Genomic DNA, 141,856 nt, shown 5'->3' with positions numbered 1-141,856 from the left:
ATACATAGTTACCAGTTGATAATTATGATAAAAATGCAGTTGATATATGATCAGTTTTTTAAAAAGTATGATGCATTCTTATAGGTTAAAATACCCAATAATGCACACTATCATTACAATTAGATCCCTTTTTTATCATTACATTTTGCTTATAGGTTGATGATGCAGTAATAATAGTGCACTATTCTAATAATGTAACACTGATAGGAGCATTTCTGCTGTATGATGAGTGATTTAACTATTGATGAAAATATGCATTTACTTGAGACACACTTTGCCTGCAGGACTTTTACTTGTAATGAGTATTTTTACACTGTAGTATTGCTACTTTTTGTAAGTAAAGGATGAATGATTGAATACTTCTTCCTCAGATGATTACATCAGGGCTCACAACTTGTATTTCAAGTCTATAATATTGATTTTGATGTGATGCAAAATTCAGACATTTCTGCATCTTTTTTAATTGATTATGGGATGAGTTTGATTGAGAGGATGAATAATCAGCTCACCTGCTTTACAGATCCCTTTGCGCTCTGCATCTGGTTTATCAGACGCTGCGTCCTGGTAAACACAAACCAGCCCCTCATCACAGTTCCCCAAATAGTCCCACATCCCTCCACAGGTCTCCCCTTCTGTTCTGGCACACACGGGGCAGCAGCCACAGACACCTGTAGTGACACCACCTTTGCACTGGAGCTTCAGCGCCCGCTGAGAGGAGCAGTGTACCTGGTCGCAGGACGGGCAGTGAAGGGCCTGAAGCTGAGCTGCTCCAGAGGGCCGACCCTCTGACCCCAATGCCCCAAGCGCAGCACTCAGAAAGACCAACATCCACATCCTTGACTCTTGAGCTGACCGACCTAATGTTTCATGGGGTGAGAGCACCTATCAGCACCTTTTATATACGTCAACCCCCGAGGATAACACACCACAGCCACAACCTCCACCCCCACCAGCAGCCAATAGATGAGGGCAGGGGGGCACTGCACTGGGTTTAGTCTAAATACACTGTTAATTATCCCCACAGCTTATCTTTACGCTATCAACAGTATGATTTTGTTTTGAAAAAATTCTTCCGTCTGAACACTTAGATAAGTCTGATGCAGGTGGAAAGACTGGTCCCCTTTGTATTTGGAGTCACATGACCTCTGGAAGGGGCAATTCAGTGCACACCTACAATCAGGTAATGACCTATTTCTCGAAAGAACAAAAGGATTAAAGACATCAGCAGGTTATCTGATCAGGACATCTCGTAAGTTACATATCTCTGAATAAAAACTCTGGCAGATTGTGTACATAACAATAAAGTTTTCCCACCTGTCACTGGATAGCTGAAGGTTTGGTAATGCCATTTATTTATTTCTATCTGGCTTCATACATAGTCATATATTTATATTATTCTCTAATATATATTTCTTATGTTTGCCAATGCTAGATTGTAATATTTAATGTATGTTTTTAAATGTGGACCCCAGGAAGACCAGCTGTGCTTCCGGGGGCAGCCAATGGAGATCCTAACAAATAAGCAGATATAAAAATAAGAGTGAGAGTATCTTAATTATTTTAAGTCATTGTGAGGTAGCATTACAGTATTATCAGATTATTTAAGATCACAAAAAAAGGTTAAAAATATACAGTATCAGTTCTGCAGCAATATAGAAAAATAATGACCCAAAGAGGCAGCAGCTATTACAGTTCATTAATGTCCTGCTTGAAAACAAAGAAAACATGAAAGAGGTAAACCCATCAGATACATAACATCTGGTTTATTACAGTCACTGACATCAGTTTACTGTGAGTTGTGGATTTTTCTTTTTAACAGAAGTGTTTAAGAGAAGCATTTATATTTTTTTCAAATACATTTTCCTCCTCAAAGTCTTAATTTGAGATTCAGCAGTGCACATGGAACAGGCATCTGAGCTACGTGTGCCTTTGTTTACATACTGACTTACTTCACGATCATTTTTCAGTTGTAATGTTTATAAAAGATGGATAAATATGCAGCTGTACTGTGGCTCCAGGAAACAGTTTTATGTCATTGTGACACCTCTTGCACATTACATTAAATTCATAACTTGAGCTTTAAATGGTTATTTTGTCTAATAGTAAAAACATGTAACTTACAATATAGTTATGTCAGAAATGTGAACTTCATTTGATAGCTGGAAGGTGTACATATCATTTTTATGCTGTTATTTGATATTTGATCTTTAATACTCATCTACACAGTGAGACTAGGCTTGTATCCAGGTGTGATTGTTAAATGGAAACCTGTAAATATTAATGTCTGAGAGAGACTTACTAACTATAACTATATTGACATCCAGAGTGATCATCTAAGTGTACTGATCCATCTGCATCATTATTATCTTAGTGTAATAATTTGTAATATAGTAAGTCTTTGATCCTGGTACTGGTTAGACTGTTTGAAATGTCATCTAATGGTTATAATCATTCATTAGTGCTCTAAGTTTCCTCTTATTATGATTTTAATTACACTGAATAGTTTTAGTGAGACCAGGCTTGTGTTTCCCTGATCCTACTTATAAGAAATAAACTACAGAATCACAATCAGAATCAAATGTATTGTCATTTTACAGGTAGTACAACAAAATTAGAGGCAATGCCTTAAAGTGCACATGAAAACACACATAAACTTCATTCAGTCCATTCACAGAAAATTGCTCAGTTAAATAAAACCTGAGTAAAACAGTGTAATACTATAAATAATAAATAAACTACTTGTCATTCATTGTAGTCAACTACTGACTGTCAGCTGTTAGCCCCTCACCATCATCACAACACAGCGCAGAGACCGCAGGCTGTCACCACTATCAGCAATAAGTAAGAGCCTTAACAGGGGCTGTTATAAACTGTGAAGTATAGATAGTTAGAGTAGATAGACCCCCGTTACATAATACAAATTGTAAAATGATTGAACTGATTTTATCTTTAACCTTGAACCTATCGACTGGGGGGACCTGCAGACCGTGGAGGTCTTTGTCACAGGTGCTTTATTCTATCTATCATTCCAGTTTTTCATGACTTTGTTCTTAATGACTTCAGATAATTGTTCTTTAATAAGTGCTTCATCAAAGTACCAATTTAATGGGGTTGTGGAGGTCCTCAGTCAAAAGCACCCAGTTCTGTCTGTGCACTTGTTAATAGGTGGAAGTGTTTATTGAGTTCATGTTTATGGGTCCTAATTTAAAGTATCACACACTATTAGGGGGGATAGGAGCTCTCTGCCAGTCATTTTTAAGGTTTTGTGGAAAGATTGTTTTTTGGGATAAAAGCTGCAATTTATATTAAAGAACAGTTTGTATGTTTGTTTTACACAATATGTAATTAACCATAACTTTTCTAAAATAATAATAATAATAATCTGTTTTAGGTTACATTAATTAAATAACTAATAATGTTTTGAGAAGAAATAAGTTAAGTTTTTTTTTTTTTTTTTTTACAGTAGCTTATTTTTGTTGTTTATTCAGTCAGTAGTCTGTATATTAAATATGTTGGCAGGATGAATATTAAATAGGTATGTTGTAAGTTTGTGGTTTTTACTCAACTTTCAACACTACCCTTTAAAATATCTAAATCATTTCAGTGATGAAGTATTAAGTTTATCTTATAGTTGTGTGTGTGGTTATGGTAAGTTATGTTTCTCCATCAGACACACTGATTCTGGGGGCAGTGGTGGCCTAAAGGTTAGGGAAGTGAGTTTATGTCGGTCTGGTTCAATTCCCCAGACCAGCAGGATGAATCTGGGTGGAAATTGAAGAAGGCCCTTCACCCTACCTGCTCAGTGGCTGATAGATCAGACTGGTGGTACTGGGCATGTGTTTGTCATGATTTAAAAGTGCAGCTACTGTAAATAAAGCTGCATACAGTAGTCACACTGCTTTTACAGCATGCAGGAAGTTTGCTCTCCATCAAATAACTTTGATGATTAAAATCTACATTAATCTGGTTGTAACTGATTCAGTTTGTACTGTCGCTGCTGTTATCAGCAGATGAGTGAGTCAGTATTACCACAGACTGTAAATTAACATTACCTAACTTTTCTCACATTATATGTAATATTTCAATTTGAATGAATCACAGGACCTGAACATTATACAAGAATACAATAAAAGTGTTTGTTTGAATTTACAAATAAAGCTGAATCTTTGGCTTCCCATTCTCTAGAGATAAAGTGGAAACTCTGTGTTGTCTATCAGTGGAGAAGCTTCTGCCGATCCTTAAAATAAAAAAAATAAAAATAAATTAATGTACAGGATGTTATAAATGGAGCTGTCAATATTCAGATCCCAGTGAAACCTCTAAGTTGTTCTTACAGTTATGTTTTGTAGGTTTTGACAGCAGCTTGATCATAACTGGATGTCCAATAACAAAATTACTTCAACTAATCTTTGACAAATTTTAATCTGAACTGGGAAGCCTTTAATGTTAGAATATGCTACAGCTTTTTGAAGGTAACCTGAATTTTCATTAAAACTATAAAAATAAATCATATCGTATTTAAGATGATGAATTTTAAATCATTAGCAGGAAGCTTTGAGTCGTATAAAATGTATTTATTTTCAAGGAAACCATTGAGTAACACTGAATACAACAGGAGTGATCATTCAATAGTCAATAAAACTTGTGACTCCTACATCATAAAGATCCCACATATAAGACGTCTTGGAAAACAAAGATTTAAAAGCAAACATGTTGGCAATTTGCTGGTGCTACAATTTCATTTCTTTTTTTTTTTTAACCCCCACATAATAAATTGAGGTGATACCACACCTGTGTAGAAAAGTGACAAGATTTTACATCAACTTACAAAGGGCTGGATGTCAAAGTGCAAGATGCCTGAAACCCCCGCCCCGCCCCTCATCAGAGAGGACGAACAAGGTGTCGAAATGGACTCTCAAATACAAACCTCCAAAATTATTATTCGGCCATTATGGCTTTTGTATTCAGTTGAGACCCTATTCTAGCTTACATTACAGAGCTTTAAAATATCGTTTTAGAAACATTTTCCTCCCAAAGATACTTTTTTTTTTTTAAACTGCACCTTATTACAGACAACTGCATGTAATGGAGTAAAGCATCACAGGAATAATGCAGGCATACAACAGAAAAGCAGCTGTTTATCAGCAACTTCAAACAAAACACACTAAACATTTCGTCGGTTTATAAAAGCAACTGAATCGAAAGAATACATACTAAAATCTGAAAATAAAATGACTTAAAAACCTTGAAGAGAAAAAAAAAAAACTATGTACAAATATTTACAAGTAAATAGAGTGAATATTATACAGGTTTGACTGGTCGTTCGAGGTCAGGCTGAAGCCAACAAGGTCCATATAATCCAACACTGCATGACATTCAGTTTTGTCAATCCAAAATGGTTTTTAAAAGACAAAATACCTTCCAGGAGGCCGGCGTCTTCAAGGTTGCGCTTAGAAGACGTGAAAAAAGAGTGGAGACCCTGCTGCAGCCAGCAGCTGTTTGTTCTGAGTCTAGTTTGAGTGTGTATGCATAAAAACATCCAGGGCTTTCCACTCAAACGTAGCTTTCAATTTTTTTTTTTTTTGCATGATTTGAAAAAATTTAAAATAATAATAATAATAGTAATAATGGCAATGTTTGTAAAGAGAAATCCATTGAATATATCCTTCTGGGGGTCAGTATTTTTTCCAATTTTGATACCATCTTAAACCGAAAGAACATGAGGTCCTCAGTCTGGAGGCAAGAGGTCGTGCAAACGAAACCGCTCTCGAATGTGCGGCCTGACATCTTCATTCTGCAATTAAAAGACGGAGAGAGAAAACGTTGAATTATTTCAAGATTGCCCAAAAATTGACTTTGTGATTCTGTGTTAGAATGCAAATGTTTTCAGTAAAAATACCGACCAGCTCCACAAGCTTCTCCAGGAAAGGAACGAGCTTCAGAAGCTCATTGTCGTTTCTGTCCACAAACCAACTCTCGATTGGGATTCCATTGGAAAGCTGAAAAAGGAAAGCTTTTATGAGTCCAAAACATCTCTGAGCATCACATTAGTATAAACACTCAAGGTTCAGTTTTGAAATAAAATGTTACCTGGTAGGCAAAGGCTTGGGGTGAGTTGTCAATTATTATCGTCTTGGAGAGATCCCGTCCGAGGATGTTGAGGTCTTTGATGTAATTTCCTTGAACACACACACAGTGCTCCCGAAACAGCCGGTGTCTGAAAAATACAGAAGAGAGGCGAACGTTCCTCAATTAAAACATCTTCTCAAGTTCATGAAAACTGATAATTAAAACTTAACTAAAGAAGTGCTGCTTTGAATACAATCCAGGAAGTGTGAGTTTGAGTGTGAAGCTGCCAAAACACTGCGCAGCATTACATTATCACATGGAAGAAAGTTACCACTCTGGAAATGTATCTTTTTTTTGTGATGATTTTTCAGCAGTCACTTTACAGAGTTATCTACCAGGAATGTGTTTTTGAAAGCATCTGCTTGGCCATCGCAGCGTCTTGACAGATGTTGCTTTGTGTTGCATCAAAAGTTGATCCTGTTTCAACTCTTTTTGTGGGTGTTCCTGCATTTTTTGGCCACTATGTTGATGCCTGACTCATCAGCCCCATTCAAATGAATGAGGAAACTGCTTTTACACAGCGCTGATGAACAGATGAAAACAATCTGAACAATGTCTGAACACCGTCTTACAGATAGTAAAGTGTGGCATATAAAAAGTAGCCTGGTTCAATCCCAACACATATCTTCAGGGATTCAGTGAATATAAGGAAGAAAAAAAACAAAAAAGCCTTTTCACTTGTTAAAGCAGGAACACGACTCTGAAACTGAAGCTGCTCACTGAAATTCATCCATCAATCATTTCATCATTATTATCAAAATTACTATTGTTTTGGCTTATTTCCTTGTATGTTTTGGAACTTTGCGTCTGTCCTCATTTGCTGTGTTTTTTTATTTTTCAGACCTGCGCTGTTTGTTGCCTTTTACAGTGTATTTTTCATTAACGTAGAGCACTTTGTGTTTTGTATCTGTGAAAGAAGCTATACAAATAAACTTTACTCACTTATTACCTGTGCTTTTTTTCCTGCTGTGACATAACAGATTATTTTCTTTAAATGCAAAAATGCAGTTACACAAAGAGTTTTAAGTGACCACAATTTCCAGTATCAGGATATACTGACAATAAAAATGCACAAGCAGCTCCATTGTGAATGTTTGCTCTTTACTCGCAAAACAGGTTCTTCCTTTTGATCATTCCCGTCACAGAGGGAAGAGGAAGTTACAGCTGCGTCCAGTCAGACCATTTTACATACTGTATCAACGGCTGAAGATCTTAACTAAATAAAGAAGTATGAGGTGTGGAGGACTGGACCAGAAATGATGGTAGTGGATGGAGGATTTAGATTACATTAATTGTTCCTCCTTGCTATGACAAGAAAACTGCGAAAACTTGACAACAAAAAAATGCCACAAAGCAGCGTGCAGTAAATTTGGGTGGCAGGTTGTCATGTAGCGAAGGGTTGGTGTATTGACATTTATAGGAGAGAAGGATTAAAAAAGGAGGGCAGAGTCCAGCTAGAGCCCTTTATCATTGGAAAAGCTTCATATGCTTCAGTTTACATCCCCAGGCTGGGGGTTAAATAAGGCTGCTGGTCAACATGACACATTTCACAGATTTCATCCTCATCAGTACGGCTACCTCGTGTCTCTCATGTTTTTAACTGACCTGACCAGCTGTTTTTTGGGATCCAGGATGTTGAGCAACTTGTCGGCGTACACTTTCTTTGAAGCAGTGAAAAGGATAATCTGAAATATTAAAGGGTAGCAATAGATGAGTGACGTGTAAACTGACAACAAGTACACATAAACACTCGCATGGAAATAAAGAGACATCTTACCTCATACATTTGAGACATGCGCTCAAGAAACTCTCGGAAAAAGGGCCTCAACCGAACGTAAACCTGAAGAATAAAAATGAAGAAATGTAATCACAGCAACAAGAAGTGAATCCCTGTCAATGAGATAATGATATTTAACAGTTAGTACCTGGTATATTACATCCTGAAAGAGTACAGGGAATGTAAGAGCTGCGTCTTCTAGCTCATTCAAACTACAGTGAACCAGAGTTTCATCCTGAAAGAAAAGGGAGAAGAAAATCAACATGATAAACTCACTTAAGTCCATTTACTTTCAATATGAAATGCAGCAAAAAGAGATGATTCTTTCTTGCTCACCAGATCCAAGACGAGGGAAAACTCTGGCGTGCTGCGTGTTTTCAAAGGTAACGCCGGTTTGCGTGTTAACTGCTCTTCTGTCAGCGGAGGCACGTGCTTGATGAAGAAGTATCTTAAAGCAAATGAAGCCATAGAAATATTCTCAGTTAAGAAAGAAACTAAACAGAGAAAAGTTTTAAAGTAGTGTTGGTGCTTCTTTATGAAGAGTGAATAATATGCAAATATGTGTAGTTTTCACTGTTTAATGAATCCTACAGGGGCCTGCAAAGATCCTAATATGTACTGAACACTGTCAAACATTAAAAACATGTCACACACAGGCTGACCGTGGTACTTTTGATGCCATCTAGTGGCTGAAGGTTTCCAATTAAAATGAGCCCTGTTCATACTGGTATACAATGTCACCTTGGATGTCTTTCCAGGTGGAATCAGATAACACTTCTGATCACAAACAGTACGTGTTGTCAAATTTGCAGCATTTTAACAACATGCAACGCTGCTTTCGGGCCTGAAGATGTGCTATTCCGTTTTCCGTCAAAGTATTGATTTACAACTTATTATTTTACAGCTCATCAATAAATTGCTGTTAATGTAAGAAGCTGGATCTACTTACGGATCAAAAACTTCCCAGTCCTCATCATATGAGGTTTCAGGAGGGGCTGAGGGTAACGTGTGCGGGTAACTGCCATCTGGCATACTACCAGGAACTGATGGAGACAGAAAGAAGGAGAAGAAACATCATCATCATTATTAAGAAGAGAATCTGGAAAAATATGTTAATGCAGGAAAACCTGGTTTCTAACGAGCATGTGATGCTCATAAATCTGCTTGGCCCAAGAAAATATTTGTTTTATTTGAACATACTCATAAATAAACTTAAGGGCAGGTTCAAACAAATGTTGAAAGCTGTTTGTTGTTTTTTTTTACTCAGATCTGAATTATTTACACTGGGAAAAAAACAACACCCCAAGTTAACAAAATGATAAAAATATTTACAGAATGAAAGCAAGCCTTAGGTTAGACCGGTCGTACCTGTTAACGGGGGCATGTCAGTCTCAGTAACAATTTCCCCTTCTTCTATGGTTGTGTCGGAGCTTATCTGAAGCCTCTGCGGTAAGATGGGGGCGGTGTGACATGGAGTGATGCCTTCTGTGGATGTCAGAGTGCTGCTCGGCATTTCTTCTGCCTGCTCGATGTCCAGCTGCTTCATGATTTCCTCTGCCTCCATCGCTTGGCCGGGAGAGTCCGAGCCAGGAGTGGCTGAAAAAAGGGATTACAAATCATTTAGTACAGACTTTTAAGACCTAAAAAAAAACTTCAAGAGATGCATATCTGATGTCAAATATCAAAGCATCTTTTTTAATTTTTTGTTTCTTTTACCGGTTTTAGTTGCTGGTGAGAAAAAGTTGAAAACTGGAGAGAAGATGGTTCCAAGCAGGGTGGTGCGTGGTGGGCTGCTAGCTGCCTCAACGGGAGCCTCAAGTTTACCGTTGGGTTTCATGGGTTTACTGTTGCACGTCATTGTGTCTGAGACAGGACAACAACTCTTTAACAAAATCTATTGAGGAAACATCTGCAGAGAAAGCTCACAGAAACATACTCACACAGTCACGTACAATTTCCTCATTATTAATGTCATCAGGGGATTTTTTAAAAATAAATACCTAATATGGAAAATGCAGTAGTAATATTGATTTCACAAGAGGAGACGTTTCCTTTACAACGCTTCATATTAAGTAAGTCATACCCTTATTTGGAGTTTTCCGGCAAACTCTGGAGACTGATTTGTTGGAAAGGCCTCTCGTCTGTGGTGTTGAAGTAATAATATCGCTTTCAGAATTACAATCAATACGACTCCGCTTGGCAGGGATGTCCTGCTCCACCTGACAAAAACAAAAACACACACACAGAGTTACTCAAAGTTACACATTGTTCACGTAAATAAAGCTTTTCAGTGCGTTTCTGTTTTTTTTTAAATCTGGAATTTTGAAAATTATGATTACGATTAATAGAATTAGTAGTATTGTAAAATTAGTAAAATATAAAATCCCTCTGTAGGCATATTTTCAAAAGGGCAATTAAATCATGGCATTCCACATTTAAAATGATCAAACTATCACTTATTTTTCTTTCATTTTGGGAAACATAAACTGGATGGATGGAATTCAAAACACATTTTTCCAAAGTATTTCTGACAAAATAATATAACTATGTATGTACTGAATTAGAAAGCAAGCATATTAATGGACAGAAGAAGTGATTGAGATGATGATCATTTTAACAGCTGCCATATATCACTTTAATTTTCTTCTGTACATAATAGGTGATAAATGAGTGACACATTTCTACAAAGCGGGTAAACAAGACGAGTGTTTCATTCCTCTGAGTGAGCTGCTGCAGCCTTTATGTTAATGTGATGGCAGCCGATTCACACTTGTGTCATGTTGAAGTGTTATGGAAATGTTTGTTGTCTGAACTACTTAAAAGTGACTTATTGCTCTTTTTTTTTTTTTTTTTAGATCCACCTCTGCTTATTCAGGCTAAAAAGGTGAAACTAACAACACATTAACATTACGAGGGTGAGGGTGCATGTCTGTAAGCAGCTTTAGACAAAGAGGAACAATTTCCTAAGTGGGGATAAATTAGTTTATAGGACCGCTCATGACTGAAACTGCTTTTTAGTGTTGATCAAATTAACATACAGTATGTGGTTTTTCACAGTTATCCATTTGCATCAGCTGCCAGAATAAAAATAGATGATGACGAACAGAAATGGAATAAAAAGCCAGTGGGGAACAATGCTGGCTGTGTTGAAACATTTTGTTAAGTCTTTTAAAAGCAATTTGCTATCATGTATGAGTCACATAACAGACGGAAATGCTAAGACACTGCTGTGTGTGCATGATACTATTTTAAAGCAGCTAAATAAAATTAAATAGTAAAACTGTGAATCCTGAAGCCCACCTTGACAGCATTTCCACGGATGAATTTCTTTATAGTGGAGAACAGGCCTGTTTCATTCTTCTGCATCTTGCCTCGACCTCTCACCGGAGTCGGTTCCACTTCACAGTGTTTCCGTTTGGCCTGGGACGGGTGGGTTCGGCGGCCTACGTTCAGCTGCTGAGGAGCTTTACGCACTCTCAGCCTCATCATGCTCCAACGTCACATAGAAGAAGCTGACAAAAGGGAGAAAAAAAAAAGATCTTTAGAAAGTTTGATAATAGTGAAAACAATACATGTTTAAAATCTGACCAGATAATTGCAGGTGTTGGTTCGAGACAGTTTATTTGACTCATATATTAAAGCGACTTGTGTAATGTGTAACTTTAATACAATTTGTCTTTAATGGATGAAATATGTTTTTTGTGCAATTGGCGACTCAAATAAATGTTTTGGAAAAGTTAATTTAATAAATGGATCAAAAAAAAAAAAGTTTGTCAAATTCACTATACTATAATGAGGAAATATATCACATCAAAAATATGCTTCTTTCTCTGCACATTTTATTATTTACAGACAGATAAAAGAAGTTTAAAACTGCATGCTTTGCATGAGAAGAAACGGTCATTTCACTTGTTTGCTACCAACCATTAAGAGTAGAGTAAGTGTAGATTGATTGTGCTGGTGTGGGAGCATCTCTGTGCCTTTGTCTAATTAATTAAATTTTTAAACTGTAATCGTCTTAATCTGCATTTTCTTTGCAATTACTAGCTACAAGCAGTTGCAGTATGCACAGAAATGACTGAAATAATTATGTTAGTATCTGAAAATCTCCAGCGTGCATACATGCATATTTTATTGCAGAGTTTATTAAATCTGATTTTAAAAATTGACCAATTATATATATATATATACATATATACACACATTTATTCTACATTAACACCAATATTTGAATAAGGGTTGTTTAAATTTGGTTACTAAGAATTGTGACCAGGTTGTATGTACTGAACGGGACATTATACAGATTAAAAATACACTTTGACAAAATACATGGGGGAGATACTATTTCTAAAATGATCTAATATTTGACATTTCTGTATTGTACAGTCTTGGTATTTGTCATACGACATTTGAAGTAGAAGTGAAACAGTGTCTGGTTTAAACTACACTTCTGAGCTAAAAACTGGAAAAACAGAAGTCCCCTTTTTATAATGTCATCATATGTTATCACCTATTTATGTTTACAACTTTTTCAGTTCCCGATTCCTCTATTGACGAGAAATACTATTTACAGAAGTTGTCAGCTACTTTATAGTCAGAGAGAAATCTTTTAGTCATATGGTCTGGGTGTTACTCTATGATTTATGTATTTTTGTGTTTTTTAATCTGATGTAACACAACTGAGAAACCACATGAAATAAGAGGGTTAAACAATGAAAACAGTGATCACAGTGATTTCTAATCAACACTGACATATTTGTGCAGAAAGACGAGCAGATAGTTCACCACCCGAATAAGACGATCAACTCATGTCTCATCTTTGGCATGTCACAGTCATTTAACAACTAAGATTATAAGTATAGTTAAAAGCTCCTGTTTTTGTCAGGAGGACAGTGGTGCGGTGTGGGCGGTGTATGAGATAAACAAGTCTTTAATGTGTTTAATATAAAATGGTGTTTCGTGTATAAGAGCTGCCTGGATGTCACTTTACTCACTTAACATAAACACTGACGCTAATTTAATTGTTTTCTAAGTCATTCCTGATAACACAACAGCACCTCTGCCTGTCGTTACGTAACATCGGGCTGCGTTAACAACAACGACGTCAGCCACCGCTAACGTTAGCCAGCTGCTGATATATTAAGCTAATCAAAAAAAATTAAAAACCCCGAAAAACGTCCACCATTGGCTTCACCGCTAGTGTCCCACACATTGCAGGGTGAAACTATCTAATCAACCACAGCTGACACTTATCACCTTTTTAAAAAAATCTGCTATCAATTAGTATTCAATCTCAACGGGAACCAGATGCCGTCAGTTGGTTCCGCTGCTGACGTTAGAAGCTACAGTTAGCTTCCAGGCTAACAACAGTCGAAGGCCGGTGTTATGTCGAAGTCCATCACCCCCCCCCACCCCCTCGAATAATGCCCCCCTCCTGTTGGAACTGTGTGTCTCATAGCAACACATCCGCCGTTGGAGTTGGGTGTTATGGTTACGGTTAAACACCTCAGAAAACGACTGGTTGAGGTTATAGAGAGAAGGAGGAAGGAGGGGGGGGCAGACTTCGACATAACACCGGGGACATTTTTTACTCCAAGCTCCCGCAGCTTATCTCACATTAACCCGCCGCTCGCTACCACATCTGTGTTTGAAATGCCATACTTGGTCACCAATTCACCACGTAAATGAAAGCAACATATTATATATTAGCTTTGGCTAGCGCGTCATTTTGTTCACTTCCATAACTATTTCCAGCCATTTGACTACGCCCCCTTCGCTGGCTAATGTTAGCCGCTAGTTAGCAACGAACAGGCTATCCGTGGAGGGACGGGGGGGGGGGTGGGGGGACCTTTTTTTTGTTTACATGTTGACGTTGTTCATTTACTCACCGACTATATCGAGGGAGCTCTTCCCAAAACTTGCCGCAGCGTTGTCAGCTTTTCGGCCACGACCGTCACGGCCACCGATAGAGGTCGGGCCGTGCTTGGCGCTGCCAGCTGTGTGTGTCGGTCGGTAGCTGCTAGTTACACAGATCAACCATGTCTGTGTGTGGACGCCATTTCCCGCCTCATCACAAACACATACCGCCGCTGCTGCTGGTGCGCAGGAGGAGAAATGCGACACACACACACGTAGAGGAACCAACGTGGCGGAGGAGAGAGGAGTCAACAGGAAAATGGCTATAGTGTGAGCGCGCAGCTGGACTGACGCTCACTACCACTCTTTTCCCTGCTGGTATTGTTGTGTGACTACAGGAAACATTCATGTTCATACTGCTGCACATTCATTTATGTGTTGAAATGTGGGCTTTTCCTTTATTTCTTTACCCTCTCACTTTCTTTTTTTAAGGCGGTGTTTGGCATCTTTTTTGCCGGTCTTTGCCTGAAACATGTCTCACGTTTTTAGTTTTTTTTAAATAATGCATTTCTGCAACACAACATAACACTTTTGAGAGGTTATGGAATCAGATTTGTGTCATTATAATCAAGCAAAACACCTTAAATATTAAGAAAGAAAATTATTATTATTTTATTATTAAAATATTAAATAAGAATAAGAGAACAAAAGTAAAACTTAAGATTTACAAATTATGTAATTGTGTAAAATAGAGGGTTGTGTCAGAAGTGCAAACAAAAAGTCAGGGAGCCCAAATGAGAGAGATGGCAGTGCAAAGCTGAAAGTCAGAGATAAAGGTTGACCAGAGAGAGAGAAGCAGAGGAAACCATAAACAAAGGAATCTATTATTAAAAATGTAACGGACCATTATTTGATTGTATGTATCAAATATGTATGTACTTTTGAGATGACATAATTTTGTTCTCAAATTCTTCTTTTTGTTTGATATTTTAGAAGGTTTGTTTCATTATAATGACAAAAATCTGATTCCATACACCCATGTCAAAATTTCTGTGAGATTGTGTGTTGGTAATACAAACAAGCAGATTGTTTAAAATGATAAACTTGATTTTCTTGTTGTAACAATGCAAGCTGGGATCAAGTCATGCCTGTTGGCAGCTTCACACCAACAATGTAGGACTTGACACACCATGCTTTCAGCTGTATCACCATGAAAATGTTGATACTCATTCAATAAATCAAATTCCCATGCAAGTTTCAGAATCTGCGCTGGAGGACTAGAAGGTAACAATAATAATCAAACAGCGCAATCAGCTCACTCAACTGTTATCAATAGATTGGGTGCTGAATCATGAGAGCCAAAAGAAAACTTATCAGCAGGAAATCACTTTTTTTTCTGGCACGGGAAATATGCAATTTGATAATGGACTACTGCCAACATGTTTGCATGAATAAATAATTTAATCTTCAGTCTTGTTCTGGAAGGAAGGACAAAGGCACTGATCGATCCCAAAACTATGAAAAAGGGTCGGCAGTGAAGTGAAATTATTCTATAGTTAAGAGGTCTAAAATGTGGGAAAACATCAGTGCAGTGCTTCAAGATAAAATTTACAGATAAGTCCCAAACATGGTCAGACAGTCACGGCCAATTTAGTAGATTGTAAACATTGCATGTTGGGACACAGCATGTGGACTCTTGTGCAGCAAAGGCTCTACTCAAATTGCAGCTTGATAGCGATATTAGTCAGGACTGCAGGAAAGTAAACACACCACACTGCAGCAAAAATAAGACATAAACTAGTAAGTGAAACCAGGTTAAAACTATATCAAGATTATATTTATGATCATATATTTATCATCATAAAAGAAAACCTACAAATGTACAGTCACTTTGGTGGTTAAAGGGCAACAATGAAGTAAGCACTGAATGTCTCACCAAGATGTTAATAACTGATATAAAAATACAATCATCATGTACAAAATTGTTTCTGACATTCATCTTTACATTTAAGAAAAAAACACTTGTGATAATTGATTAATTGCATGTTAATGGTCTGTGATTCCCAATAATAATTATTCATAATGCTTTTGGTAATGCAGATTACTGTAGAGTTATGGCTGGAATAAAGACATTTAGCATTCAAACTGGAAACACTCAAGACTATGTAAGTCCTAAAATGATGAGAAACTACATATGGCTGACTTTCACTAGCATACATTATTTTTAACACATCAATCTGAAAAAGTGTATATTTTTATGTTTTGCTATGGTCAACACAACATCCTTAACAACTGGTCAACAGTGATTACAGATCTACAGCATCTCATCAATATCCTGCAAAATATCAATTGTGATTATACCAATTCAGAACTGGTCATTGATTTGGCTCATTTACACTGCAATTTGCACATAAAAGGCAAAGCAGTTTTTGGTCAGTTCATTGGATTAACGTGGGAAAAATGAGTGTCTACTCTGCAGAGAAGTAAATGTTGCATTAGTCCGACTAATTTCAATTTAGCCACTGGTTTTTGACTTCTAAAAAATATACTGGCATGTGGAGTAAGAATCTCCTGCAAAAGTTTGCTCTAGGCTCCTATAAAAACCTCACTGGTTGAATAATGGATTTGATGCATTATAAAGCAACCCTTTCAAATAACAAAGAGTCTTTTCATCTTACAAATGCACGACTTGATCCATCTTTCTCTGATCAGTCATAATGTCCAGGCTCCAAATAATATCAATGCAAACCCACTATATTCTTCCACCTTTGTAGAGAAGATTTAAGATATTTAACTCTTAATATGCAAACTGATGATGAGGTTTCATTTCATTCCCAGATGAAGGAGTTTCCTGTATGGTCCTGGTCCACCCCACAGGCCCCTGACCAAATAAAAGTAAAGAGAAATGAATAAAACAACTGATATGGAACAATTCATTTCCACCAACAATTATCATGATGTCGATATACATACGTGAGGAGCCCATGCCAATAGAGGTGAGGCATCACATCAGCTTTCATGTGGTACATTATTCTTCTTTCCTTGGCTTGGTTGATGGGGAACGTTTCCAGTGGTTCTCCATTGTAGTCAAACTCTGCCAGAATTACTGTGTTGTAGCTTGTAACCAAGGGACATGACGTGTAGCCATCATACTATAAATAAGGAGATAACCAATTATGTATTTGCACAGTTTTCATGGTATCTAAAACAGAATAGAGATCACATTCCTCAAAGAGTAACTTAACACACCCTGAAAACTTTGTTACAAACCTCCAGTGGTTTTACTTCTAACCTTGCTGTAGAGATCTACAGTACAGGTGATTTTGTGGTCAAAGGTGAACCAGAGAGGTCAGTGAAACATTGTTTTTTAATGTTTTGTTGTTTGACTGGTGTTAAGTTACTCTTTAAAAGATTAATCCTATTTTACTTTTAATGGGCACTTACCTTTTTATCAGGCTTTTCGTTTTTCAGAATTTTGCTGATGGTTCTGTTTAAGATGGCAGACTGTGCAGCTAAAAATGAGAAAACAAATGTTACGCTCTTTCTTTAATTGTTTACATTCTCTTTTTATTAACATGACTAGAAGTCGTGGAGTCATAAAGTCCATTAAACACAAATTAAAAATGGTTGAATGGATGAAAACTGGATATTACTATAAATCTATGACCACTAATAGAGCAAATAAAATGTGATCCTCTCTAGTGTCGCAAGTGAGAACTGAGATTTTTACCATCAATCCATGCTTGCTAAGGACAGGGTTACACTTGAAACAGACTATTACGTTACACTTACGCTACACAAGCTGAAAAAACAGCTTGATAGACAATATCCAATTCTACTTGGTCACCTCCGAACACCAGCCCAATGACTGTGGGGACTGGATGTGATAGTTTTGGCTCCACTTCAGGTGTACTGGTGAGTTTACAGGACCAGTGTGTAGAATTTAGTTACATCTAGTAGTGAGGTTTCAGATTGCAACCAACTGAATACCCCTCCCCTTCCAATACGTTGAAGAGCCTATGGTTACTGCAAAACATGGCAGAACAACATGACAGGCTACACAGAACAGGACCCACTCCCCATGTAAATATAAAGGGTCATTATACACTTATAATAACACAGCAATTCTGATTTTCAGGTGAATATACACCAAATATAAACTTAAAACATACTTGTGACTAAGTGTGCCAAGTCTGTTCAGCTCAATTGCACTAAATTCTACACGCTGAACCTTTAAAGCCATGCTATTTAGAAGTGACATAGTTTTGCTGTAATGGAAACATGGCATTCTGTGTTAGCATATTAACTTGCTTATACTAAAATGTTAACATGTATGTTCTGGGACAGTGGTCTCAGACTTTTGAACCTACTGTAGAAAGATAACACGTAACTGTGTTATCTTAAAACAGGTTGAAACACTTTAAGCTCAAAGTACAACTGAGACTGACAGGTTTTCAGTTATTTTTAGGGGATAGTATCATTTAAAGTTTTGGACAAATGGAAATTTTGACATGCTGTCCTATATTTACCCTGGATCAAAGTTGATTAAAGGTGAGATGCATGGATTGATACTGTTAACTCTACAGCCATTAGTGTCTGTGTGTATGAATGTAAATGTGATGAGCATGATATGACTATATTCTTTACTGCAGTCAAATTACAATTGTGTAGGGAGTGGTAAGTGATAAGTACTGCTTTATAACTGGATGCCATCATCAGTGATGCAAAGTTATCAGACACTTCCCATCATTCTCTCCAGTTAACAGACAGGCACAAACACAGGAAATTTAAATTAGCCAAAGGCACAGGGTTTACACCATGTTTAAACAGTACAATCAAATTAAACACAAAGGTAAACCGAGGAAATGATACAACCTGTTAAATATTATCGAAAAGTGTATCTAGATTGCAGGCCTAAATTGGGTGTGGTCTTGTAATACAGAAGTATATTATTGTGCAATACAGTTACTGAGGATATTGCCTCTCAAATTACAAGAACATGATGTTAACAAGTGATAAAACTGTGTGAATCATATCCATTAAGAGCACTTGCCAGTATTGTGTTTGATGCAATGTTCCAGCTAGTGACGTGATTATAACTTACCGACAGCAGCACCCGTTTTAGATGTGGGCAGGTTGGTACAGTCTCCAATCCCAAACACATTTGGATACTTGTTGTGCTGCAGGTTCTCTTTGTTGACATCCAACCAGCCAGCCTCATCACCCAGTGGGCTGCTTTTAACTGCCAAATTAGGTCCCATTGGTGGTGTGACATGTAGCATTTCATACTAGAGATAAAAATGAAATGTTCATCCTTCCTTCATCAGGCATGTATTTAGGTGCAAAGAGACTAAATGTGCAGTGCATTAAGACATTACATACAAAAACTACATATTTTCAAAGATTACATAGTACATGGTACAATATGGAGGTTGTCCATTGTAGAAAGCAGCCCAAGTTCGTGTTGAAATACAGTGAAATAGTTACCTCAAGCACTTGGGTTTCCCCAGGTTTGTCAAGGTTTTCAAACACAGCTTCCTGCTTGTCTGCCCGTACTTCGATCAAGTTTTGCCTGAGATTCACTTTTAGGTCACGTTGTTTCACAATTTCCCACAGTGAGTCAGCATATTTCTTCACCCCGAAGAGTACAGGTAGGGATGTGTTGTATATTATGTTGGCTTTTTCCCTTTTTCCTGTCTTAAATAGGAACATATAGAATATTTTCATTACATTTGGAAAACAACACCTACTAGTTTAAGAATGTGTTTGTTCATTACAGCGAAGACTTAACCTGTACCTTTCTGAGATAAGCATCTGCTAGATACATGATCTTCTGAGGTGCTCCAGCACATTTGATAGGACTATTTGGGAATGTGAACACAGCATTGCCTTCTTTGAAGTTCTGCAGTGCCTTCCATGTTTTCTCCACAGTTTGAAGTGAGTAGTTTGACCCGATATTTGGATATTCAAACCCCTCTGGTAGTCCTTTGATCTACATATTGAAAAAGTGTAAGTTTCCTGGTCAGTAACTGAATTTATGTACGAGAGCAAAAGATTACGAGGTAGAAGTAGACTTTTACAGACAAAGCATTTCCTCACCTTCTCATAATGAAGTTGTAAACCCAGAGCCACAATCATATACTCATAGGAGATCTGCAATGTGATAATGTGATAATCTTTCATTAACAAATTGACACTCAATCCCAAGCCAGTAGATGGCACAGTTTTATCATTTAAATATAAACTCTATTACATAAGAGTTTCCTAAAGCAAACATACTTCAGTGCCATCATCTGTGCGGACAGTATTTGTGTCTGGATTTATTTCCTGAACTTTAGATTTCACCCACTTCACTCCTGATGGCATAACATTTGCTGTTGGCCGACCCGATGAAGCTACAGTTTTTGCACCAGCACCAACCAGGGTCCATATGGGCTGATAGTAGTGCATCTACAAAAAGAGAAATGAAAAAATATTAAACACCAACTTTGTATGACAGAAAATACTGCTATGTATATATAATATACATACATATGAAAATATATAGTGAAAATACATACATACAAAATACATGAATTCACTTTTATAAATTGCAGTTTGTATTATGGCCTAGGTCAAGACAGTGATCACACAAAAAAGAAGTACTATTAATGTTAATAAATATCCTTGCCTCACTGGGCTCCACAACAGCCACATTCTCAGCTCCCATGATCCTCTTCATTCGTGCACTCATTGCAATCCCACCAGTTCCTCCTCCAAGTACTAACATTTTGTAATGTTGTTTTGCAGAGGCACAGCTGCTTGTGTGAAGTTGAGAGATAGCAATTCTCAGGGGGCAGCTCTGCTTCAGGCGGCACAGCGCAGCCATTGTGTGTCTGAACAAGGACAAGACATTTGGGTTAGAAACTTCAGTCATAATATCTGAGCTTCATTACCAAGGAATGTCAACAAACTGCACTTTTCATGTTTTGCTGCTGCATATTTACAGTTTAACCATTACAGGAACTAGTTGTAACCTTTTTTCCCACTTCTGTAAATTGCACAAGTAAGGGTTCAGAGTCAGGTTACTTTTGTGAATAACAGGATGTAGACATGTCAAGTTTGGTATCCAAGACAATAGTGTTCTGTACTTGTGAGAACTATTTAATTAAGGCATTACCACCATGATGAACTTAATCAACTTATTTACTCTCACTTGAGAGAAAAAAATATTGCATAAGAGCAAGAATTAGCTACTAAGACCCGACAGGTTGACATTGGCTAGATTTTTTTTAGTTTATGTCAAAATTAGAACTTGAAGGCATGACAACGTTAAAGCAGTGTTTACTTTTATGGAAATAAAGTTACAGACCCAGCTGATAACTACACATGTAATAATATGCATTGGATTGGGGTGTTTACATCTTCTATGTGCTGAAATGTTGCTGCTGCATACTGCGTAACAAACTGACTGAGCCTCCATTAACAAGCATTCACCGCTGTGCCCGATAATATGACTTCAGATACAATTTCACACTATAACCTCGACTAATAAATAGACTTGTCGCATACTTACCAGCGCTAAAGGTAACAACTCGTTTACTGTCAGTTTTGTTAGAAGTCTTCAGTGACCCAGCAGCATGACTCAGACTTGTTTTAAAGGGAGCACCACCACCTAAAGTCTGAAGCGTTGAATCCGATATGAACTTGAACGCACTTTAACGTCAACAGAGCTGCAGTGTATAACGTTAGTCCCGCCTCCTGCACCCGCTCGACCAATCAGAAAACGACATCACCAAACGCCAGTTGACAGTGACACATTATATTTTATGTTTCATGTACAACTTTGTGTTAATTAACGGGACTGAATTTTGTCATCCGTGCAAAGATCATGAGAATAGACGTGTTTGGTACTACTACTGATTGGTACAGTTTGCTGTGTTGCTATGTTGTTTAAATGGTAACAATTGTGCTTTTCAGCCACAAAATCTGGATGTGACCTAAAGTGAACTTTCCATTTTTAAATAGTGGGCTTGAATGCAGCATTTACGATGTAGCCTAGAGACTGTTATTTCCATAGAAACCGTGATAGATAGATAGATAGATAGATAGATAGATAGATAGATAGATAGATAGATATGTCAAATAAGTTACAACAAAACTTAATCATGACTTTGCTTGGCTGTACTTATCAGACTACTGATTGAGATTATGTTTAGCCTTCATTTGACCTGATAATTTTACACGTCTACAAATGTGAGGTCTTAAGAGTGCTGCCATAAAGACTGAACAGTCATGTCCTTTAGAGTAGTTTAATCCCTTCTAAAATCATCAGGTGATTTTATACTACCTACACGCTCAGCCTCACCCCCTGCACACCTGTCAATGTATTACACAGTAAAGAAACACCAGTGTATGTTTTAAATTGGTGCTGAGAGAAAAGGCGTGATTTATTATACTAAAAAATATAGGTGCATCATTTTCAGTTACAGTATGCAGTGGATTGGATGCTGGCCAGCATTTCAACCATTCGAGTAAAAGATTACTGTTAGAATAATGTTCACAGTCTTTCTAAAGGTGAATACAGTGGTCACAGAAAGTTGAATAGTTGAACTGGTGGTGGCCCTCATAAAAACAACAGCCAGGATGTGCTTCTATGTCACCCACTTTGTTATCTGGTAGTGGTTTAACAGAGACTGGGCTGCTGTAAAAATAAAGCAACTGCTGGGCAGGGAGCCCGCTGGTAATTCAGTTTACGGCTTCTTTTGGAAATGTAGTATGGAGTCTGGCCTATTTGATTTGGCTGCAGGATGCATAAACTGCCGCACCCTGTCTCTCAGAGATGACATTTTATTATTCGAACCTCCATGTAGAAAATTAAGACTGACTGACTCTGTGAATGATCTTTAATTTAAATTACATCAAGCATCAAATGAAAAGCTTTGCATATGTCAAAGTATAATGTGCATTTCCTGATGAAAATGCATGTGATTGCTGCTGGCTCAACTCCTTAGAATTTGAATTATCTGTCAAAGAATGTGGGACTAGGTCTATGTCTGTTGGCAGCTTCACACCAACAATGAAGAGACTTCAAATACCCTTTTTTCAGCTGTAAGTCTATGGCCATGAAAACCAATTATTCGGTAAATTAAATTCTAAAGCAAGTTCCACAGTCTGCAGGATGACTGTAATACCACGCTGCCATGCACTTGACTTACTGGAAGGCAACAATAATAACAATCAGCATAATCAGCACACTCAACTGTTATTAATAGAGGGTGCTGAATCATGAGAGCCAAATACAATTTATCAGCAGGAAAAACACTCCATTGTTTTTCTTGCATAGGAAATATCCAAACTAGTAACAGACTAGTGCCAACATGTTTGCATGAACAAATCATTTAATAGGAGTCTTGTTCTAGAAGGAAGGACAAAGGCACTGAACGATCCCAAAACAATGGTAAAACTAGGAGAAATGGTTGGCAGTAATATAAAGTGCAATGGTGTATAATCAACTGAGCAAAATCGTGGGAAAGCATCAGTGCAGTGCTTCAAGATAAAAATCAATTTACATTTGCATCCCAAACATGGTCAAACAGTCACGGCCAATTTAGTAGATTGTAGGTTTCATGTTTGGACACTAAGCTTGTGGACTCTTGTGCAGCAAAGGCTCTACTCAAATTGCAGATTGATAGTGATATTATTCAGAGCTGCAGGAAAGTACACACACCACACTGCAGCAAAAATAAGACACTAGTGAGTGCAACAAAGTTAAAACTCTATTGTGAATATATTCATGATCATTATTATTTATGATCATATATTTATCATCAGCAACTTCTGTTTGACTTCCATAGCAAAATAAAAGAAAGCTTGTAAGTGTACATTCATTTTTGTGATTAAACGGCAACAATGAAGTAAGCACTGAATGTATCACCAAGAAGATGTTAATAACTGATATAAAAATACAATCATCATGTACAAAATTGTTTCTAATATTCATCTTTACATTTAAGAAAAAAAGCACTTGTGATAAATTACATGTTAATAGTCTGTAATGCCCAAGAATAACTATTTATACCAATATATAAGCCTTTTGGTAGCGCAGATTATTGTAGAGTTATAGCTGGAATAAAGAAATAAGACATTTAGCATTCAAGATGGAAACAAACAAGACTATTTAAGTCCTAAAATGATGAGATACTTCATATGACTGATTTTCACTATTGTAGGTTTTTGAAGAATGAAGCCTTAGCTGTAACGATTCCCCTTGTGAATCCACATCACAAAAAAATCCACAGGACCACTTCATACATTTTAACGGTTTACATTGAAATAAAAAAATTATACAGAGCAATTGTCCTTTTCCAAAGTTATTACTGATAAAAATACCAAGAAGGAGAAAAGGAGGTAGGGCATAAAACTCTGTGGCTCCACTCTCTACATGCCTGATTATCCACTTAAATTTAAGTTCATATATAAAACAGCAGATTTGAAAGAAATTGAAAGGAGAGTTTACATGTTGATGTATTTACAGTTCATATTTGCATTGCATAATGTAAAAAGTCAATTGTTTGATTATTTGTTCTTAAAATGTATATGTACATGTAGCTTAAAATGCCAAACATTTCATTTATATTATATTCGCAACATTTGTTAAAAGATTATTATTAATGTTGCTTTGTAGTAACTCTGCACCTTTAGGTAGAATTATAGGAGGAAGGGGTGTGGATATTACATTTGCACGTTTTTGATTAATGTGGGCAAAATGGACTGTACTCTCTGCAGAGAAGTAAACTTTGCATTAATCCAACTAATTTCAAGTTGGCTGCTGGTTTTTGATTAAACCTACTGACTTCTAAAAATAAACCAGCACGTGGAGTAAGAATCTGCAAAGTTTTGCTCTAGGCTAAAAAAAACCTCACTGCTGGTTGAATAATGGATTTGACTAACTATAAAGCAACCCTTTCTAATAAAAAAGAGTATTTTTATCCTACAAATGCACTCATTGATCCATCTTTCTCTGATCAGTCATAATGTCCAGGCTCAAAATAATATCAATGCAAACCCACTATGTGCTTCCACCTTTTAGAGATTATGAAAGATTTAAGATATTTAATTCTTAATATGCAAACTGATGATGAGGTTTCATTTCATTCCCAGATGAAAGAGTTTCCTGTATGGTTCCGGTCCACCCCACAGGCCCCTGACCAAATAAAAGTAAAGAGAAATGAATAAAACGACTGATGTGGAACAATTCATTTCCACCAACAATTATCATGATGTCGATATACATACGTGAGGAGCCCATGCCAATAGAGGTGAGGCATCAGATCAGCTTTCATGTGGTACATTATTCTTCTTTCCTTGGCTTGGTTGATGGGGAACGTTTCCAGTGGTTGTACATTGTAGTCAAACTCAGCCATAATTACTGTGTTGTAGCTTGTAACCAAGGGACATGACGTATAGCCATCATACTATAAATAAGGAGATAACCAATTTATTTGCACAGTTTTCATGGTATCTAAAACAGAAAAGAGATCACATTCCTCAAAGAGTAACTTAACACACCCTGAAAACTTTGTTGCAAACCTCCAGTGGTTTTACTTCTAACCTTGCTGTAGAGATCTACAGTACAGGTGATTTTGTGGTCAAAGGTGAACCAGAGAGGTCAGTGAAACATTGTTTTTTAATGTTTTGTTGTTTGACTGGTGTTAAGTTACTCTTTAAAAGATTAATCCTATTTTACTTTTAATGGGCACTTACCTTTTTATCAGGCTTTTCGTTTTTCAGAATTTTGCTGATGGTTCTGTTTAAGATGGCAGACTGTGCAGCTAAAAATGAGAAAACAAATGTTAGGCTCTTTCTTTAACGGTTTACATTCTGTTTTTATAAACATGGCTAGAAGTCGTGGAGTCATAAAGTCCATTAAACACAAAAACATTTGTTGGATGGATGAAAACTGCTATTACTATAAATCTATGACCACTATTAGAGCAAATAAAATTTGATCTTCTCTGCTGTCACAAGTGAAAACAAAGGTTTTTACCATTGATCCATGACCGCTAAAGACAGGATTACACTCAAAACAAACTAGCATGACATGTTGGGCCAAGTGGAAAGCCTGCTGTCATAGAAAAGGGTGAGATGTAATATTTGTTTAAATGAGATTTAGAGACATTTTTTTCTGCCTATCTCTCCTATAGCCTTCCCAATGATGCATTTGTTTGTACACACAAAAAGTGACGGGAGTAATTGTGAGGAATGAAAAAACCTTTTTGACAGACAATATCACATTCCGCGTACTTTGTCACCTCCAAACACCGGGACAATCACTGTGTGGACTGGATGTGACTGTTAGTTTTCTGGAACCAGATACACAGTTGGTAAAACTGTGTATTTGGCTCCACTTCGGGTGTACTTGTGAGCTTACAGGACCATTGTGTAGTGACATCTAGTGGTGAGATTGCAGATTGCAACAAACTGAATACCCCTGCAGAACCTATGGTGACTGCAAGACTAGTGAAAGGCCAGGGTTTGGTTTGTCTGTTCTGCGGGAAGGTAAAAATATGGAAGAACAACAGGGCAGGCTCCATAGAAGAGGACCCACTCCCAATGTAAACATAAAGGGCCATTATACACTAAGGATAAATTCAGATTTTCGGGTGATTATACACCAAAGATTATACACTTCAAACATACTTGTGAATAATTTCTTTCATTTCTGCCAAAAAAACAATAAAAAAACATTCACAGATACATTCAGCATGACATAGCTTGCATGCATACACTGAATGTAAATGTGATGAGGCTAAATTCTTTACTGCAGTCAAATTACAGTTGGTAAGTGAAAGGGGTTTAATGGTGACAGGGTTTACGCCATGTGTAAATAGTACAATCAAATTAAGCACAAAGGTAAACTGAGGAAATGATACAACCTGTTAAATACTACATAAAAGTGCCTCTACATTGCAGCTGTAAATTGGGTGTGGTGTATGAATTTATAGTCTTGTGTAAATATATTATTGTGCAATACAGTTATTGAGGACAATACCTTTTAAATTACAAAAACAGCAAGTAGTTAATGAGGGATACAATTGTGTGAATCATATCGAACAATAGTGCTTTCGTTACAATGTTTCAACTAATTATAACTTACCGACAGCAGCAGCCGTTCTAATTGTGGGCAGGTTGGTACAGTCTCCGATCCCAAACACATTTGGATACTTCTTGTGCTGTAGGTTGTCTTTGTTGACATCCAACCAGCCAGCCTCATCACCCAGTGGGCTGCTTTTAACCACCAAATTAGGTCCCATTGGTGGTGTGACATGAAGCATTTCATACTAGAGATACAAATCAGAAATGTTTAGCAGTTATTCACTAGAATATTGTTCCTTGATCTCGCATATACACTTCTCAAAAAAATTAAGGGAACACTTTAATAACAAATTGGATCTTGAATGAATTATTCAAATTGAAAATCTTGAAAATCTGTGCAAAAGTCGTAGGCCACCACCATCATACAAACAGAAAGTATAGGAAATATGTACACAAAATTTAACATTACTTATTTAATATTATTAATTGAGGCTCCATTCCATTGAAGTTTAAGAGAGCCATGCTCCCGCTATTGCTCAAGTGTAAGGGGAGGTCCGAATACTTACACACTTTGGCCTTTAGAAACTGTTTTGTTTTTGGTTGTATTGTGTCTCTTTAATAGAATACAACCAGAGAATATAGGAAATGTGTATGCAGTATTAAAACAACAGAAAAGAAAACAGCTTCTATTGGCTAAAGTGGCAAGTATTTAGTGTGACCTCCCCTTACACTTGAGCAATAGCAGGAACCTGGCTCTCATAAACCTAAATGGAATGGAAACTTGATTCATAATAATATTTAATAATTAATGTTAAATTTTGTGTACATATTTCCTGTATTTTCTACTTGTATGATGGTGGTGGCCTAAGACTTTTGCACAGTACTGTATATTGTATAATTCGTTGAGAACAAAATGATATGACAACAGTCAATGGAAACCAAAATCATCAACCCACTGAGGGCTGAATTCAAAATCACACCCAAAATCACTGTAAAAAAAAATTAAATCATAGGCTCATCCAACTTGCGTGGAATTCATCATGGCAACTCCTAATGTGAATCAGTTTATATATGACCCCCGTGTGCCTGTATGCACTCCAGATGTCTAGTAATGCTCCTGAGTTGGCAGATGGTGTCTTGAGGGATCTCTTCTCAGACCTGGATCAGGGAATTAGTGAGCTCCTGAACTGTCTGTGGCAGTACTTGGCAGTGTTGGATGCACCAATATAAAGTCCCATAGGTGCTTAATTAGATTTAGGTCAGGGGAACATGAGGGGCAGTCCATGGCATCAATACATTCATAATCCAGGTACTGCCTAAACTATCTGGCCACATGAGGCCGGATATTGTCCTGCACCAAGAGGAACCTAGGGCCCACTGCATCAGCGTAAGGTCTGACAATCGCTCTGAGGATTTCATCCCAGTACCTAAGAGCAGTCAGGCTACCATTGGCTATGACATTGAGGTCTGTGTGACCCTCTAAGGATTCCCCCAGACCATCACTGACCCACCACCAAACCGGTTATGCTGGGTGATGTTACAGGCAGCATAATGTTGATCACGGCGTCTCCACCTGTCACATGTGCTCAGTGTGAAGAGAGCAAGTGTCTGTGGCCACCACATATAAAACAATTCCCCTTTGGGGTTTGTCTTGCTTTTGCCTCTCCATTGCACCTGTTGTCACTTTCATTTGCACCAAAGCAAAATTTATGCATATTGATATCCCTGAAGTTTAACTCACTTAGTGTTATACTGTGATGAGTAAGTGTTCCCTTAATTTTTTGAGTATTTAAGAACAAAAGGACTAAATGTACAGTGCATTAAGTTGTTGAGGCATTACATACAAAAACTACATATTTTCAGATTTTACATAGCACATGGTACAATATGGAGGTTGTCCATTGTAGAAAGCAGCCCAAGTCCCTGTTGAAATACAGTGAAATAGTTACCTCAAGCACTTGGGTTTCCCCAGGTTTGTCAAGGTTTTCAAACACAGCTTCTTGCTTGTCTGCCCGTACTTCGATCAAGTTTTGCCTGAGATTCACTTTTAGGTCACGTTGTTTCACAATTTCCCACAGTGAGTCAGCATATTTCTTCACCCCGAAGAGTACAGGTAGGGATGTGTTGTATATTATATTGGCTTTTTCCCTTTTTCCTGTCTTAAATAGGAACATATAAAATATTTTCATTAAATTTGGAAAACAACACCTACTAGTTTAAGAATGTGTTTGTTCAGTAGAGCGAAAAATTAACCTGTACCTTTCTGAGATAAGCATCTGAGAGATACATGATCTTCTGAGGTGCTCCAGCACATTTCACAGGACTATTTGGGAATGTGAACACAGCATTGCCTTCTTTGAAGTTCTGCAGTGCCTTCCATGTTTTCTCCACAGTTTGAAGTGAATAGTTTGACCCGATATTTGGATATTCAAACCCCTCTGGTAGTCCTTTGATCTACATATTGAAAAAGTGTAAGTTTCCTGGTAAGTAACTGAATTTATGTACGAGAGCAAAAGATTACGAGGTAGAAGTAGACTTTTACAGACAAAGCATTTCCTCACCTTCTCATAATGAAGTTGTAAACCCAAAGCCACAATCATATACTCATAGGAGATCTGCAATGTGATAATGTGATAATCTTTCATTAACAAATTGACACTCAATCCCAAGCCAGTAGATGGCACAGTTTTATCATTTAAATATAAACTCTATTACATAAGAGTTTCTTAAAGCAAACATACTTCAGTGCCATCATCTGTGCGGACAGTATTTGTGTCTGGATTTATTTCCTGAACTTTAGATTTCACCCACTTCACTCCTGATGGCATAACATTTGCTGTTGGCCGACCCGATGAAGCTACAGTTTTTGCACCAGCACCAACCAGGGTCCATATGGGCTGATAGTAGTGCATCTACAAAAAGAGAAATTAAAAAATATTAAACACCAACTTTGTATGACAGAAAATACTGCTATGTATATATGTATAAATAATATACATACATATGAAAATATATAAATACAATACATGAATTCACTTTCATAAATTGCAGTTTGTATTATGGTCTAGGTCATGACAGTGATCACACAAAAAATAAGTACTGCAATTAATAAATATCATAAACTACTGAATCCTTGCCTCACTGGGCTCCACAACAGCCACATTCTCAGCTCCCATGATCCTCTTCATTCGTGCACTCATTGTAATCCCTCCAGCTCCTCCTCCAAGTACTAACATTTTGTAATGCTGTTTGGCAAAGGCACAGCTGCTTGTGTGAAGTTGAGAAATAGCGATGGCCGTGGAGCGGCCCTGCTTCAGACGGCGCAATGCAGCCATTGTGTGTCTGAAAGAGGATAAGACATTTTGGTTAGCAGAATTTCAGTCATAACATCTGAGCTTCAGACTAAACAAAACTTTTTCAACAAACTGCACACACCCATGTATGTTATTGGATATTTCCCTTGCCTTTCTGCCTGTCTGGGTTAATGATTAAACTGAAGTCACATAACCATATACCCAACCCATCTAGGTAGGTACCATATGGGTTAATACACATCTGGATGCACATTATTGGTTCTTTTTTGTATATTCTTCTACCTCCTTGACTTTTTTTCTGCTTTTTAACTACCCTATTCAAATGCTGTACAATGTGTTTATGATGAAGGCCACAAGCCAAAACATGTTGGTCAGCAATAAAGTTGTTCTGTATACTACAAGTGTTCCTGGGACTTTGACCTTTATTTTTAGACTCTTTTCCCCTCTCCCTGCACCTTGGAAGTATATGAAGTTGTGCCAGAAACCTCTACTCCAACTCTACAACAAAGTGCACTCACCCTGTTTGCTGTTTACAATGTGATCAACAGTGACAGCTCTAACTTGTACAGTGAGGAAGAGAGAGAGAGAGAGAGCGAGAGAGAGAGAGAGAGAGTGTGTGTGTGTGTGTGTGTGTGTGTGTGTGTGTGTGTGTGTGTGTGTGTGTGTGTGTGTGTGTGTGTGTGAGAGAGAGAGAGAGAGAGAGAGTGTGTGTGTTTGTGTGTGTTTGTGTGTGTGTGTGTGTGTGTGTGTGTGTGTGTGTGTGTGAGAGAGAGAGAGAGAGAGAGAGAGAGAGAGAGAGAGAGAGAGAGAGAAATAACAACCGTCAATACCAAAATTATAGGCTATACATTCATATCAATCACAAATACCAAAAATGAAGTATTAAGAATAGAAACAGTTCTAATAAATAAATATAAATGAAATACAGAATCAAATTATCACAAATGATAAAATATTGCTAATAAAAACAAAAATAAAAGTAAATTGCACAAATCCTATGTCACAAAAATACAAAAATAGAACTACATACTTACATACTGTGTTTTATTTGATTGTGTGTGACTGATTTTATTTTTTGCATCATTAGGCTACCATATAAACCACTGGCAGGCCTATTCTGACATGAGAATTGGTTAATTAAGGCATCACCACCATGATGAACTTTATGCAACTTATTTAACTCTCACTTGGGTAAAGGTTATGACTTGGGCTAGATTTTTAATAATGAGATTGACAGAGGGCATGACAACGTTAAAGCAGTGTTTACTTTTATGGAAATAGCCTATAGACTGAGCTGATAACTACACATGTAAGTAATAATATATGAGTTGGAGTGTTTATATCGTCTTCCATGTGCGGAAACGTTGCTGCTGTCTACTAATAATAAACTGAGCCTCTATTAACAAGCATTCACCGTTTAACCTGATTAGGACCTGATAATAACATGACAGTTTACAGGTAAAGTGTCACACAATAACGTCGACTAATAAATAGACTTGTCTCATACTTACTTTGACCAGCGCTAAAGGTAACAACTCGTTTTACAAGTCTTCAGTGACCCAGCAGAATGACTCAGACTGGGAGTAACACCACCTAAAGTCTGAAGCGTTGTATCCGATATGAACTTGAACGCACTTTAACGTCAACGGAGCTGCAGCGTATGACGTTAGTCCCGCCTCCTGCACCCGCTCGACCAATCAGAAAACGACATCACCAAATACTAGTAACACAACATCATGTTTTATATTTCATGTACAACTTTGTGCTAATTAGCGAGACTGATTTTTATCACCCTCGCAAAGATCATGAGAATAGACGTGTTTGGTATTGTTACTACTACCGTTTGCTGTGTTGCTATGTTGTTTAAATGGCAACAATATTGCTTTTCAGCCACAAAATCTGGATAGATAGATAGATAGATAGATAGATAGATAGATAGATAGATAGATAGATGATAGATAGATAGATAGATAGATAGATAGATAGAACTTGTGTGATTGGGTGTCCCCATTGATGCCAATGAACTGGTAAAGGAAAGTTCTGCCTCTTCTGTGTTTGATCAACACACCTTGGTGACAGCTATTACATCTGAAGCACTTAGTATTACAATGACACCTTTTACAGAAATAACATTCACAAAATGCTTCACAAGAATAAAAGTTATATATAAGATGGTAAACAACAGTTAAAAAAAACATAAGCCACAAGATAAAGTTAAAATACAAACAAAAGACAGGCTACACGGTACTCCAAAAGAAACACACTAAAGAACAATCACTACACAACTTCAGGACAGACAAAGGCCAATTTGAAAAGATGGGTCTTCGGTTGCTTTTTAAAGCTTCAACAGAGGCCTCAAACCATATGTCTAAAAGAAGAGAGCTCCACAGTGTTGGAGCCACAAGTTCAAAAGCACTATCACTTTTTGTTTTCAGCCAAGAGTGAGGGAAAACTATTAAGCTCTGGTCAGAAGACATCAGTGATTTACTGGCAATAAAGGGATGGATAAGGTCACAGAAGCAGCACACACATACCACCAGCAGCAGCCAGTAACAGTGCTGCCTGACAGAAATCCTGACATCAGAGAAATGCAGTACATTAGCTCCTCATTATTGGCTCTACAGTGTGTCTTGGATACCAGCTGGGGGCGCTGTAACTACTGTTTCACCTCAAGATGATATGACGTGTGAAATTAGAAAATGGATTACTATATGATACGAATATTTTTTTATATATTATATTATGGGGAAAAATATAGATTTGTTCAGCATTATACATCAAAAGTGTCATCATATCAATGAAAGCGCACTCATGAAAAGGCAATAATATCTATCTGTGGTGTAACTTTAACTCAGATATTATAATTTTTCTTATGTTTTTTAAATAATCTAATTAAAATATAGCACCATGAAGGATTGGTGCATCTTCCCACTGTTATGAAAATATGATGTAAATCCTCATGGGGGCGAAGTTGCACCATTTCAAGCTAACTTTAATTGCAACACATAACCATGTGAAACATCTTGATTCTGCTCTCACAGTGTTAATTTGATAGGGGTGATTTTTTGTAGGATTTGTGAGTTATTGTTTTTGATTTATCGCTGTATGAGTTTTGAGGATAGTGTATTTTAAGTCGATTCAAAGTTTTGTTAACATATAGCCTAATTATCATAAACGTGCTGAAGAGAGTCTGTTGTTACAGTAGAGGGAGTGAGAGAGAGAGAGAGAGAGAGAGAGAGAGAGAGAGAGAGAGAGAGATGTTCATACGCACACACACACCTCCCCAATGAACACTACATCGTCTGCAGTGTCTCCTCCTCCTCCTCCTCCTCTTCTCCTCCTCTCCTTATTTTTCTTCTTACTCACCGCAGCTGAAAAAGCCCTTTGCTGTTGATCCATGTTTGGTCATTTTTATATGTATATATTTATATAATTCAGGAGGAAGACAACGTTTGCTGTGGAGACATCTGCGGAATGTGATGCTTGAAATAAATGGTCGCCACTAAACGTCAGGATACATGGAGACAACACAAGCCTGCGCCTGTGACAAACTTGTGCAAGGTAAGGAAAAAGGGGGAATACTTCAACAATATGTGACTATGAATATATGACTATATCAGCAGCACTGCTACTAGAGAGAAAACTATGTCAAAAATATACATTACATGCTAAAAATAAGAAAATAGACACACTGTTGTGGGGATTACACTCCCAGTTTTGCTCATGTGGGATCTAAGGAGATACATTTCACTGGGGATTTACCCACTGATGCTGATGATGCTGATGCTGCTTACTGTTCACCAACCACTTAATTAAAGTTGCTTGTCTGAACAGAAAAGAAACAAGACAACACATTCAATCTTCCACCTCATCACAGTCACTCCCTGCAGTACACAATTCTCCAAAGCTCAACACTTTTTAGTGGAGTTAGTTGATGGTTTTGGGTTGTCCATGTGTCTCTTATCAGGGAAACTCTTGCGAGGTCCCCGGAGACGATGGCATTCTGGAGGCGAAATACTTATGTTGGTAAGACAAATGTTCCTTGATTATATATTTAAATCTAAAAAGATGAGGAGACTGACATGAAATGAAATTAATATCACAGGCTCATCTTAGGTTTGGCTCTCAAAAGAAATAGACAAATCTAGTTTATGTTAATCTCTCAGGCAAATGTACAGTAGCCTCTCTCTCCCTGTGTTTTCCACGTGTGTTGGTGTGTCTTTCTGTTGCATCCTGTAATCAGTATCTGCCTCACACTCTCACACATGCATGCATGCACACACACACACACACACACACACACACACACACACACACACACACACACACACACACACACACACACACACACATAAAGAATGGGGTGACCTTGTGCCTTGCAGGGAAAGACTTACATATCTCAATGTTTTCTAGATGAGATTTAAATGTATTTAAATTCCTTTAACAATATTTTTTGTAAATTTTCCTGGAGAAGTGAAAGCTGCCAGGTGCAGTTATTGTGTTTGGGAAAGAAGATGTCGTGTAGCTATTAAAACAAATCATCTAAAAGCTTCCTGTATCGACTTTAGGCTAGGGAGGAATATGGTTCTGAATTATTTCCCAAAGTATTTGTGAATCTTTTCACTGTAATAAACACTGACTTGTATAAGCTGCTCGCTCGGTTCCCAGTAAGATCTTACAGAAAGGAATGTGTGGAAAGTGGAAATTAAGCTGTTTTAGAAAAGCAATATTGTATTTGAACATCTTCAAATTAAATGTTTAAACATACATTTAATCACCAGAGGACAAAAGCCTTTCTTAATAATTCATTTTCACAGTAACTGATAGTAGGATGAGGCCAGTCTGTTGTGTGAGGACATCACTGTGTGTGTCTGTGTGCACGGTTTTGTTACATCTTGGAGACCTTTTCTGCTATAAACACTGACCTTGTCAGGATCAGTAGGCCTCACGGAGACCAAAGCCTGGTCCTAATGAGGCAAAACGTCATTATTGAAGACCTGGCTAAAGTTAGGGTTTAGGTTAGGTTGTCCACAATGAATGGAAGTCAATTTGATGTCCTAAAAGGATTAGAGAGAGTGTGTGTCTGTGTGTGCGTGTCCATATGCGTGTGCTGTTGGTCTCTCGGGTGATTTATGCATAATTCAACATCAATTTAACCTCGTTTGGAAACAACAGATCTATCTGCGTGCTCCTTCGGCCACTGCTCTGTGGAGGAAGTTAAAGTGCTTTGATGAATGGTTTCATCATCTTGCAGGTGTCCAATATTTATTGTGTTGTTTGTGAGCGAATATATCGCCTGTTGAGACAGTTTAAAAACCATGACTTAGTATGATAATGACCCTCAATGCATCATCTTGACGTATGAGCCATGAGATGAATGCCAAAGTTGTAATTTATTTATTTCTCCACAGGGACAATGTACATCACCATGTAACTATGAAGTCTTCAGTTCTTGGGTAAAAGGACAGGCTCAGACAGCGCCCATGTGCCGCACTCAGTCTTGCCGTTGTGTGTAATCAAAAACCCATGAAGCAGACTCACCACAGTGTTGTTATATGATGCCTTATTTTTTTCTCTATCTGCATCAACAACTGAGGTATCATGGTGGATTCATGTTTGCATCTCAAGAGCCATAACCAAACCATAAGATATTGTCTCATTCACAACACTGTGTGAAAGAAAATAAAGGTAACAGCAGAGCAGTGACAACCAGAGATGTGGATCCTTTAGTGTCATGAGCTTCAATGGAGAAGTGGGACCGAAATGTGAGACAAAGACATATAAATGTCAAAATCTTTACTGATTACATTCTCCTGTAATGTATTTGGACCAGTGATGGAAAGTAATTAAGTACATTTACTTGAGTATTGTACAGATATGAAGTAGTTTACTTATATTTTATGCTACTTTATACTTTTACTTAACATTTCACTGTGAAAGGTTTTATAATGTTCAAAACAGACTGTATGATGAGTATATAAAAATAATGTAAATTACTATTAGATTCTTTTCTATGTATTATTAAACATCACCACATTATATAAACTAGTTTTCTGCTGTTGGCATGAGTCTATCACACTAATAATTAGTACTTTTACTTGAATAATTCAAGTTCAGTTAATGGAGGATATTTATATTGCAGTGTTGCTACTTTTACGCACACATGCACACACACTTTTAATTTGTCTCAAGTAATAAGCACTTATTAGAAGGATTCATTAGATTAGGAGAAATATTGGTTCATATACTACTTAAGACAATGACAATTTTCTTGTAGCAGATAAGCTGAGAGTCAGTATCACATCGTAACAGTTCAGTAAAACAGGATGTGATGCACAGCAGATAATTCAACTTGTCATAGTAGGAAAAGCACAGGTGCTACTAATAACATTAACGACAACTTTGCTCTCTTCAAGTGCCCCAGTGAGCCACTACAGTGTGACAGTCTTCAGTCTTCACACTACCAGCAACCTGAAGCAGCTGTCTTAATAATTAATAATTCATAGTAATAGTAAATAGTAATTTAACAATGCACAATACATTTATTGTACCAGATATATCTCAAATCTAATTTTCTTGATTGGTGGCTACCAGTGATGTTGTGCAAGTAACTAAAAATGTGCACTGACATTTTTAGTTACTTGCCATGACAACAGAGCAAAAGGTGCAAACGTGTTGCTGACTGACATCATAGATTACGACAAATTCAAAGTCACTTCTGTTTGTATAAAATATGTGTGTTTTTATTTTGTGTGAATGTTTATTAAAGGATACTGCAAATGATATAAAATGAGCTTGATACCATTTTCTTCACTATGGAAATCAAAGTCTGCCTCTGCTCACCTGGACATTGCTGTACTCCTCATCAGCAAACCTACTCGTGCTGGCAAGACGACAGAAAGAAAAGTGTGAGCGTATATATTACAGCGGTACAGAGAAATCTATAAGGTTCTCCCAATGGAAAATCTCACTGCTTATAATACCTAACTGGCAAGTCTTATGTAGCAAGCAAACATTTTTGATTTAATAGTAAATAGGTAGAGCTCCAGTGAACTTACCTAACAAATTGAATGAAAAATACTATATTTAGCCCTTGATTGTGCCTGTATGAATATCTACAGGACTATTAATTTAAACTAATCTGTGCTATTATAATGTTGAGTCTGTTTGTGTATCATTTCAGCTCTTTATAATAACTGAGAATCCTCTTTATGCAGAGAAGGAACGCCATGTGAAAGCCAATGCACGGGACTATAATGACAGGTTCTCTTATGCTGTAAGTAGGACTCAAAATTATATCAGGCTTCAGCTACAATGATACACTGTGTTTTTTCTTTTTAATATTGAGAGTATTAATGCTTCTTCTAAATATGTTCTTCAGGACAACCACATCAAAACCTCAAAGTACAACATCTTCACCTTCCTGCCCATCAATTTGTTTGAGCAGTTCCAGAGGGTTGCGAATGCTTATTTCTTAGTGCTGTTGATCCTGCAGGTAGGAGAAATATCTGCATTCACACATCATTTTTATGGATGGAGGGGGTTCATCAGGTTAAACCGTGTTGGCTAACGAAAATTTTTTTTATGTAGGTAATTCCAGAAATATCCTCTCTGTCCTGGTTCACAACCATCGTGCCTTTGGTGATGGTGCTGGTAATCACTGCTGTCAAAGACGCCACAGATGATTATGTTCGTTCAACTATTATATCTACCCTCCTCTGAATGCTCCTTGTTGTTAAGATACTTATATCAACCATTTTATTCCTACAATTACAGTTCCGTCATAAAAGTGACCAGCAAGTCAACAACCGTCAGTCTCAGGTTCTCATCAGGGGAAGGTACTAGCATGTTCCTGAAATGATTTTATACTGTTCAGTGACATTTATGTGGTTAATTCAGATTTATTTTTTGTCTTTAAAATCCAAGTTTGCAGAATGAGAAATGGATGAACGTTCGTGTGGGCGATATCATCAAACTAGAGAATAATCAGTTTGTTTCTGTGAGTAAACTCTGCTGCAATATGTTGAAGGTTATCCTGTAAATTGGAAGATTTTGTGCTGTTGATTCAGTTAGAGATTTAGAGAAGGCGTTTTATTATTTTTTGGGATAATTGATGATAATGTGTTCTATTCTGTCAATTATATTTAGATATAAAAGAGAAAATGGTTGGACTACAATTAAATATTTCTTCTGGGAGATTCTGAGTGCTCTTGTGGGCTCAGTGTGGTGCAGAAATTGATTTGTTTTTGTACCTTTTTTGTGTTTTGTATTGGTTTTACACACAGGCAGACATTCTCGTTCTCTGTAGCAGTGAGCCTTGTGGACTGTGCTATATTGAGACTGCAGAGCTAGATGGGTAAGTGTTGCACTGCACTCGAAATGAATTAGACTTAATGGTCCTACTGTTTTAACATTTCTATGGCACCATTAAAGACAAAGCTTTGTACATTTGGTCTTTCCATTTCTCCACAATGCAGAGAGACTAATCTGAAAGTCCGTCAGGCCTTGACAGTAACCTCAGATTTGGGAGATATTACAAAACTGACAGATTTTGATGGTGAGGTGACATATTTGCTTATTGTGCAGACTTATGACACTCTTCAGTATCAGAATAAGACTTAAACTCAAATAGCCATAAATCATCCCTCCAGCTGTGTTGACTGATCTCGTGTTCCTCAGGGGAAGTAATTTGTGAGCCACCAAACAACAAGCTGGATAAATTCACAGGAACATTGTTCTGGAGAGACAATAAATACCCTCTGGATAATGAGAAGATGTTGCTGCGAGGTTGCGTACTCAGAAACACTGAGTGGTGCTTTGGGATAGTCGTCTTTGCTGGTATGATATCATCTTTTCTCCAGATCATAAACGCTCCTCCTGTCAGTGTTTTCCTAGTACTGACAGTGGTTTATCTTTTCAACAGGATTACAGACTAAATTGATGCAAAATTGCGGAAGGACTAAATTTAAAAGGACCAGTATTGACAAACTGATGAACACTCTAGTTTTGTGGGTAAGTTGCTTTTACATGGTAACATGAAGAGTGCACTTCAGCTCTTTATGTGCAGGAAATATCATGTTCTATCAACGTCATGTGCCTACAAAATGTTCCTTAAATGAAAGATACACGAGAACATTAAATTCATGTTGTTTTTTTTTTATCAAAAATCTCATAATAAAATATCATAGCTCTTTGTATTTGACACATCTTTCAAATTGAACATACATGGTTATTTTTATATTGCAGATCTTTGCATCCCTCATTTGTATGGGAGTGATTTTGGCCATTGGAAACACTATTTGGGAGAGTTTTATTGGCAGAAGCTTCCAGGTGTTTTTGCCCTGGGATAAATTTCAGAGCAGTGCCGTTTTCTCTGGCTTCCTCACCTTCTGGTCCTACATCATCATCCTCAACACTGTTGTGCCCATCTCACTGTATGTCAGGTAAGGTCATGTATCCAGCCTTACAAGTGTTTTTTTCCCTATCAATAAAAGATGGCATTATATCCCAGCAGTAAAATGTCACTCTTTTCAGGCAATTGACATTTAATTCTTTAGTTGTGGAGCCAAATGTGTGTTAAATAATCTTTCAGTGTGGAGGTTCTGCGGCTTGGCCACAGTTACTTCATTAACTGGGATGGGAAGATGTACTACAGTCAGACTGACACCGCAGCTGAAGCTCGTACAACCACCCTGAGTGAGGAGCTGGGCCAAGTGGAGTTTATCTTCTCAGACAAGACCGGCACCCTCACCCAGAACATCATGGTCTTCAGCAAGTGCTCTATTAATGGACAGACGTACGGTAGGGAGCTTTATGAACCTCTTCTCCAAAAAGTGGTATAATTTTAAAGATATAGTGTGTAGAATTTAGTGGCATCTAGTGAAACAGACTTATAATATTCATAAGTATATTTTAATTAATGTGTAATCACCTGAAAATCAGAATCATTGTGTTTTTGTTACCTTACAATTAACTCCTCTATAACTATAGGGAGTGGCTCCCACTCCATGGAAGCCGCCATGTTGCACCACCATGTTTCTACAGAAGCACAAAGTGGACAAACTAAACACTTTTACATTTTTCGCAGATTTCACAAACACAGTAGGTCCTACACTTGGAACAGGAGGGTGAGGGGAGGTATATTAATTTGGTTGTAATCTGTAATGTCAACACTAGATGCCACTAAATCCTACACACTGCACCTTTAAACTGATACTGAATGTAATTAATGTTATTGGCTCATATCAAATCCTATTATTAAATATTGAAAAACATTCACAGAAACATTAAACAAATTTCCCACCTCCACTGTGCTACTGGAGGATCATACTCGCTGAATATATTTCACACTTTACCAAAGAATATCTTATCTTACCTTGAAGTGCTGCCAACTCAACTAAAATAGTTGCAGCAGTTAGTTTTAGTGAACAGTTTTAGGACAGGTGAATGAATCTCAGATGATTAAAATACTATTTCAGAAGTTCATCCGTCCAGTTTTGTAAATGTTTTTAAATTGTGTACTTGTCATTTGTCAAAATTATGACTATTAACAGCTTCAGTCTCAAAAGATGTATGTCACAGACCTCAGAAATACTGATGCCATTTGATCACCTGTGTCAAAACAATATTTTTGTAAGTATTCTAACTTCTCATCTCATACTGTAGGTGACGTCTATGATGAATTTGACCAGAAGGTGGAAATCACAGAGGTAGGTACAGTAGATCTGAGCCTGCATGAATTATTCAGTCTCTAACAGCCAAGTAATAACATAATAACCATGATGGTGGTCCATATGTGATCTTTAGAAAACAGCCTGTGTGGACTTTTCCTTCAACCCTCTCTGTGACACAAAGTTTAAGTTTTATGATGGCAGCCTGGTCGAAGCCATTAAACTGGAGGATTGTGCAGTGCAGGAGTTCTTCAGACTGCTGGCTTTGTGCCACACTGTCATGCCAGAGGAGAGGAGTGAAGGTAAACTACACGCACACTCAATCACGTCGTTAAAATCAGAACAGAAATTACTCTGTATATCAAAGCATTGTCTGATTGATGTTTCTGTTAACATGAAGGAAATTTAGTGTACCAGGCCCAATCACCCGACGAGGGAGCCTTGGTCACCGCAGCACGAAACTTTGGGTTTGTCTTCCGGGCCCGAACCCCAGAGACCATCACACTGTGTGAAATAGGACGAGCAGTCACCTACCAGCTGCTGGCCATACTGGACTTCAACAACGTGCGCAAGAGAATGAGTGTCATTGGTTAGGTCTTCACTCATAACAGCACAAGTAGTCAACACAACATTATGTGCATGTGAATCATTTAGAAAATGACTTAGAAAGAAGTTCTGTTTTTCTCACATAATCATAATGAATCTGACTGATTGTATTATTAGTAGCACATCTTTATTTGTAAAGTGCTTCTGTTTGTGTTTGCTTCGTCTGTGCATGTTAATAAGATTCATCTTTGACCAAAAAGTAATGTTGTGTTTGTTACTGTGTTTTAGTGAGAAATCCACAAGGCCAGATTAAACTGTACTCCAAAGGAGCTGACACTATCATCTTTGACCGCTTGGACCCCTCCAGTGAAGATCTCATGTACACTACCTCAGAACATCTCAATGTGAGTGTTATTAGAACATATAACTCTAATACTGTTCATATTCTGACTCATAATTAATCAGGTGTAACATTTTAAATAATACGATGAATACAACATGTTTGAATGCTGATTTTTCACAGGTATAAACTTGTATATTTGCAAAAATGTGTATAAACTGCACAAACATTTTAAAAAAGATGCATTTTATTTCCATTTATGTACACTGTGGCTCACATTAGGAAATGTCCAGCTAAAAGAAATGTGTATAGGGTGTTTTTACATCTCACAAATGTGAAAAAATGGGTAATATTTGACCCTGAACAGTATGTAAGGGTTAACATTACACACAAGTATAAATACTGTAGATGTACTGTGCATCTGATCCAAATCAATAAAGCAGTCAAAGTTATCAATCACATTAATGTGCTTACAAACAGTAAGACTGATGATTCTTGCAGCAGTATGTGCAGAGAGGATCTGCTGTGGCAGATTATTTATAGATTCAAAGGTTTGATTTGTATGATGCTCATATGTGCAGTGATATGCAGAGTGGCATATTCTCAAAGCTGTCTGCAATAAAGAATAATAATTAGTATAAGAGCAGATGTAAGAATTTTAAAGGATACAAATTATAAATGTATATAATGACCACAATGTGTGTAGGAGGACTGTGAAATATTTCAATATTTAAATGTTAAAATGTACTTATGTCACACTTTTACCACTGCAACAAACATGTCTTTCCTGAAAGATAGGCAATTTAGGTGACTGAAGTAGAAAAAAAGCATCTATTCTGGATTATGTCTGGTTTGCTTATTAGATTAACTGCTATATTCAGAGAACACAACACCACACGACAGCTGTATGTATTTTTACTTATTACTTTACTTTTTTCTCCCTGCAGGAATTTGCTGGAGAAGGTCTCCGGACTTTAGCTCTGGCCTACAAAGATCTTGATGAAGATTACTTTGACATTTGGATGAAGAAGCTCCTGTTTGCCAGCACTGAAATTGAGAACCGTGAGGAACAGCTGGCGGTTTTGTACGAGGAGATCGAGCAGGGCTTGAAGGTAAAATTGACATCCTCTGTTTATGTCCTTGTAGCGATCAAACTCAAACTTTAGCCTCTGCAGACTGACTGCTGTCCTGGTTGAAGCTTCTAGGGGCCACAGCAATCGAGGACAAACTTCAGGAAGGGGTCCCTGAAACAATCGCCCGCCTAAATCTGTCCGATATCAAGATCTGGGTCCTCACAGGCGACAAACCAGGTGATTACAACAATACAACATCTTCACCAGAAAGACTCATACTTCGATAACTGTTAACCGACAGAACCTAGCTGCAAACTGTGTGTGATTTTGCAGAGACAGCCATGAACATCGGCTACTCCTGCAACATGCTGCGAGATGACATGAATGAGGTGTTCATTATCTCCGGTCACACACTGCTGGAGGTGCAGCAGCAGCTCAGGTGACACACACCACCCTCACTGCTCACACAGGAGGTTCATATTCTCAGGAAATACACTAAACTCTTTGCTTACTGGAAAATCCCAGTCTGATTTTTTAAAATTCTAATATTAGTTTATCAATCTATCCTGTTGAGTGAAAGACTTTTTTCATGTGGTACATAGGAGAAGAATGGATTTTACATGAATTTTACAGGTTACCTTTCTCTCTTTAGGAGTGCTAAGGAGCACATCCTCAGTCTGAGTCGAGTTAGCAGTGCAGGAAATTTTGAGAAGGCAGACGTGTTTGCAGATGACTCTGTGTTTGAAGAAACCATTATTGCAGAGTATGCCTTAGTCATCAATGGACACAGTCTGGTAAGTGAACTCTATCTTCTTTTTACATGCTTTGTTTTTATTTTGGGTCTGACGCCCGCAGGTTTTACGTTGTTAACTGTGATTGTGTTGCTGTCTACTGAGTCTGGCATCTCTGTACCTGCTGCAGACTGTGGAGTCTGTAATGAGTAGAGAGCTGCTGTGCTGCTGAGGGCCCTCGGCTCTGTTACAGGTTTTCATTAACATCTATTTCCTCACAGAGTAGCTGCTCCCTTGCTGTGCTTTGAGCACTGTGCATGATGAACACAGCTTGGTGGAAATGTTACACTGAGCTGTTGCTTGGTGTTGCCTCCACAGGGGGTTTACGTTATAGGATGGTAATCATAGGTTTTAACAGGTGTGATGTGTGTGTGTTCCTTGCTGCAGGCTCATGCTCTGGAGCCACAGCTTGAGCATGTGTTAGTGGATTTGGCCTGCTTGTGTAAAACAGTCATCTGCTGCCGGGTCACCCCGATGCAGAAAGCTCAGGTGGTGGAGCTGGTGAAGAGGCACAAGAGGTCTGTCACCCTGGCCATTGGAGACGGAGCCAATGATGTCAGCATGATCAAGAGTAAGTGTCAGGATCGATATGACACTGAAACAGCCTGTTGGGAAACAGCAGCATGACATAGTGCTGCTGAGTGTTGAGCTGAAGTGTTCGTACTTTAGTGAGCCACTGAATCCTTAATGAAAGGCCTCTGCAGAAGTTGTGCTGGTCAATAACTGTCACACAGCTGAAAGAAGAGTGCTTTTTCTTAAGGTGTCAGCAGCTTGTGTGAGTTCCTTTCAGCCCCTGATATGCTCCTCTGTAGTTGAACCTTAATTTCCTGTGCAAAAAGGCAAGCAACAACAAAATTTCATCATTCAGAATCCCCAATCTGCAATTTTCTAACTACATACATTTGAGGTGTACTTTGTACATGCAAAGTAAATGCTTGTTTTAACTATTACTGTAAATAGTTGTTTTATTTGATTTATTATTATTATTATTATTAATATTATTATTATTATTTGGGACATTATATGCCTTTATTTGATATCCTGGTATTTTAAGATCTGTCAGCTAATTTTAAGTGATGTTCGGATCACAGATCATAACATAATTGTAAAACTGTGTTCTTCTTCCTCAGCCGCTCACATCGGTGTTGGCATCAGCGGTCAGGAGGGGATGCAGGCTGTTCTGGCATCAGACTACTCCTTCGCTCAGTTTCGTTACTTGCAGCGGCTCTTGCTAGTGCACGGGCGCTGGTCCTACTTCCGCATGTGTAATTTCCTGCGTTACTTCTTCTACAAGAACTTTGCCTTCACCCTGGTACACTTTTGGTACGGTTTCTTCTGTGGTTTCTCAGCTCAGGTAACAAGACTGTAATTTATTATTCGGGCTTTTGAAAGTGTCTCTTTTTTTGTGCAAAATGAATGATGCACGTAACTTTCTTCTTTCCACAGACTGTGTATGATCAGTGGTTCATTACCCTCTTCAATATAGTCTATACGTCTTTGCCAGTCCTCGCAATGGGACTTTTTGATCAGGTAATACTATTAATAATTATAACAGCACAGACCTATATAGTTAATAATAAAATATCTAAAATCTTTATTCAAGATTCTTCTTATTTTTTACATTTGAACTTAAGTCCATTTATTTTTCTTATTTTTTCTTATACATTTCTGTTTGTTTTTCTTTCAAGATACTGTCAAGTCATACAGGTGAATATATTATAACTGTTGACCTCCTTTACTGTGTCATAATTAATAAACTTCCTATAGGTACCTAAATATCTAACCCAAGTACCTCACTCAGTTTAACTAATGTGTGAATAGCTCCCACAAACTAATCAACCCATATTAATATACAACAATATTGTATATTGTTCATCTATCATCTGAAATGAATCATCTTCCACATGACTACCACCGAGCACTTCCCGTCCCTGCCATCTCATATATGTATTATTTAGTAGCACATATAACATGACACTCATGATTTTTGTTTTTCCTACAGGATGTGAATGACAAGAACAGCCTACGTTACCCGAGTCTGTACAAACCGGGCCAACAAAACCTTCTCTTCAACAAACAACAGTTCTTCCTGTGCACGCTGCAGGGGGTGGTGACATCTTTCCTGCTCTTCTTTATTCCATACGGAGCCTTCTCTGTCATGGTGAGAGAGGATGGCTCCCACTTTTCCGACCAACAAACGTTTGCTGTCACCATAGCAACATCCTTGGTCATTGTTGTAAGTGTTCAGGTAAGAGCGGAAACAGAAGTAAACAGATTAAAAATAGCACAGTTGATTGAGAAAGTCAACATACAATTATGTTAACGATTCACGTATCTCTTTGTAGATTGGACTTGACACACACTACTGGACAGCTGTCAATCACTTTTTCATATGGGGGAGCCTGTCTGTCTACTTTGCCATTTTATTTGCAATGCAAAGTGATGGCATATTTGGCATCTTTCCAAGTAATTTCCCATTCATTGGTGAGTTTTGCTCATTGTGAAACATGTGAGGAAAAAATATCGATGCATGGAAATTGATCACTAATAATTTGGGTCTGTGTGTCCTCAGGAACGGCCCGCAACTGTCTATCAGAGAAGAGTGTGTGGTTGGTTATTCTGCTCACCACAGTGGTGTGTGTTGTCCCCGGCGTAGCAGTCAGCTTTCTGAGAGTGAACCTTTTCCCACCTCTAACAGACAAGGTACAAGGTAGAACAGCATTCAATCATTAACTGCATATGTAAATGTTCAGCGCTTCATTAATAATCCTCCCGTTGCTGTATTTCAACAGGTGCGTCATCTACAACAGTCTAGAAAGAAACAAGGACCTCAGGAGCAGAACCTGAGGCGAGTACGCAGGACGAGCTCCCGCCGCTCTGCCTATGCCTTCTCCCACCAACAAGGCTACGGAGAGCTGATCACCTCAGGCAAAAACATGAGGATGAGCTCAGTCTCTTCTGCACGCTCCCCTGGAAAAACAGCACAAAGCTCCACCTGGATAGAAAACATTTTAAGGAGAAAGAATGAAGTTTCTTGCACCTCTGATGAAGGCAGTGGAGCACCAGAAAGCAGCAGCAGAGTCACACAGACTCCAAAACAGCAGCACACAGACTGAGCTCCACCTCGGACTTAAAGGTGATGTATACAGGATACCATACGCATGGATCCCAAAGACCAAGCACAAATTATGAGTGTCCTTCATTTGGGTGAGTTGATGCTCAAATTCAACAACACAGATGTACCTCATTTTTTTATTACAATGAATCATGTGGACTCAGAATGTTAAAGCCAATCAAAACATGATTATCTAGAGGAACCATTTCCCCCAAAAAGCAGTCTCTTTAAAACCGGCAATGGACAATATTTTAATTTTGATCTTGCAAAACATTTGTTTAATTTGTAAAATTCTTGGCTTGACAACAATAGGTATATTTTAGGATAACATTATGCATGAGTTGCCAAATTTAAATAAATCTTTATCGTCTTGTGTCCAGTCCAATTTGATCATTTCGTGGATTGGTGCATTTATTCAGTATTCTTTTCTGATTAAAGAAAGGTTGGGACATTTCAGTTGGAAATTTGTCACAAACTACTGTGTTATACATAAATGACAAAAAGTGGCTCTGTGCACCTGTATAAAAAGAACCAGTAGAAGATGAATTAATAGACTTCCATCTGTATCGCCTATGCACTGAAACTCTCTCAACCTACACCCAAAGTGCTAAAAGTGTTTCTGTAAATACTTAAATAACGCTGCTAAATATGATGATAAGCACAACTGATTTATTGACTATTACCTTTATTACATTTTACTGGCTGTATATTTTGTCACTATATATCAAACTGAAACCTCACATATAGGATTGTTATTACAAAGAGTCCTTCTGAGATCTGTTTTCTGTGCTGTGCCTTGTATGGTTCCTGTTAAAGATACCCCACCCCCCCACCCCACTCCCCTTTTTTTACTTGATTAAATTGTACTTTGGCCTGAGTTTGCTTAAAGAAATGTGTGACACTAGAATGTATGGCTTGAATGTGATATCCTCTTTAAAATCAAGATTTACTCGTCACAACATATGAATGATCATAATTATACTTCAAACATAATGTTTATTTCAATTTGGTTCATAGCATAGTCCTATAGGCCTACTCCCCAATATGAAGACAGTGACTGAAAAAAATAGACTTGCTTGTTTACCAGGACTGGGTTGGGGATACTAAATGATAAAGGTCCCTGAACGGATGTGAATGTAGAGTGCTGAAGTATATACACTACAGTAGCATGTGCCTTAAACCTCACCTCCGCCATCACAGCAAAAATGAATCCTGTGTAGAAGCTGAAGGTCAGATTTGGATCCTATAATCAGGACTTTCTACCCTGATGGCTCACACACCTTTAACACAACATGAATCTGATATACATGTACTGCAACAGCAGGAAAAAAAACATCTCAAAGTGATGCATTTCCTGTTATGACAACTACTACACAAGTAAAAGCTGAAAATAGTCAGGATATTTAATTCTTTCTTTTAATTTCTTTTTTTTTTGCCCTTGTTAATTACATGATGTTGATGCTGGAAATGTTAATAAAAGATGGATGGATGGATTTTATAAAGCACAAATAAAACGTGATTGTTATTTTATTTGTCATCTTTTGTTGTTTACAAGAAAATAATCTGTAATGAACAGTAAGACAGTGCGTTAGCTATAGAAAATCATTTTATTACAAAAACATTCATGATTTTGAAAAGCATATTTTAACACAAAAAGAAATTCCCTTTGTAAATAAATTGAAATAATGCACCCCTGATATCAATGTTTGGCCCTTCAAGAATAATCTTAATTAAAGAAAAGAAAAAAAATCAATGTCTTTCCCTGCATGAGTGTATTAGAGATTGAATTATAGCTGTGCAATTAGACATGGACGATGTATTTCACTCCTCAAGGAAAATAGCAGCTCCTCCACCCGGCTTTGTTACGAACAAACTTTGTTTTTCCATCGCTGCTCTGCGAGGATCGGAGAGGTAGTAAGCTTCCCTCACTGCCTGTAAGAAAGACTCCACTTTCTTGCTGGGAACCATGGAAACAGCACAGCCGCCCCAGCCTGCTCCTGTCAGCCGAGAGCCCACTGCCCCCGACTTCCTGTAACCAAGAGAAACAAGAGAGAGCTATTTAATCCATGACATTATTTCAGTACAATGTTCAACCTCAGTATAGCTAGCCATTGATTCCCTTCATCATTTGACTAAGTATGATTATGGAGCATAAAGAGTGAAGTGATAGTGTAATATGAAAGAGGTAGTAACGAAAGCAAAAGATGTGATGGTATCATGGCAAACAACACATGGGATAAGAGGTGTATTCTTTAGGTTTCACACTGTTTGCTGCTTGTCGAGAAACAAAAAGAAGCTAAGACTGATGTTAAATAAAGCAGAACATCATAACAGCCATGATTTCTTTTTAAATTTCTGAATTTATACAGGGGGCAAAATTGACCTAGAACATCCTCCATGTAGCAAATTGTGTATCAGGTGCACAAAAATGTAAATAAAATAAAATAAATGTTTTCCATTTTCTGCATATTATGGGTGTTTTTGCTCTTTTCCGCTTAAAGTACCTGTATGGCGGAGATTACAAAGCAGATATCACTACACTGTACAACTTAAAAACTCACTTAACCTTAAGTTTGATGTTCTAAGAGACTGACTTCTGTTAAAGGTTAAATCTCTAAAACTATATTGGTTACAAAAAGCAATTTGGTTTCCATTTCCGTATTGCAGTGAGTGAATAGAGACTGAATTGCTTCACTCACAGGCAGAGGTCCACCAGTTGGTCCAGTTCAGGACAGCTGCACTCGTACAGGTCTCTGCAGCTTGCGTGGCTCTGGTTCATCAGGTCTCCTAGAAGCTGTACGGATTCAGCGGGTTCAGAATCACACACACTCTTAAAGCGCAGCACCCGCGCAGCTTCACCGTACACATGCTTGGCTCGTTGGTACAGCTTGAAGTGAGTCACTGAGAGAGAGAGAGAGAGGAGACAAAGCAGATGTGCTATCACATCTGTCTGGAGACACTAGTCCTGCCAAACTGTCTTCTTAGTTGTGATGTTGACACAGTTCAGCAATACTTATTTAACATATTTAAATATTTTTGACTAAATACCTCAGTGTCAGTAGGATGTGATGATATTTTCAGGAAAATCTGGAGCTTTTTAGAAGATATTTATGCACATGAATATAATGGTTATTCATTTCTCTCAGCTGGAAGAGATGGGATGCTTAAGAGAGAGAGATGATGTGCTTAAAATGTATGTTGTATAAATGTTATGTTATTGAGTCCAGGAATATATAAATATCATACTACATTATTAATTAAAGTCCCAAATGATATTTAGTCTCATATAACTATTTTGATATATCGCATATAGGGCTGCAGCTACTGTCGACCAATCTAATGATACATTTTTAATTTGTTTAGTTTATAAATTGTCATACATAATGATGAGCGCCTGTCACAAGTTATCAGAATCTAAAAGGTAATTAAAAAAAACTCAAAGACAATAAATGTTAATTCATTTAAGAAGAAATTCAATAACTTCTCACACTGCAAAAGTTTATATTTGGGATTTTCACTGACAACTATTTGACTATCAAAATTGTCATCAACACACCTTTAAATCTATAACTGATTATTCAACTATTCCACGTTAGACGTAATAATCTCTGCGATATAAAAGTACGCAGATGAAGCTATTAGCTGTTGCTCACCATGCTGAGTGTTAGCGCTCAGCAGCTCAGTGGAGAACTGCTCGGAGGTGATGCCCAGCGCCTTGCAGATCTCCTCTCGGGTGTATGGCTCAGGATGCAGCACCTCGTCCACCAGAGCCAGCATCTCCTCCAGAGACGCCTTGAGCTCCGTCTGAACCTGCGCCAGCTTCAACAACCTGCTCGAGTCCAGACCGCGCGCCTGGGCCAGCATCTGAGTTCACACCAGACAAGACGTTTTGTGTAAAATGTGAAGTTATATTACACACATCATCCATCCTTTTCAAACGTCAAAATCATGTTCTCTACTTTCATTTCACTTTTAACATGAATATTTACATATTGCTCAGAGTCACACCACAACACAGTTTGAGCTTGAGAACCTAAATATTTTTTTAAGCAGTCGTAAGTCAGGCACAGGCTGGATATCTCTTTAAGAGACATTTGTAAACTCTGCAACAAAGCACAACTGAATTATAATTGTCCCTTACTAAGTGTTATGTTTACCATATCAACCCACTCTTTTTGCCTTAGAGTATCATTAAAGAGGAAATCCTGCAATATGCATTAAAAAGTCTGGTGACTGGAGATTTCTTTATTATTTTTATGGATATCTTCATGCTCATGGGTGATAGTAAGAGGACTAACAGTACCGGGCCCTATAGAACCTTTTTTGAGCGGTGCCCTCTTAAAAAGAAGTGTTCAAAATTCACATTAAAAGCTGCAAATGTAAAGTGAGTGAATAAAACCTTTTTTTTTTCTTCACATTTTCCAGTTGGAGAACAGGATTAGTTGGAGAACCACAGATCAGGGCGACCGTACCTTTGTGGCGATCCGACACTCCACGACACGGATGTTGAAGTGAGAAGAAGCAGCTTTGTTCATCTCCACGCAGCAGTTAGAAATCACAAACACGGCCCCGTCTGGGAGTTTGACATCAGTGGCCCGCAGAGGCTGAAACTCTATCAGCTTTGCCTGACGGTGGGCAGAAAATTTAAAAGGGTATAAACCGGTGACTAGATAGAAAATATTAAACAACTACAAAGTTTAAAACAGGTCATTATATGTTATATGGTTGAGACTTTGCATCTTTTTAGATAATTATATAGTGTATTTATGTTCTATAGTGTATTGGAGATATTCCATGAGCAGAACATACAGTTCCTTTCTCTGCCAGGAAGGAGATGGACTGGTCCATGCCCCCTCCCTCTGTGCCAATGTAGCGCTCACATTTGGCACATATCTCAGCCAGAGCCACCTGGAGGAAGACAGAGCAGAACAAGGGAAGGACTAAACAGATCATTCGAGAAGGACAAACACTCTCTTAAACTGAGTGACAGCATGAAAGTGAAGCACATTATGGTTTCATTTTCAAGTTAGGGAGTTGCTTGTAAAAGAGTTCATCTACCTCCTTAGTCTATATTTTATGACCATTATTTATTTTTACTTTATCATTTATTTCAATCTAAGTTTGAAAATGTTGAAGTCCATCTTACCTATTTTAATCATCACTGTCTGTAATAAGTTTTAATTCCTAATTTATTAGAGACTGATTTCACCCTTAAACTAAACTACATCGTTGAGCACCTTTTGATTTTATATCTACTGTAGTGTTTATATAAAACATCCCAATTTTAAAGTTTTTTTACCTTGGGGAGGGACTTCTGATTTGCCTCCATTGTTACGAGCCCGGCACAACAAACTAAGGCACTAGAACTGGACAGGCCAGAGCTCGGAGGAATGGTCCCATCAACGACACACGACATCCCTGATAAAGGAGCAATCCCACACTTCTCCTGTAATAAAAACACAACTTTTTTACCATTATGTATACAGTATTACAAGCTGGTTTCTAATGAAGCAGCATGAGAGCAAAGTAATCTTACCTGAATACCTTTAACGCCACAGAGGAAATAATAATGCCATTTTGGATTGTCTCTGTCAATGGCGATGTCCTCTGAACATGATACAGTGAAAACACTGCAAAGAGACAAACAACAAGTTCCTGAGTACAGATGAGGATACTGCTGCTGCTGCTGCATGCATTTTTACTCCTGAATTAATGACACAATCACATGTAAAAGTTCAACAATGATCGTGGGTGTTCACATCTTACTTGTACTGAGGATTTGTGTTGGCAAGCTCGATTGTCCCTGAATTGTTCACTGAGACGGCTGCGAGGATATTCTGTTCAATAGCCATCGGGAGCACAGAATAGCCGCAGTAATCAATGTGCTCTCCTGTTGAATGTGAAAAAGAGATGTGAGATATGTCGAGCTGAAGCAGCTGAGGAGCACGTTCAGCCACAAACTCATCCAGCCATGTGCCTCAAAGCGCTTGGGGTGCTCCTTCACACCTTCAGCCATCAGACTACACAACACCACAGCTCCTAGTACCTTCCACTCCCACTAAAATAGACTGATGGTGCCCTTACTATGTTAATCCCAGGAACATTGCACACATGTATATGGGTCAGTGACAAATAAGGGTTGGCAAGATAAGCAATTCAAAAATATCTTAAACAATTATCTTAAAACAAAACAGCATCAGGTCTTTACATTTTCACCATTTTTACCAGAAGTAAGACTGAAAATGGTCAGACTTAATAATAATGATAAATATTAAATCCATCTACAGTGTATTTAAATGTACAACAAATAATTACTTCATTTAAAAAATTTTTTTGGAAATGTTCCTGAATTATATTATCCCCCAGATTAAATTTAATACTTAGAACAATTGCATTCCATTACCTTTATTTTATCAATAAAAAGTTATAATCTAAGATCATGCCAAACTAGTTTATATGGTGTTTTCTTGAGAATTTAGCATTTTTAAGCAAGTTTAATTATTTGGTACAAAGTTTTTTATGGTTATACTTCTATGTTACTACTTTGTTTTACTGCTGTACTTTGTTTGCCATAATCCTCTAATATATTCTCTCAAAATGACATTTTATGCTGCTTAATGTACATTTATATATTGCAGATTTATTTACACAGATATTGTTTACTGTATATAGTATTTTATTTGATCACTTTCACCCTTACACTGCTTGTTTTTCCCCCAACTGTATACTGCTGTGTTAATTTGAAGATCCTCCATTGAAACTATGAATTAAATTCCTTCAGGGAAAGAAATTCCTTCTTTCTGAATAAACAATTTAATCTAACAATACTTCAAAGCATTTGAGTGATAAATAAAACAGAAATAAGATTACCTATGAGATTTACCCTTCCTGGTGCACAAGCATAGAAAAGAGGAGATTTTCCATACTTTGTTTCAAAAGCTTCTTTCAACTTTTGCAGCCTGTAAAGAATCAGAAATAAGCAGTGAAGTGAAGTGAGGAAGCATCAGACAGACAAATCATTTGTTTTCTTCACTTGTCTATCTCTCTTTCAATCGGCACATCTTAACATCTACTCACCTTTCATTGGCAGTAATCGCAGTTTTTAACTTGGGTGGATTAATGTCCATTTTCTGCCCTTTTTACACCAACTTGTCAACTCTTGTGGCTGTCAGACTGAAGCACTCACAGATCCTGGTGGACGCGATCAGCTGACTGTCACAAGAGGATCACAGGAAGATGCCAGAACCGCTGAACTGGGATCAGCTGTCAAATATGAGCTCGGATTAGTTTTGTGCTGCTAAATTCGTGTAAATGACAAAAGAGCTGACCCTGAAACAGCTAGAAGAGCAGCTGCGGCACAAACGCGGAAGTGACTGCAGCAGAAGGGGCGGGGCCAATTTACTCAGAGAAACGTAAACCAGAGACATTATAATAAGATTATTATCCTTAGAAGGACTTTGCGTAAACTAGTGGCGATGACGTCAGAGTATCCCTTTTCATATTATTTATTTATTATAGCTTGTCCCAATTTTTAATTTTTTTCAAAAATGTATTTTGACCCTCAAGTCCACCGTATATGTTAACTCGTAATTTCAATTCCCAATATTATTTTTGCGCTTTTCCTATTATTCAGTGTATAAAAGTTTAGTTTTCATCTCAGTTGTGTAAAGTATAATCATTTTATATCGCTTGAAGTTTAGACATCGCTTCAGCTTCGTTTCCAAGGAAACACGGCGACTACATCCATGACTACACTACCCAGAATTCTAAAAAAGCTGTTACCATGGAGACGTAGTTAGCTTCGCAGTTCCGGGCTTGCTTATAAAGATGAATAGAGTTTATAAAATAACCACTATCATGCATTCTTTGTTAATGAGAATGAATATTAGATAGGTGTACGAGTCTGTTCGTGAAATAACACCAGTCATGATGTTACAAGAAGCTCGGTTCAGTCAGTGTTTAACCTGCTTCACCAATAAGATCCGCCGCGGTTTGGCGCTGCTGCTGCGCGCGACTTTTCAAAGTGGGCGAAACTGCTGCAGCAACATTAGCATGTGTTAGCCGTGTAGCTAACGAAGTTTACTGCTTGGACTAATAGTAACCAAAGTGGCCTTTAACCTCCAAACGGACTCACACATATTGATCATTCGCATCTTGATCATACGTAACTAGCCCATGTTTTTCGTAGCATGGCCAGGTGTTTATTTTCATGTTTGTCGGGTTCGTTGTTGCAGAGAGAAGTCCGTGTGGCCATGGTGATGCTAGTCAGCTAGCTTAGCGTCGCCTCTTTGTACTGTAAACAGTAATGTGGCTGGCAGCTAATAAACAATAAGGTAAATAGGAATCTCACCAAAGGACTGTCACATTTTTAAGAGGTAAGCAATGGGTCTGTTTGACTGGTTATACTCTCTATACTTCTAGCTACTTTATAATGTCATCTAGGTAGTTTAACTTTGAGCATCTCACCTTTAATCGTAACAAACGTCTCCTGCTTCATTGTAACTTTCCCTTTTTACGTTTGTTTGTTTTTCCACCTCTTTTTCCTCCCAGCTCACCCTACACCAGCAGGCTGTGCATTATGTCTATTGATTTTGACAGCGCTGCTCTTCAAACTCAACAGGATGAGGATGAATACGACCAAGAGGACTATGCAAGAGAGCAAGAGGTGACACACACACACATAGTTTACCTACACGCCTTTGCTCACTGATAATGCATAATGTTTTTTGGTCATGTTGGTATGTTAGCCTTATTATAACAGTCCCTTTTTGAGCTGCTGTGAACATTAAATTTGTCAGGTTTTTCTGACTTAGGTCTGAGTTCATAGTGTTGTTGTGTTGGGGAAACATTTTCAGGTGTGAAATTTGACATGCACCGGCAGCTTCACAGTCAGAAAGGCATGCTGTGTTGTTACTCACGCCTACAATCTGTGACACCATAAAACTGTGCTATTTTTGGCTTAAGGAAAAGGCGTCCTTCCAGGTGTGTCACACCGATACTTGCACTGCCCTGTTGTTTCCCCCACTTTATTTCTCTATTTAGGTTACCTTGTCTCTGTGCTTCACACCACTTGTACTTGAATAGAGTGAGAAGGAAGATTGTCGTGGGCTACAACAATCAGAGGAATTGGACTTTGGGAGAATATTGATCTTGGAGTTATTTATTTATTTCCTTTTTTTGAGGAGTAGCCTATGTATTACACACAAGCTGGTGGAGTTGAAAATATTTGCCACCGGTAATTGGAATGTTTCTGCTCCAGTTAACTTTGCTATATGTTTTGTCAAACAATGGAGGTCTTTCTGAGCCGAACACGGCAATACTGCAGGGAGTCGACCACATGCCAGGCACATTTTTGGGTGTTTCACACTGAAGGACTTCCCTGCAGAAAGATTAGACCAGGTGGTTATCATGTGGTTTCACAGCTGAAGCAGAAGTCCCTCTTAACTTTGTTAAATGTGTAAGTGGGATAAAATGGGTCCTTCAGTGGTGGACACAGTGGAGGATTTGAGGAATATTCAACAGTCCTTGTGGGAAGTAAGTCCAGCTGGCTCTACTTGTTCCATCACTCATGACTGGCTGCAAAGCAAGACTGCTCAATCTGTTACTGACATAGAGAAGAATTTGCCTTGTTGTTTTTGTGACATGAAGTGCTGTTTCAATGTCAAGACATTGTCCGATTTATGTTTGTGTTTGTCTCGACCAAAAGCAAACTAACTGTATTTTACACTATAACTTTGTTTCACTGTGAGAGCTACATATATGCTAAATGACACATAAAATACTCACATATTTGTGAGTACTAAAACTTAAGGAAAATGTTTAAATGTCTATATTGAGCCTTACTCATCATCAGGCAATATACGTTTTGGTTAAACCTATTTTCAAAATATTGCATTCTGAATTTTTAATGTAAAAACTTAAAATTGTGTCACAAACGTTTTTAAATCACTTTCGAGAAAAACCCCTTGACATATTTTTTCTGCTTGGCAGTGATTGCTGCTCCTCTCTGCTTTTTTTTCTGTGTTATTTTATAACTCGGTTGCAGAGCAACCTCGATGACTCATTTCCATGTGTTGTGTTTTTTCCTGCAGCTGCACAAGCTGCTCACAGACCTGCCTGATGACATGCTGGAGGATAGCATAGACTGCTCCTCCCCGGAGGTGGAGTACTCTCACTGCAGCAATAAAAACACTGGCAACAGGTAACACATACTATATGTGATTGTTGAGACATTAATAATGATTAAGTGAGACATACCACAAATACATTCATTGTAATATAACTCTCTACTCAGCCCACAGTCCAAATGGACTCAGCAATGGTCTGACCATCCAAGTCCAAACTCTCATGACCAGGTGAGATGTTAGTTTGCTCTCACAGATTTTTGTTTTCTTAACTTTTAATTTAAAAAATAATCACTGTTACTGTCAATGTCTCTCTAAAGAACTATGAAGTTGACTATAATCAAGGCTCCCATGAATACGCTTATGAGGATGGTGAAGTTCAACTCAATGGACATCAGTGTCATCCTCAAGCTCAACCTCTTCCTCACCCCTGGAACCCGCAGTCACAGGATCACCAGTTCACCCAAGGTTATACACACAGCACAGGAACAGAAAACTCCACAGAAAGCAATGATTTCTCCACAGATGAAACATCTAACCCTCGAGGTACTAATGACCCCATGGAATATAACGGAGAAGGAGGGCGCAGGGACAACCACATTTACGGGGAACACAACAACGCCAGAAATCATTTTCAAGTCAGTAGAATTTAATATTTGTTTTTTTATCACTGCAGAATAAAATAACAGCACAGGCATTGATAGTCATAATTATTGTTGCATGTAAAGTCTTTTTAGAGTTTATAAAACGGGCATGCTGTCTGATTTCAGTAATTTTTCCCTTCATGTATATCATATGCTTTATTTTAAACGCCCTTGTTTCCTTGTATGTTAAATATATATGTGTGTCTTTCCTTTTCATTAAATAATTGTCAACGAGAAATTTTGAATGTGGCAGCTTGCATGTTGTCCAATTTCATTGTGAATTAAAAGTGATATTGTAGTTTAATTGTGCTTCTTTGAATTGGTTCATTCTTGAGTTACTGAAGACAATATTTTAATTATTGTGTTTCTTGTGTTTTTAGCATCATAATTTGAAGTCTGGAGCAGCGGACAGAGGTGCAGATCAGCACAAGGCCACCTACAATCCTCACCATCCTGCCCATCAGCCAAAGATGTTTAATTCACAGGCCACACACCAAGAACATCAATTTGACCATCTTCAGAGAGAGTTCCTTGACTCGACACAACGTAAGTCCAACAACCTTGATTAAGTGCCTTGTTTAATAACACAGGAGTAGAGAGACTTCAATTTACCTACTGTAGCTGAAACAGCCTGGAGATCTACGATAATATAAAACATGGGGTTCAGTAATTAGTTTTTATAAAAATGGTTTAAATTATAAGTCTGCTTGAAAACTATGCCTTTTGTATCATGATGGCCGAAGATGTATCAGGTTATTCAGCTGAGTGCATGAGTGTATTTTCTCATGCATTCGGTAAGCTGCTTAAATAGCCTTAATTAGTCAATGGATGTATGGATATGGAAAGATGGAGTTATCACTTTAAGAGGTCAATTATTGGTGTGTTGAATATCAATCTTGTGTTGCGTTTCAGAAACTGCTGACAGGGAGCAGCTCGCCCAGCTGCAGATTTTAAACAATGCTCATCAAAGGCAAATTGTAGACTTGGAGCAAAAACTAGAGGATTCAAGGCGTAATATGAGATATCTCGAGCATCAGTTTGCCATCGTCAAAGGTATGTTTCACAAAGTTATAATTTTCAGGATAAGGGGCAAAATGTACATCCCCCTTATTACAGTATGTAACCTATGAAAATATAATTGTGTTTATTTTTCCCTGTGTGCATTTAAAAGTTAAGTTGTATGTTGTGAAAATTAAAGAATTCACCTCAGTTTTTAATTAATAAATCTCTCTATGTCTCCTTCTGTGTTTGGCACTTCTACTTTCCCAATGTGTCTGGTTGAGGCATAGAGGCATAAAATATCTCTCCATACTGTCTGTCCTCTTGTGGCTGTAAGGAAGCATTACACTCTTCACAGACACAGTGGGACATCATCCTATGTTGGTTTTCTGTGTCTCTATATTATTGCTTGACTCTTAATGTAATATTTTTATTATCAATAGATGAAAAGGACGGTCTAGCGGTGAGTCTTAAGGAATCAAGTCGACTGCTTGAAGAGGCCAAAGAGCGAGAGGTTCAGATGCACAATAAATTTAAGACAATGGAGCAGCAAGTAAAGGCACTGAATGAGAGAGACCAGGAGGTAAATTCTCTTCTGATAAACCCACTTTTATTAGTCTTCTTTAATGTTTAAATGTGTAATCCTGTCACAATAACAAATTACAGTTTCCATAGTATTACAGTACAGATAACTGACAGTCAACTGCAGTACTTTACATCATCTGTAATTGGAGAAACCTATAAAAAGCAAAATTATGAATTATGATTAAGAAATCAGTCATTTAAGTTTATTTATTGCATTTTAAATCCATCCACTTTATAATGCTACGTTGAAATACACACAACAGGACTATTTTAACCCATTAAAATTCACTGACACAGACAGTATGAACATCTTTATAGAAAACTTTGATAGCAGGTGTTGGTTTGTTTTTTAGTTGTTGAGACAGTAGTTTTACTTTGATTGCAGAACACGAAGAAGCAGAGGGTGGCAGAGGCTGCAGTAGACAGCATGAAGCAGCAGATGTTGGAGCTTTGTCGCTCCGACACCCTGTCCAGAGCTCGGGAGCAGCATGATCGAGACCTCTCTGTTATTAAGGAGCAACATGAGGTTGCACTGTTGACCATAGAGCAGAAGCTTGACTCTACCTCTCACGCTCTGAGTGAACAGGTCTGTAGTTTTACAGTTGTTACAGAATGCAGCAACATAAGATTGATGAATCAACTGGTTATCCATCATTTTAAATCCAGATAAATGTCCAGATATTTTCATAGTCATGTCACTCAAGAAATATAGTTGTAAACATATATTAATATTTGTTTGTTGCTTTCAGGTTGCTCTGAGTCAGAGGTTACGAGAGCAGGTGAAGCAGCTGGAGCGCCAAAGAGAAGAAGAGCAACTGGAGAGAGCCAGAGTGGTTAATGCCCTCACTCAACGTCTGGAGGAGAGTCAGAAACAGTGTGCCCAGCTGCTGCAGACAAGTGAGCAAACATGTCGGCATGTGGACAGTAATCACATTTTTAACATGACTGAGCAACTTTGATGTTCTTATTGTTCTCTGTTGTTGTTCTGCTTTCTGTAGGTTCAGTGCAGGAGACGAGTCAATTACAAATCAAACTACAGCATGCTCAATCAGCCAAGGCTCTGAGTGAAAACATGAACAAAGCGTTACAGGTTTGTGCTCCTATTTTCTGTGTCAGAATGGAATCACCCTCAAAATCTCATTACTCAAAAAGAGGTCCTTAAACTTTGTTGACTAAAGTCTTTTATTTGACCTTTTTATCCTGAAGGAGGATCTGACCGATTTGAAGGAGCAGATTACTCTGTATGAGTCTGCTGTTAAACATGGTGTTATTGCATTAGACCTGAATGGTGACTGGGAGAACCAACTGTCTGAATCCTGTATGGATTTAGGATTAAAGAAAACCAACTGGAAAAATGGCACTCTTCACAGGTACAACATGACAGTAGAGCCATATCTTTGTCTTTTTCTTTTATGTTCTGTGAGTACAAAGTTTATACTGTGAAACTTTGTGACTTGGAGAATATTTCTACCACTCTCACTAATAATGAAAATCCTTTTTTCTACCCCATGGTCAGTACTGTCCTGGCTAACCTGTCAGACTCTAAGCTGCCCAAGGATGAGGCTTTGCGGCTGCTGCGAGTGGAGATGCAGCGCTGCCTGGGCAGTTTGAAGGGGAAGCGGCAGAAGATCAGCCATCTGCAGGAGGAGCTCCAGCACTGTCAAGCCAGAGTAAACGAGCAGCAGACCCAGTTAGATGAAGCCAAGCTCAGCTCTTTGGTGAGGACTCTAGATGACCAGACATGATGCTAAAAAAGGGAAAAACATGCTAAAAAAGTGCATGTTTAGGCAAGAAAATGAACTTTTCAAAAACATGAACTTTAAAAAACCTGAGTCAAAGTTTTTCCCTAGCTGTCCTAATGGTAGATGCACAAGTATCATAATACAGTGAATGGCTCTGATACAAACAGTGATCACAAAAAATCTTTGCCCACAGGTCAGAGACACCAGCCCGAATAAACATCTAGACATGACTGGAGAGCCTAAGAAAGAGTTAATGAGACTACAGGAAGACAAACGACACTTGCAGGAACAAGTGGAGGTTGGTCATCACCAAATGAATAATGTGTTAATGTTTTATTTGTGTTTTGATTCAATAGAAAAACTTGGTTGTTCTACCTCTAGGTGCTAGAAAATAAGATTAAGGAACTGAAGCTGAGTGAGGAGAAGGTGAGATCTGCCAACCTTGAGCTGTGCACCAAGATGAGGGAGATGATCCAGGACATGGACCAAGAGAAGCAGGAGGCTGCGGAGCGGTAAGACACAGAGTCAGAAATGAGATTACAGTTAATGTTTTCTTTTTAACTTCCTCATGAGTGTTTGTCTGTGTATTTATATGTATGATTTCTGTTTCTTCATGGAGATCTGAGCGGATCAATCGGCAGTATAGGGACGACGTGGTGAACAGAGTCAGAACAGAGCTTATGCTGGAGAATGCTACTCAGGTTGAACATCTGACCGAACAACACCAGCAGCAGCTCCAACAACTGCAGTAAGTCTACAGTATCTGTATCTGTATTATTTGACTGAGAATTTGAGTGGTCTGGTACTCCTGATACATTTGCAGCTCATTTACATTACATGCTGTTTCCTGCACAGGACCCAGCTGTCTGAGGCCAATGATAAAATGTTGGCAGTTCAAGAGTGTTACATATCTATCTGCAAGGAAAAGGACCTGCTGGAAGAAAGAATACGAGACGGGGAAAAGGAGGAGGCTTTGATGAGAGAAAATGAGGTATACAAGATTCAGACGTATATACAATATTACTGATGGTTGCTGTGAAACGCTTAGTCATTATTCAATTATCAGAATTGTTGGCGATTTTAGTTTTGTCAATCAACCAAACATTAAAGTCATATATCAAATGGCTAATTGGTTTGTTTTATATTTATCACTGTAAGTTCATTATGTTGGGTTTTGGACTGTTCAGTATGTCCAAATTTACCCCATTTTTAATAGATTATATGTTAGTATATATACAGATGAAGATTCAGCTTGGACTGGAAGCTATATCAATCAATTTTTTAAAACTTTATTCCCATCATAATACTTGATATAAACTGTATTTCACAAAATGTTTACTGGGCATTTGCCTCCTAGATTGTCTGAAATGAATTATTTATGATTAATCGGTTCTAAATTTCAGCAAAAGATGAGAGAGGAGAGCGGTACAAGTGTGGAGAAACTGAGAGATGAGCTTGAGGCTCAGCATAAGGCCTCAATAAACCAGCTGAAAGCTCTGTGGTCCAAAGAGAAAGAGACTGAGATCCAGCAGCAGGTGAACTCTCATGTAGCCTCAGCCATGGCCACTTGGAAGGAGGAACTGCAGGAGGTATGATTTCCACAAATTACTGTCCATCTCCCTCACATCCCTGATGGCAATGACACATCAGACTGAAGTTTTGTTCTGTTTCCGTGCAGATGGAGAGGACCTGGGCCCAGAGGCTGGAGGAGGCTAGAAGGGAGAAACACAGACAGGCTGCTGAGGGAAGCTGTCAGGCAGATGAGACTGAGGCCATCAGTGTGACAATTACTGTTGAGGAGTTGGACTCCAGGCTCAGCGCCCAGAAACTGCAGCTGCAACTGGAAGCTGACAAAGTCAAACATAAAGCTGTGGAGGAAGCCAGGAAACAAGCCCAGAGAGAACTTCACGAGAAACACCTGGAGGACATGGCCAGACAGGTCAGTGGGCTTTCCGTTATATTGACACTAGTTAGCCAAAATGTTCTACTCCATATTTTTATATGTGTGGTACCAGTTTGAATTAGACTGTGGATGCTTACCACTTGATGAAGTGTATAGGTGTTTTTTAGATTTTAACCCGTCACAATGATTAATTCCTCTATTATTATTATTATAAAAAGGTAACATTTGGTAGTAAACATGTATGACATTGTTACAGGTTGAAGGTGCAGTGACCAGAGCCTATAATCGCTGGATTGAAGATTTGACTTCGTTACCAGAATATCAAGCTGGTCTCCAAACAGAGAAGGAAAAATGGGAAGAACAACAGGATCAACACACAGAACAACGGGTACTACAGGTTTTTTTAAAAAGTGTCACTGCTGTTATCTGGCTTTTCTTTTCTGATTACATGTTTCTTTTAAATGTGTCAGGTAACACGGGCCCTGAGGGAGGCAGAGGAGCAGTGGCTTAAGCGGCAGAGGAACCAGCTGGAGGAGCAGACCCCTGGAACGCAGAGAGTGGAGGAGCTCCAAGAGGAGGTGGCAACTCTCCAGAGCCAGCTGGAGCAAGTGAGGAGAGAGCAAGGTGCCCTGCTGAAGGCTGAGCTGGCCGGAGCTAGAGCAGCCTGGAAACGAGACAAACAACAGGAGATCTCCGGCATCCAAGTTCGCAGTGAGCAGGTGTACCAAACCAAGCTGCAGGAGCAGCACAAGAAGCTGGAGCAGGCTCTGCAGGAGGCTCGAGAGGATGCCGACCTCCAGAAGAAGGAGCTGCTACTGCAGATGGAGGCCAAGCTACAACAGACTCTGAGGGCCAGGGAGGAGGAGTGGAGAAGTCAGGCAGAGATGGAGCAGGCCCAGACGCAGCAGATGAGAGGTGATTTACTCACAGAGCTTCAGACTGCGCTGGCCGAAGTCCAGGGACAACTTCTCAGGGATCCCAAAACAGATCAGCGGGGTGCTGAAGAAACCAGGAGGACCAGCGGGGCGACGTCAGAGGGCTCAATAACACACATCATCCAAAGTTCCTGCAAAGACATAGTCAACAGAGCAGTATCCCAGGCCAAGAAGGAGTGGAAGAGAGTGAGTTTTATTATCTGTTGTCAAAAGATAAAAGAAGTGATTGAATCTGTTAATAATTTAAGAGGACTTGTTCTGCTCAATGATTGATTCACTGAGTCAGCAGAAGACAAAGGTCAGAGCGTTGCACCACAAGAACCACCATGATTAAATACTGCAGCATTGAATTAAACAGATTTGTGAATGTGTTGTGTTTATGATGTTATAAATGTTTGAGCTGCTTTTTCCTTTCATGGCTTCATTTTTTCCCTCCTGTAGATAAGTGAGGAGAGGTTGAGCCGTGTATTAACAGAGACACAGGAACAGCACGAAAAAGAAATCGACGAAATGCAAAGTATGTGACATGCTGTATCAATTAATTGAATTAAACTGAAGCAGAGTGACCGTCAACAGTTTACATAATACTATCATCCACTGTATCACCCACTGTATCCAGGCTCCTTGGCCCAGAGGAGAGAGCAGGCTCGTTGCAGGAAGGAGTGTGTTGAGACTGTGAGTAAGTTGCAGAAGAAGAACCAGGAGCTCCAGAGACACTTAGAGAAAGCATGTCGTCAACTCCAGCACAGTGTTCGAGAGCACAAAATTGCTATACAGCGTCTCAAAGGTATTTTATTACATGTAAAATGTCTGTTTAAATGTCATCTGTAAATATTTACTCAACTGTAATAATAAATCCCTTTTGATGTTGATTATAGATGAACATGAACGTAGCTTACAAAAGGCAAAGGAGGAACATCTCAAGCAGCTGGAGGAAGTGAAGAAAGCCAAAGAAACCTCAGGGTTTGTATTACTTTTATCATTTCTTATCTTCAGTTCAAAAGGTCAAATAGTTGTTTCTTGGGCTGGATTGTTAAACGACAGGGAATTAAATTAAATTACAACTCAATGGACTCCCAGGATTTGAATAAAAAAAGCCAGTCTACCTTAATTTATGTTTGCTCTTGAATTTTCATTAATCAAATCCCCCAGTTCTTCGAGACATTTTTGTCCTGCTCAGACCTCCATGCAGAAACAAGTCAAACCACGGAGGAAATGAGAGCCCCAATTTAGACTTGAAATTTGACAGAACAGTGCTTGGCCTAATGCTGTTTTTATATGTATTTGATTGTACCTGATTTATACTTTTTTCCTAGCTATGAGTGAATAAAGATGATTTGCAGTAGGCCAGAAAATACTGTTACAGGATTCATGAAACCTGGCTTGTTGAAATTAGTCATGTAGCTACGCACAGTATTATTATTATTGTTGTTATTATTATTATTATTATTATTATCATTATTATTATTATTATTATTATTATTATTATTGTAACAGAAATAATACATATTGTATGAACATGTAGCTCTAGAAGTATTCATAACATTAATTTCAATAGATGATGCCAACACATGTAATCTTCTCTAACAGGACTTCTGATCAACTTTCTGACCAACAAAATCTTCAGCAAGGCCTCGAGGAGATGAAGCAGCAATACATGACGACTGTAGAAAAGATCAGAGGTTGGTGGGGGGTGGGGGGTGGGGGGGGGGGGGGGGGAGTACATCTGTAACAGAAGGAGTTGGTGCAGATTAAAGTAGAAACTGTTTCCACACTAGATGAAATGTCCTGTAACGCATGTGGATCTCCCCATGTGTGAAACTGATGCATGTTTGTATGTTCATGAGCATCTGCCGAGAACCTCACCATGTCACTCACAGACTTGATTGTGTTTGTGTGGTAGGAGACATGCTTCGTTACCTCCAGGAGAGTCGGGACAGAGCGGCAGAGATGATCCGCGTGGAGGTGCAGAGGGAGAGGCAGGACACTGCCAGAAAGATGAGGCGCTATTACCTGACCTGTCTGCAGGAGTTACTGGAGGACGGAGGAAAGACGACAGGGTAAGAGGCCATGATTATCCTAAACTTGTTTGCTTGTTTCATGGTGGTTCCTCGGGCTAATTGTATCGATCTTCCCGTCTGCTGCAGGGCTGAAAAGAAAATAATGAATGCTGCAAGCAAGCTGGCAGCCATGGCTAAAGTGCTCGAGACGCCTTTCAAAAGTAAATCTGGAAAGAACTACAGTTTACCGAGTGAGTCCTTATGTACAGATCTGCTTTACTGTGGATTGTTTTTCTCAGTGTGATTTTGGTGCTGATGTGTGTTTCGTATGGGCAGGTCATCCGACAGCTGTGCCCACCACTGGCTGCCCTCCAGGTTTCAGTATTACCCCGTCGACACTGACTGAGCCCCTCGACATCAGGCCAGAGGAGAGGTCCCACAGGGGAAAGACTTCTGCTAATCCAGAGCAGAAAGTAACCACTACAGCGAGGACTAAACCTTTGAGCCACCAGGACATTTCTGCATCCAGGAAGGAGGAGGCCTCAGCGGATGCAGGGATTAACCTCCAGGCGGCAGGCTTCACGCAACTCCCCCCTCACAAACCTTCTCAACAGATGGCCCCTCCGTCCCAGGTGGATTTTGTCTGTGTGTCCACGAGGAGTAAGAGCAGGGAGCCGTACCTGCAGGGAAGTGAACGTGTCAAAGCAGACAGTCGCCTCAACTCAGAGCGACAGAGCAGAGAGCCTCCCGTCCGAGATGAGAAACGGACAGACTGGAGCATGACCAGCAGCGACTCGGACACTGGCTTCCAAGTCCCCAGACTGTCCTACTCAGGAAGGAAAGTAGAACCGGTGAGGCCGTTTTCTGTGTCTACTGAGACGGCTGCTGACTTCAGAGAGTTTGGTAGCTTCACCCCAGACGAGTCTGACCTGACAGTTTATAACGAGATCGCTAAAAAGACACCTCACACCCAAACCTCGAACCATCCCAAAGCGAAGATGAGCACACACAGACAGCCCACTCCCGGTTCTGAGGGTGGGACGCAGCACGGTGTCGTCTCCAGGCCTGTGTTCTCCGAGCTGAGACAGTGTCAGCAGGACAGCGGCTTTGACAGTCCTTTCTACCATCAGAAATGACAAAGTGAAGCAGGGAGATTAGTTTAAAACTTACGTGAAGATTTAAAGTTTACCAAATGGTGCCTTTTTAGTTTCATGTTTACAGGTTACATTTTAAAGAACCTTCATAGATGTTTGCAGTATTTGTGCGTAGCGGTAAAATGTTAAGTAATAGTTCAACGTTTTCGGAAATTAACTCATTTGCACTTTCACTTATTTGCTTTTCTGCCAAGATTTGGATGAAGGGATCAATACCAAACTCATGTCCACACTCCTAATGAAGCTACAGCCCGTTTACTTAGCTCAACAAAGACTGACAACAGGGAAACTGCTAGCATTGCTCTTTCCAAAGATGACGAAATCCCTAATTAACGCATAATCTATTGCTTTGTTTAGTCTGCACAAAAAACGGGGGGGTTGTTATGTGACTCCAGTCACTGCTCCGAGCCAAGAAATAGTAAACAAATGAAATATAATGTTTGATTACATTTTCTTGGCCAGGGGGGGAAGAATTTAAATGAGATTAAATGAACATTTAATGAGATTGAAACAAACTGGATGTAATGTTTCCTCTTGTTTAGACTTTTTGTTTTGCTAACCGGCTTTTGGCTGCACCTTCACATCTACCACACAGACATGATTGATATTTATATTTATCTGCTCATCTACCTCAACCAGAAAGCAAATAACGTGTATTTCACAAAGACATCGAACCACTGCTTTAAGAAACGTTGCTCACATTTTACCTCTCTGTTCTAGTCTAGATTTGGTGTCAGTTTCAGTCCAGCTTTTAAAAATGCAGCTGTGGGTCTTTGCTTTGTGCTTCACTGAGATTTAGAAGTTTTTAAAGGAGCACGAAGCCAAGACATAAACTTACTGTGTGAATATTTGCAGAGCTCAGACTGGATTTGAACAGTGTAGGAGCTCACCGTTACCCAGAGAGGTCTGATGAATGCGGCTTCGATAACTAGAAACCTACAAAGCTTTCCTATAAGTTTTTTCACTGTGAAGGTGTTAATGGTGAGTTCATGGAGATATTTCACTTAAAAAAACAGCATTCTTTTTTGCTGAATATCACAGTTTACTCATGAAAGCAAATGTCTGTACTTACCTGTGATGTAAGTGATACTTATATCACCTGTAAGTGTACTTTAGTGAAAAATGTTTCCTGGTCAAAAGTCGTAGTTCTGCTCACACTGTAATTTTTTAACCTGTGAATTAGATACCGGCTGCACTCTGAGTACCAGATAAACTGTCACTGTTCAGTTTTCTCTCTCTGGGATCAGAAGGACTCCAGTGTGTTTGTGATTTTTATATTTTAAAATATTTAATATCAAGTTAATGAGATATGCTGTGCATACATTATACATGTGTATTATATGTTGCTTTAATTTCATTTTTAATAAATCTAATGACCTTTCCACACATTCAGAAGCAATAATTCATTTGTATTTGTAAGCCGATACAGCCGGACGAAAAATGGTTAAGAGATTTCTTGATCGACAGTAAATTTATCAGGGACAATGTTGATGATAATTTAATCTGAAATCAGGGATAGCAATGCCACTCCACCATTTTAATTCAGACCAAATTATCTATGAGACGGATTGTGCCAACAGCAGGTCAGAGTTTTCGTTGATTCTGTGAAATATTTAAACTTCTTGATGGATTTGCACAATTTTGTAACGTTCATGTTGCCCTGATGAGGTGTCTTACTGACTTTGGAGATATGACAGTTCCTCTTGTGGCACCATGAGGTTCACGTTTGTGACGTTGAATGAAACATCTCGACAGCTGTTGGACGGATCGTTGTGGTAATCACTTAAGTCTTAAGTGATGTCACAGATTTAAGTTTATCCTCTGACTTTGGTTTATGGCCAAATATCTGCCAAACTAATCACATTCTCATCATACTGCACATTGTGTTTAACTCAGATCACCTGCTGTGGCTAAATACAACCTCAGAGCTGTAGACTTTAAGTGAAAATGCCCAAACTTCACTGGCTCCAGCCTCAAATGTTTTTTTTTTTTTACTAGTAGTACTACATAGGAGAACTATTCTGCATTGGTTTGGAGTCACCAGGTCACATGGCTTGGGAGGTATTGAAAAAAAGAGACAGTTCCTTATAGGAAATAATGTATTTTCCTTTTAAAAAATCATATAAAATAGAGTGTGCATACAATGGGTGTAAAAAAAGGTGTGTGTGGTTGGTACTACATAGGAGAACTATTCTGCATTGGTTTGGAGTCACTAGGTCACATGGCTTAGGGGGTATTGAAAAAAAAAGACACAGTTCCTTATTTTGAATATCTGTCGAATATCCGAATATCCAATATCAAACCAACTTCACCTCGGTTTAATTTGTTTCCTAATCTAGTGCACATAATGATTGAACTAATTGCCTTTCTCTACTCTGTGTTTCAGCATGTTGGAGTTTGTGCTCCTCCTCTTCTTTATAGCATCTGTTTTTTTGGCCCCTGACACTTTTCCTGTAGTTATATAACAATCATACGCTGAGTATTTGTGACATTTAAACATGTTTCTCTGGTTGATATCTGTAGCTGCTTTGCTTGGCCTTGTCTTCCGCTATCCTTACTTCTTCCAGGATGTCCAATACGTCCTAAATAAATTGAAAGTAAGGCGCCGCGTCCTCGCCTACATGAAGACGAATTACACCATCCTGGATCGGTTTTTAGACGTGGCGCAGACTCATCCACACAAGCCGTTCATCCATTTCAAAGATGAGACTTTTTCCTACAGAGACGCGGATGAGCTCAGTAACAGAGCCGCCAGAGTCCTCCTGCAGACCGGACGCGTTAAAGAAGGGGACACGGTGGCGCTGTTGGTCGGGAACCAGCCCATGTTCCTGTGGCTCTGGTTGGGTTTGGTGAAGCTCGGGTGTTCCGCAGCGTTTCTCAACTCCAACATCAGGTCCAGGTCTCTGCTGCACTGCTTCAGCTGCAGCGGAGCGAAGACTCTGGTGGCTGCTGAAGGTGGGAGTCATGTTTTCAGAGGTGGAGGAAGTGAGCAGTAACACAAATAACACTGCTGCTGCAAGTGAAAGTCATGCATTCAATGCTACTATTAGTTTAATCTAATATTTTATAAGCTGTTATGTGTTTTATGCAAAGTTTTAAAAAAGTTAGGTGTGTAATATTTTCCTCTAATACAGTGAAGCGTAAGCATGAAGTGTAATGGAAGTAATGAAATGCCTCAAACCTTGCACTGAAGTAGTACATTATGTTCTCTAGATCTAATGGTGTGTAATCCTCCAGGAGTTCAAGGCCTGACTTATCTTATGCAACCTTAATGTAACAACTCAAAATGCCAATCACTATTCTGAACCACTTGGCTGGTTAATCAATCAATCAACCAGCCAATCAATCAAACTTTATTTATATAGATTGATTGACAAGCTGATAATAAGTGAGAAATTAGTGTTGACCATAAAGAAAAGAGCAAAGAAAGCACATTTAAAAAGGAAAAAAAAGAAAAAATTGAGACCAATGTACACAAGAGAAAATAAGAATGATAAAAATGATTAGAAAATGTAAATAAAGTAAATAAAATTAGCCAGTAAGACAAAAGGTTTAGCCAGTATTACAAATCCTGGGGAAACATGGTCATCAACATCTTAAAATAGTCCCATGATATAAAACAGATATATATATACAGCTTCTATGTTAAGAGAGAGAGACATCTCTGGCTAGCTGGTCTCATAGCTGCCAAGTGACTAATAGTTTGAAATGGAAAGCTCCTCATAGACATAACAAGCATGAGGAGGAGGAGCAATGGGCTGCAGGCATGCACAAGGCAAAACCAGAATTATTTCATGCCAGAAAGAAGTGATTACTGTAGTAAAAGCCTTAATATGAGTGTTTTCTGTGTCTAGAAGGTGCAGGGTGGGTGGAGTGGGAGGGAGGGAGGCAAAGGAGGCAATGGTCATTCTTTATCTTTGTAAATCCTTTGTTCTTTGGGTTTTATTTCCAGAGTTACAGGATGCTGTGGAGGAGGTCCTGCCCAGTCTGTTGGAGCAGCAGGTGACTGTTTTCATCCTGGCTGACAGATGCAAAGCTGCAGGTGTGGAGAGCTTCAAAGACAAGATGAGCCAGGTCTCCTCTGAGCCTCTGCCAAAGGATTTAAGATCGCATTTAACCCTGCAGAGTCCGGCTGTCTATGTGTACACATCAGGGACGACAGGTAAACCCCATCAGCTGTCGATGTTCAAGATTTCACAGTAAAATGAAGCCGTCTCCACACTTCATGCACCTTTTAAACTTCTCTTCAATAGGTCTCCCCAAAGCGGCTGTGATCACTCATAGCAAACTGTGGGCCATGTCTTTTCTTCAGTCTATATCAGGAGTGACTGCCAAAGATGTGGTTTATATAAGCCTCCCTCTTTATCACGCTGCCGGCTTCATTGGATTCACCGCAGCCATCCAGATGGGTACATACACATTTAGCTTTATATTTGATAAGATGTTAAACAAAAGTACAGCATACATGGTTTGTTTTCCAATCATTTATATTCTGTTATAATGTCGGATGTCTACGTTAAACATGCTCAAAGTTACAAAACTTGAGGTGAATGTATGTAAAAATACTCCCTGCTTCATTTGCCTTTTTGTTGCTTCTACTTCCTCATCGAACTGACGTAAGATTGTGCCCAAAAACATGTTCGTCTTCTCCGAAGTCTTTGTTTCTGAGGTTCTTCCATGAGTTGTTCATATTTTCCACTTGCATGTTTTGGATTAGTTTCTGGCTAAAATATGTACATATGTATTTGAGAAGTTTCGATTGCTCACCATCTCAGCCACCAAACGTTCAGATACATGGATCAGGTGTTTCCATGCAACAATATCCTGGTTTCAGTCAGAGTACTCCAGGTAGCACCCAGAGAGGAAATTGTAAATGAGTGAATTATATGGTTATATTTTGTGGACAAAACACAATACCTCTCTTGTTTCTTTCAATGGGATGTAGTGCTGTAGTGGATGCTGAGCAGTCTCAGAATATGGAAGCAAACTCCAGGAACAGTTTTCCAGTTTTGTTCCATAAGGTTTTTTTTATTTGTCATCTCATTGCTGTGTGCAGGTATCACTGTTGCTTTGAAGAGTAAATTTTCAGCCTCTCAGTTCTGGGACGACTGCAGAAAATACAACATCACTGTCATACTGTACATTGGAGAAATTATGCGGTATCTCTGCAACACACCAAAGGTACACACTGCATGATGTCACAGCACTAATAGTAACTGATAGTCTCCCTGAAGGTCACCACAACTTAAAACCTTCTCATGTTTCTTACAATTTTCTTCACTGACAGAAACTCAGTGATCGAAACCACAAAGTGAGACTCGCAATGGGCAACGGGATCAGACCGGATGTTTGGAAAGATTTCTTATGCAGGTTTGGAAACATTAAAATCAGAGAGTTTTACGGAGCAACAGAGGGGAATTTTTCTCTGATGAATTACAGCGGCAAGATTGGAGCCATCGGTCGAGACACCTTTTTCAACAAGGTAAAAGTCTGTTTTTTAAATTGAGCTCATGTGTAAAAGCTGGTAATGACCGTCTTTTTCTTTTTTCTTCTCTTTTGTTGTCTTACAGAGGTTTTATCCCTACGCTGTGATCAAATATGACGTAGACAAAGGAGAACCTCTGAGGGATTCATCTGGTTTCTGCATAGAAGTTGCCAAAGGTACATTAGTACCAGAGCTGTAGATACCACTGTGGACACACTTATTTATGGGTATATGGGCACCTGAAGTGAACTTATCACGTATCATCACTTATCATCATTTATCATTTAAAAGTTACACATCTTGTGCTTTTGAAATGTGAATGCCAGTATTAAGAGTCAACATCCTCATATTTGACTGTTTCTTAGGCCCAGAAAAATGAAGAAATGCATAAAAAATAGAATAGATTAAAATATAATAAAATGAATCCCCAGTGGAGTAGACACAAATGTTAAACAACTTTTAGATCATGATTTAGAGAAACTCCAAGAGTTTTACAAACAAAAAAGAACTAAACTTGAAAAAATGATGTAAAAGTAATTGATGATTTTACAGAATTTCCAGGTATCAAATTGTGGTGTTTAAAATCCTTCCCCTGGTCCTGATTAGTGTAGTCAGAATTCAGTGATTCTAAAATACATAAAGACACATTTAAAACATTGTTGTCTAATGTTTTCCCCCACAAACAATTCAATAAACGACTCATAAATGATTAAAAGCACATCATCTCCTCCTGCTCCATTGAAAAACCCAGACTCTATGAATATTTTTAGAATATTGTCTATTTCAAAGGTTCAACCACTGGACACACAACATGTCCTATTTCACTGCTCAATTCTTTTTGTTTGTATACTGAAGGCATCGAGATGATATATCACTCTCACTTAAGTTGAATACTGGACCAAGACAGGCCTAAAAAAGTAGTTGTGATGTTGTTGTAAAATTGTGTTAAACTGGGTTAAAATTGTAAAATTGTGTTAAACTCAGTGAAGCTTAAACATCCCAGTAAAGTAACAATAAGCAAAACAAATTTGTGAGTGCTGGAGGGCTTTAAATGAATTATGATACCCTCTTATATCTAGACAGGTCACTGTGCTCTACACCATCGTTTTATAATCATCATGCAGAGGGAAGGTTTTCAAAATGCAGTAAAGTTTCTGCTGCGTTACACTTATGTGTTGTAAAGATCTTATATATTAAAATAGAAGAATTGGTTTATTTTTTTGATTCATGACTGAAAATACAAAATCATACTCAAACACACTGCGTCCACAGTGAGTACAGGGTGTTACATTTAACTTCCTTGTACTAACTGTACTCAGGTGAACCTGGACTTCTGGTGTCTGAAATATCAGTGAGAGCTCCGTTCAGTGGTTACACCAGAGACCTGCAGCAGACTGAGAAGAAGCGGCTGCATGATGTCTTGAAGAAAGGAGACCTGTACTTCAACACCGGAGACCTGGTGCTCATTGACAAAGATGATTTCATTTACTTTCAGGATCGTGTTGGAGACACTTTCAGGTGAGTCCATCTTTTGTTTCAGTAATGTGCAGCTTAAAAACCCCAGAGTGCACACAGCCTCCATGTTTGTTTTTATTGTCAACAGATGGAAAGGAGAGAACGTTTCTACGACTGAGGTGGCTGACGTCATCACGCTGGCCGACTGCATTAAAGAAGTCAATGTGTATGGAGTTGAAGTGCCAGGTAACTTTCACAGTTTATCTTCTTTTTTTGTGTGTTTTAACAGAAATAGTGACAGGAACTTTACCTCAGAAACATGCACAACCTCAGCTTTCTCTAAAAAGTTATTAGAAGTGATGTAGTTGTTGATATTAGATTATTCCTCTCACACTTGTCTACAAACATCCAAATCCATCTTCAGCTGAAACTTGATTTTAATTTCTTTTCCTTCTGAAGCTCAGGGCAAATACACAGGTCCACACTGAACACCATATTACCTGTGCAGTTACTGATGTGGAGTATTCAAGCTATGTTTGTCAAATTGTAAAATCAGTAAATATCCTCTGATTGCGTCATATTTACCAGGTATTAGAGTGTAAAGGCCTTGTGTGAGATATGAACTCTTCTGTTTGCAGTCGCCTGGTTTATAACTCGTATCATAAACTCAACCATAATGCAACTTGCCTCCCAGTGGTGTGTACACTTCTCTGGTCAGTTAAGGTCTATGTCTTCATCATAAACTTTGGCCTATTATTCAGTGACAGTAGTCTGTGCATCAGCAGGTTCAATCTGGCTCTCCTAGTGGACTGAGTCTCTCAGTGAATCCCACCCCCTGAACTGGGTCATAGTTTATGTAAAGCTGCCAAGGACGGGTGGGCAACAGAGAGGGTGAAGTTCAAATAAGTGAACTGTGACCTGGATGGGATACAACAAATGTGCAGCATGAATATCAAACGCACCTGGCATGTTATGACCTACAACTCTATTCAGAGGGGAAGTAAACTGAATTTACAACAATGACAGCAGACGCTAAACTTCATTCACGGTGTCAGAACAAGTAACCTGAGCTCAAGCACCCAATTGTGGCAGGTGTAAGCAATACCTGGTCTGTTCAGTCTGGCTGAAACCCGAAACTGACCACCCGTTTCCCCAGGACCACCACCCGGTCTATATTTAAAGGGGACTCAAGCATTTTAATATTAAAGATCCCCTCCACACAGGTCAAGAGGCCACAGGCTCATACAAGGGACCGTCTCTCAACTTAAGGAGAAAACAAAGTTAATTTATTTTAGGAAAATACAACAAAATATTTAAGAGAACCCCCCCCCCCCTTAGTAGATGAATGTGAAAACAGCCTTCTAGTGTCAAACTCTGCTCATACATCATGCTGCTCTGTGAAGCTCAGACATTCAACTGAGGGAACAAGAAGGAAAAACACATTTTTGAGTGAAAGGTGACAGCTAAAAAAAGAGGACTTGCAAAAGACAAATTCATAGAAGAGAGGTCAGAAACTGTGCAAGAGGGAGAGAGATGTGTGCTGAGTACGGATCAAGCTCTGAAAAAAAAGATATTTTATCTGATTTGACAAAGTAAACAAATGTAAACTAATTGTAAAAGCGGTGTACTGTCCCTTTAAGATCTAATTACTGCTAATTAAACTGGACAGCAGAGGAAGTCGTCAACATATCTGAATTAATATTTAATCAGTCATGTTTTAAGTTAATTAGTGCTCCCTGATATATTCTAACAGATCAGGAGGGGAGGGCTGGAATGGCTGCAGTCATTTTAAGAGACGGACAGATGTTTGACTCTACAGATGTTTTTAAACATCTTGCAAACTTCCTGCCAGCCTACGCAAGGCCACGTTTCATGAGGATTCAGGTATGTTTACTGCAGTCGTCTTAGTTTCACTCAATAGTTTCAGCCGTGGTGTTGAGAGCCTTATTTGGTTTTTAAATGTAAAAGAAAATTCAACTAATAATTAATAATACTGTGGTTGGTTACAGAGTTCCTTGGATGTTACGAGCACGTTCAAGCATTTGAAGACAAAGCTGATTGAGGAGGGTTTCGACCCCAATAAAATAAAGGACCCTGTCTATTTTCTGGATGAAAAGGAAAAGAACTACGTCCCACTCACGGCGGATATATTCAACGCGGTTACATCAGGGAAAATAAAAGTTTAAAGAAGCTTTTGTTGCCCCTCTGTTCACTCTGCTAACACATCACTGCTGGATCTGAGGGTTTGTTATGTGGTGTTGTAATTTATCGTTGTGAACCTGATTTATTTGTACTTCAGCTGTGATTTCACACATACCCCGAAATAACTTTACAGAGATCATGCAGTCCTTCTCACTCATCCATCCACCTCTCGCACATCTGATGCAGCTCATCTTCATGCTTCTTTTTTTGTAATTACTTAACTTTGCTTGTTTTAAATCAGCTGCACTTAAACCTGAAGTCCTCGTCACACACTCTGAGCCAGTTAAGGTTTGGAAACGTGTAACACATTGGATTTAAGTATTTCATTTAACTGACTGGTTTGTTATTACATAATGAATAATACATTTTTCTTGTACCTCTATAAATATGAATCAGTGTCTTTTTAAAACAGTAAAGTTCAGATCAGTTTGACCCACCAGCTCCCAGAGTAGAAATCCTTTCTTCAGTCTCTGTTTGGGTGCGTTGTGACCCTGGTTGTGGTGGCCCTTGAGCCCACAGGGGATCAGACTATGACTAAAGACACACACGTGACACGGTGACTGTAGTCGGCCGTGGAAACATATGTGGCCGACACTGATATTAGGCCGATAATCTTATACATACAAAACAAATCAAAACACATTTCTTGCAATGATTCCTCAAATGTATTTATCGAACACTTGTAACAAAGATATGTAATAGAGGCATGATATTATACAGTTTGAAAATAAACTTTATTGTATAAAATGACATAAATGCACTGAAACTGTTATAAATAACCATAAATAAAAAAAACAGAAAATAAAAACATGATGTGCCTGTATATTTTAAATCTACATTTAAAATAGACATCAAATATACTTAAAAAACACTGCCTATAAAACTGCCAATATGGGCCAATAATCAATAATATCAGCTGACCAATATATCAGTTGGATATATTAGTTGCATGTCTCATTTTAGGAGAAGCTAAGTGGTCTCATTAGATCCTCACCATGTACTAGAACAGTAAACTATTACATAACAGCACTGTTGAATACAATCATCAATGGCAGTCTCACACAAACTGAACATCATTGCTCTTCATTCACTCTTCAGCAGGCCAGCAGTGTTATGTCAGATGTTTGGGTGATTTAGTATTGTGTGTAATTTAGCCCCTCCCCTGAGTGACCCCCTCCTTACAGCTGCAGACAAATACGGTTCAGTTTTAGGAGTAGCTCAAATTCCTCCTGCTCAAATTGCGGATTTTTGATGAAAGTTGCCATGTACAGAGTATCTTAAACCTTTAAATAACTTTTATCATAACTGTGCATTAGTGAATTTGTGTCATTTGGTTATTTTTGACACTTTATGTCAATTTGAAAATGAATAAAGGAGGAAATGACCTGCAGTGAAGTCTGAAAACTTGGAAGTGTCACAGCTGTGAATCAGTGCTTCTCATTTATATTTACTCACTTTTACTCACTTTTACTCACTCTTAAAGACATTTCATCAAAGAAGTATGTTGTAGAGAATAATGGAGAAATAATTTCACGTGAGAGCAACATAAATGTGAATAGAAATAAGTGTAAAAAATCAGTCCAGAGCTGGTGTGGAAACAGGATCTGGCAACCAGAAAACACCCGGAATGTGGGAGGGGTAGACTAAGAGTGAACTTTGTCACAAATTTCTCTGAGCTAAGTAACTGTGAGTTCCTCTGACTCCCACTGACGGATGAACGGGTGCACCCTGCAAAAATGATCTGGTTTACAGTTTTAGCCGGACTGGCTATTCTGTCCTTTGCATTCCTGAAATTATATTCCCCATATTTTAAGGACGATTGCGCTTATATTCTGAGGAGCATTAAACTTGGCATCAGGCTCGTCAAATATAAGAAGATCAAACCTTTTTACAGCATCTTGGACAGCTTCTTGGATGCAGTGAAGAGGCATCCCAACAAGATTCTCCTGCACTTTGAAGGTCAGCAGTTCACTTATGGCGAGGTGGATAAAAAGAGCAACAAGGTGGCCAGAGCTCTGCAGGCTGAAGCCCAGCTGAAGGAGGGGGACACGGTCGCCCTGTTTTTGGCCAACGAGCCCAGCTTCGTCTGGACTTGGCTCGGCCTGGCCAAGCTGGGCTGTCCGGTTGCTCTCCTCAACTTCAACATCAGATCTAAGTCTCTCCTGCACTGTTTCTCCTGCTGCGGAGCCAAAGTGCTCATCGCTTCTCCAGGTAAGAGTCAGGGGCGCAGAAACGAGGGGCCCAGCTCTCTGTCTCTCCACCATTACTGCACATGCATGCTTGTTAGGTCCAAAGTACAGTTAGGCCTTTGAGCCATTGATGTAACTGAGCCACTGCTAGAAATGTTACTCTTGCAAAAAACAAAAAAACCATGTTCATGATGGATTTTTGTTGCTTAAACACATTCATTTGACAACTGTTTTACCTTTGAGATAGACATGCAAATATTTGATAAGCTGATAACATGATGGGTCACTATCAGGGCCCCAGCTGCTGGCCAAGTTGACCCCCGTTTTATTTACTCACTCAACTTCAAATCAAATATTCATTGTTACAATCACAATGAAAGGTCAGCCGCACTGTACCATAAAAATCTTACTTGGCCCTCTTTTTCAGCCTCCGTAGATCATTAAACAGATAAGTTAGGATGAAATATAAAACGATGACAAATTAAACTATGCCCAGTACAAACTTTACACTATTCATTTACAACATTGGATACAAGCAGGTTGCCATCGGGTGCAGAGAAAACCAGCTTCACATGGAGTCATCCAGTTCAGCTGTTCTGTTGCTCTACTCTGCCCTGTAGTGTGATCATAACAGTGTATTTATTAATATTCACCATGTTAACACAGTATAAAGTGGAATAATAAAGGGGCCTCATTATGTAAAACTGCAGAAACCTGCCTTTAGGCCATAATAATCTCAGTTTCTATTCTGCTTTAATAGTGCATATTACAGCACAACTGTGCAAATGACTTTGAGCTCATTTTTTGTACAGTAAACCAGAGGCTATTAGTGACTCTGCAGTAGTTTAAAAGAACACCTATGAGCTGCTGAGTAGTTAATTAGCACCACCTAAAACAGCTATGACATTAAAATGCATTAAAATGGACAGATCTGAGTTGATTTTCCACCACGAGATGTCAACACAAACAAATCTATACATTTTCAGATAGATTATCACACCACACATAGAGAGTCAGGGGAGGTTTGGGGGGAAAATAAGCCTAATAATGCAAATCAAGCTTCATTAAATGCTTTCATCACCACTCTCTTAATGATTAACATGTGTTGGTCTGCAGGACAAATGCAAAATAAACTGTGTAAAAACTGAAATTCATGTTCATCACACTGAAATAAGTTTTTTAGGAAAACCAAAATACCAAATCTCAAATATGTAATACCTCATGCTGTGACACATGTTGGTGACATTTAACTTCATTATTTATGCATGAGAACAATCAACTATAATTTCCTGATATGTGAATGTTGTTGCTAGTGTATGATTATATGAAGAACCTCATCATGTGCAAATCTGCTCACGAATAAACCACACCAGATTTTTTTTTAAATATATATATATTTGTTCAAACATTTAATTTGTTTTCTGTTCTGTCGATTCCAACTTCAATCTGTTTTACAACCACAGCAGTGTGATTTTTAAAGTAGTGAACATTTATGAGAATACAGACCAGACAAACACTTTTGTAAAGACAGTGGACGACTCACAGCTGTTTCCCCAGAAAATTAAATCAGGAACAAAAGTTTTAATCACTTTTTTCCCTCATGGATGCAGTCTATGTGCTCCACTTTCATTCCTGATCCAGTTCATGAGAGGTAACACTGCACCCTCAAAATGTCTCCAAGCTCCTATTATGGCTCTAGTCTCACTCCTGAGAAAGGCATACATTTGAGTTGATGTGCCTGCACCATGTGCTCGTATCCCGGTGGGATGTGAGGTAACATGATACAGGCCGACATGTGCAGCATTGCACAACAGTACACTCCCCACATTGTATAGAGCTGAAAGCCTCTGTGTGTTGTTTGTTTTTGCAGAGCTGCAGGACGCTGTGGAGGAAATTTTGCCTACACTGAAAGAGCAGGGCATCAGTGTCTACCTGCTGTCAGATACCTGCAAAATCGAGGGCATCAACACTTTATCTGAAAAGATTTCGCGGGCCTCAGATGAACCTCTGTCCCCGCAGCTCAGAGCCAACATCCACATCAGGAGCACTGCCCTCTACATCTATACGTCAGGCACTACAGGTACAGAAGGAGGCGCCTAGATAACAACCACTGATAAATGAAAAGAAAAAGTGTCATAAAACAGTCAGATAAAACAAATCTGATCCAATATCAGTACAATAAATCCCTCTTTCACAAAGGTTGAACTGTTCAGGTTCAGTTTAAAGTGTTTTGTTAAGGTGTTGATTCAACTTTATTATTCCGGAGGCTGTAGTTTGTAGTGCTTGTGGAAGTGTGCTGCATTATACTGAAAGGTGTTTGTAATATTTTAGGGGTACACTAGTAAATCATTAATGAAGGGTTTTAAGATTCAGTTTTCAATAAGCCATCAGCAAAATGTTGTCAGTCACTTGCAATTATAAATATTAATAAATCATTTAAATGGGTTCTTACAGTAATCCATCAAGTCTGCAGTAATTATGTCGTTGTAAATGGATTTTGGTCCAAATGTCCTGCAGTCTTAATAATAGGAAATAAGTGGTCAAATGTCTCTGGTGAACTAAAGTTAAAAAGGCAAACAACCTGACCTTAGAGATGGACATTCCTGTTCTCTACTCACGTCATACCTACGGGTCCCTACAGGTCTTCTAATGTGATCTGAGTCTGTAGGGACAAACACGTTAGTCTGATTCTGCTGATGAAACTTTAACTTAACAACAACCGATCACTGTGGTTCAGCTCAGAGTTTAATGAACTAAAGCTGTAAACACAACACCTTTATAATGCTGATAGGGGAGACTGTTAACCCACCCTGCAGACATGGAGCAACATTATCATTCATTAGGAGTCATGTTTCTGGGAGTCTGTTTGCTCCTTTTATCTCAATTTTAGTCTCCTCCAACTCCTGAGAAAAACAACAGTCCCTCAAGTAGCTGATGCTGCATTTTGATGTGTGTGCTTTTTTGTGCTGGTGCAGGAGGTTTGCAGGTATTTTATGAGCACGTTTTCACCAAAAACTGCTGCCTGCTGCTAGAAATGACGTTGATGAGTGTGAACAAAAAAAAAACTGAAACAATCTGAAAAATGCTTTAAAAAACTCTCTCTGTAAAACTGAAAGGTGATAATTCTCACTATGAGCGATGCCTTTCAAAGTAATTTCATCATTGTTAATATAACAAACAAATATAATATATTTCATCATTGGTTTGTAGGGCTGCAACTCATTATTAGGGCCCGAGCGCTGACCAGCGCGAAGCCCTATTGTATCTGTCCGGATTATTATTTTTCTTTTTCTTGCACAACGACGGCCTTTTTGCCCCCCTTAACGTGCTTTAAAAGTCACCAAAGTTTGCACGCAAGCCAGACCTGGCGAAAATTTTGATATTTTATGGTTTGCACAAATGGGCGTGGCAAAATGGCTCAATAGCGCCCCCTACAAAATCAATAAAAGCGAGCCCCTCGTGACAGATTGACATAGAGAAACGAAACTTGGTACACATGTTCATCATGTCAAGACGCACCAAAAAGTCTCTTGGACACATACCCTAACACCAACAGGAAGTCGGCCATTTTGAATCAAAATATTGATTTTAATGCAAATTGTGGCATCATATTTGAACGCACTACTCCTAGAGATTTCATCCCATCCACTTCAAATTCACACAGAGTCATCTTGAGACATTGGAGATGAAAATTTATCAAAAGCTTTTTCCCACGTCATTCCTGGTTGCCGTGGTGACGCGGCGAATTTCGATGCTTCGCCATGAAATTTCAAACCCTCATAACTTGACTCCACATGGTCTGAGCTTTTACAAATTTAATATGCTTGTTCAGCGTCCTGGACTGAACACATGTACAGTCTCATATTTAGTGACAGTCATAGCGCCACCTACTGGCAACAGGAAGTCACTTGCGTCATTTGTTCATTAATTACTCCCATAATCTTAAGTATTTATTCCTGAAATTGACTCAGCTGAGACATAAGACCTTGGTGATGCTACATTCTGCAACTCGTGACGCATCATCAAATACCGTTGCCATGACAACACATTCAACGCCATGAAAATACGATTACAGTTTTCAGAGGCAAAGGATGCCTCCACGGTAACGAAACTCAACACACACGTCTGGAGTGGGTTCATTTAACATCCTATATACTTCAATGGGATGGGCGTGGCTACACGGCTCAATAGCGCCCCCTTGAATATTTCAAAATTGCACCTCAGCCTTCCCGATAGACATAGAAGAATGAAACTCGGTAGGTTTATGTATCATCTCCAGACGCACAAAAACGCCATTTGGACCCATACCCTAAGTCCAACAGGAAGTCGGCCATCTTGGGAAAAATGCTATATTTTGGTGATTTTTTTGGTCATTTCCAGGCCTCATATTTGAACGCACTAGTCCTACAGATTCCATCCCATCCACTTCAAATTCACACAGAATCATCTTGAGACATTGGAGATGACAAGTTATCAAAAGCTTTTTCCCCCGTCATTCCTGGTTGCAGTGGTGAAGCGGCGAATTTCGATGCTTCGCCATGAAATTTCAAACCCTCATAACTTCACTCCACATGGTCTGTGCTTTTCCAAATTTAATATGCTTGTTCAGCGTCCTGGTCTGAACACATGTACAGTCTCATATTTAGTGACAGTCATAGCGCCACCTACTGGCAACAGTAAGTCACTTGCTTCATTCGTTGACTAATTACTCCCATAATCTTAAGTATTTACACCTGAAATTAACTCAGCTGAGACATAAGACCTTGGTGATGCTACATTCTGCGACCGAGCCGCAGCCCGACATGCGTGGGGGCGCGAGGGCCCGTTCATCACTGCTTGCAGTTTTAATTATTTTTATTATTGATTAATCTGCCAATTAATCGATTAATCGTCTTGCCTATAAAATGTAGAAAATTATGAAAATGAACATAATAGTTTCCTAGGTGACAAACAGTCCACAACCTGTTTTCTACTCTTATTCAGTTTTCTACCATGTATGACAAAGAAAAGCATTAAATCATGTCTGAGAAGTTGAAAGCAGCTGCAACGAGTAATAGGTTACAAAAATTGTTTCTTGTCAACTCGTCATCGCAGCTCTATTGATTAACGCAGCTTTACAGAAAATATGCCTGTTGGAACATGTAGAGCATGTGAATGGAAAACAGAGAAGTGGATTATGTGGCAGGATTATGTGGCAGGACTGGGCTGATCTCAGGGCGTTTTAGGACCTTTAGTACCTCATCACTTAACTCACTTAACAGGCTCCGTTCAGGCCAACAGGAAGTGTGTGTCTCAAAAGATAGATTTTGGTGGAATATCATTTTAAGCCAAACGTCTCCAGAGATATTGTTGAAGCACAGAGACTCTACCGGATACTAACTGTACCTGCTTTCTTTGACCTTGGAAGGTTTGCCTAAAGCAGCCATTGTCACACATGAGAGGGTGTGGGCTGCCTCCTTCGTCCAGGCGGCTTGTGGATCCACATCAGAGGACATCTTCTACATCAATCTGCCTCTGTATCACAGTGCAGGCTTCCTCATCGGGCTGGCCGGAGGCATCGAGAGAGGTAATGATCCCCGAAAACCTCTCATGAGTCTTAAGAGTGGAAGCATTTACACAGAAGAAGATGATGTAGAAATGTATGTAATGTGGTTTTAATTGCAGGTATGACCCTGGTTTTAAAGAGAAAGTTCTCCGCCTCTCAGTTCTGGGACGACTGCAGGAAATATAATGTGACAGTGATGCAGTACATCGGTGAAACAATGCGCTACCTCTGCAACACGCCCAAGGTAATCCAGACCGACGTGTGTTTAAATTAATTATATTGTCCTGATGTAAGTCTCAGATGTTTTGAATCAAGAGTTCATCTCCTTCTCTACAGAAAGACAATGAGAAGAACCACAAAGTGAGGATCGCCATTGGCAACGGAGTCCGGTCAGACGTTTGGTCGGATTTTCTGAATCGGTTCGGTGACATTAAAGTCAAAGAGCTGTACGCAGCCACAGAGGGAAACATCGGCTTCATCAATTACACATCCAAGATTGGTGCAGTTGGACGAGTCAATCCTGTCCACAGGGTAGGTGGAGGAACATCTGGGGTGTTTTTAGACACAGCTGTATCGTGGCTCCATTTATGGTCCCCAGAAGATGAATCTTACTGACTCTGGTGATCCACTGACTTTGCCTTTAGTGCCACTATAAGGTTCACATGTGGTTTTAAGTCAGATGTCTTTACTATTAGATAACCCTGAAATGTCTTTAAGGATGTAGGTTGTAAAGTTGGTAATCTTTAACTTCAGTGTTTTCCAAATTAAGGGTCAGAGTCGCAAAGTCTCTAACACGGCTGTAGACCGTCAGTCCAGTTTTCCAAGCAAAGCTAATTTAATCAAATATTTTCTGTTAAAAGTGTCCACAAACTGTACGACTTTTAAACTTTTTATTTCTTCCTCCTAGTTTTTCTTCCCCTACACTTTGATCAAGTTTGACATTGAGAAGGAGGAACCCGTCAGAAACTCTGAGGGTCTTTGCATCGAGGCAGCCAGAGGTGAGTCAGTATTACAGGTGGATGCGTACCTCTGTCATTCCTGTGTTTTATCATCTAAGGTACTGTATTGTCACACATACAGTTGTACAGTGAAATTCAGTCTCTGCATTTAACCCATCCTTAGTACTAGGAGCCGTGGACAGCCATTGTACAGCACCTACCTGCTCTTTCTTGAACTACTATACTTAAACTATTATAACTATCATTTAGACAGCTGAAATAAAATGAGTAAAAAAGCAATTCCAAATCATTATTAATTAAATATTTAAGGTTTTAGATTCTCAGACAAAACCAGCCGTTTAAGAATGTTATTTTGGGCTCTGGGGAACTCCGATGGACTCATTTCTTCATCTCTTTGTCAGGTGAGACGGGACTTTTGGTGGGAAGGGTTACTAAGAGGTCTCCCTTTGTTGGCTACGCTGGCAACAAGACGCAGACTGAGAAGAAGAGGCTCCACAACGTCATGAAAAAAGGCGACTTGTACTTCAACACTGGCGACTTGCTTCGGTTTGACCACGAGAACTTTGTGTACTTCCAGGATCGAGTCGGTGACACTTTCAGGCAAGTTGTGTTGATTTTTTTTTATTTTTGCTGTTTTTTAAAAAATTCTCTCACAGGGTTTTTCTATTAATATAATTTTGGCTACATCACTATTTTAAGCTTGTGTAAAAAAAAAAAAGTAAATAAGAGCAACTAAATAGTGAGTAAATAGAAATAGTTCAGATGGTAAAACAGTGTAGAACAGGGGATTTAACCTGCTGTTGCAACCTGATGCAAACATTTGGGGGGTTTTCTGAACAAAAAAGAACTGAAAGGAAATTAAGGATAAGAAATTGTTAAGGATGATGCCTAATTGCTGCATAAGATTTTAAGTGGCAGTCCATCTTGTTCTGTTTTCACTTTCAATAAAGACTTTTCCTTTTCAGTTGTATTTGTTTTGTTGTGACTTCATTAAAAAAAAACCAACAACTCTGTCTTTTATTACAGATGGAAAGGAGAGAACGTCGCCACATCGGAGGTAGCAGATACTCTCTCGATGGCTCAGTGCATTTTAGAGGCAAACGTCTATGGTGTTAAAGTTGAAGGTAAAACCGCTTAAGTCACAAACAGACCTCCAGACATGTTTCACATAAGTTCTATAGTCTAAGAAATGAAAATGAATTGTGAAGTGAAGTGCTGTAGTGTTCATTTTAGCATCATCTGTATGTGAATAAAAATGCTCCGTTAAGGTCATGAGGGGCGGATCGGCATGGCGGCTGTTACTCTGAAAGAAGGGGAAGAGTTTGACTGTTTGGACGCCTACAACAAGGTCACCAACTACCTCCCTGCGTACGCACGACCCCGATTCATCAGGATTCAGGTAACGCTGTTTAATTATATGATCATGTATTTTACACACTGCATCAAACTCATCCGAACCATTTTTATGTAAGAAAAGTGAGATTACAATGTCATTCATCCGTCACATTGATTTTATGGATAGTGTGTTGTCTCTCTTTCCTAAATCCCTGCAATGTGTTTTGCAGCCCTGCCTGGAGATGACAGGAACGTTCAAGATGAAGAAAGTGAAGCTGGTGGAGGAGGGATTCAACCCAGCGCTCATCAAAGACCTTTTATACTTCCTGGAACCTGAGAAAAAGTCGTACGTTCCCCTAACCGAGGAGATTTACAAAGCGATAGGTGCTCGGCAAATCAAACTCTAACACAGAAAAAAAAAGAATAAAACCTCAAGTTACCCGTTTTGTTTATGACGATGTAAGAAAGAGCTCACTCATGGACCTCGTTAACATCAACAACTAATCTCAGGGACAGATGGACTTTTCACCATGTTTGAAGAGACCACTTCTTCTTCTTCTTTTTTTTTTAACAGCTACTGTGCATCTCTGCAGTGTTTGTAAATGTATTTCCATAATGCTGACAGTATGTAACACACAGGTCTGTCTCACATCCACTGTTGTACTTTTATAATAATTAGTAGTTTTTTTAAATAATATCTGATTGTCCAGTTAAATTGTAGCATGTACATTTTTTTTTTTTAATTTGAAGCTGGAATCTTTTTATCATCTAAAGCATTTTTGCATAAGAGTTGAGATTTGCTTGTAAAATGATTCTGATCATATGTAAATTAACTTGGTACAACGTTGGGTATTAAACCTTTAAAACCTACTCATGACACATATTGTACATTTTATCTGCTCTGAGGTTATATACAGGCAGCTTTATCAGTGTGTGTGTGTGTGTGTGTGTGTGTGTACTAATAGTACAGACTGATTAACCTACAGCTTTATCATGTAATATATAACAAGTAAGGAAATGTTTGGATCTTTAAATTGTTCTTTCCCAAATTGCATCTAGAGGCCTCTGATGTGTTTGTGTCATTTCTTTGGGCAGAGGAACTTTTGGCCCTGAGTGACACACACACACACACACACACACACAACGCTGTACTCTACGTTTTTCACAAGCTTAGTCACTTGAAAAATGTGGAAGTCAGAGATTAACTGCAGGTTTCAGAAAGCTAAATCAGACTGGCAAAAAATCAGGAATAAGTTCATAAGTGACTCCGAAAAGGCCCGATGGAACATGAAGCAGCTGTGAATCATAGAAAGCTTAAATTAAGAGTTTCACAATCCAGAAAACAAACAAACAAACAAACAATAACAATAAAAACAGTCCAAGGTGTGTCGATACATGAGACATCTGGAAGTCTGGAGCAACACATAACACCTGAATCATCGGAGCAGTTACTTTAAAAATGAATTTATTTATTAATACAGTGGTATACTTAGAAATGTGTCGCAAAGGAAAAAAAAAACAAAAACAGTTTGAACCGAAGAGAAATCAAAATAAATAAAATGTCAGCCACACAGGAAAATAAACTAGTGTTGGGGTTGAAGCAGTGTTATCATATCAAAAGAAAATAGTACTGATGTGCCATAATAAATTGTCTATTAGTACAAAAATACATTTCAGGGCACACAATACAGCATCCAGTATCACAAATAAAGGAAGGGACCACTCTTCACAGCAGACCCCCTCAAGTACATCTTTTAAAATCATTTAAACCAAGCACTTCTCTATTTTGTAAATAAGAATAAAAAGTTTTCTGACTGTTAAAAATGCCTAAGTAGTGTGTGTGTATATGTTGGTAGAAAAGTCGGACTTATTACTGCTTATGTCAGTTCCAAGGCTCAGGGGTATAACCAGAATACAAACATAACCAATGTAACCGCTTTCTCTTTTTTAACAAACATTTTTCTCTTTTATACAAAATAACAAAGATGTACAAAAGTTCATTTACAGAGAACCAAGGCCATATGCTAGCAATATGTACAGCCACAATTTTAAACATCTTCTAGCTTTTTGTATTTCCTCAGACTTCATATGCATAGCAGTAAAAGAAAGCATACCTTTTCGTCAGCCTCGATTATTCTCGTGTGCTAAATCCGAGTTCACTGTTTATGAGAAAATGCAGAGACAACTTTTTCTTCCGTAGTGATCGCGATAACTGAAGGATCCGATGTTTTTAAAGTTTCACTGAAAAGTTAATATGCAGATAAGGCATCACTGCTTGCAGTGTACGATGGGATTTTCATGTGTTGAACTTAGTAGTAGCAGGCTTGTGGACCTGAGTCATAGCACATGCATAGATCTCTAGACAGCAGGAGTTTGTAAAATCAAGTCAGTATATTTATCTACGGTAAAACAGTGCTACAAAACATCAGTTTTAAACAGAGATCGCCCGGTCAGAACAAACAGGCGTCTGATACTAATACTTAACCTTCATTCTTATCTTTTTTTTTTCTTTTTTCTTTTTTTTAATCTTTACGATGCCTACGTCATCCTTCATCAGTCAGGCTCAGCATTTCTCAAGTCCTCAGAGATCCTTCATGAGTGAAACGCATGACCACAGAACTCACAAACAAAAGTTTTGCATATACCAACTTTGCTGTTTGTGAGTGTTTGCTGTTGTTTTTTTGTTTTTTTTAAACAGTACGCAAAAATACCATTGCAATATTAAACAAGTTTTCCAAAATTTTCCTTTTTTTTTTCTCTTTGCACTTCTTTGACCTTTTACAAAATTAGCTAAAAATGTCAAAATGAGATTATTCAGTCTGTGGCACTGGTCATGCATTCCAACTTCAGTTCCTTTGTTTAAATAACTTGTTTTAATCTTTATTTTTTGCAAGCCTTGAAAGCACCGAAAAAAATGAAAGAAAAGAACAAGAGTACAGCCGTGGGGATGCTGGACTCCTCCGACTCTCCTTGTGTGTGTGTTTTCTTTTTTTTCCTCCTTTTTTTCTTTTGGGCACAGTAAACAACGTGAGAGTGTCAAGTTCGTACTTCATCAAGCATTTTGCACCCCTGCCATGACGGAGGGAGCACAGCAGGGGCAAACTGAGGCTCCCCTGTTTATCACATTCAGTAACAGGCCAGCTGTTGCCCTCTTCAGAAGTGGTCAATGAGCACAGACACACAGTTTGCACCCACCAGGTAGTTTGGATCTCCAGGGAGAGATTTGTTCTGCCAGGTTTTAGGATCACCTGCGGGAAATAGACACATGATGTCAGCTGCTGGAGAACCGCCCTTCCTCTTTAAAATATAGACAACATAAACAAGGCAGATGCTCAAAGCAAAAAAAGAAAAAAAAAAAGAAAAAGTTTTTAGCAATAAAAAACATTGTTCATCTGATACCACTTATAATTATATTATAATATATTATCATTTAATGCATCAATTAACGAATCAATTTAATGCATCAATTAACGCAGGATGTATAATGAGCTCCTATTATGTGATTAGTTGATGCTATATTTAATGAATGTTAACTCAGTTACTTCTTACATTCATTTATATGTCACCAAATTAACAGTGATCAAGTTACATAGAAAAAAAGGAGAGCTTCAGCTTCTCTGAGAACACAACAGCAGCTTCTCATACAAATATCAAGTTGTTCTTATGAAACTCGGCAGTCACATATGAGTGTTTTTGTTTTTATTTCATTATATTTACTTGTTTACTTGAAAACCCAAAAAATATGGAGCAGGTTGGGTGAAAACAGTCAGACCTGTTAAAGCTAACAGAACTGCACCTGATACAGTGACTGCTTGGTGGTGACTTGTCTCCTCTAAAGTAAATATCATGACGCTAAATTGCAAATGACAACTTAATATACATTAAAACTCACAAAAATGATATCAAAATAGTAATAGTACATAAATACTGTTGTGTTTTTGGAAAGGCGGATTACATGCATGAGTTTGACCTGTGTGACTTGATTCCAGATAATTTGGTGACATAAACATTAAAGTCTGAAGTCACTGTGAGTTAATGAGCGTTCACTGATCACATTAACTCACAGCAACTCTGTCATTTATTAATGCGGATGAGCAGGAGTTCATAATACATTCTGCATTCATTTATGCATTAAATTATATAATCTGTTAGCTGCATTATGTAAGCACACCTTCTGCACCTTCATCATAAAGAATGATCTTACATCTTACATAAAAGTCATGATTACAGCACAAGCAACATAACTGCAGGTAAAAAAAAGGTCAAGCTTTGTTAATCCATAACAAAAAACTGAACTCAAAACTGACAGCAAATAAACTGCATGCTTTTTGTAACACCGTCTTCTCTGTTCAAAGCAAATAAAGAAAGCAATTAAAGAAAAGGGTGGCATTTGTAACGATTATTTTCACTATCTGTTCATCTACAGATTCTTTTCTAAATTAGCTGATTAAGTGTTTGGTCTGTGAGATGTCAGAAAAGAGTTTAAATTGCTTATCTTGTTCAACCTGAAGTCCAAAACTGTAAGATATTCAGTTTAATGTCAGATAAGACAAAGAAAAGCTTCACTATTGAGGAGTTTTCTTGGCATTTTAGTTGCCGATTAATTTTCTGTCGATGGACTCAGTTAACAGTTAATCGACTAACAGCTGCGGCTCTGGTGACGTTGTGTTGTGTCTTTTTTTACTAAATTTATATGATTGTTAGGAAGCTCAAGATTTGGATACAATCTTGAAATGTATTAAAACAATAAAAATAACTCAAATCTCCAAACAGCACATGCATGATGAAGAAGTGAGGAGAAAAAAAAAGAGATGATTAAAATTATTCAGACACAAATTAATTCTCTGCTATAAATCACCAAAGGCAGCCCACAGACCCCAAAAGGACAGAGAGAGGACAGCGTACCCGACGAGGAGTCGGAGGATTTTAGAGCAAAAGACCAACCATCAGGGGTCATAGACGCACAGTGAGGTAAGCGCAGCTCCACCGGCTTCAGGAACTTGAGTCCGTGAGGGCCGCACATCACCAGCGGACTTAGCAGCGTTTCTCCTGCAAAGACACACGGCAAGATTTTTAATCCAGAAATCAAAACATGCAGGAATTCATCAGCACACAAACACAAAGGCAGGATTATTTATAACAAGAGGAAGTATGGATTCTGTTGTCTTCGTAGTGGAAGAATATTAAATGTTGACTGACTTGCTGGGTTAATTAAACTACAACACTCCTCTGGTGTTAAATGTTAAGTATGGAGAACAGATTTATAACTGTACATATAACTAAATGTCTTTTTTACATATTCCATCTATTTAAGGCTTAATTCATACAACTCATAATAAAGATGTGTAGTGTTCTATGTTTAGATTGTTTGCTGTAACTGTTCCTGACCTCATAGCTTTAATTATCTGATGAAGGTACGGCTGAAACTTTATCTTAATGTAAACATTTATTAATATGCATATCTGCAGCAAAAAAAAAAACCCAACAAAACTTCCTGTTTACTGTAAATACTTTTCTCAGATGTAGTTTCTTGTTTCTAACTTCTTGTTTTCTGACATTTTCAGGACAGAAACGGTACCGTGGGACTCACCTTTCTCCTTGTCGAGGGGGGGCAGGATGCTGTTGTCCCGGCACACCTTGAAGTAAATCTCCTGCTCCACGCTCTCGGGGATGGCACCCTGGGGGATGATGATGCTGACGCCCGTCTCGATGGAGCTCAGGACCCCCCCGTTACAGTTGAAGATCCCTCGAGCGGTGGCCACCACAGTGTGCCCTTCATCCTCGTCGTCATCGTCCAGCGCACTGGGGCTGAGGAACAGAGGCACAGAAGTCAGTATCATCAGTCAAAGCAGCGCAGGCAGAGAGTAATGCACAGCAGAGTGCAGAAAAGCAAACCCCCCCGAGAACAAACACGTCTCGTTCTGCCTCTGTAACTTCTCTCCAGGAACTTACTGGTGCTGTTTGATTTGAGTAAAATTTATGAGCGTCGTACCTTACAGGGATGGCCTTAGGGATGGCGTTGATGTTATTGTGCTGGTATTTGGGTCTGTTGTCCATAGTGCGCGTGAAAGTGTCCAGGCCGCTGTCGTGGTCCAGGGGCTGTGGTGACAGTTGAGGCTTTCCACCGCTGTTGCTCACCACGCCGGCCTTGCTGAGGAGGTCCGTCTTCACCTGTGTGTCGTTGGGCAGGAGGTTGTGGTTGAACTTTGGGCTCTCAAATTTGCGCTCGAAGGGCCGGGCTGAGCTGGTGTAAGGCTTCGGGACATAGCGGTTGTAGGTAGTGGGAGCACCAAGGGTCTTTGGGGCTGCTGTGTCAGTGCCGTTGACGGGGGACTTGTCAGGGAGGCCCCTCGGAGGCAGGTAGCCGCCTGGTGTGGGTTCGTCCCTGCTAGCCGGCCTGAGAGCTGCCAGCTCAGGTTTAGGATTGGGCGAGCTCAGTGGCTCAGGTATAGAGCTCCCTGCAAATATTGAGGGAGGAAACAATCACTGAAATACAGTCTTGATCAAATGATTATATCTTTAGCAGGTTAGATAATGATCTATTTTTATTTAGAACAGGCACAATAAAGCAATAACATTTTCTGCATGTGTTGTGAGCTTAAACAATTAGTTAATGGATTATTAGTTAATGGATTATATTAGTTCCAGCTGCTCAAATGTGTAGCACTGCTCTGTCTATGTGATAGTAAACTAAATATCTTTGTGTTTTAGACTATAATGAAACTTGAATAATTTGAAGATGTGATTGAATCTACAGATTCATTAATAATTAAATTGATTCTTAGTTGAAGCCCAAAACGACAGATCTGAAGAGCAGAGGTGACACATTATTGCATATTTATGAACTCTAGATAAATATTACATTATATATGAGAGTCAGACAGGAAAGGTTATAGAGCTCACCGTCACTGGGGCTGAGTTTAGGCAGCGTGTTGGGTGGGATGGCGGAGGCAGGTGGCCCATACTGAGAGGAGGGGCTGATCTGAGGCAGGGGTTCGTATCTTTTCTCTACTGGACTCACTTTCTCTACACTCTCAACTCTGCAGCAGGACAACACAAACGACACAATCAATAAAAAAACAAGTGTGATTCTGCAGCAGGTGTGAGTACAGAGCTCAGGACAGTCCCGTGTGTGGTCGTACCTGTTGTACGGGTACGACAGCTGAGCAGGTTTGGGCAGGTCATGGAAGCGATTGATGCCAGGACTGGGCTGGCCCATGGCTTTGCTGTCGAAGCTACGGCGATCAAAGTAGGACAACTGCTTCCTGTAGTACTCTTCATCCTCATCTGGGTCATAGTGGTTGGAACGCACTACATCATCCAGAGGTTTAGTGTGAGGCTTCTGTGGCTCAGGAGCCCTGCGGAGGAAGCCAAGGACAACAAGTGAAACAGCTGCAAAGTATGAAAGTATGACAGCGGACAATATGACCTGGAGTTATTTATTCTTACATCTTTTTTTCCTAGTACTTAACAGCAGTATAACAATAATTTATAATGATGTGACCTGGACCAAGATAACCTGCATAAAAAGGATGGACTAATTTACTGATTAAAATGTATTAATTGATTTGGGTTCTAGATTTGACTTAAATCCTACTGTGCCAGCAGTAGTGATGGTGTTAGCTACAGGTCTGATGGGGCTGAAAGAAACTCCACAAAATAGGGATTAAACACCTCCCTACAGCATAATCTGTTGTCAAAACAATCCTAACGTAAGTTTATAGGTGTAAACAGTCAGCAACATTTCATACCTAATGTTACTGTTTACTCCAGGCAAAACTTTGTATGATCAGTTTATCAAGTATGATGTTTTGTTTTAGATGAACTACCCAGCAGCATATAATGTAGTTAGAATTAGCTCCTCCTCCACCAGCTACACATTAAAATACTGCACAGACAGTAATACATCACTAAGAATAATCCAATAGTATAATAATTAGATGGGCCTCAATACTTCTTCCATCATTTGTGATGTTCCTAATAGTCTTTTGGATCTTTACACACCACATACTGTAAGTCTAGCTTCCAGCACAGTGACTCAGCTCCACTAGGTGGAGCTCAAACAACAATGTATGAATTAAAAGACGCTTTTTGCAGCGTTCTTTGAGTTGTCCTTCACCTACCTACTCTACAGCCTGAAGTGCTATAATGAGGACTACACACCTATAGGTGGACTTCTCCTGCTCCAGGTTGCTGAGGGAATTAGCTTTGAGGACTGGGCCAGGTGCATTCACAGGTTTGGGAACATCTGCAGGCTGAAAGGCAAAGAGAGGATGTGTTTAGTGCTTCTTGTATCTTACTCGAGTTTCATAGAAAGTTTGCAGAAAATGTTTGAGCTAATGAGCCGACAGCTCTTACCCTGACTGCAGGTGACTCTCCTTCTTTAGCCCTGTCCATAGATACAGACCGTTTATTCTCAAACATCTTGACTCTGTTGAGCACTGACTGCGGCTTCATGGCCGGGTCCTCATCCATGTCTTCCCGGGGTGGCGGGGGCAGCGGTTTGGAGCCCGGAGAGATCGCTTGCTCGCCCGGTGAGGAAAGGGTCTCTGATTTAGGAGGGGGAATGGGTGGTTCAGAGTTCATCATGGGCTCATGCATCCCTGGCTTGTAGCCCCGGCTTGGAGGCCCCGGAATGTAGGTGGGCCTCAGACCAGAGTCGCCGTAATACTGCTTTGGGGGCTCCGGTGATCGAGGTGAATTAATGGGGAAGCAGTGAGGTTCTGACTCGTAAGGAGAGCGGGCTTCATAGCCTGTTGGAGGTGGGGGTGGGGGTGGCTCATCATAACGAATGGGCCCAGGTTTACTGTGGCGTGGTCTGCCATCGTACCCGACAGGTGGGGCCTCATCGTAGCGTGGCTGAGGAGGGCTGTAGTCCCTCGCTGGCCCATCCTCGTAGGGGGACCTGGGGTTGTAGCCCATGGGTTGCTGGTGGCCCGGCTGGTAACCTGCGGGCTGGGAGGATGAGGTCTGCTGGTCGTAGGGGGGCCACTGTTCGTTGTAATGAGGCACACGGTTGTCGTAGTGCAGGTGAGAGTCAGTGTTGTGAGGCTTTGGTTCTGTGTAGCCGCCTCCATCGTAACCGTAAGGCGGGTGGTCGTATTCACGGTATGGCTGTTTGTCCTGGTACGGCGGCTGGTGACTGTAGCTCATAGACTGCTTCAGGCCATGGTTGACTCGCATGGGTTCGTCCATACTGTACAGATCTTTCTTGTACATCTGTGAAGAAACGACATTGAATGAATACATCTGTCACATCATCATTTTGAGCTCCTAACAACCACCATATTGAAGGACAGAGAGTCAGGGAAAAAGGGTTTCCCAACACCAGATTAAAATTAACTCAAAGATTAAATTCAGTACTGGGAAATAAAGTGAAATCTTAAAAGAAATGAACATTTAAAATATTAACTAAACTATTTCTTTTAAAAACCCTCATAATTTAATTCAACATCAAGTCAAAGTGCAAATTACACAAGCAAACATTTGTCCATTGTTCAAAACAGTTCTGAATGCCTGTTTGACAAGATGCCTTTCAAGAATGATGATGATATTCACAAGTAGATCTTACACATTAACACGTTTTATAAATAGTGGACTAACAAGCAATTTGTACATTTCTGAAAGGCCTCATTTCAAACATATGATGTGTAGCCTGTAGACAGCAAATCTAGTTACAGTACTTCCTATGGAAGAAGGTTTGTTTGTTGGCATCTACTCAGAACAAAACTATGGAACAGAAGACATAATGCAGTGTGTTGATGTAGGTGTGTCTTTCCATAGGGAGAATTGCTTGATGGAAATCATTACCAATAGTACTGTCTGCAGGTTAGCTTTCATCATGCAACCAACATTCAGTTTGCATCTAATGCAACGTCAAACTACTGGCACTACAACAGACGACACATCTACCATTACGATGCCACTGTAAGTGCTACTATTGTTCATCTACTGAGGAGAGTTAAAGCTGAAAGGAACCCAAAAAACATTAGGAGCCATGCAAAGGAAGTAAGAGGCAACAGTTAGGGCTGGTTGTGGATGTCTTCACCCTGGTCAAAGACTCAGATGTACCAGTCCTTCTGGTCTCCCAGCCCACTGTGGTGCATGTGGACTAGTCTGTCACACATTTTCTCTGGGAGCCAGAGGCACACAGTGGGCTCAGTGAGTCACACAGTGTGGGCATGTCATGCAGAGAGCGAGTGGAAAGCATGTGCGAGAAGACAGGCAGTTAAAACAGCAGGCTGGGGCCCAGGCCCGGTCCGAGTGGCTGGTGAAACAGCGGGTACCTTTGGTTCTGGACCAGGTGGTCCAGACGGGTGGGGTTCATGTGGTGGTGGTGGGGGCTGAATAAGCTCAGGGGCAGGGCTGGGACTGCTAAGTGAATCAGCCTGAGGAGCTGCGGCTGCAGCAGACGGCTCCTCTAGGTGCATACCCTCTAGCTGTACAGGTTGCTCAACAGCAGGGGGTGCTACCACCGTCGGAGGCAACGAGGGCATGGGCAGAGCAGCCTCATCTTGCTGTGAAATATTGTTAAAAGACATTTATAACACAGCCTGCCAAGGGCACACAAAGTACACCTCACCCCGACACCATGATCTTCTTCCTTACACTGAATCAGTTTTACACCGGCCAGAGAATGCTCTTGCAAAAATGTGGTTTTAGATAACATACCAGTAGCTTCTAAAACATGTTTATTACTTAACAAAGCACATGTAATCTTAACAAAGGTCAGGAAACAACACTGAACACAAAGGAGCTACTCCTCTGCTCTGCAGTCATATACTTTAAGCCATACATCCATCTCTGACAGGCACAGCCTGCAGTGGCTTGCCTGCAAAGTGAGATATGAACTTTACCTGCTGCGGAGCGGCCATCTTGAAACCAGCAGGGTCTATACGACTGGCTGGGTCAGGCTGCACTGGGTGCTGGTATCCAGGGTAACCAGGAGTGTCCTGAATTACAGGTGGGTCTTCTCGCACAGGTTCGGAAGAGCGGGTGATGGCGGGCTCCGTGGGCAGACCCACCTCATCATTCAAAGTCTCATCTAGCTCCTGGTCTGTGTACGCTCCACCCTCTGTGTCAGTGTCCTCATAGTCTGAAGTGTGGCGGCTGTCTGTGCTGTACATCGAGTATTCGCTACCTGGCGCCGACAGGTAGGAAAGACGGTCATCGTGGATATCCAAGTCATCCTCTGTAGTACCATCCGCCTGAGGAGAGCAGAGAAACATTACCTCATGGCTCCAGCAGATCTCATAATGTTGTTCTATGATATGGATTTACAAAACCTAAACGGCCCCTCTCTCACCTTGCCCTCCGACACCCACACCAACTGGTTCTGCTGCTGCTGGATGGTCTCTTTAAGTGCTCCGTACCAACCATCATTCATGTTGTTCAAGTTGATGGTGGCTAAGAAAACATTTTAGAGTAATTTCATCAAGTTAATACATTTAAAAAACAGACAATTCACTTTCTTCCAGTCTTTCAACATTCTGCGCCCACTCACTGGTGAACAGGTGGTGATTATTCTTCCTCAGTTTGATGGCTCGCTCATAGAGCTTCCTGGCACTCTTCCTGGACTCTGGACACAGTCTGGTCCTCATGTTCTTCACACCTTGCTTATTATCAGGATTTAGGAAGACTACGATCGGATACCACTGAGCATAGTTCAGCCTATCCACAGCATTTGGGGTGATGTCCAGCACAGCGTGTTTGTCCTTCATGAAATAAAGACAGAGAAAGGGAAGCATGAAGAACATGTGATTAAATAGTCTGAAAGTTAATCAACAATGCATTCATTATAAATAAAAAGAGGAGGCATGCTCACTCTGTCAATGATTTGCTTGATGGTATGAAGACGAATGATTCCTGAACTACGCTGGTCAGTTCCTGCATCTCTCGGTTCACTCTCTGGGAAACAAGACAGAAGAGATTTACGTCAAACAAACAAACAAAAAAGATACTATTATGATTTGTGTCAGTTGCAATTATATTTACAATTTATATTTACAAACTTACTTGCAAGCTCAAAAAGATCTGGCTCTTCTCTGGAGAGTTTTTCTCGAGCAACATCAGCGATGGGCCCAAATATCACGACAGGTCTCAAGAAACCAGCTGTTTAAAAAGAGAATGAAAATAAAATGAGCTCACTAATGGTGCTTTCCCACTATATAGTTCTAGCACTACAATAAGAATGCAGCATAAGTCTCACATTGACATTTATGGACAAGCAGATGTGGCCAGATTTCTCACCTTCTCTCAGTACAACCCTTTCATACGCCGGGAACTTTGTCTGAACTGGCTGGGAGGAAAGGTCCTCTCGGCTCTTCCTCAGGTTCCTCTTCGAGCTGCGAAGACCACGGAACCTCCAGAAGTCCGCCCTGTCGCCCCCTGCTGTTTTGGGGAGAGTGTATTGCACGCTGGAGAGCTGCTCCGCTCTGTTGACACATAGCAGGAAGAGGGATAGTTCATAATGTAACACAAGCTAATGGATGTGTCATAAACTTGGCACTGCTCACTTCAACACTGCCAGCAACTAAGTACATTTCAGGGCAATGATAACAATAACAAACTTAATACAAATAAGGAGAATGACTGTCCACTGTTGTGACAAACATTTATCTAGCATGTCATTCTCTTGAGAATGTATAATTAAAGCCAAAGTGTTAGAGTCACCTGTTTTTATTAGGGATGATGCCCCTCTCCACCTCCTGGTGGTTCTTGCCGATGCGAATAGCCAGCCAGGAGCCCAGTTTTCCATTATAGAGAGTGTCCACAACACGGAACACCTCGCCCTTATTAAAGCTTAACCCATACGGAGATTCCTTCTCATATTCAAAGTGGGTCCGGATGTAGAAGGAGTCGCCAACATCAGACTCCACGATCCGCCGATACACTGAACAGGACAGAGCAGAGAGTCAGATCCACTGGACCAATGAGGCCGATAGAAATCAAGGTCTTGTTGTTTCCCCTTACTCACTTCACTTACCATCTTTCTTCTTCTGGGCAAGAATTGTGACCTCTTCACCCTTAGGAAGGTCAAGGAGGAACAGCACCGCCTCCTCGCGGATTATATTTGCAAAATCTACATTATTTACCTGGAATTTGGGAAAACAGAGATTACTGTGTCATACTTTTTACATAATAACTTCCCTGCTATCTAGTACTTTTCACTTTAATTTAAGCCTTCATTGTATATTGTGTGCACAACAGAAAGTGTAAATCACTATTTAAATTTAGGTTTAAATTTCTCTTCCTGTTCTCAGCATTGCCTGGGAAACTGCAGGTTTTACTGCACTGCAAGAACCAAAGTCATTCCTCATTATACTGGGAGAAAAGAGGAGGAGGTACAAGCAGTGAGATATATGGCTGTGAGGAAATGGAACAAACACAGCGAGAGGAAACACAGTTTTTTGTGTGTGTGTGCTCCCTCGGGGATATTGCTAAGAGACCGGCCTGGAGGTAAAGGAATTTTGGAGCTGCCAGCGTGTAAAACCGCAAATAAAAGGGAAAGCTTGAGACGCATACCCCATAAAACATGGCTGTTTACAGACACTATCAGATACCCATTGTTAAAACAAAGAGATCAATTGCAACACACAGTTTTTGATGTATAACTTTTTTTCCAGCAACAACTAAAGTAAAACAACCACATCAACTCTGAAAACTGCAGCCAGCTCATACACTGCACTGTGTAAAAAATAAAGTATCTACCCTGAGAATTTGGTCGCCCTCCTCCAGTCCCTCCTTAGCAGCTGGGCTATCCTCCAGCACTCCAGCGACGAAGATGCCCACATCATTCCCCCCAGCCAGCCGCAGCCCCACACTCTCCCCCTTCTTGAACTTCACCAGTTTCATGCTCGGCCTAAGGATGAGGGAAGAAGACAATAGTTAAGGCTGCTTTTCTTTGACATGGCACCATTTGATGGCGTTTCCTTTTCTCCAATGCAAACTACACTTTATGAATAATAAGTGAATCTTGGCTGCCAGCCAGGTTTTTCTTTTGTTGAGAGAGTGTTTACTTTTTAGTGAGTTTGCAAAAGCAAGGATGTAAAATTGCTCTTTAGAAAAGGAAATATACAATCCTAGAGAACATTTGAATTCATTTCAACGTTTTAGCTATGGACCAAAATAACCACAGACAAGTGTTTGTCTCATGCACAAGCACTGACACATTGTGCATTCAGTCATATTCAAAGCCACTTATTCAACTTGCCAGCAAACAAGTGCGTGCAACGTTTTTTAAGGCAGTGAATTCTCTGCTTTCTATAGATAACTCAGGGCACGATGTGCACAGGAGCATTTCAAAAACTGTCAAGATGTGCGGTCGCTATGGAACTGCACATTAAAAGTTTCCTCTCACAGTCGCCTTCTCATCTGATTAAGTGTACTGAGAGCTAATGGACTTTTGGCTGTAGTTCCTCAGGAGACTTGTATATTTTATGGTATGGTTTATGATGCTGTTGATTTTTACCGTAGGATGCTATCGTCATGAGCAGCGCTTGGCACAGGGGCATCAGAGGGACTGACTGGCAGGTCTACATCCGGCTGTCCAGGTTGAGCATACACCGGCTTGGGCTCTGAAAACACGAAGTAACGAGACAAGTGATTAACATGCGCATGCTTGAAAAAAGGAAAACACCCACAACACTGTAACAAATTAACATCACTACATTTACATAAGTTTAATTGAGAATAATTGCACTGAAGAAAAACACAACTGCTCAAAACCACACAGGCAAAACATTATCACATTGACACTTGTGCACACAAGCACACACACAAACTCAAGGCACACAGCGTCCTGAGCAGGGAGGTCAAACAGAAAAGCAGCAGAGTGCTGCAGGCCGGGGAGGAACGTCAGACTCGATCAGCTCATACGGTTTATTGTCACTTGGCTCTAGGCAAACTCAGCCATGCTCAGCAGGCGTCTGGATCTAACTTTTTTTTTGTATTTGTGCTTATAAAAAGGGCAAAAATGACGAGTTCAAACAAGATTTCATTTCACTATTATGAAGTCATCTGAATGTCTGATGCTGATGACAGACAGGGAAATACTTGCTGAAATGTTTCGTTGCCTTACAAGTATAATAAAAACGGAGTGTTGTATCTCTGACCTGGGAGTGGTGGGAGTTGTTTCTCCTCTCTGGCAATAGCCGGCTCCTTCGGTTTGGGCAGAGGAATCTCTTCTGCTAGCTTCGCTGGTGTTGAAGCCGCTTTCGAGACCCGTTCATCATCACGACTTCTGTGACTGCAGACAAAAATAGATTTTGTACAATTTATCTTATGAAAAGGACGACATTATAAATAGTGTATTCAGGAGATGTTGAGCTTGGAGGCAGTCTTGACTACACACTACAACTAGGCTGTACTCTCAATTGAAAACCTACACAGTATTTAATTTCCTCCTCAGTTCAGTGGACACGCTCCAGCTGAGAAAAGAAAAAAAGGTGAAAAGAACAGTTCAGGTCTGAAGCTGTATCTTAGTCTTGAAGGTCACAACTTTGCCTTTCCTCTCTTTTGTGCTCTATTTTTAGAGCAGCTTATCTAAGGTGTCAGAGTGGATTCTGTCCTCCAGGTGAATTTCACTGTGTGGCTCTGGCTAAAAACCAGGAGAGGTTTGACTTGAATGCCAGTTTTTAAACGGTACGGCTGAGCAAACTGATGCACAGTGACCCAAGCCAATTATGCCTGGAAATGATGACAGGATTTCCTTGTGTTTTTGATAAATTGTGTATATACCAAAGAGTTTGACAGAGAGGACTCAGAAGAGAACAGAGGGGAAGCTAAGCCAACTTCCCAGTGGTACAGCTTACTGGCACAACCTCACTGGCAAAGTACTACATTATTCACAAGGTGAGGTGAGGGACAAAACTACTAAGAAGGACCCTGTTTGAAGTGACTGCAGTGGAACAAACTTCTCTTTCAACTCATCCTGGAGGTGGCCCTACTTTTAACTGCCAACTTCCTGGAGTGAGAGAAAGGTCACAGGTCACACAAATCAGGTTTAGATAAACAATAGCATCCCTTCCCAACATCTCCTTCCTGCTGATTAAAATACTTTCTTAAATGAATTATTCAAGCGTTTCAGTGGCTTAGATGTCAGGAAATCATTACAAAACATTTTTGCTTTTTGTGAGCACTGCTGAAAAAAAATCTGTTCAACAGAGAAGAAAGAGCATTATTAAGCCAGACATCCACAGATATAAAGAAAGGATTCCTGACAAAAGCTCAGCCACATGAAAAAAGAAGAGACAGTTGACACTGATAGTTGGCGACGTCCGTTTGTTCCCTCAGTGTTGAAGCCATATTGTCCTTCTGCCAAACATGCGGTTTGTCCACCAAAATATTCAAGGACACAGAGATTTTGTGACACTTTCATAGGACACTGTCATCTCAAGTCAAAACAAGACATGTCACTGAATAATTGATGCCATGTAACGGCCTTTCAACAATATTTCATCAGGTAATACTTTGCTGTTGCCTAAAAACAGGGATTTCCCAGACAAGAACTCATCACTTCTCTGTTGTCACAATGGCAGCAAGTTTACAGTTTGTCACAATATCTACAACAAGATCTACTTCTCTAATAATGTTCTTTAAAGCTATTCAGGGTTTACTACTAGTCTATTACTACTATTACTACCTATAAACAAACTTACGGTACTCTCCAGCTGGTGGCATATCAAGGGGATAAAAAGAGCAAATCTAATTAAGTGTTTTTCTGTCACTGTTGGTGAGACTCCATTTTTGCCACTTCAGATCATTTCGCAGTGTTTGCAACTGATGCTTCAAAAGTGCTTTGTTGCTGCTTGAAAATGACAGATGACATTTAATCCCAGAGACGCAGTAATATGGGTCAACAACTGAACTTTGACTAAACTAAAACTGAAGATTTTGCAGCTTCTATTTTTCTCAGGTTGCTAAGCGGTGTGAAAAAGGCAACAATTGTGGTGCTCTGCTGAGTTTAAATGAAGAATTAATGAGGCGCTTTCAAACAAGGTTACAGTCAATGAAGTGCCGGATGGGCTGGTCGCTGGTATTAACCTCAAACATAAAAATCGAAGGTCCTTCACAACCCAAAAAGCCCCAACAACAAAACAAAAACAAGCCGGTCTTGACTGGCTTTGACAACTGGAAGCTCCTCTGTTAAATAATGTGGCCTCTACTGGATTATTCTCTGTTGAAATGTCCATTATTGTGGGAACTGGGTCACTATTGTTTAATATGAAAAGCAGAGACTGAATTATCTCCACATGATTATTATTCTAAATTCTGCAAATTTGCGGGTGGATGATCCTCACCTGCCGTTGCTGATTTGTGGTGGGGAGTGTCTTGAGTGGTCCGAGGGTTCAGATCGTCTGTCTGGGGAGCGGGAGCGGCTGCTACGATGTCTGTCATGCGATCGATTGGAATGGTCGGATGCCAGAGAATGGATATCTGAAATGTCTGATCAAACAAGAGCAGTATTTAATTTCCTCCTCAGTTCAGTAGACAGCTGAGAAAAGAAAAACAGGTGAAAAGAACAGTTCAGGCCTAAAGCTGTATCTTACAGTTGTTCAACGACTGCAGTCTGAGATACACACTGACAAGACTGGCTTTTAATCTGCGCCCCCCCGTGTCAGCTGAATCCAATACTTAAAACCACTCTCACCGTCTCTGTCAGAGGCGTTGGCTGAAGGAATGCTGTCATCGAGGTCAGGGATGTTCAGCAGGGTCGCCCTCTCGTCCCTCTGAACAACCATTTTTAGCTTGCCCTTTGACCTTTCTATCAGCTTCTTGGCATCTATCAAGGAGAGGTTCTCTGTCACTGTGCCATTAATCTGAGAGGAGCAGAAGAAAAAAAAAAGACTGTGACATGACGAAGAACAATTTTTTCCCACTGCCAAGGAATGTGAAACAATGTCTTTGTTTAACATTTTAATACAATAATACGGTCACAAATGGATTGTCATCTTAACAGCAAGAGATCAGATGCAAATTAGCTGCAACACTGCTCCTCTTTGTCGGGGTGAAATCAAATTAGAAAGCTATGAGAGGCAGCCTAGACAAGGAAAAATGACATGCAGCCAAGGCTCAGATACAGAATAGGCAAATTCTACCCAGTGTCCATTTTATTAACCACTCATCTGTGAAGCGCTGCCGTTAAAAGAGAGTGACATGACACGTGCGAGAAGGCTTGATGTGAGAAATGATTGATTCAGTTCAAAAAGTACCTGTTATGCACATGGAGCACTTTATGTGTGCTCCAAAAAGAGCTGACCTTCATCAAGCAGATCAAGCTGCAACTGTAATTGCTGTTATGCAACATTAGACAGCACATGACATATAGTAGTAAAAAAGCACAGCGTGGCAGTTCAGTGAGTACTTGTCAATTTCAGCATTTTACCAGTTATTTTTTGAATTTCTATCGATACAAAAATGAAAAAACAGGAAATTATGCATTATTTTCACTTGTTTCATTCATCTTTATTGATTCTCTCCCTCCTCCACTCTCCCTCTCACCTTCAGTACAACGTCCCCTTCCTGGATGTTGCCGTCCCTGGCAGCCAGGCTCTCAGGGGAGATGTCCTTGACAAAGATGTGGCTGGCCAGGCGAAGGCCATATTCTGCTTACAAAGTGAACGACAGCAACAAAGACCATGTTAGCATAGAGTTCACGTGACAAGAGCACACGGACCACACTTAGCTGTCAGCCACTGCTCCCGCTGGGATTAACAGGACTGATTAAAGAAGATTAATTGCTCTTCTACTTAGATTTACTTAAGTTAACTTGGATTTTGCTGTGGCTGGCAAATTCTGTTTACTCTGGCAGTTCACCAGTGCTGATTTGGAGGTCTAATTCTCTTCTAAAAGTCAGGCTGTCTTTTAATACTTGGGTAAATAAAATGGCAGGTGATTTCCTGGATTACCAGCAACTGCAACGTGTCCAAAAACAGAACCATTTTCTTTCTGACCTCCGTCTCTATCCCCGACTTTGTGAGCCTCACCTTCATTCTTGCGGGATTTGACAAGTGTGACCTTGGCAGGGCGTGGGGGCAGGTTGTGCGAGCGGCGGTCTGACCGTGGGGAGAGACTCCTCTCCCTCGAGCCGCTGCGTTCGCGTTCCCTGTCCCTTCGCCCGCTGCTTCGGCCGCTGCGCCTGCCCATGGCTCCGCCCACGCCGCTGTAAGCACCGCTGCGTCCGCTCCGTGTCTCGTATATCTCTTCATCATAGCTGTCCTCCTCCTCGTCATGCTCTGACATAGTTTCCCGCTCCCCTAGGCGGCCCATGGGGACATGCACCTTCCTCTTTCGTCTGATTGTCTGCCAGAGTGAAATGAGATATTAGACGAGCCTGACAACACATCAGCTACAGTAAGAGGAATCAATCAGTCCCCTGATCAAGCACGATCAATTGTGAAATATGAGAAAAGGCAAGCATAGGATGTTTAACATATCATTCAGATAATTATAAATATGACCTCTCTTTTTCTGAATCATTATACTTTCTAAATTTCATTTTCACAAACTGGCCAAAAACATACCCAAAGTCTTATTCAACAATTCATGAAGCACTATTTAAACTCACAATTTTGGCAATTTTCCCACTTTTGCGAAGCTGCTGGACTGCGTACGCGTGCTCCACATTGTCCATGGAGACAGCATTGACCATAACGACTCTGTCATTTTCCCTACAGAGAGGAGAGGCACAGAGAACAGACACGCTGGAGTCCTTTTGGAGCAGGCAGGGTAATTTAATACGAATAACTAACAATCTGACCAGGCTTCCAATAACAGAACAAAATCTTACTGTAGTAGGCCTTCTGCCGGGCCGCCTTTCAGCACATCCGAGATGACAATGGAGGTCTCGCCACTCTGAAAATGAGGGTTATCCCGACCTCCTGATATGGCTATCCCGAAGCCAAACCCTGGTGCCTGCAAACACAGAAGCAAACACTTTAAGATGCTGATTTTAGGTGGATGAAAAAAAAAAATTTGCTTGAAGATAAGACAAACTAAGTATTTTGCCAAACTACTATAAAACCAAAGAAGGAATAGTTATATATTGTTATTTGTGCTCTTAACAGCGGTGAATGTCAGAGAAGATGATGTTGAAGAAAAGCTGCTCTGTTTTGTCTTATCTTCCTGCAACTATGTACACACTGAGCCCATTTTTGATAGTGATAGTGCAGTGGAGATAGGAGGGAAAGAAAATGGATGGGGGCAAAGATAACAAGACAAACACACGGGACAGACAGATATCTGGACCTCAACAGAGGTAAGTAGAGAGAGCATCTGAGGGAGGATACAAAAAAAACTCACCCTGTGTAGTGTTACTGTGTGCTGTTCCCAAATGACAGTCTCCTCCATTGCTGCGCTCTAGAAAACAGAGATACAGACGACAGTGTGATTAACATGACAGATCAAACCATTTCTAAATCTAAGGAAGAAAATTAAGTTATGCTAGACTGATTATCGTGTGGTGAAAGAGACACGTGTTCAGTCACCAGACATGTAACGTGTCCTGACCAAGTTTTCTTAAACAAAACAACAAAACACTCTTTTTATTTGTCTTCGCTACAGCTGGCAAATATCAATCAAACAATTATCATTTGGCTAAAGAACATTTTAATGACCTAATGAGAATAATTATCAGTTAATCAGTGAAAGTGCCTAAATGGTGTTTATTTTGGGTTTAACTTAATAATTGAAGTTAATATAAAACTAAACATTTGCATAAAGGTAAGAATTTAATTTAGTTTAAATGTATGCAGAATATTTATATATTTATATTATGTTTGTAACATTTGTTAAAAGATCTTCTCTCCTTTTCTCCTTTTAAATATTTTTGTTACCTTTTGTATCAGTAATACCTGTGGAGAACAATAAGCTCTGTCATTTATTTGTTGTTAGAGCTTCAAACTGAGGCTTCACACACCGAAAACCTACAATTTGAATGTTCAAGCCAGTTTATTCCTACAATATAATCTCCAACAACAGTGAATTTAACCTTTATCAAAGTCAGAAAGGTCAATCGTCATCTTTTTTTAATGATGTATGTCAGCTATCTGCTGTATAATGTGTAAACTTGCTGCTTCCAGGCATGTCCATTTAACATGACTGTAGCATACATTACATTAGACAGAATGAAGAAAGTAAGTAATTACTGAGTCATTATTTGGGTGATTCATTTTTTTACAACAGTATCCTGAGGTATTTTTGTTTTATTGTATTATTTTCATCACTCCTGCATCATAAATAAAGCATGTAAAGAAATACTAACTGAACTACCAAGAACAAAAGAACAAACAGAAAGACTAAAGTAAGCATTTTGAAAGGTATTTTAGTATTTAAACTGTATTTTAGTGAAGCCTGTGTCATTCCCTTGAGTACGAGTTTCTGCTAAAGAGAGAAAAGCAATCTCAGTGTTTGAGTTATTTCAGACACAAAATTTAATAAGGACACAAACTGTCACTGAACTCATTGCACGCAGCAGGTTATTGACTTTGTTTTTACTCTGTTGCTTATTTACAGTGATAAAGATAGCTGCACTGTGCTGCACCCACACATTGCCAATCAAACAGGCCACACACGCACACACACACACATTCAACATGTAGGTGTCAGTCAGGAAACGCTCTTCTTTATAATGAGTACACTGTATGCGGTCCTGTGTTTACAGTGTATTGAATACAATAGGCACAACAAGCCCACACAGTGAAAGACAGTCATTGCAATTAAAGCACAACCCGTCGTCACATTAACAACCGGAGAGGATAAGATGAAGGTCGACTCCTTCAGCTGTGAGGTCAGCATTGTCCTCTGCGCCCTCCAGCTCACTTCTTATCTCCGCTTCTATATCATTTCACCTCCGCCATAATCTCATGATACATTAGACATTCAATGACGGCGTATAAAATACTATCAGGTCCATCCATTTGAGGCAAATTACAACCTATATCGCAGCACCTAATGCATATACCCCCATTCGTCATGTAAATTGATCCCAGGTCTGTGACCTTAATAGGTGAGACTATCACACATTTCCCTCCTGCTTTGCTGGTAATTTCTTTGACACCCCCAACGCTTACAGTATGGACTAGCTCGGCAGAAAACACATTGGAAAAAATGATCTCATGTTGCGGTGCACTAAAGTATGATGAAAGATGAGGGAGGGGAGCTGAATCTTATATTAAAAGCAGCATCAGTTTCAGCACTTGGCCTTTCCACTGACATCAACCACAACTCTGCTGGCAGATCCAACCCCGAAACATCTAGCAGGTGTCAGTCGGACGTCATGTGAAAGATTAATAAGCGCCCATATTAACATGACAACCTGCTAATGGCGTCGCTATCGAGTTCCTGAAAGTGATAATGATACATAAATCTAGGAGGAGGAGGCGCTACAAGTTCAAGAAACATCTTCTAAGTTTGAAGGAGAACAACACCCGGCTTTGTTTGTGTCTAATAGAGAAGTCAGAGGCAGTAATTTAGCCAACTGAATGTGTTGGCTGTTCTGTTTTATTTATTTTTTACCACGCTGGCTTCCTTCAACACATCGTCCTTATGTCTGTCGTGACCTGTCGGCCAAGTGCCAAATGTTAGCCGGTCGTCTGGGAACACAGGCAGCTGAATAAATCGACACAAGTGGCCCCAGACGTTCTCGGGCTTGGCAGCAACTGTCGCAAACCTCTCGAGCTGCTTATGGTGGGTGAAAAAAAAAAGAAAGAAGAAGAAGAAGTTTGAACAAGGCCACCCCCCTCCCTGCCCCCCCTCCTGGCCTTTTACATTGAATGCTGCAGAGAGAGAGAGAGAGAGAGAGAGAGAGAGAGAGAGAGAGAGAGAGAGAGAGAGAGAGAGAGAGAGAGAGAGAGAGAGAGAGAAAAAGACATCTGAATATTAAAGAAGACTGAAAACAGAAGCATGAATTCTCTGGAAAGTTTGCTCTTTAAGGAGGAGGGGGGGGGGGGGGGGGGGAGGATTTATGCTCGTGTCTTCTTAATCAGCACTGTGGAAACGCTGATGCAAAGAAGTCTTAACATTTGGTGTAAATTTATCGAGGGGTGTTTGGCACTCGACTGAAAAGTTATGGTAGGCACTTGTTTCCAGTTGACATTTCTACTTTCAGAAATGTTTATAGGCTTTAATGCAGCATAACACAAACATGCACACAAACAAACGTAGAATATTTAAGGCGCCGTGTTGCAGCCGGGTTGCGAGAAATGTGATTTTGTCGTCTGGAAAATATGATTAGAGAGCGCTCCCAATATAAATAAATCACCATAAAATTAATGGTATGTGAAATTCCAAATGGAGGAAAAACAGGAGGGATTGAAAAATGGAGGAAAAACTAAACAGAATTTAGGAAGGGGGGGGGGCACACAACAAAAACAAAAACAGATTTAGCAGGGTCCTGCAGTGTTTCTCGATCCCACCCTCCCTCCCTCTTTTTCTTTCTCTCTCTCTCACTCTCTCTCTCTCTCTCTCACACATACACACACCTTTCATTTTGAAGGGATGTAATTTTGCTTTCTCCTCCCGCAGAGCTTGTTGCTCTGGTAACAGAGGGGGGAACAGTGTGGTGTTGTTCAAGTGGCCTGACATTTTCAGGCCGTGTCTGAAGGTTCCTCTCGACTGTGGGAGGTTTTTAAAAAAGACACGGCTGAATTAATTTGCAAACAAAAGCTTCTTTTTTTACATTTTAGATGAGCTCTATTAAACTGCTGATACGTCTACATCTCAACATAGTCTGCACTAATGGCTTTAAAGTCGGTCCCAAAACAAACATGTTACCATTTTCTTTTGATCTCCTTAAAAGCGCTGTGCTTTGTAGGATTTAACAAAGACGCAACAAACGCAAAAAAATAACACTATTTATTTACATGGCATTTTTTTGTATTTAGTCCTATAACCAACCAAACATCTTAGTACCCTATTCAGAGCTAAAGACACTAATCTCATGAGAGTAAACACAGAAGGAAGTCAGAAGAAGGAGGCGTGACTCTGCTCCGGTCCTATATATATATATGTGTGTGTGTGCAGATTATAGTGAAGTCCCATCAGCATCCAGTAACTGATGAGTTTTTGTTGTGTACGCCCTTTACGGCCACAAACAACTGGTGCCAACAGAAGCTTCATGCCACAAGCCAGAGCCAGTCCTGGCAGCCGCTCCACAGTGGAGACACACCATGTTGGTTGGGTCATGCTTGGGGGATTACAACCAGGCAACTTGGGAGCCAGCACTACGACACAGATGGACTATAACACAGATGGATCACACAGCTGAGAGTTGAGGACAGACACGAAAACTGTCCTTTCCTTTATTGAATTTATAAATCTATAAGCCGTCTATGTTTATCTGAGTTTTTTTTCTTTTGCACGCTGAGCTCTGATAAGCAAATGCTATTTAGTTCTACTGTGCCACTTTTCATATGTTTAGAAATAAAGTCTAGCCCTTAAACAGGCAGCATACACCAGGAGATACAGACTCTTTAACACCCTGATAGGAGCATGATTGGTTAAGGTGGTTGTTCAATTATATGTGCTTTGAATTGGTAGAACTAGATTGGTAGAATCGGTGATCATTTTTATACCTTAACAGGGACAATGTATCTTGAAGAAGCTACAACTCAGAAAAATCCAAAATATATTTATGGAAATGTTTTACTTAGGTGCTCATGAGATAATTAGGATTTTATTTTTCACATCTCCATTTTCCACTCCTGCTAGTTTGAATTTTGGAGGACATTTTTAGCAACGATGACCCCCGACACGTGCGACCTGGTGCTCCAGTCTGAGGCAAGAACAATGAATGTGAACAGATTTTGGCAGCTGTTGGCGTGCCTACTAGCCACTTTGGCAAGGTACCTGTCTTATGACAGTTGTTTTCAAATTCAAAAATCTATTTGGCTGGAAAAATAGTGAAAGGAGCTCATCATCGGGGTCTTATTCCAAGTCATGTCTCGCATCTCTGCCTTCTTCTTCTTCACTTCCCAGACTCTGTCCTGCAGCCACCACAAAAACAGAAAGAAATCAACTGAAACAATCCTGAAATGTGATTTTCCAGAGCGAATCTAACATCTTTGCTATATTACAAACACCGATACAGTTTAGATGAATTCATGTAAGCAAAAACTGAACCCAAACCCCCCCCCCCCCAAAAAAAAACCCAAAATAAAAGAAGAAAGTCTGCCTTCTTGGAGACGAAAATAAACAATGAGTCATCACAATACTACCCAACACAACCCATGACGAGGGAAGCTGAGATGGTGTTTCATTTTGTATTCACTTTGGAGGATCATTAAAATTAAAGAGTGCATGTTCCCAGACTCTCTATTCAGCATAAAAATAAAACCATATTTCTTCCAAAAGAAAGAACTGAGGCACTGTGGTGGCGTGTTCAATCCTCTGACTGAGAGCATAGATTTTGCTGCTGTAGTGTGGTTTGGGGGATGAGGCAGAACCTTATTCAATTTTGACCACTCTGAGACAAGAGGAGCTAAAAATAGCTCTCATTAATTCTGCCGTTGTGATGCTGCAACAGCGTGATTTAAGGGAAACTTGCAGCATGAACACTGGAGAATGTTTAATGACCTCTTGTTATATTAAACGCAGCATATCGACTCAGACAAAATGATGCAATACAGAAAAGAAAATGAATGAAGTTTCCTCTCTAAGTAGGGCCCATTCGTTGGGTTTTTTGTCTGCAGGGTCTAAAGACAACAAAGAGAGGTTGATCAATTTCACAAATCCTTTATGTGGCTATTAAAAAAAGATTTTAAAATGGAGGGGAGTTAATGCTGGTGCTGGGATTCTCACATGTTACACAGAGAGGTAGTAAAGCACCAAATTTAGCTGAGATAAGTTGAGATAAGACACCACTCTTTTTCTGGAGACCCAAATGAGCTCCCCCCCTCCCTAACCCCCCTCCCTACCCCCCCACTGCAACCACAGATGAGTTCCCACATGATAAGAGCAGCACTAAAAGCTCTCTGAGACTCCTGCAGCAACAAAACTAAGAAAAAAAAAACTCCAATTTGTTCAAAAGAGGTTTTATATAATCAAAATCCTGCAACCCCGTTAAATCAAATTAGGAATGAAATCGACAAAACGACTTGCACGTCAGTAGGGGAACAAATTGCTACAAAAGTCCAAAGCGGCAGCACACTTTCAGGAACATTGTGCGAGTTGCACTGCGGCCAAAGACGGAAAACAACAACAGGATCACACTCTGCTGCTGGCTGCTGGCAGTGAAGCAGCAAACAAGTAGAATAAGATGATTGATCACTTCAGAAATTGAAAACGATGTGCCGGGGATGTGCTGACAACTGCTAAAACTCCCCTCGCCCCCCCCCTCCATGGAAAAAACGTATTCAAATGCTAATGAGGGCCCATGCCTTAACACCATTCAGGTGGAGGGGGGGTAGAAGGGGGCTCCCCTGAGAGTTAAGTGACACTCAGCACATATAACATGGTTAGACACTGTACTGCAGATCTCTAATGGAGGGCAGAGAGGGAGGGATGCAGCATTGAAAGAGCGATAAGAAGGTCAAGAGATGAAACCCATTAACTCTGACATAAAACTTAATCGCCGGCCATTACGGCTGCGAAAGACACACACTTGCATTATTTATAAAGGCTACAGTTAAACACAAGACTTCCTCCTTCGTCTTTGTTTTTGTTGCCAAAGTATTCAGACTAAACTGGATGCGTGACGGTTAAAAAACAGCAGATCAGAGGTACTTACATCAGTTCATCCTGCTCACTACAGAGGATGCAGACAAAAAGCGTCTCCAGCCTCCAGCTATTTCTCAGTAAATCCAAGCAGGAGATTCCTGCAGACGCACATCAGCAGCCTCCGTGCATGACCGCACCAATCAGTGCTGGGAGGGACTCGCCCCCACCTCCTCTCTCACCCCCCCCCTCCTTTCTCTTTTCTCAGCTCTGAAACAACTGAAATTATGACCACAGGTGAGGGGTTATGAAACACACCCCGCAGCTGCACTCTAACGCTTCCTCTGTCCCGCAAGGGTTTGTGTACTCTCTCGACATCTTACTTCAAAATACATCCCACCCCCCCTTCCTCCCCTCCTCCCCACCTCCAAACTCTCTCCTTACACGCTCATGGGATCGAAGCAAATCCCCTCTGGCTTGGCAGCGATCTGTGTGGGATCTGCAGTTCCGCTACAGCATGGGACTCCTCTGTACTAGCGAACATCCATCCGCAGTGTAAACTGCTGTATCGGACTTAACCCTCAAGCTGCCGCACCAGACCCGAGCTGAATCCGTCAATTTCTCTCAGCGTGTGGGGGGGACATTATCGCGTCCCTCCTCCTCCTCAGGTGTGCTGCATTATGTGCATAAATTATGCTCAACGTGTCAGTGACATCGCACAGAGGATGATCAGCCATCCAACTGACAGATAATCATTAACAATGCATGAAGATGTAATACTATTTATTATTTATTTTTTACTGTAGCTGATCAGGTGAAAACAACACAAACATAACATCCCCATTAAATTTTTACCACTAAAGAAAATGAACATTTGCAAAGCGGCTAAAAATAAAACCAAAATTCAACAGCCCTTGAAAAAAAAGGAGGCTGAGAGGAAAGCAAAGCAGGCACATGAGACTTGTGTAACATCCCACATACACGAAGAAGGCTGCTCAGGGAAATTGTGACATCTGAACAAATGGATAATAAAGCAACATGACGTGTTTAGCAGCCATTTACTACACACGAGAGAACTGCCTGTTAAAGATGTGACTACTGCTGCTTCAATGCATAGAAATGTTAATAATGTTGATATGTGAATGAGTAAATACATTAAAGAAACTAACACTCTATTAAACACAGATGTTAAAATGCTGTAATAGTGAATCTTTGCTCTTCTTTTCAAGTATAATGTGGGTGTAGGAGTGTTTATGAGTACATGTGTGTATGTATGTATGCAGTATTTTAGTATATGAGCACATCTATAGATTTTTGAGTGTGCATGTACATATAGATATATACATTATTTTATTTATTTTTTTAATTTAATTTATTTTTCCTTGCTCTGTAATCTGAAAAAAGACTAGAAATAAAGTGTTAAAATAAAATAAAATCAATCATACTGGGCTTCTAAGATCGTTTATTTTGTGTGGCTTCAGTGTGGATCATCTGAGTGGATATATTTGCTCAAATTTTTGTGCTTACACGCTGGTTTTTTAACGGCCCGTGGGAGGTAGCCTAAGAGTCTGCCCATTCTTGATTAAAAGCTTTGTTTTCGCCGCCTACTTTTCTCTTTTTAGAGCACACAATGTCAAAAAAACCTTTCCGCTGACTCGCTGTACCGCTCTGATGGCCAGCTGTGCTATTGTTTTATTATTATGAAGCACAAAAACAAAAAAATCAGCACTATAAATATTTTGTGGTGAAAACACATCATGCGGTGACTTGAGCCTTTAAAGGAAATTTACACTCCATTTTTTCAGTCGTTTTTTCGTTATATGACTATTACGCAAGTCTTTTAACCATTTCCAGGTAGGCCTCATGTAATTTAGTAAGAATATCCTCTCACACTAGTCCAAATTCATTCCAGATAGAGGGAGATGGTCCACACCAGCAGCGGACGACCGTCACCCTCTATGCTCAAACACAGAGCTGAGTGTCTTGCTTGTTCGCTTGTTTATTCAACCTTTATTAATATTAAACGTGTCGCATATCCAAGGACACCATGTGAAAATAGTCATTCCTCTGGCTCACTATACGGTGCTGATCTCCACCTGTGCTCATCACATGCAGCCGCATAGCTGTGGAGCCCCGCCCTGCTGCTATAGAGCTGAGCTGCTCTCTCGATTGCTAGTTTATTTTAAAGTTTATTAATATTGAACGTGTCACGTGTCCAAATTGCACCAAATTCGGGACTGCACTCGCTAGGGTCTCCGGCAATAAAGCCATCAAGTGTGAAGTAGATCAAATGAACGGTTCTCGAGATATGTGAAGGACATACATAGATGCAGAAGGAGTCGTTGCTAGATTTTACTGATTCAAATTTAATGGCGCTAAAATGTCACTTCTGAACAGTTTCTTTCCACACACAGAGACTCTGCAAACCACTTTTTAAAAAATGATTCATACATTTGTGCATATAGTTGTATAATGGGTTGTTATTGATTGGGTGTGATGCTGAATATATATAGTAGTATGTTTGAATAGCACTAACATGGGCACTCACAATTTAATTGTATTAAGAATACAGTTACAATAAAAGGCATCTTATTTTACCACTGACTTGTTATTTAGTTTACGTAGCGTTAAACACAGTTCAATAAGATGCTTTATGGAAACATTAAGATGAATTTGACAGCGTGTGCAAATGTGTTGAACATGAAGTTTCATTACATCATTAATAACAAGTGGCGACCTTGAACATTGACGTTATTCAGGGAACGACTCTCTACCATCCAAGCTTCCAGCGAAAGGGCAAATAAAAGCAAGGACGCTCTTCTGTCCAGTGGAAAACATGTTTGTATCCGATCAAGAGGCTGTGAGAGGACAAGGGATGACAACTGGTCAAGAGTGCTTATATTTGTTCTAGCAGTCGAGCCATTTTTTTCTCCCCGGCACTGTTAAGACTTGTGTGTGTTTTCTGTGCAGGAGTGTCCTGCATGGCTGCACAAACATTTCAAATTCCTCCTAAGGCAACTTCAAGCATGTGCAGAACGTGCCAACCACATATACGGAGGCATGTTGTCTATAAACGAGTGCACCTTCCCCTTACCACCAATAGGACATACATGGTGTACTGCATGATGTCGTTATTATAAAGACTGTGTTAATCCTTCTCTTTTACAACGCAGCTATTTTCCAGGTCACGTTAAGAAGACAGGTGTGACTACAGCCACGGAAACCAACTCCTGTGCCATTTAGCACTTTTATACCATATCTATGTCAAATGCAGCAACATTTTACTGCACATTTCATGTTATTCCATCTACTCAACCTCAACGGCTTCTTCCTTAGCAAATATCTAAGTATCAAGACAACCAAGACTGCTGTATGTCTTTGTTAAGCAGGTTAACCAACCATAATCCCTGCCATGAAGTCCTGTGAATCCAGACAAAATAAATAGGTTGAGAATGGGTATACATTGTGTCATCATTACAGATTTGTTTGTGACTTTGAAAGAAGGAAAGACTAAAATGTGGATGTAGATTTGAATCCAGAAGTCATACAAAGAATTACCATCCTAGAGCATGTAACGCTATATCTAGCATCAGGACCTTATTATAACACTTAATGGACATCTGAAGACTGCAGAGTTGGACGCAAACATGGTAACGAGGAAATCAGGCAAGCAGAAGAGATTATTTGTTAACATAATTTTCATTGACTGTAGTGACAGTGACAAATAAGGGATGGTAACATGAGCGATTTAAAAATATCTTTAAATTGTTTTAAAAGCAGCATCAGGTTTGTTAAAATGTACATTTTGAATTTTTGTTGGTTTTATGTCATTTGAAATGACATTGTAACATTTTTTAAACCAAAAGACTGAATGCTCCTGAAAATGTCAAATGGTGTAACCACAAAAGAATGATACATATTAAATCCACTTACAGTGTATTTAAGTGCACTTAATAAATAATTACTTCATTTTTAAACATCAAATGAAAAGGAAGAAATCTGTAGTATTTATGTATGTATTTATTTATACAATTAAATTTTAGAGCATTTGTCAATATTAACATCCATTTTCCAAATGAAGTGTTGCCTTGCAAAAGTGGATTATATTTATTCCACATTTTAGTTTATTTTTCTTTGTATAACCAGATTTTATGGACAAATACTGGTTACACCAACTGACACTGGGTTGCATCATGTCTTTGACCCATATGTGTGTGTGTGTACCTTTGATCTTGTCTAATAAAAAAGAAACTTTAAAAAAAGACAACCCCTCCAGGTTTGCCAAACTCTGACACGGTGACAACCGACACAGAGAAGCATTCAAGAGTCAAAAGAATTCAACAGAGAAATACATTTACACATTTTTACAAACATTTAGCCCAGATTCATCAGCACAAAAGACCCTAACACCAAACCAAGGCCGCGTGGGTCGTACCAACGCTCTCATCAGTCAGGATAATGATCGAGTCGGACAAGCCTGACAGACACCAAGCCACTGCTGGCAAAGGGGACAAGTTAAATTTACATCTCTCAGCATGGAGCCCCGAGAGAGGCGACAGATTCCTTACATAGTTTGCTCTCTCCACTACCTTCTGCCTATCAGCCTCAAAATTAATTATTTCCACATCAACCACAAGAGGCATGAAGAGAAGCGGAGCTGCTAATCGCTACAAGTCAGCAAGCAGTTCAGCCACTGCGACTGTTCGTCTTCTTTTATGATACCTGATTCATGAGCACGATGCAGAGGTGGGATCTCACCCTGATAAATAAATACATTTCCCTTCTTAAACACTCCAAAAATACAAATATCCTCATTAAAGTAAACCACAGCTCCAATAACTGTTAATGGGGGAAAATGTATTATTTTTAAAAGCTAGAAAACCTCATTCTCTTTATGACAACTGTACTACTGTTTACGACAATACATCTCCATCATGATATGATACATATACTGAAAAAAAAGTATTTGTTATCAGAATACAGAAATGTAAATATAATGCCTCAAATAGTGTTTTGGGAGCTTCTTTACATTCAAAACCTGCGGTCATGTCTGGAGCAAAAGCCGAGACACAAAGTTACTTGAGCAGCAAAAATGTGTGCGTGGGATGTGTCTCTTAAAGCAGCGCATGTGGCCAGTGGATATGAAAAATTGAAAAATGTGTTGGTCAAACACACACACACACCCAATGAAACCTGTCAAAACCAGACTTGTCTTCACGTTCCAGTGGAGGAAGCGAAGAGACGTTTAGTCTGGCTGTCAACGCTGTAATTAACGACTGCTCAGATTAGATTTGTGTTCAGACGATTTGATAATTTGCTGTTACAAACAACAACACATTTTAATGATAAAGATGACGCAGTGACTCAAAGGTATAGTAACATGATTCAACTGTTTGGTTTTTTTGGGATGACACTTCTGACACAGAAACAGTTTGGTTGCTCTCTACACTTTTTTGTCATCTTACATTATGTAAACCAAATCATGTGGTGCAGGAAAAAGCTCAACTAGTTGCTTTCTAATATGTGATATTAATCCCACAGACTAATGCATTTTGAATCTAAAACTACAGAGATTATATTCCTTTTTTTGTTGAAATACCGTGTTAAATGACACTGATGCTAATTTACTGTTCACTTGTTAAGATGAGCAAACTCCTCCTCAGCTATCTTTATTATTTGTTGGATTTATTTTTATTTGATGACTTGATTGCTTTTTTACTTGTGCTCAGTTGCCATGTAGTAATTTCTTTCTTAGATGTTTTTTCCCTTACCTCTTTTTCCTGAGAAGTAAGACCCATCTCATATATTCATGCCACTTTATTTCTTACTCTTTTGTATTGTGTTTTCATCTGGGCAAAGTGTGTATTTTCATATCAATAAATAGTCTGTCTTGTGTTAATTGTGCTAACGACACGAGACATTTAAATATTTGACTCAAACTAAAAAAAGGATACATTTTACAAAAACCTAAAACCTTTTAAAAACCTAATTTGAGCATTAGATCTCTCTGTGTGTTAGCAGAGTCTACGTCAGGACTCCACAGCTGGAGTCGGTGATCATAACCAGGCGCCTGTTGCACCGGCTGTGTGTCAGTTCCAACTTAGTTGAGTTGTGACGTATATTCATGGCTCAACATTAGCACCAGTCACCAGTCAATTGTTGGTGAAATATGCAAGTGGATGGTAGATATGCGTCACTCACTACCTCGCCAAAAGAAAAACATAGTCATCTATTGAGTAGCTGGTAAACTCTAAACATTAACCTGCCATTTTATTTGCTGGACCAAAAAGTTCATTTTGAGCCCTGAATCTTTTATTAGAACGTTGTGATTTATGCTTTACTAAAATAAAAGTAGTTGCACCACAGAGATAAGTTAGTTAGTTAGTTAATACTTACACATGCCCCGAGGGTAGTTGTAAATTATAAAATATCACAGAATTACACTCACTAAAAGGTAAAAACAGCATAATTTGGTCATTAATTGCATACTATTTTTAAACACTAATCCAGTAAAGACCCAATTTATTGATATATTTAAATATTGATTAGCTTACTGGCTTACTATAATGTGCTAAGATGCAGAATGGCACATACCAGCCAGAAAGCGAATGTGTATGCTATCTTTGATTGTTGTTTGGCTACTTACCTCAGTTAAGACTTTACATCCAAAATAGTTAAATTATGCTCCAAATAATCGTGGTGCAACCAATTTTAGTAGCTACTAAGCTTCTATAATGTTGCTTCTACACCCAAACTTAGGCGAGAACTCAAACACAGCTGATGCAACCTGGTGTGTAGAGCCTGAGCGTGTCCTGCACAGATGGACAGACGAGGAAATCGGCTCCTGAACTCAATCAGCCCGGTGGAAGTTATCAGTGCCCCACACAGAGCACACAAGAGGGCAGGAATGTGCTGATAAGCCGAGCTACTGACCTGAACGCCGCCTCCTCTCCGTCACAGTGATTGAAATGAGGACAACAGAGCCAATGAAAAACGGTAATGATATGGGATGTTTCTGCGCCATTAGAAAAAAAGGAGGTTCGTGTTGTAATGTGATTGATGAGAGATTTTGCAAGCCTCTTCATCCTGATAATTCCACACCTCTTTCAAACAGGGATTTACGACGGTGCTGATTTATACGAGCGAGCTTCTGTAAAACTGGAGCCGTGGCCGTAATGTAAACGTGCCGTGGTGATATGGAGACTTGCTGTACTATAGGAACACGGACTTTAATGTCATATTTTTTAATAGGTGTTTGCTAAGAAGTCGTATCGTAGCCGTGTATCAGAGCAAATGACCTTTTAATGCCCACAGTAAACATTAATATGTAAAGAACAAAAGATAACGAGGCCTATGAATACATGTAATGTAGTTTACATCTGAACTGTATTTTATCATTTTACAATGGAGATGTGAAACTTTTATGTTAAACTGGCAACCCAGTGGCAGTCGCTGCATTTGAATTCACACTGAATAACGTGTAGAGTAAAATTCGAGTTTGAGTGGATTTAACCTTTACATATTGTTCACATTCATAATTTGGGTTATGCATACACAAAAATGTGTATTAGCTGCACAAAAATTATCAAAAAAATGATGCATTGTATTTATTGGTTTTGTTTTTCGATTTAGTTTCTTCTTCTCTGCATTTTTTTTATTGTGTTTTCATTTCTTCTGTTGTAAAGCGTTTTTGAGTATTGTTAAAAAAGCTCTATAAATAAAACGTACTATCATTATTAGTATTATTTTCCTTTCCAGTATTATGGCACCTCTGGGCAACTGCTAACATTGTTTCCAAACATTTTTTGGTCATTGTTTTTACGGCACCCTGTCTGTTAGACTTTACTCTCTTCATAGAAACACCAGAGGCCATCCACCTTTTTATATTCATAACATTAGACCATTTGTGTGCATATTACCTTCCATCTAAAAATACAGTCATTAAGTCTCGTTAGTATGTCATAAGAAACGTCTTGTTCGAGACAGCTTCCAAAAATACATACAACCGTGAGACTGCAGTCAAATTTGACTTAAGTAGGCAAAATATCGGACACATTTGACCTTCCAAAACCACGATGACTCAGATGGCTGCTGTTTCTATGACAGCTTAGGGCAACATGATTTAAAGGCCAACATTTACAGCTGCCCTTGAGCAGCTAGATCTTCTCTTCATGTCAGGCGACATGCTTGCCCAGAGGCATCCCCTGCACAGTGCTGTAATTTGAATTATTTAAAGAGAACAAACTGAACTAAATTGTGCAATGACACTTCTAATGGCTGAGACAAATATAATTTGCATTTACCCCCCCTCCCCCGCTTAATTTGGCTAATCTGTTGCCCTGCCAAGCTGCCATTTTATATAACTTTACAACACTATCTTGAGGCAAAAGATGACATATTCAGGCTTAAGGGTGATTTTTCCCAGAGTCTAATACTGAAACATGAATGAATCATACTTCCAGTGAAAGATACAATTATACATGTTACAGTATTAAGTATATTTGGTAGTGGATGCTTTACATAATATTTTGGGAGCCTGTTTTCCATTATTTTATCTGCCTTTTAGCATTCACAAAAATGAGAAACAACCTGAAAAGTGGAGCTTTTAAAGATGTATAGAATAGATACATAAGGTGTTGGGGCCTTTCCTCACACGCAGAAAAGACTATTCTCCCAGTTCTCCCTAAATAAGATCCGACCCTGTCCCGATACTAGCTTTTAATTGGTTACCTAGTTTGTTACCATTATTATTCTAATGTGTTTATTTTTCTCCCTCTCTTCTTTATTCTGTTTTGAGGAATGGGGATACAATGCTCACCATCAGATATGATAGAGTAGTTTTGTTTTTGTTACTGTACACCTTACAACACTGCCACTCACAAGCACAAGCACTATTTTTTTTAGCCTTTTTCTGTGTGTCTGACTTCACTAAACAAAGTTCCTAAAAACATACATAAAGATATACATAATGGCCATATTCAGACCATTATAAGAGATGCTTTCATAGTCAGTACTCTAAACTAGGGTTGTGAGATATGTTGGTGAAGCAGGATGAATTCACTGAACTTGAACAGTCCCAATTAGCTCATTTAACTGCCTCGCCTCTATAAAGCAAAAGGCTGAGGCAAATGCATTCATGCCAAAACGCGTTTACATGGATCTATGATGATTTTTTTGCTCTTGTGCAACATGTTCCTCTCCTGACTGTCATTACCAGTGTTGGGGAGTAACTAGTTACATGTAACAGCATTATGTAATCATAAAATAAATGTAATTGTAATTGTTGATAATTACAAAGGAGGTTACATCTGAAGTCAGGCCTTTAAGATTTTGCTCAGGAGGAGGGTTTTTTTCCTTTTTCCTATTTTTTTAATATTCAACATAGTGTTAAATACATAAATTGTTGTTTTTAAGTCTTTGAAAACAATATTTTTTTAAGATGTGGGCTTATTTGGAGCACACATGGGCTTAAATGGTGTCACAGTACCAATTAAGCCCATGCCAGACTTTTGACTTAAAAAAAAAAAAATCCTTATTTTATCTTCCAAAATCTACATGAACTAATGAATACATTTTCAAATGAGAGATAAATCTTACTTTATAAGAAATGGTCTCCCTTATAAATCATGTCAGGATCCATGAAAAACAGCTGAAGTTAGATTTTGGTGCTTAATGGGTACACTTACCGTAACAGCTAAAAAAAACATTGGTTAGAAAATAAGAAAGGTAATCAAATGTAATGAGTTACATTACTTTGATTAAGCAAGTGAAATTGTTACATTACTTATTACATGTATAAATAGTGTAACTAATAATCTGTAACCTGTTACATTAAGTAACCTTCCCAACCCTGGTCGTTACATATTTTAGTACAGCAGTCAGAGGATGAGAGGGGACAGTGTGCTAACAAGATAACGTCATCAGTCTGCATGCTGGCTCAGTGACTAAACTCACACCGATACCGTCCATCAATACTCAACAGGTGACAACTGATGCTCTTTTTTATTCATGTTAGCCGCAGTCTATGTGTGTGTGTTTGTCCTGGACATTAAAAACAGTCCGATAGCTCGCCTGGATGTGCAAAGCTGTGCCAAACACAGACTGTAGCCCCCCTCTCTCTCACACACACACAGCTGACATGACAGTGCGTTATTATGACAGCTGGTTGAACACTGTGCAGGCAAGCAGAGCCTGTCTTTCAGTGCCACCACAAACTAAATCAAGCTAACAAAGCTAACATTAGCTCATCTGCTACCTAGCTTCGCCCACTATTGCTTTTACTAAACCGGTGTTATGTCGTAGTCTGTCTCCCCTCGAATAATGTTCCCCTCCTGTTAAAATTGTGTTTCTCATAGCAACACATCCTCGGTTGGAGTTGGCTTATGATGACAGTTAGCTGGTTGGGGTTACTAAGGTTACACACCTCAGAAGACGCCTGATTGAGGGGGTTATGGAGAAGAGGGGACACATATTGACAGGGGAACATATTTCGACATAACACCGGCCATCAAAACAAGGTGAAACCACCGCCTGACCTTCCCCCTTTTCATTTTCTTTAGCAAACCTGATGTCATATTTCTAAGCTGCACCACACACCATACACTCTTTGCCTCCCGCAGTCTTCATAAATCTTGTGCCAACTTAAATACCCCTTGCTTGGTCAAATCAACCCCCCCTCCCCTCCTTAGCTGGCCGACATTTTGTTACAGCAGGCTAACGCTAGGCTAGCTAATGTTACCTGGACGCCCGGTGACAGCACGACCGCAATGGATATTGTGACTGAATATTACAGTTTATGCAAGCACTGCAGAGATTAAAGCGATTCACATCGTTATTCATGCGCTCAGTGAAAAGATAACGCCACCATGTTTTGGAGGGAGGGGGTGGGGGTGGGGGGGGTTAACTAGCTAACAGCTTTAGCATAGCAGTGAGGTAGCTAAGTTTACCTCCACTCAGCTTGTACCCGCAGGACACACACACACACACACTCACACGCTCACACACATACACACACTCACACACATACACACACTCACATGCATACTCTCTCTCTCTCTCTCTCTCTCTCTCTCTCTCTCTCTCTCTCTCTCTCGCTCTGGAGCCCACCCCCCAAAAAATATACTTATATACTCTGGAATAACATACTCACGGATACAAATCAAGAAAACCCCCATTCACCTTTTCGCAGAAGCAATGGTCCTCCTCACGGCAGGCTTGTTAAAAATGTTACAGAAAAAAAAGAGGCAAAGATCTGTCCTGGTGTGGCTCCAGAGCAGCAGCCGCCGCACTGCAATGGCAGGCAGTGGATGAAGCCTTCCTCCCTCCCTCCCTCTCCCTCTCTCCCTTTCTCTCTCCCTCTCCTCTACCCCCCTCCCTCTCTCTCTGCTCGCACACTCCGGCTGCCTTCACGGCCGCTTCACCGGTGACAGTGACAGGTTCGCACTGGAAGAGACCATTTCGGTTTGAGAGGGGGAGAGGAGGAGAGGAGGGGAGGAGAAGAGGAGAGGAGAGGAGGAGGGATGCAGAGAGGCTGTCCACACCAGCAGCAGCATCCAGCATCCAGCGCCATTCCAGCGGGAGAACAGAGGGTCGTCGATGAGGGTAAAAAAATAAAATAAAATACAGCCAGAGAGGCCAGTATAACCACATCAGTACCCACCATGGATGAGGAAATGGATGCGACTGTTATTAATATGTCGTGTATTTCAAATGTATCGATTAATAAGGAGGATGCCCCTACAAAATACAACATCCTTAATCCTAAAAAAAAGAAAACTCTAGACTAGGGCTACTGCATTTTATAGGGAAAGTCCTGATATATGAGTATTAGCATCAATTATTATTATCATCATTGTTATTACAGTAGTATTATAGTAGTAGTCGTATAGTATTATAGTTTTATGTTGTTATGCCTATTTTTAAAACTACTTTTACTTTGCGCTATTTAAAGTATAATTTTATATCACATCTTATATAAAATTAATGTTTTCATTTCCTTTCTTTTTTTAAACATTACTTTATGCTCCTTTATGTGAAGCACTTGGTGTATGTAGCCTAATTTAAATTTGTAAAACACTTTTATTCTATGAAAGGTGCTATACAAATAAAGTTATTATTATATTTTTATTTTTATTTTTATTATTATTATTATTTATTTTTGTATTTTTGTATTTTTTTTTTATTAGTTATTATCAGGGCGGATTCAGGAATTTAGCAGTAGTAGTGAATTGTTTTGGTCCTTATCAACAATTTTCAAAAACACTGTACATAGAAATACATACAAAAATCAGGAATTAAACCAAAAGGAAAACCCGAACTCTCTAACACTGACTCAACTGAAATTGTGAAATAATCACAATTGTTACTTACTCAGACTCAGTCAGGAGCTGGTTTAAGTCACTGTTCATAAAAAGTGACTTTAACCAGATTTTAAATTTTTTTTTAATATATAGGTTCAGGCTTTGGAGAAAACATTTGGGGCTGCAGCCCCAAAACACACCCCTTACCACCATCCCCGACTATTATTATTATATTACTTACAACCCACTTTAAACTTTAGGATTGATGGCAGGAGTTAAGCATTAACTACACTGCAAATAAAAAACATGTTTATTCTTTGCACTGGCCCTTTTTTTTTTAGCTTCGACAACAGCTAGGCTACTGTGTGTCTGGTTGATCAGAGAGGAAGTGACAGCTCTCAAAATGAATTATGAGTTAGTAAGGTCTAACACTTTTTATGTGGATAAAGGCTACTGTAAGCCTTTGTGTTCATAAAACTTCTTTAGGGTATGTTTAACAAAGATACAATTATGTGAGATATCCTGGGAATGCAGTAAGGCAATAAAACAAAAGAAATCACACACCTCAGATATACTGTCGGCTTATAAACAGTTAACATCCCTGTTTGAACTTTGTATCGGCTTCCTCTTCCTAGGCTTCCCTTCCTCTTCCAGGTGATATGATTTGCCTATTGCACCAGCACTACAGACAAGCACTAGTAGACTGCTGTAGGCTTGACAAACCACTGTGCACACAACCCATTGTAAGCGTTGCCTTTGTTACATGTGACACAAGGAATCACATCTTATCTTTAAAGAGCTTTTAACATGCATCCTGATCAAACAGCGAGCTAATAAATCGATGTAAGCGTGAGAGAGCTACTCAGTCTGCAGTGAGGGTACAGCTATATTGTCCTCATTCACCTAAAGAGAGGGGTGTTTAAAACTTGCCTTTATATTATACATTTAGGTTTGTTTAATGATGCAAATAGACTATTTGCGCATCAGATTTCAACCACGTGCTAAGCAGTACTTGAACATGTTTTAGGGCTCAAGACTTGCCAGAATATTTCTAAATTGCTTATGCAATTTTTGAGCAGCCAACAGAAAGATACAAAAGATATCCAGTAGTTACCTCTACGGTCAGAACATCTGGATGCATAATCTCTATATACCAATGCAAAAGGAAAAAGGAGACATGGACTTTCTCATGTTGAGTAGGCCTTTATATGTATGATCAGGTCTGACGGTTAAAGTAAAACAAAGTAGTGATTTGAATGATTGGGAGTCCTATTGAAACAAAGGACTGAACAAGGACAAGATGGTCTATCCCCTATACGTTCTCTGTGTGTGTGTGTGTGTGTGTGTGTGTGTGTGTGTGTGTGTGTGTGTGTGTGTGTGTGTGTGTGTGCATTATCAGGAAAGACTGCAATTTATTTCAAAATGTTATCTCTCTGCAAAATATGCTTTGCTGGATGAAAATTAGAGGATAACTGCATGAATGCTTTAATGTATTTAGTGCAAAAGGCAGTGTGAAGAAATCTAATTGGATGTCAGCTTTAACTACAGCAAACACAAACTCTTTATAAGGAAAGCTGAGGTAGGCTACTTAAGTAGTAATGACATGCTGCATAAAGCCATTTAAAATGCAGAGGATAGAACTAAAATCCACCCTACAGTCACGATGCTCAATACTCCTTCCCATGGGGTATACAGATTTAATCAATATACAGTAGAATGTAAATTGTGCACTGCACCAAACGCCACTCTTAAGACTCTATCCCATGCACTTTAGTTTTTTTTGTGCTGGCCTTCCAGAAGTATCTAATTCTCTGCACCTTCTGTTGTGCATTTTATCACTTTTAGATTGTGTGACCGTTCTTGTCACTTCTACCTCTGGCACTAATGAGCGCAGGAGAAGATAGGGGCTGCATATAATGCTGGAGGAGCAAAGAGGTCCTGCAATGTTGCTGACGTAAGGAGACTTGCCGCAGATTCCATTGGAGGATCGTAAGGAGAGGGGGGCGGGGGTATCTTGAATGGAAGAATGTGAGTTGGCCAAGGTCATAAGAATACAATAAACAAGGGCAGTCATAGATATCCTGTGGAGAAACAAAACATGATGAACAGCAGCATTTGCCGTAAAAAAAAGAAAAGAAAAAAGGACACTCCACAAAAACAGTAAACATATGTGTGACCTGCACCTCTACAGTTGTATTGAGTCCATTGGCAGTGATAATGGACAAACCTTTAGCAACATATTAGGATAGTATTTGTCACTGTGCATAAATGACAGGTACGTTAGATGATAGCAATTGTCATCACTAGTCAACACACCATGCAGTATTAAAGCAGGCTTAAGTATTGGATCAGAAACATATAATCAAGCCATCAAACCTCTCTGAAAATGCATGAATGCAAACTTTTTTTACAGTAGTTGAGTGACTTGGCTTTGATGTGAGCTTATGCTACTTAATCTATCTCCGTTGAAGCCCTTGAAGTACCCTCTGGTAATGCTACGACAGTGTTTGCATCACTAGCTCCAACAGCACAGAGGGAGTTTCACATGCCGTGCAACAGAATTATGCAGACCCTCTCTCCCATCAGCACATTTAGACACATAGACAGAATCCAAACCGGAGTATGACTGCAGGAAAAAAAGTCACACGAGTGGAAAAGCAAATTAGAAATTCACAGCAGGTTGTCTTTTAGAGTGCACTGCCCCTGACGGCGAGTGAGTCACCTCTCAGCTGTACAGGTCAGGAAAACAGCCTACTAAGCAAAGGTTGGCGTGGCTATCTATGAGCTTTAATGACTGCAGCTATCAAATGACATGACAGACGTTAAACATAGCACTGCAGCAGAGGAAAATAAATGCTTTTGTCCAAGAGTGGTGTGAGAAGAAAAAAAAAAGATATTATGTGACACCATGCTGCTAAAGCTACAAGACAATGCACAAAAGTTTCTGCTTCTTATCTTGTTATCAAGTCTTTGGTTTTACAAATTGGAGTATATCAATGTAATCCCATAATGGAGTGAGCTGGCTACTGTACAGAGGCTTGTATTTTTGTGACTTCTGTGTTGTCCTCTGTCAGTATCACTGACCTCAAGCAGCACACTGACTTGACAGCCAGCCCATTAGTTCAGGACAGAAATTCTTTACACGAGGCTTTGTAATGCCGCCCGAACTGAGAGACAGACAGTGCTCCATGATCTAGAAAGTGTGAGCTACCTTGTAAAGTCAGCAGTAAAAAAAAACACTTATCAAAAGGTGCTTTATAGAAGAGTAAAGTGTGACCTTGGTGAAGTCAAGTTGAGGATGTGCAGCAGTAAACTGCAGCTGAAACATGCTGGAGTTTGGCAGCAGCCTCCTGATCTAAGTCCAGCTTATTAGCAGCTGATTTTACAGTATGTGATTGCACCACCTGTCTCACAAAGGAAGAAATATCTCATCATCTATCTGGAGCATAACATTTAGATCCTCCACGAGTATATAGACAGAATGATAATGATCCAACCGGTTTTGCTCTTTTGGCTTTTGTCTCAGCTTTTATACAGGAGCTAACTAAATCAATAAAACAACAGCTTTTGCTCTTTTGTGTTTCTAACAGCTTGCTACATATTGGAGGCGCATGTTTGACATTTCAGTGTTTCGCTGACTGCAGTGGAAATGCAGCAATGAAACAAATACATCTGTATTGACATTAATAAATATCATTCCAGTTACTACGTGCATAGTTGACATCAACAACAAAACATTTAAACTGTGCTTGCATTCATTTGCTATATTGCAGGATGATAGCGATAGTAATTTTTAAAAACACTTCTGCTTTAATGCCAGGTATTTCATGCACTCTGACATAACGTTGAGCCTAACCCTAACCCACAGGCAGCAGGAGAAAGAGACAAACACCATCTGACACCGAACATACAGGATGTGATTGACAAAGGCACCAATCTGGATTTACTGATTCATACATTTCAAGCCTAGAATCAGAAATCCATGTACGGAAAGGAAATACATATTTTCCAAGATTCCCTAAATGAACCTATAATCTCCGGCTCATTTTTCCCACCAACAGCTGAGAGCTCAGACATATCAGGTGACATGAAATGACCTCACATCCCCAGCCGGCAGATCATGTGACAACAGGCGTGCTGTCAATGCAGGGCCACCAATGTCCAAATCCCCTCTGGATCAAACTACAGCATCATGTACAGTTGCAAAGAAGCAATCACCTAAAGTATGTTTATCCCAGGAGGGAGAGCACAAATGCTAATAAAGATGAACAATTCCAATCAGTTAATGTGGATGCATGTATGACAGAGAGGTCTTTAGCAGCAAAATGGTGCGTTATTTTGCCTTTGAGCACACGCCCAGATCATAGATCGTAGTGCTATCAATGACGCTGAATTCCTTGGGGGAATAAAAGCTTTTAAGGCAGCAGGACACTGATCAATCCAATTGTGATTTCACAGACAGACAGCTGGAAATAGCGACAGCAGATTAATTATCTATATTAATTAACCAGAAGTACTCTGAGGCTCTTATCACATGAGCCCAGGGAGACTTGCTGGTAAAACCGACAATGTTTCTGAGAAATACACAATATTAAACACTCCTGTAATTAGAGTGGAATCACCTTACACACTGTTTGACCTGTGACGTGAACTATCAGTTAAATTATTAATGAAGTGGCTGTAATTTTTCATTTTTCGTCAAATTGACCTTTAAATTGGTTTGGATTCATAAGAGGTTGCCTATTTGTGATTTTTTCCCCCTGAGAGAGCAGCCTTGCTCAGGATGAGAGTAAAACAATAAAAGGCCTTGGTGGTGTGGGATCAGGTGCTCCCCTCAGACCAGACTAAAGGGGTATTGTGGAGGGCAGGTGATGGGGATAACACAGAAGGGAAGGAAAAAGGGAGAAAAATCACCCTGGGGTAATTCACCGCACTGCGGAAAGAAGACAATACAATAAATCTTCACCGCTTCTCAATTCAGCTGGAAATGAATTTTATCAGAGCTACAGGTTTACTCATTGATAAATCCAATAAGGTAAAAAAAAAATCAAACAGCAATTATTTTTTCAGGGCAAAGACTGCCTGTGCAATACATCAGATTAATGGGAGGTCAAACTGTATGTTTGCCTGCTTGACTTCACCAACCACATGAGCAGCAATAGATCTTAAACCCAACAACTCTCCCCCTTCTTGTGGCTGCGCTACCCACTGTTTTTAATAACACAATGTATCTTGGCAAACACCAAAACACTTGCAGGCACATTCATCCAAATCCAATATCCCAACTGCACAACCAACCCCTCCTTTCACTATTGCGTCAGCTGTGCAAACATGGATGTTTCAGTGTGTTCCTGCACACTTATGCAGTAAAAGTCTGCCCTCTGCAGGACTTCAGCTGAACACTATTTGTCTGCGTCAAACCTGACCCTGTGGAGCCTTGCAAGAGGAAATCTATATGAAGAATTATTTGCAGTGGCATGGAAACAAGCGTGAGGAGAGTGGATCTGCGTGACTTCAACCCCTGCTGGCTGATGATGCACGCCTGAACTGATAGAGGGAGACACAAGAAAGAGGCTGGGGTTGTTCACCCACGGGTCCGCCGTGATGGGATGCTCCTGAGTCTAAACAGCATATGGTGCCTCCCTGGGCAACAACACGCATCCTACATGTCCAGCAGGCTGTGTGATGACACACATTGCACACACACACACACACACAACACACACACACACACACACACACACACACACCATTGACACCGTAGACACCTTCTTAAATACACACTTCCTCCTTTCATTCATTCTCCAACACAGTGTACACATTTTGGCTTGATGTAGGAAATGAAGCCTGTTGTATTCAAACACATTATTTTTAGCTCAGGTGTTTATTTTGTGTTTGTGTATCTTTTGCGTTGTCCTTTTTACCATCAATTGTCCTCTGTAGTCACAGGTTATATGATTAGACAACAATAAAAGGCTTTCATACACCCCAGTGCATGTGGCTTTTTTTAACCGATCAATGAATGAAAGATTGATTGGGCTTGAATTATGGTGTTACTAATAATTCATATTCTTTGAATAACACAATTATTCAGTGATTCTTACAACAAAGATGGGTCCATTTCGATTTTGATATTTTTCTACAGAAGCAGATAAATACGAGGAAATTCAGAGCGTATTTTCTACCTGTGAAATCTCAATTTAGTTGCAGTGGATGAACACAAAATATCGCCTTCACAAAAAAAACAAAAAAACACTATGTGTTCATCTCATGATAATCAATCAACACACAGTGAACAGTGTAATCTTCAGAGCATCCATAACTGTGAGCATCATACACGGTGATTGATTAGGTTGTCTTAGGACAACCTTCCCAGTGTTTCATTCTTCATGCTTGACTTCCCCACCATGGCCACCATCTTGATTCCTACAAACATTACATCATCCTGCTGGTTGTCCTTCACTTGACCCCGTGTTCGAGTGCTCAAATGAACCTCAAGCCCTCCTCAAAAATAAGCCATAATTACAACAAGAGTCTGTTATAAATAGATACAGGCGGTATTTTTGGAATGGAAAATATTGCATGTGATGTTGGTTTAGTGCTACATTTTCTAATCCTCTGCTGCTGATAGTGTTTTCTGTCCAAGTCTCTCTCTCCTCCTGTCATAAATCATGTGGGGAAGTCAATAGAGTTGTTGGGATTTATGTGGGTTTGAGTCTTCTCTCTTGAAATGATTTGTTGTAGATGAAGGACACGAGCCCGACCATAAAAACAATTCAGAAGCAAGAGTCATTTTCTTCAAATCTCCCTCTGACAGCTGAGGACTCTGCTGTTAATAATTTTTACCCTGGATCCTTTAAGAACCAAGGGGGTATTTTGATCCAATTGTATGAGAAATAAAATAAGATAAAACTGAACAATGAAACAAGCTTAATAAACACACATTATATAGTAACAATATATGATCAACATTATAATATCCAAGTTTTATATGTGTTTTTTTTTTGAAGGCTACAATTTCAGAAAAAAGCACTGAAAATGTTAGAAATCTCTGCAGCAGAGGCTGTGATGAAGTCAACATTTTGCTACAAGGTGTGTGACATGATGGTAGAAGATGCACACAGCGCCTACAGTGACCTGCCATATGTCCCATCAGAGGGCACATAAGCAGGCCTTGCTCCTGAGACACAGCTTCCAGAAATGCACCCAACATCTGCCATCCCCTCCACGCAGCCAGTGGGGACCACACGCAACCTTCAAATGCATCACGCATGGCTCCACCTCAGTGTTACATACAACCCCTTCATCACCTCCAACCATCCCCCAGTGTTCATCACCTCTAGGACAAAGAAAAGAAATTACATCCATTCCTGTTCTTATGTAACAGACCTGTCTCACCTAGAGAAAATCAGCTGCTGCTCCAATCACAGTGCCTCCCCTCATCCCCCCTCTCTTCCTTCCAATAAGGCCTCCTACAGTGTTAGTCGTGATAAATCTCCTGCGCCCACCCCCTGTGCACAGCTCCTCCTTCTCTGGTCTCTTTCCACAGCCTTTGTGGTGTGTCTCACTCAGGTCCGGCCTTCCGCGCCCACCCTCGTGCACCTCCACACCTTCATCACATGGGAACAATCTCCCTCTAACAGGCCCTGAATATGCAGATTGGTTAATTCAGCTGCAGTTGCTCTCTCTGTAAATGCATCTGCAGCACTTTCCGAAGACTGAGCAGCGAATAAATGCTTACGCCAGGGGTTTTTTGGTGGTGGTTAGGGGGGAGTGCCTCTCTCCACGACAGACTGCAGCCAAGGATGGGATTTTAGGAGTGGGATGGGGCAAGCAGAACTAATAAGAGATTAAGACTTTGACCAAGGCAAAGCTCAGGCTCAGTTGGTGACTGATCCTGATCTATTAAGGAGTAATTAATTTAATTGGCCTTTTCATCTTGGCTTATTTGCATCTGGTCCTGCTGATGCACTCTTACAGTTTCTCTGCAACTCACCTGGTTATAGCCTCTGCAGCAAACATTCCTTTAACATTTCCTAAAACAGCTGAGAAGGCAGGAAAAATGCTGCATTAAAAACAGAACTTTCCTAAAATCTAGGCACATGTTCCAGAAACCGCAACCTCAGTTTAGCATCCACACTGCACCAGTACTACAGTGAAAGTTTTGTGGGTGTGAAAGATTTTTTTTTTCCTCACATTTCCATGTTGAAATATAACACAAATAAAGGTAATCCACATCATTCAGAAGATTTTCAATATTGATGTGTGGATACAAATACAAATGAATTCATGAGATTTCCTTTTTTTTATAAAAGCAAAATAGAAAAGGCACAAAAAGAGGCTGCATTAATGACATAAATGAATATGACGATAATAAAGATTTAGTGTAGAACAGATGGACTTATGCATCTCCCTGAAGCATTAAGAGATACTGTAAATGCTGCTGCTTCAAAAATGGGACGAGGTGTTGTTGATGAACGCAGAAAAAAAGAACTCCTGGTATACACAAAGGCATCGGGTGCATAAAAGACTGTAGTTTCCCCCCCTCCCTCTCCATCTCTGTTGTGCTTTCTGCAGCCTTAGCACTAAAATCTGATTCAAGCTTTCTGTGAACAAGTGCGCTGCTTGCCAACACAAATGACAGCGTGAGTGGGCCAGGCGCCAAAGTCCTCCCCTGACTATCAAGAGAGAAAAGCAATCAAAAGAAGCAATCGATATAAACAAAGTCTTAACTACTATTGATTATTTAGCCCTACGCTGATGGGCAATGATAGTTATGGACCTAAATTCATACACTCAGTTGATTAATATCTTTGCTTTTCTCTTAAAACAACCAATTAGGTGATATTTCTGTTAGGAAATGACTGCATATCATCCAGCAGCTCAGCGGCAGTGTTGTGTCTCTTGTGACATTTTAGTAGGATGCAATGGAAACTGCTCCTCAAGCTCAGCATCCTGCAATCTCATCACTCACTGTAAGGCGGACCGTTACTTCCATCAGCTGCATTTGAGTTCGGGCAAGTCAGCAAGTTTTCCTCTAGTGCACACACAGCCTGTACAAAAGAAATATACCATGGAAAGGCCAGGAGCCCTTAGCTGAGCTCTCAGTCTTTGGTGAGATAGTGTCCTCTTGAAGCCATTTGAAGCTTCCTCTGAGTGGCAGGCCATAAAGACAAATGACCCCAATGTGGTAAGTCACTCTCACTATGACTTACAGAGCAGGAGAGGATAGGAGGAATACAATGATACTAGACGCTGCCTCTTCCATTCAGATGTAGGCTTATGTTTGCTGTGTATGCCTTAAAATCAAGGCCACCGTTAATCTGTCAATTACAGCTTAAAAGCATCCACCTCCACTGTATCACTGTTTACTGGATGGGAAATGAATGGTGATTTTTGAAATTACTTTTTGAAATCTAGGTCTTTCTGTTCAATTAATGATGAGAATTTGTTGCCAAATTCTCTGTGCTCTAATAATTTCACTGTTTTTAATAAATCAGCTTTTCAGAGAGAAGCTCTGTGACACAAATTACCACTAAGCTGAGAGACTTTGCTTGCACAGGAGTCAAATATGAACTCTCAAGGCACAATAAATGGTATTGCAAATAACTTCATTCATGGTTTTTAATTATAAAATTTGCTTTTAAGCAGATACAAATCAGCAAATGCACCTTGCAAATTTTCTTATCTACTTCAATGTTCAAATGTTCCAATAAGCCTACAATATGTCCTGTTGCTGACCAGTACCTGTATCAATAATTCAACCAGTGGGTTTGTTGTATCCTTTAATGAGATGGAGCGTTTGAGCTGAATTCACAGTCAGGTCATAGCATAGCTGTCAACACAATATAACTCCCCTGAGGCTCAGGCCCTCCAGCAGTCTACTGCTCTGTCTGGAAAGAACAAGGTACGTGTATTACAACTGCATCTGCTTTGATTTACACAAATAAGTGCTCCAAATTCAAAACACTGCTTTGTGAATTATAATGCCTTCTGTATCTAAAAAAACTAATATAATTCACTGTGACAAGAAAAAGCTATAAAGTAAAAGGGTTTCAAACAGAGCATTTGATAGCATTTTGAGGCATTTAAGAATTGAGACACCTGTTTTCTGAATGTGAATATGCACATGCAAGTAGGATGTGTGTATGTCTGTGAATATAATAGCAACCTTGATGGTCCTTACAGTCCAATACATTAATCCTTAAACAAGAATAATTATAATATATTTGGCATAACAAAAAGTAGAGCAAAATGCAGAATTTAATCGTAAATATTCTTCATTAAAAAATATTCAATTGAAAACAGAGCATGAAGTACCACCTGTATTAAATATCATATATTAGAGGATACATTAAAGTACCCTCCACTCAAAAATGTGTTTTGGGTATTGTACTTTTGGTTGAATGTTTGAGCTTCGCTGTGCTAAATGATGTATGTGTAAAGGACTTCATGTTGTTGTTTGAATATTTAACAAAGTATTCAAAGTTGTTTTATATGTCTTAAAACATGTCTGGAGGAGATCATTAAATGTCACACTGTGAAATTCAGGATCTTCTACTTGACTTAAATGTGGATGTAAACTATGTGTTCACATTAGTCAAGGAAACATATTGACACAACAAAGTAGCAGATATCAATATTCTATCTATGGATAAGGATGCCAGATACCATTTCAGGACTCCTTTAAAAAAATGTTCACAACCTCTTTAAGATTAATCTTGTGCCATTATCCTTTCTAAGTAAGGTAGGTGATGTCAATCAGGGGCCCCACTCATCATCTGAAATTTAACTTTGTCACCCTTTGAAATCTCCAATCCAAAATATATATATATATATATCTTTTTTTGAGTGATGAGTGTGTTGTTTATCTCACTGTGTTTTCACCCAAGACAAAAAATATCTAAATATCTTTGTGCAACCTTGTTTGGCAGAAGATTGGCTTGGAAGGAGTGTAAATTAGCAGTTTGGAGTAGGAGATTTGAATTTAATGGACTAATATTTTGGTCTAAACAATGCAATTTCAAATTTTTTACAGTCACATCCCAATCAATTAGAGAGCCAGTATCTGTTAGTATATATGCATATGATGTGTTGTCAGCCAAGGCCAAATCTATCATACTGTTAGTTTGCAGACTTGTTTATTCGGTTGTTTATTATGGTGTTTGTTGTTAAGTGACTCTGAGTCATTAGTACATTAAGTTAAGCTGTTTAGCTGTTTACTTACATTGGAGTCAAGGAGATCAATGCTGTCCAGGCTCTTGCTCCTGTGAATGCGGCCCTTGATGCGGCGGAGTGATGGCTTGCCCTGAATGGTGCTCACTGAGGAGGCTGCTGTGATGGAGCCAGCGGTCGGGCTGGGGTGTATCCTAAGGTCGGCAAGGAGGGGGCGGGAGGAGGACAAAGAAAAACAACAGCACTACATCAGGACAAGTGAGTACACATTCAGCATGGTTGCATCACAGCAGGACAAAACGCCACCGGGCAGGCTGAAGAAGAGGATGAAGACCACTGTGGTCATGTTCTGTTTTTCAAAAGGCCACAGTCCCCCGCTGGATAAAATGGCATTTAAAGAAATCTATAATTGGATTTAATGTCACAGAGGCCCTGTAGGGGAACTGGTTCAGGCTCAGGAAGCACTGCAGCTTCAGACACAGAGGGCCTGCATGGCTCTGTAGACCACACCAGCCAGACTGAAGCTGGGTCATGGTGAGATGTGGTGAAGAAGCACACTTGGCTGACCTATCACCAATACTCTCAGGAAATGTTTTACCCTTCACAAATGACATACTTAAGCAGCGCTGTTGGCACCCCACTGACCACACTGAAACCCTCTGCCTCTCATTCCCTTTGTGTTTCCCATGTTCTTTGCTTAATCGCTGTGTAATGTGTAAAATCAACTATCCCTGTGGGAGAAACAGAACTGAACTGAAGTAAGAATTTGGTTTATCAATCCATCTTGTACATAGTTTTTCAAGACCAGTTACAACTTTCTCCTATATTCTAAGTGTATATACAGTACTATATCCCTCTTTAATAAGGCCTCTTTTATAAAGGGTTTACAGGCTGTAATGTAATCAATGGCTTTATTGATGGTTAATAAAGCTATTCATAAGTTTTGGGTTGCCAGGTTGTGAATATCTTATCTTTTCTATCTGGTAATTCTGTAGCTATAAATGTTGGCATTCATAAAAGCTTGTTGATTTCATGCTTTCTAATGAGCCATGAACTCCAGAGTTATGAATGTTAATGAGTTGTTGGTAAATGTATTTTGATCTAGATACTCTGCAGTTTTTTTCCCACAGGGAAAGGGGGGGTAAAAAAAGAACAAGTTAAAACACGTGTAAAACGTGTCTGCTGGAGGAGGATAAACACCAGCTGGTAACTCAAAAGGTATTCTCATTAATGTCTTTTAAGGAAAGCTTCAGTAAAGGCGTTATTAACCATGAATGAGGCCATTAGTTAGAACTTATAAACCATTTTATAAAGGATGATGTACCATCATATCTAACACATGTCAGGACTGTGTGCCGCAGCGCTCTCCAAGGTGCTGATTCTGCTTCTGGGAGCAGCTGGGGAGCTCTTTCTCCTCCCCACCCACTGTAGTGGGAAGGCTCCTGCCAACAGGAACATCCAGCTAAAACCTTCACCTGTCTAATCATTGTCTTCAAATGTTTCCTAATTTATTTTTACACCCTGTTAGTGTGTTCTGGTTATTGAATCCTAAATCTGCTTTCATGTGTGAGTACCACAAAAGAGCTCATCTTATTATACAGTATTATTTTCTGCACTGTAGTTGTGACAGTCTAGTGACTCATTTAGATATTCTTATTGAGCGCAGTGTTTTTTTGTTTTACTAATGGAATAAATATACTGAGACGTTTCCTCTGTGTCCTTCCTCTCATTTGCACTTCAGTCCTCACTCGCTGCATTCTGATACCACATCGATTGTCAGACCAGCAACCTTAGCACGACAATTTCACTGTTATCTACTTCCTTCTTGTTTAATTTAGTTTTTATTACAAATGCAGAGCGCTCATACACCAGAGTGTAGCTCGAATTGGCCCCATTGTTACTGCTTCTCTTCTCTTCTCTCCTCTCCTCTCCTCTCCTCTTCTCTTCTCTTCTCTCCTCTTCTCTTCTCTTCTCTTCTCTACATCACCCCAGTCCTATTTCTCAGTGTCATGGAGGACAGTTGTTCTTAATGAGAATTTAACACAATATTCAATGAGGAAAAATCCTGTCAACACAGTGTGGCTCAGAGACAGTAGATATCCATTAGCAGGCCCAGCACAAGGCCTCGAGGAGCTCCTGAGGTTTGGAGACTCAGCAGGGGAAATTATGAGAGAAAGGAATGAACAAAGATGGGGGAAAGGGAACATCACCTTCCACTTTCTCTCTGCATTAATTCAATCGTTGCCTCAAGCGCAGTGAGGTGCTTACTGGATGGAAAAGCAACGTAAAAGCATTTGACAATACACGCAGTCAATTACAGGCGACCTCAGATTGTTCTCATAAACAATACAGCAAACATGACTAATGAGAAAAGCTGCTTGGACTGTATCACAGGCCCAGTGCAGTCCTGCGCATTCAGAGGCTCATTTCTTGGATGTTGAATCTGAAATGGAGTTCAGCCAAAACACTTCAGGCCACAATGGCAGAAGGTAACATAGTGCCAGCAACTGTGCCGAGTCAGATATAATGTGCAGTGAATGATTTCACATTGCCATCTGATGGATTCTTCTTCTTCTCTATCAAATATGCAGGTGTAATGTGTTTCACTTGAGGTTTGAGAGAAAGTATAAAACTGTGAGATTTAATGTTAATGTCTACTCTCTTTATCATATTTATGGGTGCAGTTTAAACTATACATGGATGAACAGCATTTGCATATGACATCGAAGACGACTATATACCATTGTACATTTTATGTATATAATCATAAAATATGACATAATTTCAAAGGCGTAATTTGACATTTTGAGAAATTATTCACTTTTTTGATGTGAGTTAGATGAGAGGGTCAATACCGCTTTCCTGTCTGTACATTAAATAAGAAACTACTACTGCTAGAAACAAGTACTCCACCAAATAAGTTGCTTGACTAAAACATCCATACATTCCAAAAGTAAAGTAGTGTTTTATGATGTGACAATGCTGTGGTTAAGGTCTGGTTAGATTAAGGCACAAAACCCACTCTATTAGGTTTAGGCAAAGATGGTTTGAGTTCAAATTATAACAATGTTAATTTTAGAGAAATGTGTGGCGTGGATTCATGTTTCTACCTTCTCAGGAGACCTTCATTGTCATGGCTACAATAATAACCATAGGCATCCCAGCAGCAGTCCCCTGTGTCCACTGTTGGGTTCCACCATCCAACCAACTCACCATCTCCAAATCAGGAAATGTGTCAGCTTACATAGTTGTCATTTGAACGGTGCCACTGTTTCATTTCATAATTACTGCAGCTGCTAGATGGCATCTGTATCGTGTGTCCTTTTTATTTGACTGACGTTATGACCTATTGTGCCAATTTTTTTTAGGGAGGACAGTCTTGGAAACAGTTAGTTTTGGTTCTGTGTAAAGGTAATAAAATCCGCCAAGCAGCTCTTCTATAATCCACTAGCACAAACTATTTTGTTTGTTTAATCTGTGCAGAGCAAAAATGTAAAAATGACAAGTTGCAGTTTTACGAGGGCTTATGTGTGGGAAGATTTCTTGGTCGGGTGCAGTGACTTCTTAGAGTTTTTTTGTCATCACTGCTCCCAGCCAAGAATTTTTTTTAACTTTGTTATTTGTATGGATCAAATAAACATCATATAACATGACAGTGAGATCTGGAGGTTCTGGTAGGTTGATTTTGTTACCTTTTAACAGAGCCAGGCTAGCTGTTTCTCCCTGCCTGCAGTCTTCATGCTCACTTAAGCAACATTTTCTGGACATGTCTGTACAGAAAATGTTGCTTAAAATTGGTCTCAATCGTCTCATCTAACAGCTAAATTCCACCGGATGCGTCTGCGGTCCGGTGCAATTTAGGGGTAACTCTCTGCTAGAAAGTGCATAAGCATATTTCCCAAAACTCCACCATTCCTTTAATTATTTAAATGTGATCTGTTCTATGGCTGAGTTATAATACTGTTTAATATCACTAAAAACAGCAATGCATGATTTTCTACTCCATTGGTGTCAGATGGTATAGTGTAAAGATTGAAAATTAGAATATCTTTATCAGTAATTAAATAAATGTGGCCTCAAATCTTTATCTTTGCCTTGTTTTTTAGCAAACAGGTGAGGCGCTTTATATTTGACGGTTCACAACATGGTAAATGCCTGTTTGGCCCTGATATGATGACTGTATTGGAGTTTTGGACCTTTTGTCTATGAGAACAAAGACAAATCCACTTCAAAAGAAAATGGAATAAGATCAATGCCAAGACCCCTGATGTCTCCGCACCGTCCACCACCGAGCGTGGTAATGTAGTTCACAGATAAGGTCAAACAGATGCCTGATGCTATTACAAAGAAAGGACGAGGGACACACACATTAATCAGTTACAGGACTTTATGCAGTCCCTCTGTTCCCCCTCTCTCAGTCTGCCTCCAGGAGTCATCCAGTTTGAGCAGTAACAGCTACTGCTTAATCAGCAGGTCAATAGGCAATGTTACGCTTCATTCCTTCCATCTTGGCTAGTGCTAATATAACACTTAACAATGAGAGCAATTCTGACCAGTGTCTGGTACACACAAGATAAAACAGACACACAGAACCCACAATCATACTCAGCTAATTCAACAGCAGACCTTATCTGACGGGCCTAAATGAGTTAGTTCTGCACTGTAACCACTATAGCCTGCTTATTTGTTTGTGTTTATTTAGAGAAATGGTAGAGGTTAAAAATAAGAGGAAACATTACATAAACACAATAGACTTGTTGTATTATCCCTCCAGGTTTGCAACAGAGTGTAAAGTTCATTAAGTCAGGTTAATGCTAATCTTTGACTATGCGCAGAGAGAAATGGGTTTTTAAGACTGCAGGCAAGAAGAACATCTGTTTGCAAAGACTAATCCTAATTTAGAGCTGCTGCTATTCAGTCTTTATCAAAGGCAAGCAGAGCTGCACCTCCTCTAATTTTGGGAGGATGTTATGCACATGGTGCACACAGTGTCGGTGGATGGTATAAGTGTTCAGGCAGAGTGGTGTGTAATCTCATCAACACATGCTGTGAGATCAAATGAACAGGAAAGAAGCTCTGACCATTTGACCAGGAATTGGAAAGAATTAACGTTGCAATTATGTAAAGAACTTAAAAATGGAAAAACTCAAAGATATGAGGGGCCTCATTCAAAGTGCTGTGTCTGTGGGTATAATCACATCTTGTCATTCATCTGCACACTAAATGTGTTTATCAATGACAGAAAGATCCAATGGCAAATTTCCTATTGTGCCTCTTCAAATCCTGAATGGGGTGTCATATTCAGCTGACAATATAACACAATTATCTATGGAGATAAATAATGATTGTAACAGTTAATCTACTGATTATTAAAATTTGATTAAACAATAATTTATTCTGAAAACGCAAAGAGAATGAGAGACGGCAACCGCAAGTGACCAGAGCAAAGTGATGTCTTTGAATTAGATGATTGGACAAGATTAAAGAGAAAAACAGCAAATCTTCACATTTGAGCAGATTTAACCTGCACATGTTTCATCTCTTCACTTGATTATTTTGACCCTTACTGCCAAAGATTATTTTATGTAAATCAACATATGAATTAATCAAATACTAGTTTCAGCTCTAGTGAAGTGTTCAGTATGGACACAGTGTTAATAAGTATAGAGCAGTATTGATCTAAAAGGTCACTTTAATCAAGATAACAATATGATTTGTGGAAAAAAGGTTAAACCGATATAAACCAAAATATTGGCAAAAACAAGATGAAGGATATTTCTTCACAT

The 141,856-nt window shown here is 39.5% G+C and overlaps 10 protein-coding genes across 21 annotated transcripts in view; 4 read left to right on the top strand and 6 right to left on the bottom strand.

The window, feature by feature from the left end:
- Positions 1 to 4,246, bottom strand: part of si:ch73-330k17.3 (IGFBP domain-containing protein) — a 5,217-nt gene extending 971 nt beyond the window's left edge. The window contains exons 1-2 of the mRNA XM_053319823.1: positions 4,151 to 4,246; positions 510 to 857 (exon numbers count right to left, since the gene is read on the bottom strand). Coding sequence (XP_053175798.1) covers positions 510 to 857; positions 4,151 to 4,178 — 376 coding nt within the window. The 5' untranslated portion in view covers positions 4,179 to 4,246. The remainder of the gene's footprint in view (positions 1 to 509; positions 858 to 4,150) is intronic.
- Positions 4,247 to 4,559: 313 nt separating this feature from the next.
- ctdspl2a (CTD (carboxy-terminal domain, RNA polymerase II, polypeptide A) small phosphatase like 2a) lies at positions 4,560 to 14,164 on the bottom strand. The gene is made up of 13 exons (XM_053319811.1): positions 13,795 to 14,164; positions 11,207 to 11,418; positions 9,990 to 10,125; positions 9,623 to 9,769; positions 9,275 to 9,502; positions 8,856 to 8,949; positions 8,243 to 8,354; positions 8,055 to 8,141; positions 7,907 to 7,969; positions 7,735 to 7,814; positions 6,091 to 6,217; positions 5,904 to 5,999; positions 4,560 to 5,794 (listed from the first exon to the last, which is right to left on the bottom strand). The coding sequence occupies exons 2-13, from the start codon at positions 11,393 to 11,395 to the stop codon at positions 5,729 to 5,731; spliced, it is 1,425 nt and encodes a 474-aa protein (XP_053175786.1). The 5' UTR covers positions 11,396 to 11,418; positions 13,795 to 14,164; the 3' UTR covers positions 4,560 to 5,728.
- A 1,232-nt stretch (positions 14,165 to 15,396) lies between these two features.
- On the bottom strand, positions 15,397 to 21,445 carry sqor (sulfide quinone oxidoreductase). Its single transcript, XM_053319813.1, has 10 exons — positions 21,318 to 21,445; positions 20,433 to 20,637; positions 20,042 to 20,212; positions 19,862 to 19,915; positions 19,560 to 19,754; positions 19,250 to 19,459; positions 18,867 to 19,050; positions 17,207 to 17,274; positions 16,736 to 16,914; positions 15,397 to 16,643 (listed from the first exon to the last, which is right to left on the bottom strand). Exons 2-10 carry the CDS (start codon positions 20,628 to 20,630, stop codon positions 16,586 to 16,588), a joined length of 1,317 nt encoding a protein of 438 aa, XP_053175788.1. The 5' UTR covers positions 20,631 to 20,637; positions 21,318 to 21,445; the 3' UTR covers positions 15,397 to 16,585.
- A 1,195-nt stretch (positions 21,446 to 22,640) lies between these two features.
- LOC128359326 (sulfide:quinone oxidoreductase, mitochondrial-like) lies at positions 22,641 to 31,698 on the bottom strand. The gene is made up of 10 exons (XM_053319814.1): positions 31,665 to 31,698; positions 29,977 to 30,181; positions 29,581 to 29,751; positions 29,401 to 29,454; positions 29,099 to 29,293; positions 28,789 to 28,998; positions 26,901 to 27,084; positions 25,508 to 25,575; positions 25,040 to 25,218; positions 22,641 to 24,947 (listed from the first exon to the last, which is right to left on the bottom strand). The coding sequence occupies exons 2-10, from the start codon at positions 30,172 to 30,174 to the stop codon at positions 24,890 to 24,892; spliced, it is 1,317 nt and encodes a 438-aa protein (XP_053175789.1). The 5' UTR covers positions 30,175 to 30,181; positions 31,665 to 31,698; the 3' UTR covers positions 22,641 to 24,889.
- Positions 31,699 to 33,671: 1,973 nt separating this feature from the next.
- On the top strand, positions 33,672 to 46,689 carry atp8b4 (ATPase phospholipid transporting 8B4). Its single transcript, XM_053319859.1, has 28 exons — positions 33,672 to 33,714; positions 34,121 to 34,179; positions 37,337 to 37,429; positions 37,535 to 37,648; positions 37,744 to 37,842; positions 37,930 to 37,991; positions 38,080 to 38,152; positions 38,439 to 38,509; positions 38,631 to 38,710; positions 38,833 to 38,991; positions 39,077 to 39,165; positions 39,400 to 39,596; positions 39,746 to 39,954; positions 40,819 to 40,862; positions 40,960 to 41,125; positions 41,224 to 41,412; positions 41,658 to 41,773; positions 42,657 to 42,821; positions 42,908 to 43,019; positions 43,116 to 43,221; positions 43,435 to 43,576; positions 43,961 to 44,144; positions 44,704 to 44,927; positions 45,020 to 45,103; positions 45,576 to 45,821; positions 45,919 to 46,057; positions 46,146 to 46,276; positions 46,366 to 46,689. The coding sequence occupies exons 1-28, from the start codon at positions 33,672 to 33,674 to the stop codon at positions 46,687 to 46,689; spliced, it is 3,720 nt and encodes a 1,239-aa protein (XP_053175834.1).
- A 1,571-nt stretch (positions 46,690 to 48,260) lies between these two features.
- galk2 (galactokinase 2) lies at positions 48,261 to 53,882 on the bottom strand. The gene is made up of 10 exons (XM_053319812.1): positions 53,766 to 53,882; positions 53,559 to 53,647; positions 52,455 to 52,578; positions 52,225 to 52,318; positions 51,988 to 52,134; positions 51,498 to 51,596; positions 51,161 to 51,313; positions 50,342 to 50,552; positions 49,388 to 49,589; positions 48,261 to 48,717 (listed from the first exon to the last, which is right to left on the bottom strand). The coding sequence occupies exons 1-10, from the start codon at positions 53,813 to 53,815 to the stop codon at positions 48,510 to 48,512; spliced, it is 1,377 nt and encodes a 458-aa protein (XP_053175787.1). The 5' UTR covers positions 53,816 to 53,882; the 3' UTR covers positions 48,261 to 48,509.
- A 1,360-nt stretch (positions 53,883 to 55,242) lies between these two features.
- On the top strand, positions 55,243 to 66,818 carry cep152 (centrosomal protein 152). Its single transcript, XM_053319826.1, has 27 exons — positions 55,243 to 55,353; positions 56,780 to 56,889; positions 56,983 to 57,043; positions 57,133 to 57,450; positions 57,837 to 58,002; positions 58,369 to 58,509; positions 58,899 to 59,038; positions 59,426 to 59,626; positions 59,790 to 59,937; positions 60,039 to 60,130; positions 60,247 to 60,410; positions 60,557 to 60,758; positions 60,976 to 61,080; positions 61,164 to 61,294; positions 61,402 to 61,530; positions 61,638 to 61,773; positions 62,186 to 62,371; positions 62,461 to 62,721; positions 62,942 to 63,073; positions 63,156 to 63,806; positions 64,062 to 64,137; positions 64,240 to 64,407; positions 64,499 to 64,583; positions 65,211 to 65,302; positions 65,524 to 65,680; positions 65,768 to 65,871; positions 65,957 to 66,818. Exons 1-27 carry the CDS (start codon positions 55,267 to 55,269, stop codon positions 66,754 to 66,756), a joined length of 5,043 nt encoding a protein of 1,680 aa, XP_053175801.1. The 5' UTR covers positions 55,243 to 55,266; the 3' UTR covers positions 66,757 to 66,818.
- A 2,410-nt stretch (positions 66,819 to 69,228) lies between these two features.
- On the top strand, positions 69,229 to 75,909 carry LOC128359319 (long-chain fatty acid transport protein 2-like). 3 transcript variants are annotated; one of them, XR_008321435.1, is made up of 10 exons: positions 69,229 to 69,729; positions 70,727 to 70,936; positions 71,028 to 71,183; positions 71,831 to 71,955; positions 72,062 to 72,256; positions 72,345 to 72,435; positions 73,579 to 73,777; positions 73,863 to 73,960; positions 75,473 to 75,598; positions 75,724 to 75,909. XR_008321435.1 is itself a non-coding variant. In XM_053319807.1 (10 exons), exons 1-10 carry the CDS (start codon positions 69,273 to 69,275, stop codon positions 75,898 to 75,900), a joined length of 1,839 nt encoding a protein of 612 aa, XP_053175782.1. In that variant the 5' UTR covers positions 69,229 to 69,272; the 3' UTR covers positions 75,901 to 75,909. The 3 variants fall into 3 exon arrangements, 2 of the variants coding, with proteins under 2 accessions (XP_053175782.1, XP_053175783.1); XM_053319807.1 differs by having other exon boundaries at positions 75,468 to 75,598; XM_053319808.1 differs by lacking the exons at positions 75,473 to 75,598; positions 75,724 to 75,909 and adding an exon at positions 74,500 to 75,273.
- A 1,701-nt stretch (positions 75,910 to 77,610) lies between these two features.
- zgc:101540 (hsFATP2a_ACSVL_like domain-containing protein) lies at positions 77,611 to 86,856 on the top strand. The gene is made up of 10 exons (XM_053319806.1): positions 77,611 to 78,127; positions 79,976 to 80,185; positions 83,513 to 83,671; positions 83,770 to 83,894; positions 83,987 to 84,181; positions 84,558 to 84,648; positions 85,011 to 85,209; positions 85,636 to 85,733; positions 85,878 to 86,008; positions 86,175 to 86,856. The coding sequence occupies exons 1-10, from the start codon at positions 77,653 to 77,655 to the stop codon at positions 86,349 to 86,351; spliced, it is 1,860 nt and encodes a 619-aa protein (XP_053175781.1). The 5' UTR covers positions 77,611 to 77,652; the 3' UTR covers positions 86,352 to 86,856.
- Positions 86,857 to 87,392: 536 nt separating this feature from the next.
- Positions 87,393 to 123,915, bottom strand: tjp1b (tight junction protein 1b). 10 transcript variants are annotated; one of them, XM_053319788.1, is made up of 28 exons: positions 123,775 to 123,915; positions 106,246 to 106,302; positions 105,734 to 105,858; positions 105,512 to 105,614; positions 104,931 to 105,246; positions 104,446 to 104,552; positions 103,595 to 103,763; positions 103,245 to 103,389; positions 101,058 to 101,191; positions 100,415 to 100,520; positions 99,655 to 99,805; positions 98,930 to 99,038; positions 98,617 to 98,836; positions 98,194 to 98,378; positions 97,960 to 98,055; positions 97,769 to 97,851; positions 97,448 to 97,658; positions 97,250 to 97,350; positions 96,801 to 97,151; positions 96,231 to 96,461; positions 94,303 to 95,163; positions 94,108 to 94,199; positions 93,087 to 93,302; positions 92,848 to 92,984; positions 91,937 to 92,402; positions 91,535 to 91,752; positions 90,850 to 90,993; positions 87,393 to 89,192 (listed from the first exon to the last, which is right to left on the bottom strand). In XM_053319788.1, exons 2-28 carry the CDS (start codon positions 106,291 to 106,293, stop codon positions 89,098 to 89,100), a joined length of 5,220 nt encoding a protein of 1,739 aa, XP_053175763.1. In that variant the 5' UTR covers positions 106,294 to 106,302; positions 123,775 to 123,915; the 3' UTR covers positions 87,393 to 89,097. The 10 variants fall into 10 exon arrangements, with proteins under 10 accessions (XP_053175763.1, XP_053175767.1, XP_053175768.1 ...); XM_053319792.1 differs by having other exon boundaries at positions 90,889 to 90,993; XM_053319793.1 differs by having other exon boundaries at positions 90,910 to 90,993.
- Positions 123,916 to 141,856: the final 17,941 nt, after the last annotated feature.

This window comes from Scomber japonicus, chromosome 5 (genome assembly GCF_027409825.1).
Source record: "Scomber japonicus isolate fScoJap1 chromosome 5, fScoJap1.pri, whole genome shotgun sequence".
In the NCBI taxonomy this organism is placed as follows: domain Eukaryota; kingdom Metazoa; phylum Chordata; class Actinopteri; order Scombriformes; family Scombridae; genus Scomber; species Scomber japonicus.
This window is presented reverse-complemented; position numbering and strand designations above follow the sequence as displayed.

What these genes read in the sequence shown, in the direction of transcription:
- ctdspl2a (XM_053319811.1), bottom strand. Translation starts at nt 11,395, where the DNA reads ATGATGAGGCTGAGAGTGCGTAAAGCTCCTCAGCAGCTGAACGTAGGC. An exon ending in CCGGAAAACTCCAAATAAGG is followed by an intron (nt 9,770 to 9,989) that starts GTATGACTTACT and finishes GTCCTGTCTCAG; the next exon opens with ACACAATGACGTGCAACAGT. An exon ending in TGACATGCCCCCGTTAACAG is followed by an intron (nt 8,950 to 9,274) that starts GTACGACCGGTC and finishes TGTCTCCATCAG; the next exon opens with TTCCTGGTAGTATGCCAGAT.
- sqor (XM_053319813.1), bottom strand. Translation starts at nt 20,630, where the DNA reads ATGGCTGCGCTGTGCCGCCTGAAGCAGAGCTGCCCCCTGAGAATTGCT. An exon ending in TACAACTTCATTATGAGAAG is followed by an intron (nt 19,755 to 19,861) that starts GTGAGGAAATGC and finishes TTCAATATGTAG; the next exon opens with ATCAAAGGACTACCAGAGGG. An exon ending in CAGATGCTTATCTCAGAAAG is followed by an intron (nt 19,460 to 19,559) that starts GTACAGGTTAAG and finishes TTCCTATTTAAG; the next exon opens with ACAGGAAAAAGGGAAAAAGC.
- LOC128359326 (XM_053319814.1), bottom strand. Translation starts at nt 30,174, where the DNA reads ATGGCTGCATTGCGCCGTCTGAAGCAGGGCCGCTCCACGGCCATCGCT. An exon ending in CAGATGCTTATCTCAGAAAG is followed by an intron (nt 28,999 to 29,098) that starts GTACAGGTTAAT and finishes TTCCTATTTAAG; the next exon opens with ACAGGAAAAAGGGAAAAAGC. An exon ending in TATTGGCATGGGCTCCTCAC is followed by an intron (nt 24,948 to 25,039) that starts GTATGTATATCG and finishes TTATTTGGTCAG; the next exon opens with GGGCCTGTGGGGTGGACCGG.
- atp8b4 (XM_053319859.1), top strand. Translation starts at nt 33,672, where the DNA reads ATGGAGACAACACAAGCCTGCGCCTGTGACAAACTTGTGCAAG. An exon ending in AAAACTGACAGATTTTGATG is followed by an intron (nt 38,711 to 38,832) that starts GTGAGGTGACAT and finishes CGTGTTCCTCAG; the next exon opens with GGGAAGTAATTTGTGAGCCA. An exon ending in TCATTGTTGTAAGTGTTCAG is followed by an intron (nt 45,822 to 45,918) that starts GTAAGAGCGGAA and finishes ATCTCTTTGTAG; the next exon opens with ATTGGACTTGACACACACTA.
- galk2 (XM_053319812.1), bottom strand. Translation starts at nt 53,815, where the DNA reads ATGGACATTAATCCACCCAAGTTAAAAACTGCGATTACTGCCAATGAA. An exon ending in TCCTGGCAGAGAAAGGAACT is followed by an intron (nt 51,314 to 51,497) that starts GTATGTTCTGCT and finishes GCCCACCGTCAG; the next exon opens with GCAAAGCTGATAGAGTTTCA. An exon ending in AGTGTCGGATCGCCACAAAG is followed by an intron (nt 50,553 to 51,160) that starts GTACGGTCGCCC and finishes GTGTGAACTCAG; the next exon opens with ATGCTGGCCCAGGCGCGCGG.
- cep152 (XM_053319826.1), top strand. Translation starts at nt 55,267, where the DNA reads ATGTCTATTGATTTTGACAGCGCTGCTCTTCAAACTCAACAGGATGAG. An exon ending in AATAAAAACACTGGCAACAG is followed by an intron (nt 56,890 to 56,982) that starts GTAACACATACT and finishes CTCTCTACTCAG; the next exon opens with CCCACAGTCCAAATGGACTC. An exon ending in TCAGTTTGCCATCGTCAAAG is followed by an intron (nt 58,510 to 58,898) that starts GTATGTTTCACA and finishes TATTATCAATAG; the next exon opens with ATGAAAAGGACGGTCTAGCG.
- LOC128359319 (XM_053319807.1), top strand. Translation starts at nt 69,273, where the DNA reads ATGTTTCTCTGGTTGATATCTGTAGCTGCTTTGCTTGGCCTTGTCTTC. An exon ending in CACCGCAGCCATCCAGATGG is followed by an intron (nt 71,184 to 71,830) that starts GTACATACACAT and finishes TGCTGTGTGCAG; the next exon opens with GTATCACTGTTGCTTTGAAG. An exon ending in GTATGGAGTTGAAGTGCCAG is followed by an intron (nt 73,961 to 75,467) that starts GTAACTTTCACA and finishes ATATTCTAACAG; the next exon opens with ATCAGGAGGGGAGGGCTGGA.
- zgc:101540 (XM_053319806.1), top strand. Translation starts at nt 77,653, where the DNA reads ATGATCTGGTTTACAGTTTTAGCCGGACTGGCTATTCTGTCCTTTGCA. An exon ending in GAGTCAATCCTGTCCACAGG is followed by an intron (nt 84,182 to 84,557) that starts GTAGGTGGAGGA and finishes TCTTCCTCCTAG; the next exon opens with TTTTTCTTCCCCTACACTTT. An exon ending in CCCGATTCATCAGGATTCAG is followed by an intron (nt 86,009 to 86,174) that starts GTAACGCTGTTT and finishes TGTGTTTTGCAG; the next exon opens with CCCTGCCTGGAGATGACAGG.
- tjp1b (XM_053319788.1), bottom strand. Translation starts at nt 106,293, where the DNA reads ATGGAGGAGACTGTCATTTGGGAACAGCACACAGTAACACTACACAGG. An exon ending in CAACGCCTCTGACAGAGACG is followed by an intron (nt 103,390 to 103,594) that starts GTGAGAGTGGTT and finishes TTGTTTGATCAG; the next exon opens with ACATTTCAGATATCCATTCT. An exon ending in AGGGCGACCAAATTCTCAGG is followed by an intron (nt 99,039 to 99,654) that starts GTAGATACTTTA and finishes CCCAAATTCCAG; the next exon opens with GTAAATAATGTAGATTTTGC.